The sequence below is a fragment of the Cinclus cinclus genome, chromosome 1 (assembly GCF_963662255.1).
Source record: "Cinclus cinclus chromosome 1, bCinCin1.1, whole genome shotgun sequence".
Lineage (NCBI taxonomy): Eukaryota > Metazoa > Chordata > Aves > Passeriformes > Cinclidae > Cinclus > Cinclus cinclus.
This window is the reverse complement of record NC_085046.1, coordinates 7,231-148,591: the sequence shown is the minus strand read 5'-3', so window position 1 is coordinate 148,591 and position 141,361 is coordinate 7,231. Positions and strand designations below refer to the sequence as shown.

General features: G+C 46.5%; 5 protein-coding genes and 1 pseudogene across 8 annotated transcripts; 2 read left to right on the top strand and 4 right to left on the bottom strand.

Moving 5' to 3' along the window:
- Positions 1 to 7,267: 7,267 nt before the first annotated feature.
- On the bottom strand, positions 7,268 to 15,032 carry ASB10 (ankyrin repeat and SOCS box containing 10). The gene is made up of 5 exons (XM_062492884.1): positions 14,741 to 15,032; positions 10,470 to 10,737; positions 9,534 to 10,038; positions 7,697 to 7,810; positions 7,268 to 7,453 (listed from the first exon to the last, which is right to left on the bottom strand). Exons 1-5 carry the CDS (start codon positions 15,030 to 15,032, stop codon positions 7,268 to 7,270), a joined length of 1,365 nt encoding a protein of 454 aa, XP_062348868.1.
- Positions 15,033 to 20,654: 5,622 nt separating this feature from the next.
- LOC134043993 (histone H2B) lies at positions 20,655 to 21,920 on the bottom strand. The gene is given in 3 exon segments (XM_062492871.1): positions 20,655 to 20,787; positions 20,789 to 20,901; positions 21,620 to 21,920. Coding segments are annotated over 3 exon segments (324 nt in total). The 5' UTR covers positions 21,728 to 21,920; the 3' UTR covers positions 20,655 to 20,684.
- A 3,412-nt stretch (positions 21,921 to 25,332) lies between these two features.
- Positions 25,333 to 35,708, bottom strand: ABCF2 (ATP binding cassette subfamily F member 2). 2 transcript variants are annotated; one of them, XM_062505360.1, is made up of 15 exons: positions 35,693 to 35,708; positions 35,277 to 35,444; positions 32,932 to 33,144; positions 31,845 to 32,027; positions 31,367 to 31,538; positions 31,131 to 31,226; positions 29,970 to 30,072; positions 29,792 to 29,887; positions 29,570 to 29,689; positions 28,906 to 28,995; positions 28,571 to 28,681; positions 28,249 to 28,311; positions 27,662 to 27,790; positions 26,717 to 26,920; positions 25,333 to 26,083 (listed from the first exon to the last, which is right to left on the bottom strand). In XM_062505360.1, the coding sequence occupies exons 2-15, from the start codon at positions 35,428 to 35,430 to the stop codon at positions 25,946 to 25,948; spliced, it is 1,872 nt and encodes a 623-aa protein (XP_062361344.1). In that variant the 5' UTR covers positions 35,431 to 35,444; positions 35,693 to 35,708; the 3' UTR covers positions 25,333 to 25,945. The 2 variants fall into 2 exon arrangements, with proteins under 2 accessions (XP_062361344.1, XP_062361335.1); XM_062505351.1 differs by lacking the exon at positions 35,693 to 35,708 and having other exon boundaries at positions 35,277 to 35,491.
- A 335-nt stretch (positions 35,709 to 36,043) lies between these two features.
- Positions 36,044 to 41,597, top strand: CHPF2 (chondroitin polymerizing factor 2). 3 transcript variants are annotated; one of them, XM_062492846.1, is made up of 4 exons: positions 36,044 to 36,460; positions 38,264 to 38,828; positions 39,272 to 39,454; positions 39,737 to 41,597. In XM_062492846.1, the coding sequence occupies exons 1-4, from the start codon at positions 36,189 to 36,191 to the stop codon at positions 40,997 to 40,999; spliced, it is 2,283 nt and encodes a 760-aa protein (XP_062348830.1). In that variant the 5' UTR covers positions 36,044 to 36,188; the 3' UTR covers positions 41,000 to 41,597. The 3 variants fall into 3 exon arrangements, with proteins under 3 accessions (XP_062348830.1, XP_062348839.1, XP_062348841.1); XM_062492857.1 differs by having other exon boundaries at positions 36,415 to 36,460; positions 38,230 to 38,828; XM_062492855.1 differs by lacking the exon at positions 39,272 to 39,454.
- Positions 41,598 to 72,602: 31,005 nt separating this feature from the next.
- SMARCD3 (SWI/SNF related, matrix associated, actin dependent regulator of chromatin, subfamily d, member 3) lies at positions 72,603 to 122,252 on the top strand. Its single transcript, XM_062492837.1, has 13 exons — positions 72,603 to 72,680; positions 84,064 to 84,281; positions 87,329 to 87,371; positions 97,499 to 97,621; positions 104,958 to 105,080; positions 106,838 to 106,933; positions 107,435 to 107,536; positions 109,039 to 109,200; positions 113,480 to 113,577; positions 118,393 to 118,528; positions 120,596 to 120,718; positions 121,964 to 122,065; positions 122,163 to 122,252. The coding sequence occupies exons 1-13, from the start codon at positions 72,603 to 72,605 to the stop codon at positions 122,214 to 122,216; spliced, it is 1,458 nt and encodes a 485-aa protein (XP_062348821.1). The 3' UTR covers positions 122,217 to 122,252.
- Positions 122,253 to 133,969: 11,717 nt separating this feature from the next.
- Positions 133,970 to 136,015, bottom strand: LOC134048497 (uncharacterized; annotated as a pseudogene).
- Positions 136,016 to 141,361: the final 5,346 nt, after the last annotated feature.

Sequence of the window (141,361 nt, the reverse complement as noted above, 5' to 3'; positions counted from 1 at the left end):
CCTTTCACATATTTCTTTGAGGATTGTTCTACTTAGGAGAGCCAAGCCCTCCCTCACCTCTATGCTTGGATCCTGCTCAGGGAGAAGGATGCTAGCCAATTCTTCAGATAACTTATGGGGCTTCTCTTCTAAGGACAGGGCTGGTTCCTCCTGCATGTTTAGCCCAGAAGCAGCTCTCTCCAAGTGCGCTGCTCTGGCCCAGCAGTTAAACAAGCATGGCACTCCGGAACCTTTCATTCAAAAGTCCATCATCTGCAGGTCACTGTACAGACATACATCTCATGGCTCTGTGAGAGCCTATAAGCAAAGCTGGTGTTCTCAGAGTGCAGGATGCAGGATTCAGAGCAAAATGAGTTATGCAACACTTTGCATGATACAGGCTGGCACATGAACACGGTTTCTCCAGCTGGGAGCACAATCCAGTCAAAGGCACCACTGAAACCATCCTGACTCCATTACCTTTGTGCCCTCCCTGTGGAAAAATCAGGTATTTATCCACACTGATGAGATCCCTGGCTCCTTCCCCTCTCCAGGCTGAACAGTTCCAGCTCCCTTAGCCTTTCCTCATAGGAGAGGTGCTCAGGTAATTTTTCCATGTAAAGATATTGTTATTTTGTCACTGCTCAGGTTTCTCCAGTTCCAGGTCCTTGTGGTGGCTTTTGTTGGTCATTTCCTTGTCTTCTGACCATTCCTGCAGTCTTCTGCTACCACTACAAGGTTATACAAAACCTGCTTTTGTTGATATCTTTGCTGGTGATTCTTTTAGTGACCTGAAGCACCCACCCCTGGTAAGCAGCTGCAGGTGACACTGCTGACATGTGGCAATGAGCCAGAGAGCAGAGTGGGGCTGGCAGCCCACAGAGCACCAGTGTGCAAAAAGGGTCTGCTCCCCCGGGGTTCACCTGTGGAGCCTGGCACCTCAGGAGCATCAGCATCTGCTGCAGCACCTCTGCATGGAAACAGAAGTGCGGGAAGCATCTGGACTTGTGCTCCTCACAAAGAAAGACCAGAAGCCCTGGGCAGTGGGAGAGCTGCTGTTGGGACAAGCAAGGCCCCAACACGAGCCCAGCTCAGAGGGGCTGTGTTGCTGTGTGGGGTCACAGCTTGGGGTGGACACTGAAGTTCCTACTGCCCTGAGTCAGGGCACCTTGCAGTGCCTCCACAGGGGGGAATCACAGACAGGGTTGTCGGGCAACCCCTGAGGCACTCATGTGCTGGGGAAAGGATGAGGTTTGCATTTGTGGGTCGCATCCAGCCCTGGGATCCTTCGGAACTCCTGGCCACTGCCCATCTCGCTCAAGTGAAACATGCTTGGTGCTGTCAAACAGCTGAGAGGTCAAAGCTAAAGCTTGTGAGAGAAGTGGTGTAAGAGCAAATATCTAAATAACTCAATAAAAGCAGCATCCCCATTTATTTCAGAATGTCTTTCTCAGAAACCAGGGCAGGCAACACATTTAGAGCAAGGAAGCTGATAGAACCAGTAGAGACCAGTGGGGTCCCAATGAAGGAAACTCAAGTTAAGTCAGAGCTGTCAATGAGGTGTGAATGGAGTTAGCAGCACTGGGAAGAGAAACTGGAACTTATTATCCTGGGGCCAAATACAGTCTCAGTGGTGACAGCAGCTTGTGGCAGCCCAGTGAAGGTTCACAGTTCTGCAATTAATCAGCCTGATCTCTTTGGGACTGGGCTGAGCACCATGCAGGTGAACCTTGGTCTGGGCTAGGGCAGATTCTCATGTGATTTAAAAATAACCCCTGAGATAAGAAATCTACATCCACCATGATAACCTGTTCTAAGATGCAATTAACTAGAAGATTAATTGTCCTTGCTATTAAAAATGCCTAATTTCTAATATATGTTTTCACAGCTTCAATTTGCAGCCACTGGATCTGTTTTTACCTCCAAGTGCCACTCGGAAGGCCTGACAGTGCGGAATGAACCCTGCAGGGAGGTTGAGCAAGAAGTCACAGCAGGGTCCAGCCGTGGGTGTCAGAGGACAGTGAAGGGGTCCCTGGCACTCTCTGGGAGGGGGCTCTCAGCCCCTCCTGCTGAACTGGAGTTCTCCTGAACTGGGGAACAGGCACCCACACCTGCACACAGGACTTGGAGGAGCAGCCTTGGTGTGTCCAGCCCCCTCATCTCCACTGCTCCCACTGCTCCCACTGCCAGGAGCCACTGCAGCCCATCAGCCTCTGATGGTGCTGCTCCGAACCCCTCTGCTCGCTCCACCTTTCTGAAACATCCGCCCCAGACCTGCAGCAGGGAACCCAGACCTGCAGGCACTGGGCACCTGCCCCAGGAGTCCATGTGCAGCACACATTCTGCATAACAAAAACCAATAACTCAGTAAATATTTCTGCTCTGCATTTGAAACAACTACGTGCAATATTCATATTTTACAGTGGTAATGAAATACTTTCTATTCCATCAGTAATTAAGGAAGATGCTAAACTGTGTAAGTAACAATTTTTATAATGTGCAGGAGAAGAGCTTACATCCAAGAGTATTTAATTGGCTGATGAGTTCATGGAACCATTTTTTTTTTCCTTTATAACAAATCATGGCACACTGGGGAACTTAAGATTACTAGGGGGGAAAATACCAATGGCTTGTCAGTATTTAAATGTGTTCACATGGATATCCAAGAAACTACACAGCAGTTAGTTCAACAGTTCAACATGCCTCCCAAGCAATCACAGACAAGCAGTCAAATGATGTCCTGGGTAAGTTAGTAAAAACTAGAACCCAATTTAATGTGATTTGAAAGAAGTATTTTCAAATGATTTTATGTAACTTTTTCATAAGCCTACAAGTTTGATAGAGCTAATGAGAGAAATGGGCCATGCTTAGAAACCTGTAAGTCATTTGACTAAGTTCTGCATGGCATTATAATAAGAAAAAATAGCTGTAGGCTGCAGTTAGTGTCCTCACTATTAACAGATCCAAAAGAACTCTGTGACTGAGGAGACTTATCTTACACAGCCATTTGACAGGTGTATTTCTAACTTTGTTCTCTTCACATATCAACACTATATGCTATTACCAATCAGGTAGAAATAAAAAACAATTGCTGATAAAATTATTGGAATGAATAAAAATGAATTGTTGGGACGGTAAAAGTAACAGGTGACACTTGCTCAAGACAGCCTGATCTGGGTGGCTGGAAACACCAGGTTCATGAACAGCCTGGTCAGTTACATTGAAGTATAAGGTGCAATGCATGAAAAGAATGGGGCTTCCCTTTAACTCAGGGACTGCATCGTGGATGTAACAAGTCTGAAAAACATTAGAGGTTGCAACATCTACCATGGGAGCACAGACCACACAGACTGGGGGGCATTGCTGCTCAGGCATCCTCCTGGGCTGTGCAAATGGTCGAATCACATCAGATATGAATCCACGGTGGCTGAGCATTTGTGTGGATCTCAAGTCCATAGCAGAACAGCCATCACGCCAATCACAGCACAGCTCCATTTCGAGTGCTGTGCTCAGCTGTCGTCCCTCCATCTCAAGGGATGCACTGCAGCCAGTAAAGACCCAGGGAAACCCTGTTTGTGGAATCAGGGCTGGGTGAGAGCTCCCCATGCAGGAACAGCACAGCTGAACACAATTCCAGCCCAAACAAGGAGAGAAATAGCAGAGATCTGTATAGTTTTAAATTATATGATAAAGACAAACAGTCATTGACTGTATATTCTTACATGGCATCAAATGAAACATGGCAGTGACAGCAGAAAGATAAAGAGAGGGAGGAGATCAACACAATGTGCAATTTTTCTCTCCTTGCCACAAGGGCCTCAGAATACCAAAATATACACAGGTCCAAAAAAGTGACTGGTCAAATTTACGGCAGAAAAAAAAAATCTCTTCACAACCAAAAAATACAATGATATCTTTTTGACTCAAAACTACCTAAGAAGCAGGTTACAACTCAGGGTGGGGACAGACATGCCGGAAAAGAGCTTTTCTCTACTTGCCTTGCCTGTAAGTATCTTACTGTTAACCCCCACTATGGCCTCTCATGCTCTGTACTGAGGAACAGGAAAAATCAAGTGAGAGTCAAGCAGGTGCTTGAGGCTGGGAAGCCTGCAGAGAGTGCTGGTTGTCTGTCAGAAGGGGATACCAGGGATGGGCAGGGCTTTGGCTGCACAGGGAGGATCAAAGCAGGATCCAGTGGCTGCAGCTGGGATGGAAACTTCTGTCTAGAACTGGGATGACACTTTCCCAGAGCACGTCACTCACATGGCTGCAGTGAGAATGGACTCACATCTCTCCATGCTAGGGGTGCATCTTGGCATGACTGCTCTGCTGACAAACCCAGGTGGATGCTGAAGCAGGAGTTCCAGCCTGTGCCCGAGACATTCTCAATAAACCCAGGACACAGAAGTGACCCAGCAGCTGCCCATGCCTGCAGCAGCTGATAAAACCACACCAGAATCATATGCCCCTGTGCTGACAACCCCCGATGTTCAGCGTTCTCAGGGGACACCACAGTCCTCCCACTCAGGATGTTTAAATTTCCCTGGCAAAAATTTCCTCACAAGTACATCCAATGTTGCACTAGGAATTTCCCCTTCAGAAACCTGAGAAAATAGCAAAGCTTGCTAAATTGCCAGAATGTACTCTGGAACATTAAATCTTTTAAAATCTGTTCTTGTAGATGTTTTTGAAAATCAATTGCTAATCAATTAGCATAACTGAGTTGAAGTCAGAACATTTGGACTCAGCCTGCATCTTAGCTTGAACCTTTCTGATTGTTTCTGTTTGCCAAAGGGCTGGAGCTCCCAGAAGCTTTTCTGGTGGATTGGTTTGATTTGGTTTAGTTTTTCTCCTATCAGTTGCCTTGGTTATGCTGTAAAAGGTTTTCCCTTTTTTTCTACCAGCCTCACATTCCTTGAAGACACTTACCCGGTGGTATCTGTGTGCTTAATGAACTCATGCCCTTTCAGTTTTGGTAGAAGCACAGACAAAATTCATATTCTGAAGATGTGTGGCCAGAGATGGCCTGTTCCTGTCAGCCACCCACCTGACCTCAGCTCTCCCAGGCACACAAGGATGCTCTGTCTGCAAATCTGGTGGCTTCAAGAGGAGCCCTGGCAATGCAGCCCCACCACGGGTCCTTTGTTGCAGCAGGCACCTGTCTGGGCTACAACACCTTTGTCCAGGAAGGACTAGTATGTGCCAGAGCTCCATCTGCTCCTACATTTGCATAAACCAGCCCTCTGGGTTCACCTCTTCCCACTGGAAGAACTGGAGCTGCCCCATCAGCCAATGCAGAGCAGCCCTAGAGCTGCCAAAAGCAACCAGCAAGACCCAGGAAAGAGCTATAAGCCTAACAGTGGCAAGTAACAACTACAAAATAAAGCAAACTATTAAATTCAACCCTTCCCTGTTTTAAGGATATATTGTTATGGCTGAGCATGCATTATGGAACACAAGTTACTGCAGGCATAGGGACAATGTTGGAGAGAAGGATGATCTGGGTGTGCTGCTTTGCAGGCTGCCTTCAGACCAGGACGCCAGGTCAGGCTAAGGTAATCCCAGATTGTGCTGCACCAAAAAGGGCAGACCTTCCTGTTCCCATTCCTCCTTCGCTCACAGACATCATATGGCTAAAATGAACTCTTTAAAGTGGTGCTTAGACTTTGGGCACGAGATCACTGACCCTGATCACACAAACAGATCACATGAGCAGACAAGCCAGTTCAGCCAGCAGGAAGGAGGTAACTTCAGACTCCATTTCTGCACTGGTGCAAGGGAAATGCTCTACTGGGCCATGGTGAGAGGGCAGGCCATTATCCATGTATTTTAAAAACCTTGGGTTCCCTGTATGCTTCATCCCAGATTTGCAGATTGTTATGGTCCCCTCAAGCTAACCTCTCACTTGCCTGCCCCTCTATGTCATAAAGCACATAGTTAAGACTCCTGAGATATACCATCTCTGTATGCAATAGTGCCTACATAAAGGCAGGCACAAGTGCTTTCCAGGCACCTTGTGTGCACCTGTACCACATAAAGACATCCCTCTTGTACCCTGTTGCATTCCTGTTGTGGCACATCAGCAGTGCAGGCACGTTAGGAACAGCACAATCAGTCTCTCAGGGTGATTTTGGACTTGCCTCCTCAGAGCAACAGGGCGTGACAATAACTGAGGGCACAGAGCTACAGCCCGTGTGCCCAGAGAGGCAGGAACAGACAGCACCATCGGGTCTGTCAAACAGCTTTGTCTTCAGCGCTGCATGTTGCAGAGTCCTACTGTTGACATTGGCTGTGAAGAGAGGCCAGGCAGAACGAGTGCAGCAAGAGGAGGGAACCCAGAGCCTGTTGCCCTGAGTACTCATGCCAGCCCCAGCTGTGGTGCTCAAGGTACTCATTCAGCCAGAAGCAGTAATGAAGTGTGCTTACAGCTGATCATTAAAGGATGGATAGTGCTTCCTTTTCTTTACAGCTGTGTCTTGAAGTTGCAGGATAAAGCATTTCCTTTTACCTTATCAAGAGCGTGGTGCAGCCCAGGCCACAGTGTGACCCTGCACAGTATTCTAGGTGCTGGCTGCTCCCTGCCCAGGGCAGCAGCATTCTCAGGGCACATTCTTCCTCAGCCAGCAGTGAGGTCCTCAGTGCTGCACAAGCATGGCCATCCTGCCCCAAGCTCAGGTAACCCAGTACCTAACACTGTACCTTCATGAAAGGGGTTTGATTGAACACATACCACACATTTCCCTCTGAGAAGCAGATGGGTGCACAGCTCCCACATGGTGACCCATGGCATGTCAGGTGAGCTCTGTCAGGACAGTCTTCAAAGAAATGTAGAAGTCATGCTCAGGTAGATATAAAGAACAGCATTTATTCCAAACACCTTTGGGTACAGACTAAGCAACTGACTAAAGACAGGATCACAGCAATCTTCCAGTGCACCAGAGTTGCCTAGTACAGGCTAGAGTATTTGGATTTGGGATAGGGAAACTGGAGTCCTACTACTAAGCAGTGGATGCATGTTCCTTGTACCACAAAATGCCCTAATTCCCATACCTCCTTTTGTTAGTCTGGAGTCTGTCTGGATTAGTATGGACCAACAGAATGCTCCAAAGCAGATGCATGATGCAGAGCACAAGGCTGGTTGGGACTGGGACACAGCAACAGGCTTGGCACAGGGAGCTGATGTGGCCAGGCAGGAGTGAGGTGAGGGGCAGGGGTTAGCTGGGAAAGCACAGACTGCAGGGATGGAACATCTACCCAGAAAGGCACAGCAGGACTGAAACTACCAACCCTAGTAGAGGACGTCCTCAAAGCCGAGCAGCAGGAACTGGTGCAGGGCGCTTGGCAGATGTAGCTGGGACAGGACCAGAAGCAGCCGGCCCTCCAGGAGGGTCCTGAGAGTGCAGCGAGCCAGGTGCTGCAAGGAGCGAGGTCTGTGCCCCAGGGAGAAAAGCGACTGGTAGAAACATGGGTATTTCTACAGAGAGAAGAAAGGACCAGAGGCATGCAAACCTGGAGACATCACCCTGGAACCAGAGGCAGAACCAGCCATCCACTTGGCTCACTCTGCAGCATCCTCCCTGTCCCCAACAGCACCATCCCTGTGTCCTGCTACCCGCACGGCCAGCCCCAGATCCACCCAACCCCCTCCAGGCCCTGATGCCCCTGACAATCCATCAGAACCTGCCATGTGTTCTTCGGGCAGCATTTACTCCCTTACCTGTACAACCTCTGCTGGAACTGCTGCCTCCCAGTCCTCAGAGACACGCACGTGGGTGTAGCTGTTCACCAGGGCCTCGATGACACGCGGGCAGGTGTGGCAGTACCGCAGCACCTGGCCAGGGAGAGAATGATGTCTTGAGAGGCTCCCTGGAACAGAGGCTAGACAGGGTTAAAGGAATAAAGTAGGGGTTTATTAAAAGGCCTTCACAGGATTCACAGTACAGGGCAGTACAAGAGCCCAGCTGTGGCTACACCTGAGATGGATGGTGTGTCATGAGTTTTCACACTTATAAGGTTTTGTCCATTCACATATTTAGGTTAATTGTCCAGCTCCAGGTTCTGCAGTCCCATCCTCTCACATTCTCTCCTCAGTTCTCTGTTTGCACTTTTTGGGGCTGAAGCTGCAGCAGTGTCCTTGGTTCTGGGGCTGGAAAAGGATTGTTTTGTGTGACTGAGCTGTGAGGAGAACTTACTGACACTTCATATGAAGTTCAGAGTCACGCACTAATGCACTAGAGAGTTTGAAAAATACAAAAGCTAAAACTTAAGACATTAAGAGCAGGTGATCACCATCACTGGGCAAGATCCTGCAAACCCCACTGTCACCTCCTAAAGTACTGCTCAGTCCAGATGTAAATCTGGTGAATTCCTGTCCTTTTCTCATTCTGACCCAGGAGAGAAAAACCACTGCAGGTATGAAGCGCCAGAGCATCCCTCTTTGCAAAGAGGACTGAGCCACCACTCAACATCCACAGCACGGCTGCCTTCAGCATAGCCACCGCTTCTCCTCAGACACAGGGACCATCGTACATGGCTGGGGTGATGATCTCCATCAGCTTCACTGCTACAAGTAGCTCACAAACACCAAACATGCTCTGCTTTACACCAAGCTCCTTACCATGCATTTTGGTAGTTAGAGCCATTCCAGGACCAGGACTGGCACTCATTTTGTGATCAGCCAGAGCACAACACATTCTGCCTCTGTTAAGGACCATGCCAGGGTCTCAGGGATGCAGGATTGTGCCTGTTTCTTGCAGGTCTGCAGAGACATCTGTAGCTGTGCCTAAAGCAGTGCTGTGCCCATGTGAAGGGCAGCACAGAGCCCCAGAAGACTTCACATGAACCTGTACAACATCATCTCTGGTGTGTCCCACATTCGCGTGGGTGCAGGTGACACACCAGTGCTGTGTACCTAGCAACAGGGCAGCCTTTGGAGCACACCCCATCCCGGCAAAGCCGTATGGAGGCAGATTTCCCCGGCTCCGGGCTGCCACTCCCCATGGCCCAGGCCAGCAGTAGCTGTCAGAGTCTATTCTGGCTGTACCAGTGATCCTCATTATCTGGCGTTAATAGGAGATTAATTAGTGTTAATTGTTGATTTTCCTGTATTTTCCCAAAGGGGAGAGCAATCTGCTGATCTCCGGGCTGGGTAATTATTGCACTGCTCAGGAATTAAGACAGGAAATTAACCCTTTGTCTGCTGGTGTCTTGCAGAGACAGTAGGAGCTGGAGGGTGTGCCCCTGAGTAAAAAACACCTCCAGAGGAAAAGAACCAACATTTTCCAGAGCAAGTAATTATGGAAATTGGGTGAGTACTGTCTACACACCTTAGCAGACAGAAGCAGGAGAGTCCTACAGAAAAACACACCCCAGTAGAAAACACTGGGGATTTCCATACCAGTAATGTCACTTCTCCCTTCCCAGTCCCTGGGCAGAGCAGGACAGTGAGCAGGCTGCCATGGAACAAGCCCTGCTGTGACAGCAGGGCCCCCCCTGGGGCCCTGATGATGGTCACAGCCTTCCCCCCCCAAGCACACTCTGCTGAAGCCCCGCACCTTGAGGAGGGAGCCTGGCCAGACGCGCACAGCCCCATAGTTGAGCAGCGCTCGCACCACGAGCTCCGGACGATGTTCCAACTTGTAGGCAGCTACTTGCAGGATGTTGTGCAGGGCCGTGCTGCCGCCATAGTTCATGACATTGACGTTGGCACCCCGGGCCAGCAGTAACTCTGCAATTCGAGCATTGGCATTCTTGCAGGCCAGATGAAGCGGGTGCTGCCGGTCCCGATCCGCGGCATTGATGCTGGCACCGCTCTCCACCAGCAGCTGACAGACACGGTAGTAGCGGTCCATGTCCTGGGGCTGATGGTGCTGAGCACAGGCAGCATTCAGGGGCGTTTGCCCCTCTTTATTCTTCACCTCCAATTCAGCCCCATGGTGCAGAAGCAGCTGGACATGCTCTGCCAGGCCATGTCGTGATGCTACGTGCAGTGCTGTGTCGTTCTCCTCCTCCGTCTGACTGTTCACACTGGCACCATGCTGCAGCAGCTGCTGGACGCACCTGTGTGGCCCAAGGTGACTTGGTGACCATTTCTCACCTCCACCTCCCATCCTACCTCTCAGCCCCCACATTTGTACCATCCCACAGCTTTTCCCCAGAGTCCAACAATCCCTGCTCCTCGTGCCCTGGAACAGTGTTTTTAATCCAGGATGACTGGTAAGCAGAGATACTGGCACCCTAATTTCAGCTGACTTCACAGAGACCTCTTAAAGTAGTGTGACCACCGGCTCCTCAGCTGCATCAGCTAAGGACACGAGCTTGCAGTCACCTGTTTGACCTCAGAGGTGGTCCTGGTTCGGGAACAGGCACCAAGGCCACCCCCATTCTGCACCCACCGACCCACCATCAGGGATGAGGAGGGACCCCAACTGCACTGGACTAGGCTTGAGGGGGAGGGAGACTGGCTGTGCCTCACCCCGAGCAGAACTCACTCGATGGAGTCCGAGCTCTTGCAGAGGTGCAGGGGCCTGTAGCCATCCTCAGAGACAGCCTCGGGATCAGCTCCGGCGCGGAGCAGCAGGCGCACGCAGGCAGCGCTGGCGGCCGCGCACGCCGCGTGCAGGGCAGTGCTGCCCGCCGGGGCGAAGTCCACGGCAGCGCCACGGAGCAGCAGCAGCCGCAGGCAGGCGGTGTGGCCGCGGCTGGCCGTGATGTGCAGCGGCGTGGTGAGCTCCTGCTCGTAGCTCAGCGACCACAGTCCTGTAGGGCGAGAGAGGTCAGGGAGACACAGCGTCCAGCCACGGTGCGCAAAGACCCTTTCCCTTGAAGCACCTGGTGTACGTTCCCCTGAGAGACTTGTGTTTCCCCTCAAGTCCCCTTGTGTTTCCCCTTTAAGTCCCTTCCCTGCAAGATCCCTGTGTTTGGACCGGCGTGCCAAAGGCAGAGGTCCCTGGAAGGCTCTCAGGCCACACAGCCATGCAGATGGCACAACGTGGAGTTTCTGTTGTTAGGACTGCAGAAGGGTCTGGGGCATGGGCAGGGCTGATGGCAACGAGGTGGCTGGGCCAAACACCATGTGTGCAGCACCACATGCACAAGAAACTGGACAGTAAAGAGGTGTCAGAGCCAACTGCCACATACAAAGGGGACTCAAACACGCCCTGAGCAGGGGAAGACAATGAGCTACAGCAGAGATGGACATCTAGGGCCTAAGAGAGAGCAAGGGGCCAAAATGTGCCAGCTTTCAAAGATGCTGCTGACCAAGCAAAAACCATTGCTGAGCTGGTGCAGTCTGATGGTTAACAGCCTACAGATGCTACAGGAAAAAAAGCTCCTTGATGTGTGCTTCTTGCTGCCTACCCAGACGGAGCTGGAGGACATCCCAGACTGCACGGCGTGTTCCACACTACATCCTCTCAGCTCCTTCTTGCAGAGGCAGTATGTGGTCATCTGTGTTTTCCAGGGCCAGGTTCAAACTGAACCATTTCAAAGATCTAACTCCTGTTGTGAAAGTGTGGCACAACCCGCAATGGCAGCTGGCAGTGCAGTGCAGGCTGCACACAGGGCAGATCCCAAGCACTCAAGACAATCCCTGTGAGAGGAACCAGCTTTCCTGGATGCACCCTGTGCTCTCAGAAACGGGACCCCACTTCCACAAGGAACACAGGAAAGCCTGACCACATCCCCATGCTCTTTTTCCCATTCCCACTCCTCTGCAGCCCAAGTAGCACCCGTAACACAAGCCCAGCAAGAGCCATGTCCCACAGCACACCCCAAGGACTGAGCCCCACTGCTCCCCCATACTCAGCCCACGGGGGTTGAAGCGGTAGTTCTTCCACTCTTCCAGGTCACTGGTGTCAAAGACAGCACTGGGGCTCAGGTTGTTCCCAGGATGTCTGAGGATCTCATCTACAGTGCCCTGGTCCCCAGCCAGCAGGGCCTGCCAGAACACCTGGGCTGGGCCATCTGCCCGTCGTGTGCGGATGGGCTCCTGGCTCTCATCTCTTGTGCCTGTGCTGCTGCCCATAACAACCAACTAGACCCTCCTCAGAGACCTGGACAGGACCTGCTGGTGCACCCCAGCCAGGCTCTGAGGCACAGCCCCACCAGCAGCCTGCCTGCCAGCCCAGGGTGTGCCACAGGGAGGAGGAACACATCATACCCCTCTCTTTGGCTCAGGCTGGGCACAGCTCAAGTCTCAGCTGTTCTATTCTGGGAAACCTTGTGACCAAACACTGGGGCCAAGAGGCTGATAAAGGCTCTCCACGCAAGCAGCAGTACCTCAGCAGTGCCCTGCTGTGAAGGGAAAGTCCTCAGGGAGGGTAGGGCAGCCTGAAGGGTAGAAATGGGAACGGGACATCACTAAGACAATGGAGAGGGAAATGCTTTCATGTCTACTCAGTGTGTTTGACAGTGCTGCCCAGACCACAACAGCATGACCCCAGCAGCTCCACACACATCTCCATGCTTTTGTTCACCCCTTGGCTCCACAAACATCTCCAGCACTGCACATCCATTTACCAGTTGCACCTGAGCCATTGGCATCAGGAAGGTTTTTAAACAATCTGCAGGACAGCTCCTTTTAATCAAAACCAAAGAAGTGGTAGAAACAGGTACAAGGATGGGAAAATTTGTAGGTAATTATCCTTTAGACCTTCTCCACTTCCTCCTTTTCCTTGATATCCAGCCTTACACAGAGCCCTTGCATAGCTTTAGTGCTCCCTTCCAGACACTCTCCTGACTCGGTTGCTCACTGCAGTCCTGTCACCTGAGATGGTGTTTTCCCCTGACCCCACTTGGCTGCAGACAGCCAGCCTGCCCACCTCAGTCACACAAGCATGCCTTGCTCATGTGGCATTAGCATTGTGTACATATTCTTCACACCATGTGATCTAGAGAACATGTCAAACTGCATGGAAGGCTGGTAGAGTTCAGTTTAATTTTATGTCACAGAACTACTCAGATCATGCAGCTAAACACCAGTTAAGTTACCCCAATAGACCACCAAGCAACAATTACCAGAAGACCAGAGCAGAGTGTAAGACAGGGAACTTTACCCTCCTCAGTAATGAGAATAAATGAACACGTTCTATACTGACAGGGTCCAGTTTGCTCTGTGTGGGCAGATTTCACCTTGTCTGACTAAAATGTAGCCTGCAAAAGAGTAAAGGAAGGGAAGCCCCTGGCAGATGTTCTCACCTGACAGGGCCCTCTATTTGCCCGAGGATACAAGCAGGTATCCTATGAGAACTTGAGGTTCCTAGTCATGCACCAGGGAGGTAGAAATCTGTGTAAGTGACACCAGACAGTTCACGCTTCCTCTGGGCACCTTAAAATACCAACGAGATGATGTAGGAAAGACAAGGTCACTGGAACCTACTGTTAAGGTCACTGAGTCAGTTCTAAGAACCTGTCCCTACACAGTCAGTGAGATAGAGAGACAAGCCTCTGGTAGCATGAAGGTTTGTTTTGGGTTTTGTTCTGTATTCTTATCTGATAAATTTGGCAGCACAATTTTGCTCTGTGCTTGATGAATGATCTTGTTTGGTTGGGTTTTTCATGTCTTGAAACTTTGTTTATTGGAGAAATTTCTGCATGAGGTTGTGTTACTCTGTTCCATTTTCTCTGAGGCACAAACCTTTACAAGGGAGAGACTGGCTGCTCCAGTGTTTGCCAATCTAGCATAAGACAGGAGTTACAAAACCCAATTCTTATTTTACTAACAAATGTTCTCAGTTACACAAAGGGCAATACCTTTAGTGATTTCATTCCTAAGTAGATTGCAACAATTCAAAACCCGTGTCGTACATATCTTGCAACTCAATAAATAATCTTCACCACTCACAAGAAGCAGCACGTGCATCTGCAAGCCCACGTACCCTGTCTGTCTCTTGCTGGAGTGGATCCCCACAAAACTGTCATCTGACTAAGCGCTAGGACACTTGGCCTGCTCCGCTGGGAAAGCAGCTCCATCAACAGCTCTTCCATACTGGTATGGGTGGCTTTTGCCACCAGCCTTCTGTAGAGGAGGATGGTACGGTTAAGGGCCTTCCTCATTTGGCACTCTTAAATTCTGGGAGTCTGGCTGCACCACATCTCTAATTGACAGCAGCAAGAACAAGGGCACATCCAGGCTGCCTTGAACACCCTGCGTTGCTTACTGAGGAACTCACAGCTGCTGTTGATAAGAAGGTAAGTAAAAGGAACCAGAGTGTGGAAGCATGTGTGGCAGCCCCAAGATGTGCCTGGACAAGGTACAGTGAGATATACAGATGGAAAGAAACACCAAGAATGATCAGCTCCTACCTCCTGTCATTGAGGTAAGTTTGCTTCCACCATCTTTCTCATAGCCTGGATTTCTGCTCCCCTTGTCAAATCTGTCTCATGGAACAGAACAGCATTCTGATGCCTTTTCACCCGTGCATGCTCCCCACCTCACATGTATTTTACATTCATCCCAACAATCTCTAACAGGACAATCCTGAGGACGTGCTTCTCCAGCAACTCTTTCAGAGGCCATATTCTCATTATTTCCCAGCAGATCTGCCTCATGCCACCTTCAACAGGCCTGCTACTATTTGTTGTACAGCCTTGGAAACTTCCTTCCTCACACTAAAGCCGTTCTTTCCAAGTCCTTCCTCCCTCACCCTTTTTCCACCACTGGGGATTCCTTTCAACATATTTCTCAGGTGCCTGAGCCCTATCTTTGGATCCCATCCTGGGCATTTTCTATCCTTCCAATGTCCCAGTCTTTCATACCCACCACGTTTACTGCTAGTCCAACGCAGCACATCACCCCTGGTCTCAATGATGAGATTGATGGCTGTGCCCTTGGTGAAGTACTTCTGCACCATGTCCAGGTCTCCAGTGAAGAGTGCATTCTGGACCAGCAGATCCCGGCACTCCAGTGGCTCCAGGTGGCTGTTCTGGTGTCCTGAGCCATCTGGGCTCAGGCTGTGCTCACTGTGGTGGGACCTCACACTGTGGGAATTCTTCCACTGAGCCAGCTGCAGCGAGCACTGCATGTCAGAGCAGAGAGGGAAGGTGCAGTCCATCACAGGTAACTAACCTGAGAAGTCTGAGCCACACAGTAAATGAGCTATTGCAGCAAAGAACCTCCTGTTCAAGGTTTTCTCCTTTGCAGGTTGCTCCCAGGTTCCAGTTTCCCTGCATCTGGCTGGACTCAGGCACAGGCCTGAATCACCCAGTATAAATAGTCTGGCAACTTTTCATCACCACCTCCCCTTCTTCCAAGAGCTTATTTTCAGCTGCTGGGTGCAATCACCAGCACAGACTAGGCACAGGACAGGGGTGGCAGGCAGCCTGGAAACACTCTCAGTGCTTGCTTGCTCTGCAAAGAGCCCCCACTCCACGCAGCACTGCCACCAAGAAAGAGGCAGAGCAAGGGGGGACAACCATGGCAGGGAGGTGGGTGGGTGAGGGGGAGCTTGGGTAAGGCCTGGATCAGTCTCGGTGTCAGAAGTCTTAAAGGACTAAGGACAGGGCTCTTCCCCATAGGCAACTCCACAGGGACCAAAAAACCCCCACAAGTACCATACACTGCTCTGGGATCAACCCCTTCCCTGGGGCAGCAAGGCTGGCTGCCCATAGGGCTGAGCAGGATACAGAAGGGCAGAGAGCTGAGCTTGAGCCCTGAGAAAATCAGCTTGTACAACACAGATTATCCCGTCACATTGGTCCCAAAGTGCCATCAAATTGTTTGTGGTGTGGCTGGAGGTGCTGGTCAAACAGGGAGCCAGACTTTGCTTGTGTTCCTTTTGGCAGCTACTTCCAGAGCAAATAAAACAGTTATGTAAGAACCTTGAAGCTGAAGAGGGTCCATGAACTAGTCCCAGGACTGGGATCATGCTAAACATTCTCATTGCCACGTTCCAGATGCTCTGTACCAGTGTGCACCTGCAGCATCCCATGGGTGTTGGACTGGGAGCATATTGCTCTCCTGAAGGATGCAGTGGCTGCATCTCTAGCTCCACTGTGGAATCCATATCCAAGCTTCACAGAGTCTCCTCCAGCCAGATGAGGGGCTCAGAGCAAGAGCCCTGACTCGGGGAACTTTGAGCACAGGAAGTCTGGGTTCCCTGAGAGATGACGAAAAGAAGAAACTAAGAACTCTTAGTTCCTCTCCAACCTGTCTTTACAACTTGTGCTGTTGCTACCACTGGAGCCAGTGCCATCATTCTCCCCCAGCTATGGGCTTAGGAACAGAATCCCAAACTAAACCCTCCCACTCAGCAGTATTCATGCACCTAACACCACCCAGAAAAGGCCCCTGGGAGGAACACCCTGCCTACAGGTGTCCCCCACCCCATTACCCCCTGCATGTCTTCACACTCAGCATTTCCCAGACCTGGGTCTGCGCATTCCTGACTGCACCAGCTACCCTGGACATTTTCTCCCATTCTTATTGCTAACAGCAAAAGAATCCCTCAAACTGCTTCAAGCAAACCAACCAACCCAAAACTAGAAAGAAAAAAAAAAAACACCCACAAAACACAAGCAGCCACCTCCAGCATCTCCAAGCCCAGCACCCACAGGTGTTAAGGAGGAAAGTCCACAGCAACATGGAGGGCACCGAAAGCCCTCTGGTGCAGGCAGAGAAAATCCATTGCATCCAGAGAAAATCAGAGTGATCCATTTCCTATCCAGAAGAGCAGCCAGCTGGGTCATGGAGCAAGAGACAGAAATGTCAGAGTCCAACGTGTCTTTAAGTACCCCTGGGGCTTTTGTCCTCACCCCACTAATGTTTGGCCACAAGGTAACACTGAGAAAAACCACAGCTAGGAGGGCCTGAACATGATCAGGAAGAAGAGGATAAGAACTGAATACTGCCTTGTCCTCCCATATAGGATTTCTATCTTGCATGGCTTGAGGGGACAGCAGAGGGTGCCCGCACAGCAGTCAGAGAAGAGCAGAAACTGAAAGAGCAGCAAGGCTACTCTCCCAGGCAGCCAATAACCAGCACCCAGGGAAGCACTGCTGACACTGCTGCTGCTCCATCAGCTTCCTCACACCTAGTGCCTCCAGCTCGTGCATCTCCCATGGACATTCAGGAGCACAGGCTTGTCCTCAGCTTCAGAGCCAACCTAGGATAGCTGACACAACTCCTCTAACAGTGCCCAGAGCACAGCAGCTGAAAGCCCTGGGGCTTCAGGGTGAGGAACCTGCAGTGACACAAGTCCAAGGGCCAGTGAGAAAGTGACCACAGGTGAAGGCCAGGACACCTGAACAACAGTTCCATCACCAGGCATGCCCCACACACCTCTATTCCCATGGACAGCACCCAATGGCCATGACCTGGTCGTGCCTTATCTCTCACCCCAGAGGACACCATCTTGTCAAATAAATGTCTCCATGGGGCCAAGCACTGCAGCCATGATGGGGGAGATGCATTCAGAGCCTCAGAAGGAGGTTGTGTGGGGAGGAAGCAGCATGCGTGGAAACGAGCCTGTAACGAGTTTGTAATATGCATGTGTGGCACGGCCTGCGCAGCGTCATCACAATGGCACAAGCACTTTCCCGCCTCATTGCCTCCCAAATGGATTTTAAATATCATTCCGAGGACACAATTATTTAAAACGCTGAACTAAACACTCACTAATGGGAAAACGGCGTGTGGCCTCCAGCAGCCATTCCTCATGGGGCCACTCTGTCCGTGTCATCCTCTCCTCCAGCCCCACACGCTGCATGGGGCCACATGGAAGCATCCTCCTCCTCTTCCTCGGAGGCCAAGCAGGGCACCACTGGTACCTGCCTTGAGCTTGGGCTGATGCACATTGTGTATGTGAGAACACACCTCTTGTCCTCATCCCAGTGACCTCCAGCCCCAGAGCAGCTTCCAGGCACAGGGCCACTGTGAGTCGGCCCCCAGGGCTCCGTGTCAGGGAGCACCTCACCAGACAGCAGGTCTTTCTGTCTCTCCCCAGTTTGGCATCAGGCAATACAGGGCTACACAGGGATAGGATAAGGATGAGAACAAGGATGCCTCCTGACCCCCTCGATATGGCCCTGGAAGTTATGGTTACAACATAAGATTTACTTTTCCACTTGGTCTGAATACCTCCCACACCCACAAGCACAATCCTGAGCAGGGGACATGAAGAAAGCAGCATTATTGCTGGTTACATCCAAGAATCCAGAGCAAACAGAGCATGAAAGGAGAGAAAAAAACACCAAGGAAATAAACAATTTGTAGCAACCCTTGCTGGGGAGAACAGAGTCAGCTCCAAGGATGCTGTGGGCGCTCGGTCCCACTACAGCATTTGCAGCAACAGGGATGACAGAGCTTGAGACCGCAGTGCATCTGCTGATGGGGGAGTACCTGCCCGACCTTTGATCATCAACCCTCTCCTTTCCTCCATGCAGGGATTCTAAGGCCACCACGAGCTGCCGGCGTTCAGGGACAACAGCCAGCCTCAGAGTAAACAGAGAAGGGAAGCAGCACAGAGCAGCACCATCCCCACACACAGGCAATGGAGCACAGAGAGGATGAGAACCCATTGCTGGAACCCCAGCTGTACATCAGAGGTTCATATTTTAACAGCTTTGGCATCACCAGGGCTATCCATCACCAGCTCATTTCTCTCCGTGTACTGAGCTGCTCCTGCCTCTGCTATTTGGAACAGTGTCTAATGAGGCACCGGAGCAGCCACCTGGCAACACGGCTGCCAAGGGACACAACATGGCAAGAGGAATACACGCAGGTCTGCACACCGCTGCCAGCCTCCATTGCCCAAAAAGCTCCCTCCCCTCGTAACAGACCTCAGGGATGCTCTGCCTCCTGATCCTCCTCCGTGTGAGAGAAAGAGCACATGCTCTTAAGTCATTGCTCTCTTACAGAATGGAAAACAAGACACTGGCATTGCGATGTTTTCATGAATGCTCATTCAGCACTACAGTGCTCTTTTTGAGCGGCTGAAGAAAGGACCAAAAATAATTAATTGTTTCTGGCTCACAGACATGCACAGCTTCGTCAGAATATAGACGTGGGGCCAGGGACATGCAACATGACAGTGATGCAGTGTTGCAGCACTAAAAACTTGCTGTGAGACTTGAGAAGACACAGGCAGACCCAAAGGTAGACTCACATGGAGCAAGGCAGCCTGAAGACACTTTGGAAGAGAGCCTGCACAGGCTCCAAATTTTGCTTTTAGTGTCACCTGAGTACTTCTGAGTTGTTGTCACAGTGACCAATGCCCTGTGAGTCCCCACTGGATGGGGGAGCCTAAAAGCAACTTCGTGCAGATCTCACTGGAGCCACAACCCCAATCTGAAAGCAGCTGAGCTGAGGCATAGTCCTCACAAAGGTCATCAGGTAAACACAGGGCTCACCACAGGAAAAGACAACCGTGTATGAGATCCTGTGCAGGCACCCCGAGCAGCTCCAGGGGGACTTTGGGGAAGCGAGCAGCAGGATCCCTGCACAGCAGGAGCTGAACTAACCTCCCACACGGGAAATGGGAAAGAACAATGTGGACTGGTTCAGTGTGGAGCTCCCTCATTCCAAGAGCAACCTCCTCCTCCTCCTGTCCCTCGTTCTTAGTGCCTCTGCACTACCTGTCACATCTCTGAGGAAATGCAGGGATGGAGTAAGAGGAACGTGAGGCCGAGCTCCAACTCCATTCCTCAAGTCTTTGGTGGGGAGGGAAGGGGAGGGTGACATGAAGCAGGATGCCAAAGTGGCGCATTGGAGAATCAAGCACCTTTAAACCCTTATGCCTCTGGGGCTCACCCGCCATCTCCTGTCGCTGTCAGCCTGTCGCTTCACCATAAATCAGCAGCTTCTCCACAAACCAGCCAGGTCCCTGCCAGGAGAGCTGGGGTCCCAGGCAGCCTGCTGGTAGCGCGGGGCTCTTGCTCATGCCGCAGAAATGGATCTGAGATCAGGTAGTCAGAGACACCCATCTCCAGGGCAGGAGGAGAACTGCAGCTCCAGGCTGCTCTTCAGCATCCCTATCCCTCCGAGAGCACGGCTGCACACCCTGCAGCCGGGAGAGCTGCTGGAAAGGGGGGCAAGCTGCAATGAACGAGCCAAAAGTAAGGAATGTGCCTCCATTGCCTCCTCAAAGATAAAAGGTTTGTAAGTTTTGAACTGCTTCCAGCAATTAATAGAAACCACTTTATTTTAGAAAATGCGTCACCCTCTTTGAAGGGCATTAAAAGAGTTTGTAGGCGATACATCAGGCAACCAAGTAGTAAACTTTTCATACATCAGGGAAACTTCACCAGATATTAACTAGAAGCCAGTGAAATTTAAGCAAGCAAAGATGAAGATCTCCACATGCCTGCTGTTGGTAGGACATGGCTGTGACTTCTCCACTTTCAACACCCTCTATAAGAAAGTACCTAACTTGCCACAGCAACTGCAAAATCCACCAAATGTCCAAGTCTTTGCTGTCTTTAACTGTCCTGGCTGCTCCTAGGAGGGTTTTTGTGCCCCGCTCTGCTTCCCATAATGACCCCCAGCTTTCTCCAGGCACACCCTGTGGGCCCTGCTCCTAGTTGCACGTGGTTATTTTCAAACGGCAGCTATTCTTCTGCCTCACAATTTGTGATGCAAAGATCGAAGACATGATCTGCGCTTCTATGTATTTTTTATTTGCAGGCAGGCAACATGAGGTTTTGCTTTTTCAGTTGAAGGAGACCAAAGAGCAGATCCTTCAGGAGAAGCAGCCGGGTGTGGGCTGGTTTCACTGGGGCCCAGCTGGTCTCTTGCTGCCGGTGTACTTGGTGCCAGCCTTGGTGCCCTCGGACAGGGCGTGCCCGGCCAGCTCTCCGGGCAGCAGGAGCCGCACGGCTGCTGATGGTGGCCCGTGGGCTGTGCTGGGCCAGGCGCTCAAACATGTCACCAACGACCGAGTTCGCGATGCTCATGGCCTTGGAGGAGATGGCCAGGTCGGGGTGCACCTGCCAGAGGGTAATAAACACCGTCTCCATCTCACACACCCATCACCCTGGAAGGAGCGGGAGCCCCATTCTCCATCCCTGACAGTGCACCCTAACTCCAAAAGTACCTGTAGCTGCCACCCCAAGGGTTTTGAATCACTTTAAATGCAGGATAGGCTCCCATAACGCTACAGGAGCAGTTGGGATTGCACTAGCAGAAGCCTCCTCACAATCCCCATGAAAACATGGTTGTGAGGGGTGGAAATACTCCAGTCTCCAAGGCCTATCTACAGGCTCACGCTGACAACTGCGGCCTAGAGGACTCATGGCCATTTCCAAAAATGCTCTTATCTCCCCATTCAAAAGTCACCAGACACCTACTCACAGGGCCAGAAGCAGCTGTTTCTACTGTACTGACTTCCATGAAATTACCTCTCCAGGCAGAGCCAAGCACCAGAGCTCATTCCCTTTAGGAAATACTTTCTGCTCTAGATCCATCTCTACTATCCCTAGAATCCACACCCTCAACTTCTAAGCTTTAGCTGGGGCTCTCCTGTACCTAAACTTACTTTTTTTTTTTCCTTCTTTCTTCATCACTCCAGAAACCCAGATTTTTCTTTTTTTATTCTTTATGGTGTTAACATACAGAATACATTAACATTCTTTACATGCTAACATAACAGGCAGAAATTCCTTTATGTGCAAAACCATTTCTAGCAGAAAATAAACATTTGCTCACCTGCTCCAGTACTTTGTAAATGTAGACTGAAAATACTTCCTTTCTCTTAGATCTTTTTTCCCCAGAAGTAGCAGCAAGACCATCCTTCTTCAGAGGTTCTGAGCTCATCTTAACCTCCAACAGAGCAACCAGCAAGCACTGTGGAGCTGGTTATATAGCACAGGGAGCAGAACCTAACCTGCCTCAGTTGCAGCCCCCAAGGAACAGGAGAAGGACATATCTGTGGCTCATAATTCCACTTTGCACTAAATTAAAAGCAGCTGGCCTGAGAGGAGCTTAGAAGTGATAGATTCAACTAAACTTTCAGACCTGAGAAGTTTGAGTGCAACCAGGGCAAAGAAGAGAAAGAGCAGAAGCATCTGATTTATAGGGGGCAGAATTACCAGAGAAGAGCCATTCCCACCTCCAGAAGGGGTTTGGTGAAAGGAGGGATCTTACTTTGGTGCAAGGCTGTGAATTGGAGTACTCAAGGTACTCCAGAACTAAATGGAATCACATCTATGATATGGAATGGGTTATGCCATCAAGGGAAACCCAGTAACTTCAGGAAGCATTGGTCCAGAGATGAAATGACAGCACTGTAAACTTCCTACCAGCCAAATTTCCTCGGCTACCTAACCTGCTCTTGGGATCCTACCTGCTGCACACAACAGGGCCTGGAATGTCAAGAGGGGGGCAGTGGAGGGCTGACACCCCAAGTGTTGATTTGATCTGTCTTGGAAACCAGTGATTACACTAATGAGGGTAAATGTGACACAAGATTTGGGCTTAGGCAGGAAAAACATGCAGCAAAACAGCAGAGAAATTAACAAAACAGTTTTCTGTGCTTTGGAGAGAAAAGAAAGCCTTTCAGCAGGCACCAATACAGCCATTTCATAAAAGGATAATGCCAGTACACTTGTTTGGTGGGGGAGCACACCGGTGTTTGTGATGCCATGTGGAGTCTCCTGCTCAGGTACATACACCATGCTGGTACATCCTGAGCAAATCACATCTTCTAAAGAGTGAGCTTGGGAGAGCTACTCATCAGTCAGTGATTCTGCTGCTGCTTGTGCAGCCCACAGTGTTTCACTGCATTGTTTTATTCTCAGCATGTGCTCATGGGGAGGCATCTCATCACCCTGCCCTCGTGCAGATAACTGTCACAGCAGCAAGGGGGGGGGTCAGTGCCACGGTGAAGTCCCCACTCCCAGAAACTGAAACATTAGGGATCAGGCAGTACAGGAATGGTCATGTCAGTGCATTTGTGAAGGAGAATAGGCTTGTGAAGATACGTGGTAGTGGGATCCTCTCGAAACAGGAGTGACTAATATAGGGAGTGAGAAGCAGGGGACATCATCACCTGTGCTTCCTAAGGGGCCATGTGTTGTCAAGGGACAGTACAGGGCTCCCCACTCTGAGGGACATTCCACCACTCCCCTTGTAACGGGAGCTGTCTTACCTTGGTCTCAGGTCACAGCACACAGGGAGGAACTCTTGTGCTGAAGGAGCTGGGGGCTGTTGTATTCCTCCCCAGCTGCCACCCTGTTTGTGAAACACAGCATTACACAGTGATAAACACACAGCAGTCTTTAATAAAAAAAAACCTGTTTAGTTGGAAGGGAACCTGCTGGTGGAAGAGCAGCAATTGGTCACTCAGCATTAGGCACAGGAAGCCTTTACACACCGAGGATGGAGGCTCATCCACTGAGCAGTGCAGTCAGCTTTGAACTCTCAGGTCTGGAGAATTGCCATCTGCTTCCCTAGACTGCGTGTGCTAGAGGCTGTACACGCTGCTGTGTTCTGGGCCCGACTCATCCTGCTGCTGCTGTTGTGGTGTATGGATCTACTTGCAGCGCACACACAAGGGAATCCTGCAAGTCTGCACCTGCCACTTCTGGCTGTGGCTATGTTAGAGCCAACCTTTCTTCTGAATAACAGGCAAGTGTGACTGGGGAGGCACCAGGTCACTACCTTTACAGGAATGACGGTCCTAGCAACTGAGAAGTAATTCTTGCAATTAATCAATAGTTTTGCTTTTCTGCAGAACTAGAATATTCTCGGCTGAAACAACTTGAAGTGGCACTGCCCCAGCTTGTGGCTGTCTCTGAGGTCAGTGCTCCAGCACATCTGTTGGACACCACTGCTTCAGCACAGCCCAATAAACTGTCACCACAGGACAAACTGAGGTTAAATCAAGGCTGATAAAGCATGTTTACAGATTCCATTTTACAAGTCTAGGCCTACCACGACCCCCAGCACAGCTATAGCTGCTTTTGCTTTAAACATATATCTGTGATCCTTGTCTATGTATCAGAGACCTGTCTGCATCTGAAGCTCCTCACTCTGCAGCAGCAGACAAGTAACAGTGCTCTTCCTGTACGACAATGCTCCAACTACTGCCCATCATGCTGGCTGTCATCCCAGTGTCCCCAGGCCATTTACCATTCCCAAAGAACTCAGTGAAAGATTGTATCCTGCATTTATTATCCCCAGATCTGAAATGTAGTGAAACGAATTGTTGCCAAATCTTTGGTAAGGAAAAGCACAGGACAAACAGCTCTGCTTCAGTCAGGACTCTTTGACTTCACCATTCTCAGAGCTACTTCACAACCAGTTCCAACTCACCAACACTTCCTACAACCTAGAGAGCAGAACAAATGGACATACATAAACAGACAAATCTAATTGTTTAATTTGTGACACATCAGTCTTTTGAGTAATCACTTCCCTGTGAGTTTTCACTCCCTCGCTCTACCTGATAACTTCCAAGTCCTCCACCATGAGATATTCATCCAAGTCACATTTACTGCCATCTAGACCTTTCTGCAGAACTTGGAAGCACTTATACTGATTGGCACTATTTTCCCAGAATACATATTTTTCTCCTCTCAGGTCATGGCTAGAACTGGTGAAAAACCTGAAGATCCTATTTGATCTACTGGAAGCAGCTCACATAGTGACATTTGTCCTTTGGCTGACACTCAGTGCTTCCACAGCAGCAGTCACAACTTGGATGGGCCCTTTGAGAAAGAAAAACAAGGTAATACCCTACTCAAAAAGTCAAAGCCAGTCATTTGGCACCAAAGAAAGCAGTGCATGGGAGCACAACTCCTTCGTTTGTCCTGTCCTTCCATTCACCCAGCCACTTGCGTGCTAGATGGGCTGCTGGGCAACATGAACCTTTCCTGTGACCAGTGCTGCCAATCTCATGCACCAGGTAAATTAAAACTCATGGTCAAAAAAAGCTATTAGGTTCAATTTGCTACCTTTCTCTTTAATACCCTTTGTTTTAATAAAAAAATTAAAAATGTGTTTTATTCAAGCTTCTGTGGCTCAGGGTGAGATTTAACACCAACTTTTCCAAAAATCTGTTATTGAGAACAAAAATAGAAGTTCAGTTGATTAGTCTTTAGTTAAACCTGCAAGGAACAGGGAACTAATTCATAGTCCAAAATTGCTACATTATTGAGTCTCATTAGAAAATTCTAAGGTGAACACCAAAACACCAAACCTGAGCCACCGTCTTGGTGAGAACACACGCTGGTCTTCCATAGATCCCTGTTCTGTCTCTAACAATTGGTCTTCAGAACACTTGCAAGTTGTGTCCGTCACTGTCCACAACAGAAGCATTCGTGGCTTATTCTGTGACTCACTAGAAGTGCAGTGTTCAGTCGGGCTGAGCAGAGGTGCCTCAGCTGTGAGGACCCTGCTCACTGCCCCCACAGCTCAGTACTCACCACTTCACATCTTCCAGGTTCTGGCCACAGCTTTGGTTGTAGTGAGGAACTGAACACTTAGCAGGAAGAGCTCATCTCAAAGCTCAGCACTTGCTGACTCATCCCAGCACACCCCAACTACCATGGCTCACAAATCAAGATTGTTTTTCTCTCTTTATTGACTCATGGATTCTTGGGCAGATCTGTTAATTACACTGTTAAATAATAGTTAAAAACAAACCAAGGCCAGAGGAGTTTGAAGTATCTAAACTGAAGCAGAAATTGGGAAGGAAAAGGCAGGAGAAGCTGGGCTGGGGTCTCCACTTGTGTATCATATCACTGCAGCTTGGATACCCCGACGGCCACTGACGTGACCCCAAGCGACAGATTCCAAGGCCTGGCTCAGATGGGACATTGTCTCAATAAGGAAACAGTTGCCCAAACGTAGCCAGATCAGGAGAGAACAACTCTGTCCAGACCTAGAGGTGGCAAGGCAAGTGGAGGGGAAGCAGTATTGCAGCAATCCTAGAACACAGCCGCAGGGAGCAGCAGCTCTGCTCCTGCCGGTGGGCAGGCGAGTCGTGGCCACCGCCAGCCCCACGAGAACACGGCCTGGGGGCTCCTCAGCTCACACGTTGTGGGTCCGTTTGGTGAGCTGCGGGTCCTCATCCACCAGCTTCGATTTGAGATGCTCCTTGTAGGCAAGGATGTCCCCCTGCCACTTGGTGATTGTCTGCTTCTCACAGACCCAGATCTCCTGTGCAACCTGAGAGAAAACACACAAGGAGGAAGAGGAGGCAGAGGGGGATAAGGAGAGAGGGTTGCAGCTCAAAATTTTATAATCTTATCAGAACTGTAAAGTTTTAAAGTTAACTAAAAACTACTCCGAGAAGTCTGGCAACGAAGGTTCGTTAACTTCCACATTTAGACTACGAAAAAAAATGTATCTACAGGGAAACAGCTTCCCTGGTGTTTTCTGCATAATTTAGACAAGATTTTAGAAATGAAAATCCTAGGCCCCTTTATATTTTGATGTTGTTAATGGACTAAGATGAAAAGTTTTTCTTGCTAAATTGGTAATTGAAACAAAAGTAGATTTTGACCTGAACTACTTGGATCTATCACAGTGAAAAATAAAATCACACCTGAACTTGCAGCCAAAGCTAGAGTTGATAGATCAGCACTTGACATTTGAGGTAGCTTTTATTTTAAGTACTTGATGTTATCCTGGGCTAGCTCAGTAATTGTTTAACATGAACACAGTAAGAGAATTAAGATTTTTTTTTTTTTCACTCACCCATCTTTCTGGGATGTGTAAGAGCCAGTCAGTTGAAAACACCTTGTTTTAATTACTAAAATATTAGAAAGGTACTCTGACAAAACTCACAACTGTCCTTACCTGTTGGATAAGTCTGAAGTCATGGCTGACAAGCATCATTCCTCCTTCAAACTCATTGATAGCATCTGCCAGTGCATCTATGGTTTCTATGTCCAGGTGGTTGGTGGGCTCGTCCAGGAAGAGCATGTGAGGGTTCTGCCAGGCCAGCCAGGCAAAGCACACACGGCACTTCTGCCCATCAGAGAGGTTCCTGATGGGGCTCACCTGCCCAACACACACACAGCTTGCAGCTCTGCAGTGACCTGATAGGCTACCACCCCAACCCAAACCACTTCAGTCTCACCTTGGGCTCCCAGCAGCTCCACGACACAAGACAAATGTTCAGCCAGCCTTATACCTACACTAACCTTCTCCCAGCCAGGGAAGAAGGGAATTCCAGGGGCTTCTGAAGGACTGCATACAACAAAGCCCAGCTTGTGGCAAAGGTGTGTAAGGACAGTTGACTGGTCTGACTGGTATTCAACAATCAAACTAAACTTCTGCAGTGACATGCTGAACTGCAGGCACGTGGACAACTGTCACACACAGGATGTCACACTGTCACACTCTCTTGTGTGAACCAAGTGGACCCTACAAACAGCTGAGAACCTTCTAGCACTTCTGCCTGGTATTCATCTCAGAAATAAGACAGAAGTAAGACAGTTCAAACTATTATTAAAACATGCTCAGGTCTACCGCTATACCAGAACTTGCTTTTTTTCCACCCAGAGTGAGGGGGTCACCCCTTCCCAATCCACACATTGCTGTAATCCAAAGAAAGTTCCCATGAGCCATGAGTTATTTTTTTCTCCAATTTCAAAGGCAGAGATAGAAAAAGCATTTTGATGCTGTGGTGTGCCATGCTGCATACTGTATCACACTGTCAGGTATCAGCAGAGTAACAGAAAACACAGAACCTCTACACCCCGAATGAACAAAAAGCAAACCTCAACAGCTCATACCCACCTGCTGCTTCCCCGTCAGACCATATCTGCCAATGATTTTCCTCATCTCCTCTTTCTCCTTGATCTCTGGGTAGCATTTCAGCATGTACTCCAGAGGTGAGAGGTCTAAGTCCAACTGCTCTTGCAAGTGCTGACAGACAAGAAAAGTCAGCTTCAGGCTGTGCAGGCCAACCACTTCACGGCCCTAAGCACTACCCCCCTTGCATCCCTCTGGTACCAGCGATGAGCAGTAGAACACAGGAGCCAATAACCCCAATCACAGGACAGCCTTTGTGCCAAACTATTAGGGAATAATTTCCATTTCACGAGTGCTGCTTCAGAATAGGAGGCTTGCCCACCACCCAACACAAGGCAACCAGCTTCTGCCATAGCAGGTGGGAGACCGAACAGGAAGGACCACAGCTAGCGTCTTATCAGGCTAACAACATGAGCTGAGACCATTCCATGGTACAGTTCCTTCCCCCATCTCCAGACAAAGAGACAGCAGTGGGACAGGCCTTAGAAGCAGAACTAGAGGCGCAAGGTTCCTCATTCCTGACAGCTTTTTCCTCAGCATTCCCTGTCCCTGGGGGCTGCTGTAGGGAGTACCTGGTGGTATCTACCGATCTTCACATGCGAGTGCTTGCGAATCATCCCATCTGTGGGCAGCAGCTAGAAGGGGAAAATAAAATAATTTCACCAGGAAATCTCTCCTCTTGCAGTATGCCAGAAATACAGAATCCAGCCATCTCCAGTTTGGCACAGAGGAGGCAGTCTGAACAGGCAATATGAAAGAAAAAGCCCTGTGTTTCAACAAGACCATAGGACTTCTAAGGCCTGGACCAGGGTGTTTTGGCAAACAAGTGCACTTTGCTGAAGACTATCCCAAAAGTAAAGGCCCAGAGCAGGGTAGACAATATGTGGAGCAAACCTCTCCTGTGAGCAGCTTCAGCAGTGTTGACTTTCCAGCTCCATTGGGTCCAACAAGAGCTACGCGAGTATCCAGGTCAATCCCAAACTCCAGGTTATTATAGATCCATGGCTGCAAACCACAAAAACCATGAAACATTACGCCTTTTCAGTACTCTCCAGAACCTCCCCTGCACCTGTAGTGCTCTGTCCCCAGCAGGCCCAGCATTAGCACTGCCAAGAACTTTGCTCCATTAGTCATAATGCAGCTCCCCTCAATAACCTCAGCCAAAAGTCTCCCACTCCCAAATGTGACAGGAACACAAGTGATCTATGCATACATACTCCCATACTCACCCCATCCTTGGTGTATCTGAAGCTGACATTCTGCACCATGATGACAGGAGGGGGAATTTTCCCACAAGGCGGAAAGTAGAACGATAATGTCTGTTAACACAGAATATCCACCTGTGAGACACCCCGAAACACAGGACAGCCCAGTCATTCCACTATAATCATGCCTCACTGCCAACATCAGCTGTAGACTGAGGCACCAGATTGTGACTTTTCATAAGTCACTCTTGCAATTCACTCAAGATTTATTCTGATGAGCTGCTTGCAAGCTCATCTGCTGGCTAACAAATCCCTATTTCTTTCCCTTTGAACCAAATGTTTGTACTTTTTGTACAAGTTTGTACTCTTTACAAAAGTAAAAGCTGCACTGGGCATCCTCTCCCATCTCCCATGAGCCCTAGGCATTATTTTCTGATTTCTGTATCTGCAAAATAGTCTTATTGATATGACAACTCCATTTCCCTCCCCTAAAAAATTCCTCCTCCTCCTCTTCTCATTCTTCAGCATTACTTCAAGATGAGTACAGGGGTCCTTGGCATGAGGAAGGGTATCTCGTTCTTGCTACCAGCTCTGTCAGCCATTCCTACTGTCTGCTGAAGACCCTTCTACTCCTGTAGTCCATGTTTCAAATACAGATCTCTAGATGCAATCCCATGTCTGATCCTACCTTATCATTCACAACTCTCTCTGTCAAGCCAGAAGCCATCATTTTTTGAAGGGTCTTCTCCTTGCTCTGAGCTTGCCTGGCCAGCTTTGCACTACCATGGCCAAAGCGTGCAATGTAATTCTGCAAAAAAAGAGTTCGACAAAAGGCACGGTGATAAGGTTGACAAGGGGCAGGGATGCCCACTAAAATGGTAGGAGGGTGCTCATGCAGCTAGGCAGGTACCTTCATATGAGCGATTTGGTCTTGCTCCCAGTGGAATCGCTTCATTTGATTTTCTTCAAGTTCTAAGCGAGTCTTTACATACTGATCATAATTTCCCTGGAAAGAGAGCACGGAGCATCAGATGTGAACAGAGCGCAGCCCCTGTTTCTGCTGGTTACATGGGGCTCTGTTTACTCACCGTGTAGTACTTCAGTTTGCGGTTGTGCATGTGGATGATGTTGGTGCAGACACCATTCAGGAAGTCCTGGGAGTGGGATATCAGCACAAGGATCCGCTTGAACCTGTGGCACCACTTAAGTTATTAGAAACGAAACTAGGAAAAGAAATCCTGTTCATTGGCCCTGATGATGACAAAGGCTTTATATGCATTCTCTGGGAAATTGGCAGTAAAGCAGCTTCAACCAGCTACAGTGAGTAAATCCTGCCAACAGTTTTCACTGTAGTAAAGCAACCTGCACCATTATACAGTTTTCGCCTGTTATCACAAAAAGCCCAGAGCTGGCTGCCTAAGTGGCAGGTAACTTGTGTCGCTGATGCAGCTGACTCCACTGGCATCACATTTCTAAGAAGTTTCAACCTTTGCTGCTTACTTTCCCCTCAGTACAGACTCCCATCCGTTACACACAGTGCATCTGGCTCTGCTCCAAATCCGGACAAAGAAGGGTTAAACCTCCCAAAAAGAGGTTCGAAGTTTTCTTCTAAAGCACCTCACTTCTAAAGCAAGGATGCAAAAGGTTCAATTGACAGAGCTGACAGAAAAACCTCTGCAAAGCCAAAGCCTTCTCATAATACAGTTCTTTTAATGCATACCCCATAACCTGAGCTTCCTAACAATTCCTAAACTTTTTGCCTTACACACTAACATGTTACTTTTGTTATGAAAACTAGTCACCTCACACACTAGCAAAAGATGAAACCAACACACTCAGATATTACAGTTCTGTAAAAACAGAGAAATGGTGGGCAGGAAGATGAGCTGAGAGCCAGGTCTGGAAAGCTCACACTACTGGTACAGAATACAGTGCTGGTACACAGGCTGCCAAGGTCTGCTCCCAACTTTCAAGGAAGCACCTTTACCCTGGGAGTACAAACCAGAATTTCTCATTTTTTCAGTGCCAGTGAGACAGGGAGATGAATTGAATTCTTTACCCTTGCATCACATAACGTCACACAGCAGCAAGCAGAAGGTGTCACTGGTACTTCAATGCAGTTACGCACCCACAAGAACTATACAGTTACTCCTGCAAAACTTGATTACATGCTGACAAGATGTTCATGCTCATATACTGACAAGTAGAAAAGCATAACCCACAGAAACAGCAAACTCCTCCATGCTTACGTTTTCAACTCTTCCTCCAACCACACACAAGCATCCAGGTCAAGGTGGTTTGTGGGTTCGTCGAGCAGCAGCATGAAAGGCCGAATGAAAAGCGCTCTGCAAGGACAAGGGAGATGACAGCATAGGATAAGTGTAGGTAACCCAAAGCCTCTCAACTCTGCCCTGAGTTCTTAGAACTGTCTGTGGCTCTGCAGTCACGCACTCTCATGGGAGGCAGGTGGCACTATTCCACTCACCTGGCAAGAGCCACCCTCATTCGCCAGCCGCCACTAAAGTCCTTCAGCTTCTTCCTCTGCATGGCTGGCGTGAACCCCAAGCCATGAAGGATACGTGAGGCCCGTGCTTCTGCCTTATCAGCATCCAGCTCCTCCAGGCGTTCATACAACTCCAAGAGTTTCTCACATTCCGCTGAAAGAGAGCCTGCTGGTCAGCACCTCTGCCTACAAAGGGCACTCAGCTGCACCGCTGCACAGCTGGGAAACCTCACAGTCCCTCTGCTTTACCCCTATCTAGCCCCTTCCATATCCAACCCTGAGACATTTCAGATGCCACATGAAATAATTCATCGAAAAAAGTGTCATCCATCCCCATTAGTATAGGGCAGCTGAGGGAAAAAGGTACCACAACACGTGAGAACTACCCCAAGGAACCCAAATTTTCTTTGGTAGAGAAAGAAACAGAGGAAATGTTCCCTGGGACTCTGAGAAGCTTTACCATCTTCGTGAGCTAAACGTTCTGCTTCTCGTTCCAGCATGGCCCTCTCTGTATCCACCTCCATCACACACTGCAGAGGGGTCTTGTCACTAGGAGGCATCTCTCGGGTCAGGTGATAGATGTCAATGTGCTCTGGGATTGGCACTTCTCGCTTCCCAATAGCTGACAAAAGCATGGATTTCCCTGTGTGCAGATAATCACAATTAATTGCTGGATTCAGTGAGATATAATGTCACAGTGAAACAGATGAGATACACTCAGATCCCAGTGTGACTCCTTCCCTTTCCAACCTCAGAAAATCCTGGGGATTTTTTTCCCAAGAAGCCAGAAGAACTGGAACCACAGCAGAGCCCACTGCCTCTCTAGGACAGGCCACCCTCCTAGCTAAGGCTCATCACCCCAAGGACAGGACTAAGGACTAAGACATAAAGAAGCTTTTTGGAAACCACTGCACTTCAGCCCTTGCCCAGATTTGAGGAACTTTATCTCTGTTGTACTCTCTGCTTTCTAACCAGGTCTGACAGCTGGTATCAGGATTCCAGATTCCGAAGACTTCTAACACAGAGGAAAGTAATGCACTTGTCCCTGAACAACCTCGGTTTTCCTGAAACTTAAACCAAATGGTCATCACACCCATATTTTGCATCTCTCAATGTAGTGACACTTTCTCCATGGATGGTACAGTTGTTTTTCTAGTCAGGCCAAACCACACATCTACTCCTCTATCCAGTACAAGTTCTTTGACCAACACCATCAGCGCTGGGTTTACTGGCTCTACTAACCTAATCAGGCATACAGGAATCAGGCAGATTAGCAGATCCCACACAACTCACCCAACTCTCCACAGAAAAAAGATCAAAAGCATACTTGAAATCCAGAATGCAATCTCAGACTTCTATCAGCAGTCCTAGTAATTCCCCTTCCTGGGTGGAGACATGGGAGCACAGTAACTGCTGGGTCCCTTCCATGTCTGTCTAACAGTCTTCCTTCCGGTTCCCAGCACTTCCCACCTGCACCTGCCCAGCTTCTCAGCAGCATGACACCTTTACTGAGCTCCAGGGAACCGTGCTGCTTTCCCTCATCTTACCAATCCCATTGAGTCCGATCAGGCCATAGCGTCTCCCAGAGTTCAGCTCCAGCTTGGTGTCACTCAGCAGCTCCTGGCCATGAAAGGTCAGTGAGAGGTTGATGATATGCACATCAGTGCTGTTGGGGTGGGAGGCCAGCACTCCTGTCACAGCTCGGGCAGCAGCTTTCTTTAACTCAAAGTCCTCCAGCTCCTTTGTAAGAGCATCCACCTCTATATGTAGAGAAGACCAGAAGTTTTACTGATTGACCAACACAAGGGAAGTCATAAGCCCGTGTACCAAAAGGCCCGGGACCACAAAAACAACTCTCATTTCTACAGAAGAGTTTAGGAGACCCAGATGCAATGACATTCAGCTTTTCAGTTTAGTAGGAAGATATATATGGTCTGGTAGGAACTTCCACCAGCTAAGGATCTAAATGTCATCTAAATAAAACAGGACCATCAGAGCTAAGTGAGCAGGTAGAACAGCAAGCTGTTCTCTGAGTGTGATGGGACTAACCCCCCTGCAGGAAGGACTAGACTAGGAATAGAGCAAAGTATTGCCTGCAAGCTTAAGAAAAGGCTTGACCAGAAAAAAAAATTGACTAGAAAATAAAAGAAGGGGAAGCTGAGAATAGAGAAGCAGCAGCAGCATTGAAACAGTCCCTACTAATTTTCTGAGAAGCTATGATGTCCATCTGGCACACTCCCCTCTTCCTTTCCTCCTACAGTACAAGCAAATCATAGAATCACAGAATCCTAAAAGAGTTTTGGTTACATCTTCTAGAGCGCTTAATTCCAAACCTGCTGCCATGGGCAGGGACACCTTCCATTACAGCAGATTTCTCCAAGCCCCATCCAGCCTTGGACACTCCTGGGAGTGGGGCAGCCATAGCTTCGGCCGCCTCTGCCAGAGACTCACCACCATTCTTCCTGTCACAGGCCAATTTTACTCTTCAGTGCGAGATGCTGCCCTTTGAAGCAGCCAGGGGCACTGAGGATCTTGGCAGGCAGACCAGATTGTGCCAGTGCAGAATGACACCGTGGCTGTCAGCATTCAGCACTCCTGGCAAAATCACTCACTCAGCAAAATCACTCTTAACACCATGGCAAACGTGCCTGAGCCAAGGAGCAAAAAAACGCCACTGGCACTGATACAGGACTCCTCTGGGCAATGACATAGAGCAGTAACGACAAAGAGTTAAACAGGTGAGCAAAAGTGGGGAAGGGAGCATTACCCCGATGCATAAATAGCTCGTTAAGAAATACGCCGGTATCCACCCATAGAGCCACATGATCTCTTGGGCCGGAAGGGACCCACAAAGACCATCGAGTCCGAATCTCGGCGGACAGACCCCGACCATCCTCCCCGTCCCCGAGCGCGCTGCCCGAAGGCTCCCGAGCCTTTTCCGGGCCCGGGCCCCGGCCCCGCCCGCCGCCCCGGGCTGCACCAATACGGAGGCGCTATGCAAATGAAGCCCGGCGGAGGCCGGCGATTGGCCGGCTCGGGCCGGGCTGCCCCCGCGCGCGCCGGCGGCTCGGAGCGCACCGCGGCCTCCCGGAGCCCCCGCCCGCCCCGGCGCCCAAAAGCGCGCTGGGCACCCAGGGTCAGAGCGACCCCTCCGCCCCCCGGGGCTCCGTGCCATACACGCACTGTCTCTCGGCACAGCGCACTGCGGGCTGAGCTTGGAAGAACCTTGCGGGCTGCCAGGTGAAGTAAAGGAAGACCCAAAAATAAACTCTCCTTCTGTAAGCGTTACCTGCCCTATTTCCTTTCGGACCAACAGCTCCTTGTGGTCAAGCCTCTGTCTTTAACTGCCACAAAACCTCTTTCAGAGGCAGACTGTTAGTTTCTGCAAACCAGGAACGTCTCAGAGAAACAGGTAAGCAGATAGTCGCAGCAAGTAGCAGTAAGAAGAGAATTAATTCAGACGCTACAGTGGTTTCTGAAGGAAGAAGGAAAACTCCAAACGAAACTAAAACCCAAAAACCCCCCAAGAGGTCTGGGCATCAAGTAGCAGAAGATGCGTCTGAGTAGGGGAAACACCATCAGCCCCCTCCTCTTCACACTGCCATGCCTCAAACGAGGGCCACGGGCATCCTTCAAACACCCATACGGCCCATGCGGAGCCCCCAGGGCCCGCGGGCGCCCTGCTGCCTCCGGGCAGAGCGATCCCAACAGCAGCTACTGCAGCCTCCCGGTTCCGCACAACGCATGCCCAGGGTGTTCCGTGAGAACATCACCGTCGCGGTTCGCCCACCCGGGGCACAGCCGAGCGCACACGGTCAAGCCGGGAACGGCTCCGGCCAGGCTCCCGTCCCTGGGACACGCGGGGCAAACACAGGACCGGCCACCCTCTCACCTGGCAGCACCGTCCCGTTGGCCTCCGGGGGCCGGACTTCCTGCGGCTCAGTCCCGGCATCACCGTTCTCGTCCGGGACCCGGCGCGGCCGCTGCCGGGCCTTGGCCGCCTCCTTCTTCTTGGCCGCCTTCTTCTTGGCCAGGTCGGATGGCATGGCGCGGGTGAGAGCTACGCCAGGAGGGGGCGACAGGCGCCGTTAGGCCGCGCCGATCCGTCCCGGCCCGGGTCGCCCCGCCTCTGTTCCCCGCCCCGGCGGTCCCGCGGGCCGTCCGCCCCGGCCCGGAGCACACGGCGCCACGCACCGGCTCCTGCCGAGGGTTCCCGCCCCCCTGCTGAGCTGCCCGCGCCGCGCCGCGCCGCCCACCCCGGGCCTGCCCTGCTGCTCCCCGCTCTCAGCTCCCGGGGCCCGCCCGCACCGGCCGCTCGCGCTTTCCTTCTGTCGCAACAGCCCCGCCGACGACCGCGTGCGCGCGCCCCGCCCCCTCGGAGCCCCGGCCAATGGCAGCGCGGACCGTCACCGGCGCCGGGCGGCGCGCGGCCCTAGGAACGCGGTCCGCACGGCCGCCGCGCCTCCCGGCATGCCACGCGCCGGCCCGGCCCCGCCCCCGCGGGTACCATAGAGGCGCCGGTGGCACCGGCCAGAGCGGCAGCCAGGCACCATCGACAGTGGAGCGGAAGCGGAAGCGTGCGGGGCGATGCTGCAGGTGAGGTGGCAGCGGCGGAGTGCGGCCGGGCTGCAGTCACTCGCCGCGCCCCTGTCTCGGAACTCCGGGCCACCCTCCGTCCTGTCACTGTCCTGCGGGTAATAGACCCCCGGGGCCGCCGTCCCGCGGGACCACTGCCGCACGAGCGCCCCGCGCCCACCATGTCCTGCGGCTTCCCTGTGAGCTTGGCCCGGTCGTAGTTGCCGCGATGCGCCTGGGCGCGGTCCTGAGCGCGCTGCGGCCTGCGCTGCCCCTCCTGCTCGGGCTGTCCCTGGGCTGCAGCCTGAGCCTCCTGCGCGCCTCCTGGAGCCACGGCGCGGCTGAGGAACGCTGTCTGGCAGCGGGCCCGCCCGCGCCGCCCGCCCGCGGGGCTCCGCCCGAGGCAGCGGAGGGGAGGCCGGGCCTGGGCCACGAGGACTTCAGGCCCCGGATTGTGCCGTATTACAGAGACCCCAACAAGCCTTACAAAAAAGTGCTCAGGTAAGTTGTGTTTTTTCTGGACTGGATTTCCTTCAAGTAAAATATTCTTGTGGGAAATTCTAAATCCTCGTGTGAGTGAACAGGTTCAAGGTAAAGTTTGCTGTTCGAAATAGCTTGTGTAGTAAGAGCGTGGTGCACCAAGGCAACGGCCAAGATTGTTACCTTATGGGGTGCAAGAGACATGTCCAGGAAATTAGCCTGAGGGGGAAAAAAGCAAGCAAAATTGCCCAAGAAGAGCAAGAATGTTTCTCAGTACAGGGAGGGTGATTATGCCCTGCTCAGGTGAGGCCCCACCTGCAACGCTGCATCCAGCCGTGGGATCCCCAACACAAAAATGACACCAAGTTGCTGGAGTGACTCCAGAGGAAGTCACCAAGATGATCAGAGGGGTGGAGGAAAGGTTGAGAGAATTTGAGTTGTTCAGTCTGGAGAAAAGAAGTTTTACGGTGATCTAGCTGTAACCTTACACTACTGGAAATGGAGCAGCTAAGAAGGATGGAGAGAGACGTGTAACAAGGACGTGGTGTGATGGGGAAAAAGGGGAATGACTTCAAACTGAAGGGGAGTGCATTTAGATTAGATATTAGGAAGAAAGTCTTTCCTGTGAGGATGGCAAAGCACTGGCGCGGGTAACCCAGAGGAGTTGCGGCTGCCTCATCCCTGGAAGTGTCTGATACTGGTTGGACAGGGCTTGGAGTACCCTGGTCTAGTGGAAGATGTCTCTGCCTGTGGTAGGATGTTGGAACTAGATAATGTTGAAGGTCTCTTCCATCCCAAACCATTCTGGGATTCTGTGGTTGTTTTGTTACTCATGTTTAATATAACATGTTAAATTATTTTTCATAACTTGTTTTAACTGGTCTGCTTGTTAGGAAAATTTTGATCAATTAATCATAGTGTGTACGTTAAGGAAGTTTTCCTGCCTGACCATGCAGGAGCCACTCTGGGCATCACACTGGCACTGCCCTAGGCTTGTCACTGCTGGGACCAAGGCTCCTTTGCAGCTACAGCTCAAGTGACCCAACAGGTGCCCTGCTCAGCTCCTCCCACACTCTATGCTTGTACTGCCAGACAAGTTTCCTTTGTCCCAGGTTTCCTGTCGTAGTGTCCCTTTGGTTTGTTTAAGTATTTCACTTGTGGTGCAGCAATATCGTAACAGCTCAGGGCAGTGCCTCTGCAGAGCAATCTTGAACAAAAGGGCCCCTGGACTTCTGTAGCCTCATGGTCTCTGTGTAGTCTCTTCATATGTTTCCTCATGTTCCTCTTGGTGCAGTGGTGGCTTTTGGTCTGGAGTCTTCCCGTTGTTCACTGGGTCCTGCAGGGCTTTGTGCCATTTGTGAGGCCAAAGGCCACCAGCCTTTGCTGGATCATGGCCTGGGGATTCAGTGATCTCCCAGCACCCAGGGCCCCATGTGCAGCTGCTGCACCCCAGCACACCTCAGCCACCAGCACTAGAGGCTCCTCAACAATCATTCCTGTGTTTTTATTGAGCATACATGCGAAGCTGCATCTAGTACTAAGCTTCAAGTGGTTAGCTCTGTGGTGTTTTAATTTTAATTGCGCCAGCACAGTTTTCTAGCTCAGATAGATAATGTGAGGTTGTAGCTGCCTTGAAGGAAGCAAGCGTTTTTACAAAATGGGATTTTTACTAGTGAGTCTTCTCTTAAAACTCTGTGACTAGGCTTTTTCAGCCTGGGTACATTCCAGCAGTTAAAGACTTATCCCAAGTTACCATAATCCTTTGATTTTTTTTTTTTTTTCTCCTCCAGCTGTTTGTCATGTAGGTATGTACTTCCTTTACAGAACTCGCTACATCCAGACAGAATTGGGATTCCATGAGAGACTGTTTGTGGCTGTGCTGACCTCCAAGGCCACACTGAACACGTTGGCAGTGGCAGTGAACAAGACAGTGGCCCACCACTTCCCACGCCTGCTGTACTTCACTGGGCTGCGCAGTGCCAAGGTGCCCCATGGCATGGTGCTGGTGGCCCATGGTGACGAGAGGCCCATTTGGCTCATGTATGAGACCATGAACTATATCCATCAGCATTTTGGTTCTGACTATGACTGGTTCTACATCATGCAGGATGACACCTATGCCCAAGCTGAACAGGTCAAGGCTCTGGTGACACACCTGAGCATTAACCAAGATGTGTACCTGGGGCGAGCAGAGGAATTCATCGGGGGAGATGAGCAGGCCCGTTACTGTCACGGGGGCTTTGGCTACCTGCTGTCCCGTAGCCTCTTGCTTAAGCTCCACCCACACCTGGACAGCTGTCGCAATGAGATCCTCAGTGTACGCCCAGATGAGTGGCTGGGTCGTTGCATCATTGATTTTCTTGGCATCACTTGTGTTTCCCAGCTCCAGGTACTACCTCTCTGCTCAGGTTTTGTGTTAGCTGAGCCTGACAAAGCCCACAGTCTTACTTGTTCTCTGCTGCATTGCCAAGTGGCTTTTTTGTGAGATGGTGCTGTGAGTTGCAGAGGGCTCTGTGCTATGGCAGCATTGGGGGAGGGGAGGCCCAGAATCACAGCTGGGATGTTGAGGGAGAGAGCACACATAAGACTTAATTTTATGCCCTACTAGCATGGCTAATTCACAGGTTTTTGTAGGCAGGATAAAAAGGGTATGTTGGTACTGAGAAGCAAGTGGGAGTGCACTGCAGGGTGGGAGGGACAACTTGCCCCCTTTTTTTTTTTTCTGGGTACTACAGTCAGTATGGAAAGAGGCAGATGTGTGTTTGGGGTAAGTAAAAGCTGCTCTGTGAACTCAAGTTCCATGCCCATCTTTCTGGCTTTTGTCTGCTTCAGGGCCAGCATTATCACACTTATGAACTAGCCAAGAATACTGAACCAGAGAAGGAGGAAGAAGAGGAGTTCCAAGCAGCTCTTGCAGTGCACCCTGTTTCTGACATGACCCTGATGTACCGGCTGCACAAGCAGTTCAGCAGGATCCAGCTGGACAGAGTCTATCAGGAGATACAGGACCTCCAGGTATGTGGTGAGGGTTACCCACAAAAAACTCCTTGACGAAACACATTTCTTTCATTTTCAGCACACTGTAGGAAGAGCATTGCTTATTTGTGGGCAGCTGTCAGTCAGACCCAGGCTGTAGTCCCTTGTCTCAGAAACAGCACTTCTGATACAGCATTAACCAAAACTCAGTGTGACAGTACTGGTGTACAGTTGTCAGTGGTGAGGTGGGCCTGGGGAGGAGCTGGCCTAGAACTCTTTGAGAACATAGTGGCAATAAGTTTGTGCTCTCTCTTTGCACAGTTGCAGATCAGGAACCTGACAGCACTGACGCCTGCAGGTGAGGCAGGTGTGACCTGGCCTGTGGGCATTAATGCCCCATTCCTTCCAAAGTCCCGTTTTGAGGTGATCAGCTGGGACTACTTCACAGAACAGCACCTCTTCTCCTGTCCTGATGGCTCCCCAAAGTGTGAACTCTCTGGAGCCAGCAAGGCAGATGTCAGTGAAATCATTGAGTCTGCAGTGGAGCAGCTGAACCATTTGTATCAGCCCCTGCTCCGCTTCAGCAAGCGGCAGCTGCTGAACGGCTACCGGCGCTTCGACCCCACGCGGGGCATGGAATACACCCTGGACCTGCTCCTGGAGGCTGCCACCCAGAAGGGTCACAGTCATGTTCTGGCCAAGCGAGTGAGCTTGGTACGACCCTTAAGTAAGGTGGAAATTATTCCCATGCCATATGTGACAGAGGCCACACGGGTGCAGTTGGTGCTTCCCTTGACAGTGCAGGACCTGGATTTTGTAGCAAACTTCCTGGATGTGTTTGCTATGAACACACTGGACACGCATGATAATGCTTTGCTGACTTTGCTTTTAATCTACCATCCCTATGATGCCCAGAGAGTTGGTCAGGTGGATGTTTTTGCTGGAGTCAAAGCCATGGTAGGAGAGCTAGAGAAACGCTATGCAGAAGTTAAAATCCCATGGATTAGTGTTAAAACGGAGGTGCCATCGCAAGTGAAGCTCATGGATATAGTCTCAAAGAAGCACCCTGTGGACACACTGTTTTTCTTGGCCAGCGTCTGGACAGAAATCAACACGGAGTTTCTGAACCGCTGCCGTATGAATACCATCAGCAATTGGCAGGTCTTTTTCCCTGTGCATTTCCAGGAGTTCAACCCTGCACTAGTGTACCGTGGTGAGCAGACGGCATCCTCCAACACTGACTTCCTGAGAGATGGGCATTTTGACAGACATTCCTTTGCTGAGGCCTGCTTTTATAATTCTGATTATATGACAGCACGTACCAAGCTCGCAGCCGATATCCTGGACCGAGATGAGGTGCTGGAGAGCATGGAGGTATTTGATGTGTTCCTCCACTACTCTGGCCTGCACCTGTTCAGGGCTGTGGAGCCAGGGCTAGTGCAGAAATATACACTGCGAAGCTGCAATCCGCGGCTCAGTGAGGAGCTGTACCACCGCTGTGTGCTAAGTAACTTGGAAGGACTTGCATCCCGCTCACATTTAGCCATGGCCCTCTTTGAGCAGGAACAGGCCAACAGCACTTGAGAAATGAGAAACACCAAGAGCGTCTCAGCACCTTAACACTTGGCACTTTCCATCCCCTTCCCAGCCTTGCCATGGGTGAAGGGTATGTCAGGGGAGGAGGAAGACTTTCCCAGACCCACTCTGAGGCACATGGGCTGCGGAATGAGGGTGTTTCAGTAGAGGGGGTTTGGTTTGTTTTTGGGTTTTTTTTTAAATAAATTTAATGTTTTTTTCCAGGCAGAATAATGTTGTCACTTGTAAACTTTGCAGCCTCTGGGATGAGGGAGGTAAACCAGCTGTAGAATGGACCTTACTTAAAGCTATGTAATTCTGCTGAGCAGTGCAGGGAGAGAGTGAGTATGAGCTGTGTACTTGGACTAAGTTACCTTGACGGTGCTACCCTCAGGGCTGTTGCTGCATCCTCCTGTGTGTTTATGCATTTCACTTTTTCGAGAGGCATAAACACAGCCTGTCTGGTTTATCTGGACAAAGCTGTTCAGCCGCTTTCACTTTTGCGGTTTTGGTTCTTCCAGAGCTGCAGTGTTTGAATATCTTGGGGATATTTATCCACATTGAAGGGTGTTTAAATATCTTGAAGATGGAGACTCCATAGTCCTTCCCAGCAGTATGTTCCAGTGGATGGTAACTTTTATAGTTCAAAACTTCTTTCTCCTGTTTAAATTAAATTTCTTGCATTTACATTTGTGCCCATTGGTTCTCTCAGCATCACTGGACACCACTGAGTACCAGCTGTTTCTGTCTTCCCTACCCTTTCCTGTTACTGACACACAAACGGATGAGACTGCGCTGAGCCTGTTCTCCAGACGAAACAGTTGCAGCTCTTGCGTCTCCCTGTTAGGACAAACACTCATTACTCAACATTTTCACATCCCTTTAGTGAACCAACTCCAGTATGTCCATGTCTGTCTTGTACTGGGAAGCCCAGACTGGACACAGCACTCGTGAGTCATGAGAGGACCATGTCTCACTTGTGCTAAGGAAACAGTCATTGTCCTTGACCTGCACAGTCTTCTGCTGCAGCCCGGGATGCTACTGGCCACCTTTGGTCTGAGGGAATGCTGCTGGCTTATGTTTAGCTTGGTATACACCAGGACCCCACTAATACTCCTACTTTTTCAGCTTTCCAGCATCATCTCTCCAGCCAACATCCCAGAAATCAAAGCCCAAAATCCTGATGTGAACTTGTGAATTTATGAGGTAAGCCAGCAAGTGTGACTGACCCTGTTCATTGCTGCAGGGCCACTGCTGAAGGAGAGAGGTTGTATTTGCTACGCTCATAAGGTGAAGGTCTGGTGTTGGCATCAAAAGAGATGCTGAAAAATTTGAGAAGAAGCATTCAAAGAATTAATTAAAAGAAGCATTCAAAGTCAGGAACCATGGTTCAAATTGGATGGAAATCTCAGATTTGTTTATTTAACAAGTGAAGCATGTTTCAGTTGCATTTACATGGGAAGAGCATAGGTCTCTGCAGTGCCTTATGGGGATAAGTGTTTGTTGCTAAGTGTACAAAGCAGAGCAATGCAGGGTCCCTAGGTAGGTGCAAAGGAGGGCCCTTTATTGCAAAAAACCAGACCTTTTTAAGCAGTTAGGCTGTTAGAAGTTACACTCCATTCTAGCAGAACAAATGTAATTCAACTAACCACCATTCACCATGATGTGAGCATGTAATGGTTATATAACTTGTTTTTCTACCTCCAGTTCAGATGAGTCACTTTCCCATAGTTCTCTTCTACTTAGCTGAAGTAGCAGGCCTAAGCCATGATTTTACAAGGTTAACAAGGCCTTATTTTATCAAGATTTACCTATATGCAACATCTAAGCACACATTCACACAATGAGGACAATGGCAATTACCTGGAAAACCTTTTATTATTATGAGTGTTGTTTTGCATGAGGAGGTCCTGACCCATTATGATCCAAGTAGGAAAGACTCAGGCTGTGCAGGGTGCTATTTAAAATACAGTGTTAGAGCTAACATGATAGAACAGTGTACATCATTTCACATCCTTTAGATGTGGGGAACTCCAAGTGGGCCTCTGATTCATACCCAGCAGGCCCTGAAGACCCCACTTTCAGTGCTGGTTCTCCCTTTTTGCCATTAAAGCCATTATAAGAGTGCAAGAAAACAACTCTGTTTGTCATTCCTCCTGTCAGACAGAAAGGATGTTTGCATGAGAATTTTTTGTCTCACTGTTAGACAAAAGCCAGGCTATATGAGTGACAGAATGGCTGGGCATGACCCAGACCTGCCCACAGGCATTTCTGAATGATGAGCTGTAAGACTCTATGGTGGGCAAGGGATCTATGCAGCAAACCCAGGTCTGAATGTTGCCCTGTGAGCAGCACAGGCCTGTGTGTGCTCAGATTAACATCTCCTTGGGATGCAGCGACTGCCAGGTGGGATCACACGCCACAACACAGATGGACAGAGTGAAAACTACAGTGTTGCTCACCTTGGGGATGGTGTGCTCATTTTGAATGCAAATGAGATTCTGGTGCATGAAAAAGAACATCCTGGTGTCAGTGAGGATGCAGAGCTTGTAATTGCAAGTTTCAGTACAGTGTAATATCCAAGGAGAATTCCTTGGATCATTGTTCTGCATAACACATCTGGAAGCACTGGCAGTGGTCACTGGGTGCTGTAAGAAACTAAGTAAGCAGTAGATCTTCTACACAGGGAAGATCTTGTCATGCCACTGAGCTGAGCATTAACCTGGGAGAAATGTGGGCATTGGCTGTCAGGAGTTGCTAACTAGGAGCTGTAGGGGGTGTGACAAGTGGGGGTGTCTGGGATGTAAAACAAGCTGCTAAAAGAAAGGGTTTGAATTGAGAAAGGGAAGTAAGAATCATTAGTAAGTTTTCATTAGACAAGAAAGGGAAGCAAGGGAGAAACGTGACAGTGAGATTTGATGGATGTAACCCAAAAGCCTGGAATGTTGCCAACTTGTTGGCAAGTCCCTGCATCAGGTGATGATGCAACCGTATACAGAACTTAAAACTCCTAAGAGCCTCTTATATCTTGGGAGAAAACTGAGGGAAGCTGGAAGCCAATTCTTCTATCTTTTACAATCCAGCTCTGTGGGAAGGGAAAGGCAGGAAATACTGCCAGCAAACTGCCCAATCCATAAGCTGGGGATTCTGATTTTTACCTGAGGGACTGTTCTCCAGCCAGTGTTGTTTGACGCTTAATTATTTGGAAGCAAATATAAGACTTCTACAAATAAAATCATCAGATTATGTAAAAATACACTAAAAAGTCATGAAGAGAAGATAATAATGAAGTAGAGTGTGTAGCAGAGTAGCACTCTTCACACAGACTTTTGTCTTGGAACAGTCAAATGCAAACTTATGTGCTTGGAGAAGATGGTGTATCACTCCTCTAGAGAGGACTGCATGTTAAAAAAAGTAAGTCTGTAAAGAAATTGACTGTATTGAAGTGCAAGCAGCTTCATTTTTCTTAGACCCACTGTTTAGTCACTAAAATCCAGGCTCTGTCCCAGCCCTGTAAAGTATGGATTTAAGATATAACAGATCTTTACAGTTACACAGTCTGGGGGAAACAGATGCTGTTGATGTGAGACAGCAAGAAGGGCCCTGGTGGCATAGTACACAGCCTACTTTTAAGGCTTCTAGGGAACAGAGAAAAGAAGAAGAATGTTTGAGGTTCACAAAACTTACCTGAAGATTGTAAGTATTATACAATGTGAGATGCAGAACTCCTGTAAGACAATGGGTAGTGGCTTTAAACTGGGTTTAATGGTTTTAAACTAAAAGAGGGTAGATGCAGACTAGATGCAAGAGAGACCATCCTTAAAATAAGGCTGGAATGCACTGGCACAGGTTGCCCAAAGATCCTCATCCATGGAAGTCTCCAAGCCAAGGTTGAATGGGACTTGGAGTGACCTTATTATGAGTTGGAGATGTCTCTCTCCATGGCAGGGTGGGACTAGATGGCCTTTAAATGTCCCTCCCAGCCAAGCCTTCCTATGATTCTATGAACTCTTAGAAGGTGATTAGATGACCTGATTAGGGTGTGTGAGTACATGTACTAAGTGAAAACACTGGATACTAAAGCAGTTTTTAGTTGTCCAGGGGTAAGGCATGACTGCAGTAGATTAATTGCAAAAGAAATCAGGCACATAGTTTCAGTGCTGAAAGTGAGTAGCTAGTGGAATTACAGTGGTAACTTTTCCAGTGTGCTAAAGTTTACTTGGTTTGTGTGACAGAGATCGTTGGAGGCAAGTGTGAAATTACTTGTCAAATATAAGTGGGTAGACTAAGTCCTTCATGGCCTTAAATTTCATGACTGTCACTGTATAGCGGCTGAAATTTGCAAAAGAGAAATCTATCAAAGGCTGTTAAAGCCAAAACCTCTTGCACAGTAGGTCTCTGAATTACAAATCCATAAAAGCTAGGAGAGCTGCCAGGGAGGGATCATTCTTTGTATACCCTATTTTTGTGATTTTTTTTTTTTTTTTTCCTAGGCAGACAGTGTTGGCCACTGTCAGGGAGAGGATAAAGGAGTCAGGTGTGCTTATGATTTGACTCTGTGCCAGAATTTTTGTCTCTTGTGCTAAAAGAATACTAGATCTTTTTCATGGATGCACCTCAGTTCAGCCAGAAATTATGAACTATGTGAGGATCATGATACAGAGTCTGTGTACTGTAGTGGGGTCATGTACTGGTGAGGAAGGCAAACTACCATGAACATCATGTTTGATCTTGTAGCCCTGAAGAAATGCACACCCTTATGTGGTGTGTCTGCTTTCCCCAACATGCATTGGATGTATTTACTTTTGTGTATACTTCACTTTCTTTGGGCTCCACAGCAATGGATATTTTTCTTCCTTTCTTCAGTTGGGAAGGTCATTTCATCCATTGCACGTTTTAGACTGGCTGACATATCCTGTTGGAATAATGCATCGATCCTAGAGAAGGATGCGTAGTATATGTTACAATCGCGAGAAGCTTCTGTCCCAGCTGCATTTTTAGCTTCAGGAAACAGGTAAAAATAGACTCTCCACCTTCTTATCTGTGACAGTGCTACTACTCTATCCCAAATTAATAAGTATACTTAAAACAAAATTTAAAAAATAAAAATAAAATAAAAATAAAAAATAAAATAAAAAATAATAAAAAACAAAAAATAAAATAAAAAACAAAATAAAAAATAAACAAAAAATAAAAACAAAAAAAATCAACAAAAAACAAAACAAAAACAACCACCCCCAGATGCTGTGAACTCAGATACTTTATCTATTCACAGTGTTCATCTGTTGTCTCCAGGACTGGAATATAAATGATGTGCCTCTGCCACGCGCATGGACAAGTAGTCCATCCCCCCTGGGGAATCTGCCCGGGGTTGCCTCCCCTCTGCTCCCTGGGGCACACCTGACCAGCAGTTCAGGTCTGTCTGGGCAAATCCTTCACTCAGTCACAGCTCACAAGCTGCTTCACCCCAACGTGCTGCAGAGCCAATTCCCAGCACACTGCAGAGTGCAGCCCAGGCCTTGCAGATGGTCTAAGGTGTTTCACAGTAGTCTGGAGTTGCTGTTGGCCAGATGAGATGAGCAGATGGAGGACACGATGCTCTCATTAACAGGTGCACATTTCCCCATCCACAGCAGGGTATTCTTGCTCAGCATACTCCCCCATTCTCAACTCCAGCACAAAGTTCTTTTCATAGGAGCTGGCTGTCTTCTATTTGGCTTTGAGCATTGCCTTGTCACACATCCATTGTGAAATATTCTGTACAGCACTGCAGAGCATGTGCAGGTGCTGGCTGCCAGCTTGGTCTCAAGCCAGGAGTTGTGGCCTGCACCCCACTATACCAGATGCTTTCATGCCCCACTGTCCCAGGGCTCACCACTCCCTAGAACTGTACTTCAGCCAAGGCAGTCACCCTCTCTCATTCCGATCTCTTTCCTGGATGTATTAGGCACTTACCTTATCTTCTCAGCATACATGCTGAACTGTTGCTCATGGATTCTCAAAGGGGGCAATTTGCTGGTGACAGGTACCACAGAAACTCATTTTCCATTTGCAGCAGGGTTGTGCTGGCACAAATAACTGTAGGAAAAAGCTTGAAAATGTGGCACAGAAAACGAAATGAAAAAGCCAAAAGCATGTATACAGTCCCTCAAAAACACCGACTGAGACTTAAATCCACCTTGTGATCTTCATCTTTTAGACTTGCACGGTTCTTGAGCATGTGAAACTGTCAGGTTTGCTTGGCTCTTTGCAGGTGGAGCTCAGTCCTTTCACTGCTTCCTCACAACTCTTGGAGAATCACCCCAAAGGCTTCACTGCCAGTGCTCATTCTGTCCAAACTTCCCTCCTCGTCCCCATGGACTGCAGGGCTTTGGCAAGTCACACTGAGGGTACCTTGTAATTGCTCTGTCAAAGTGCAAGTTAGAGAGATCTCCTCCTGGGTGTTTAAGAAATTTTCCTTTTCCTATTACAGTTGCGCTGCAACTGACACTGCACCACAGACCCGTAGCCCGCCAGGCCCTCAGCTGAGGGTTCATCTTCACCCTCCCGGGAGTCACCAGCTCCTTAACACGAGGGAAAGCGTGCGGATAGTGGATCGCAGCTCTGTGACGATTCTGAATTTGAAGGACCGGCCGTGCCTCAGAGCCCACCCCCCCCCCCCCCAGCCTGTTCGCTCTCTCATCCTGCTAGTGCCGTGCCCATCGCCACCGGAATTCTCATGTACTCCCGCTGAAGCCCGGCCCGGCCGCTTCGGTGCGAGCGCCGCTCGGTCCGCCCGGGCGTGCTGCGAGCGGGCGGCGCTCGGCCCCGGGCAGGTGCGGGCAGCGCAGCCGGGCCGGCACCGGGCGGGGCGGGGGCGATGCGGAGCGGGGACGGCAGGGGGCGCCGGGGAGCGCGCGGAGGCTGCGGCGGCGGCCCGGGAGCGCTGCGAGGGCAGCGGGGCTGCGGCGGCGGGGGCGGCAGGGGGCGGCGGTGAGTGCGGGGCTGGGCGCTGTGGTAGCAAGGGGGATCCGGCGGTGGTGTGGGGCGCCAGGGGAGAGAGAAGGGGGTGGCCGCGGCGGCGAAAGCAGGGGCGGCGGCGGCGGACCTAAAGCCAGTCCGATCCTCCCTCGAGCTCCGTCGAGGCGGCAGAGCCGGAGCGGCCCGCGAGGCCGGGAGCGCGTGGGCACCGCACCCACCTGTCCCCGGGAGGAGCTCCGCGCCGCGCCGCGCCGCCCCCGCGGGGCTGGGAGCGGGGCAGGGGCCGCGGCCGTACCGCCCTCCCGCCGCAGCAGCGCGGCCGGGGCCGGGCTCTCCCGGCGCGGGACCCCGTCCCCCGGCGCGGCGGGCGAGCCGCACTTTACCGACGGCCCCTGGCCACTCTCCGCAGCGCCGCGCAGGCGCCTCGCGCGGGGCCGGGAGCGGGGGATGGACGGGACGGCGAGCGCCGCGCGGCGCCCCCGGGCCGGCCCTGCCCCGCACCGGGCATCCGTGAGACGCGCGCGCCGGCGGGACCCCTGGGCCGGGCACCGACCCCGGACAACGCTGCTGCTGCTCCGGACCGGGCGCTGCCCGCAGGGTAGCACCGGCGGTGCCTCCTTCGTCCGCCGCCGCTACCCCACGGAGCCGCGGTTGGGACACGCGGACGGCTGCCGCGCTCTCTGATCCCACCGCGGACTCGGCTTGAGGCGGTGCAGAGCCCTCCTGGTCCCCGCCGGGTGTCCCAGCGCGGGCCCCGCGTCCTCCGCCGAACCTCGCGGGCTTTGCTGCCTTGCAGGAACTCGGCTCGCTCGGAGAGGCAGGCGGAAAGGGGGAGCCCAGTGTTCATTTACCGCTCCCGAATGTGGGCTGCAGGCCCCCTCGGAAGGGTCTCCTTTAGCAGGGACTGACTTTACCGAGAGAGACACCGTCACTCTTCTGGATTTGCCCATCCTGCCCTGAGGTGGTGCATGCATCCCCTGGAGAGGAGGGTCCTCTTCTTAACACCTTGACCCTGGAGACTCCCCAGCGCTGTCCTGCATCTAACTGACTGCTGTCTGGTGCTCCAGGAACAACCAGCCTTCACACAGGAGATGGCAGTTTTTGAGAGAGTATTTGACTTGCTGCCTCTGAGATGCCCCTCAGTTCTGTCTTCAGAGGAAGATACATGGTCCAAGATACTCTCCCAGGACTAACAGATCTGTGTCTGTGGGAGATCCATGCTCTGCGTGGCCTTCTGGAATATCTCCTGACTTCCCACACATGCAAACCATCTCACTTTGGCACCAGGAGTTTGCTGCTGGAGACTGATGCTCCTTCCCTCCCTCCTGTTCCCTGAAGCCTGAATTCTTCTCCATTTCCTCCATCACCATGGTTTGTGGAGGATCCCTGTGTGCAAGCTGCTGCTGGGAGAAACTGAGGTAGAATTGAAATGGGGGACTGAGGAGCAAGCATTCACCAGTTAGCATGGTGGGAGAGTGTGCCTGGTGCCGTCAGCACTGCCCTTCTTGGAGAGACTGACTTCATCCTACCGCCCATTCAAGCGTCTTCCCTCGCTGCATCCCCTCAGCTCTCTGTGAGGAGGAACTTGCTGCTCGGCCTTGCCCCTCAGGCAGGGTGACGACACTCAGCTTTGCTTTCCTCCTTTTCCTCAGTGCTGCAGTGATGTTCCTTTCTGTGCCTCATGCACTCTCCCTTCTCACTTGCACTGCCTCCACTGCGGTGTTTGCCTCAGCCCCTACGTGCCTGGGCTCTGTTCTTCCTTGACTACAGCTCTGTTTCAGCAGGATTCATCATTATCTTATTTTTGCTCTTTGTTCTTCCCTTTTCCTGACCCCATTAGATCCAGAGCCTTGGTCCTGTCCCTGGTGGAGTTACCCACTCTGCTCATGCTGCCTGGTACTGCCCAGGCTGGTACTGCGATGCTCATACTTCCCTTTCTTGCCTATCCGTTCTTTGAACAGTTGTTTCTATCTGTATGTCTAGGTGTGAGCTTTTGCTTGAGAATGCTGTGTGTATGCTGGTGCTCACACCTGTTCTGCTGTAATGCTGCTTTTCTTCATCAGCTACAGTACAGAGCTGTCAGGAACAGCAGGGCTTTGTATGTGCAGGTGCAGCTGGCTCAGCTCTTTCCGTAGAACAAGTCCCTTTTCCTTCTTAGCCTTGTTCTTCTTTGGTACCTATCATAGGATGCAGACACTGGAGATGCCTGAGCATGCTCTAAATCTGTAGGATCGTTAATTATTCCAGTCTGCCACACTCTCCCTGTTGTACAGGGGCAGCTAATGGTGCCTGATAAAATGCTGGAGTGTTCTGGTCAGAGCTGATTTTTTTAAGGATGAAAGCAAGCTGACTTGGTTAGCTAAACTGGCCTGCTTTCTCAACCACTCTGTGGTTCTTATCTGAGCCTGCTCAATGTTTTGACAGGTTCTAGGCAAGCAGTGACCTTCATGTTCTTTCCAGACTCCACAAATACAAGCTGGGTTCTGTGGGGAAAGTGAAGAGCCCACATGGAGGGGCTAGTGCCTGGGCAAGACTGCTGTGCTGGCAGCCTGGACATGCACCTATGTGCACAGTCTCCAGAAAAGTCCCAAACTGCTATGCCAGTCTCATCTTCCCTTTCTTGATCTTCTCCTCTGTCTCTTTTTTTATTTTTTTTTCCCAAGTTGTGCCGCTTATGAAGCATCACATGGGTTTATGCTGTTCTCTGGAAATGTTATTTTTATTGTATGTTACTTCCCTCTCACCCAGTATGTACTTTCTCTTTTCAGAGCTGGATCCAAATGCATCCTCAGCCTGCTGCCTTAAGAGGTGTTCCTGCTTAAGGTCAACGAGAACATCTCCTGCTAATTCATCATGACATAATATCTGGTGTCCTGCTCCATCCACAGGATAAGTTTCTTGCTTCCTCTTGGTCTACACAGATGTGACTCTGAGTGTTCAGCTGCCTTGTCTGGTACAGGTAGGTTTTAGCTCTTTGAAAAGCGACCTGTTTCAGTCAGGAAGGATGTGTCTGTGCTTTGTACTGGAGATGGAAAATGTTTACCTTTGGGCATATAGGAAATACTATGTTGTGAAATAAGTCCTAAGATGCCAGCTTGCTGCTGCTGACATAAACTGGTCATTTGAAAAGGCAGTTACTTCTGTGATAGTTTGTGCTGGTTGTGGCAGGAAGATGCTGATCTGGCAGAGCAGACTGGATCAGAGGAAGTGACATTGAAGGATGCAGTTGCGAGGAGGAGGAGTCACCACAGGTATTCCTTGTAATTCATTACTTCATTTGCCACAAGTAAACATGATTAGTTCTTGTCAGATGATTATTGATCTGTGGGGTTCCCATGCTTCTCAGTGCAGGTTTAAATTAGCTCTTCCCAGCTAGGAAAGGCTTCTTCAGTACCTGTGGTTGCTGTATGGGCATTGGTTATCTCCATGATGAAGTGCTCAAATCTGCCCCTCACATCTTCATTTTCTACCATTAGTTACATTTTTCTTGCTGCTTCCACTGCGAATATCCACATGTAGATACCGGTCTTGTTTTCCCAGCCAGTACACAGCATGCCTGTAGGGGACTTCTGTTTTTGCCACACCTGGATTGGTGACTTCTCGCCTTTCACAGCCTGCACAGGTCACCTCACTGGTGGTGTAAATTGTGTGGTAGAAGAAATGCATATATTGGCTTTGGAAATAAACAGCCTAGGCTATAGCAATTCTCACTGGGATTCAAAGGGCTTATATATGAAAACTCCTTCAGTTTTTCATGAAGATAAGGTGTTAATGTTAACATTCTGTTCTCTATCACTCGGTGCTATCTCCTTGTCCAGTGCAATGTTGTCACAGTGGTTTCCAAGCAGAGTGCTTAGGCTAACACCTGGAATTTGGTGGTCTCTCCTTCAATTGAACAGCATTCGAGGAGCTTATCTTTTCTGGAAAGATGCAGCTGGAGGAATTGAATGGTTCTTGATTTAAACTGTAAAGGATTAATAAGAGTTCGGGTGTTATACCAGGGGAGTTAGCCAGTTTGCATTTTTATAGAAATGTCCTGGGTACATGGATACAAGCAGGTATCTACAACTTACGTGCCTTTTCATCTAGCTCACAAGGGTGCACTGTGTTCTCCATAGTGTTTTCTTAATGCAAACACTGGCTAATAGGCCTTGTTCAGGAAATGTTCCACAGAGGTCATCAGTGTGTTTGATTTCCTCAGTGGTCATCAAGTGAGGTCTGAGTTGACATCCTGAGGTGCCCTTGTCAAATGTTTCCAATATTCACTGAGTAAATGTGGAAGTGACAATGATGCTGTCGTTTCTGTACCTGGATGTATTCGAGAGCACTGGTAGCTCCGTGCTGGACAAGAACCTCATGAATTTTATGAAAAGCTGCTTTAGTCTTCAATTCTTTAAAAAAACTCTGCATTCATAAGTTCCAGAGTCTGAGAAACAAACTTCCTATCCTTTCCTTTCTGGCCTCTTACAGTCCTGTAGCCTTCTCTGTTTTCTGTAGTGGCCCAGAAGTGGTGTCAGTGCCAGCCTGTCATCAGTGCCCAAAACAAGGGATTAGAAGCATTTCTCTCTGAACAGAACTAGCCTTAAGTAGTTTGAAGGCCTTAGCTAGACTGAAGAATTTGCCTCATATTCCAAGAATAGCAGTGGAAGATTCTATTCAACATTGTATCTTTTTTACCCTGGAGTTTGGCACACTTACTCTCTGCCTGTGAATAAATTTTTAAAAATTACTCTTTTAAAGGTACTTCAGCGCCTTTCGAGATGGTAAACTGCAGAGAGGAAAACACAATGTACCAGTTACATATTTTTATATTTTTATATTTACAGGTACGGCTGTTGCACTGAAGTGGGAAATCATGTAAACTTAACTTTTCAGCATGTGGCCTTTGATTTGCAAATATGCTTTTGATGAGCACCTCCTCTACGGAGACAGGCTGAGAAAGTTGGGACTGTTCAGTCTGGAGAACAGAAGGTTTTGTGGAAGTGTCTGAAGGGGCTACAGGGAAGCTGGAGAGGGATTCTCTGTTAGTAACTGCAGTAATAGGAAAAGGAGTAACGGGTACAAATTGAGAGAGGGGAAATTTAGTTGGATATTAGGATGACATTTTTTACTATGACGGTGGTTAGACACTGGAACAAGTTGCCCAGGAAGGTTGTGGATTCCTCCACCCTGGCAGTGCTCAGAGTCAGGTTGGATAAGGCCTTGAGTGATCTGGTCCAGTGGGAGGTGTCCCTGCCCAGGGCAGAGGGGCTTGGGACTAGATGATCTCTACGTCCATTCCAACCCCTTAACATTTTATGAGTGTATGATGTGAAAGAAATTTTACTCCACTTAGTGAAATTGCAAGGCCCAGCAAAGTGTGATATAGAAAATGTATAGATTTATTAATTTTAAAGGTTTAAACCAGTTATTTTCCCCTGGAAAAACACTATGATTCATGGCAGCGGCAGAATTTACAGCTAATAGGTGGCATCTACATGGAATGGAAGAGCCGTGTTTGCTGCTGTGAGACCAGTGAGGAATGATTTTAAAATGTTACTTGCAGATTTTTAAGCTTTCCATTTTCATGGTAGAGAGAGAACATAGTGGAAGGTTACTTAAGGGGTTTTATTCTTGTTTGTTCCTTGAGATCATAGGGATAACCACATAGTAATTGAATGAGCTGGCAGGCTGATCACACTGTATGGACAGGGGCCGCTCTGAACAGTTGCAGGAGAAAGTACAAAGCTCATTCACTGTGGATCACAGAGGGACAGAATGGTATGGGTTGGAAGGGACCTCCACAGATCACCTAGTCACGTTCCATGTTTCACCTCATTCATTGTAACAAATGTTTTCGGTAGGTCTAATCTAAAATTGCCATCTTTGAATCATCAGTTTAAAAGTGTTGTCCCTTGTCCTGTCTTACAGGCCTTGATAAAAGGTTTCTCTCTTTGTTACACGCCCCCTTTAAATACTGGAAGGCTGCAAGAAAATCTCCCTGGAGCCCTCTTTTTTCTCTTTTCTCTCTTTTTTTCTTTCTTTTTTTCTTTCTTTTTTTCTTTCTTTTTTTCTCTCTTTTTTTCTTTTCCCCTCCCCTCCCCTCCCCTCCCCTCCCCTCCCCTCCCCTCCCCTCCCCTCCCCTCCCCTCCCCTCCCCTCCCCTCCCCTCCCCTCCCCTCCCCTCCCCTCCCCTCCCCTCCCCTCCCCTCCCCTCCCCTCCCCTCCCCTCCCCTCCCCTCCCCTCCCCTCCCCTCCCCTCCCCTCCCCTCCCCTCCCCTCCCCTCCCCTCCCCTCCCCTCCCCTCCCCTCCCCTCCCCTCCCCTCCCCTCCCCTCCCCTCCCCTCCCCTCCCCTCCCCTCCCCTCCCCTCCCCTCCCCTCCCCTCCCCTCCCCTCCCCTCTCCTCTCCTCTCCTCTCCTCTCCTCTCCTCTCCTCTCCTCTCCTCTCCTCTCCTCTCCTCTCCAGAACAGAGAGGAGAGGAAAGCCCTCTGATGTTAAATTGCTCCAACAGATCCATGTTTGTTTGTACTGTGGGCCACACGTGAGGTCTGACAAGAGCACACAGGAATAATCCCCCCCTCACATGCTGTCCATGCTGTGGGACCAGCCCAGGACACAAGTTGTTTCTGGGAGGGCAGCCCAGGTGGGCAGGGCTCAGGTGTTCCCCCAATAAATGAGATGGAGAATTAGTGACAACCAAAATGGAGAAGACTGAGGTACTCAACAACTTTTTTTTCTTGCTCAGTTATCACTTGTAATTGCTTTTCCCAAGTATCTGGAGTCCCTGAATCTCAAGGTAGAGACAGGGGGAACAAAGTCCTGCCCACAGGAGGAGAGGAGTAGATCAGGATCTAGACCATCTGAGGAGCATGTACACACAGAAGTTCATGGGACCTGATGAAACACATGCCAGGGTCCTCAGGGAACTGGCTGATGGTGAATCCTGTCTCTCCTTAGTAATCTGTATTCATCAAAGAACATCCCGTGACTGGAGAAGCCAAAGCCTTGGCATCAACACCAGCCATGAAGCCAGGTGTTTCTCTGCATTGATCATAGTTGTTTACACATTAATGGATCTTATGGCTAAAAGAAACTTTTGTATCATGTGACACCCATATTTTACTGAGCACTGATTGATTTCCATTGGCCCTTACTGTGAGCCTTATACCTTCCATGAAGACAAGCTGTTTAACCACTGGAAAGTTAAATGCAATATACTGCTTGTAGACCTTCTTGCAGTGGAGGCTTTAATGACTTGGACAAATATCTGTTAAGAAGGGTTTTGGCATATCAAGGCTGACTTGGGGCAAGGAAGGATTTGAAGCTCTAAAGGCCATGTCCTCTGCTTGTTCTCTTAATACTTGGCATTCTTGTATGAATGTCTCTAGTCTAATGGTATCTGTATGTGTTTTGTAAGTAATTCTTGTGCCAGTTTTGTGCTTGACTTATCTTACGTAGGAAGTGAACCAGTGTGGACTGCTAAGAACAGCATGCCTAGGTCTTCCTGGGGTGTACACAGACCAGCTGGGGACCAAGGCAGTGTACCCTGAGACAGGGCACCTGAGAAACATCTGTTGTCATAACTTTGCTGTGAACTGTCTGGTACTTTTAGTCTCCACCATCCTCTGAAGCAAATAGTGGTATGTGTCTTGTGGACGTTTGACACATCCAGGTTTTGCCAAGTGGTTTACAAGTTCGAGAAAACTGGATGCTCCTTATCTACTTACTGCTTTTTGCATCTTCAGTGTGTCTTGGCAAGTCCTACATCAGTTAGTGCCCCAGGCTGGCTATTTTGCATGGAAAAGATGTAATTAATTTTGAACTTAGTCCTCCATTTTTGTTGGTGATCATCAAGTTCTTCTGTTACAGGAAAATGTGCTCCTTTCATCACAGTGACTATTTTCAATTTGTATATTTCTCCCCTCCTCTGCAATATAAACAGGCACTCTGCTTAAGTTCCTCTCCATAAAATTATTATTGTGTACCCAGTCCTTCTATATTTGTATGGTGTAATTCTGCTGTATACTTTTAGAGATGTGACCAGCACTGGCTGCGGTGTGATAAAAAAACAGTACTGACTGATACTGTGTTCTCTACTGTTTTCTGTCAGGCTCTTCATAACTCCTTCAAATTTTATTTTCTGAGCAAATGCTTCTGTCAGGTGCTGCAGCCATCCTCATCTGTTAGTATCTTTAACAATGTAAATTGCACAGAAAGTTGTAATTAGTGGAGTCCTGATTTTTGTTTGAAGATTTGGTGTGTAAGTCTGCCACTGCAGGTAAGGAGTCAGCATGTCTTCTGTAGAGACAAACATATGTGTCCCATGGGTCTGCTATGTTCTTATTCTATTCTCCATTTTATCCCTGTTTTATTAGGATTAGAATTTTTTGATAGGTCATGTAAATAAAAGTAGGCTTGTCAGCATATTGCATTTCAGTGTTTTGAATGGCTCTCAGCCAGGTTTCTAAAGAATATAAAAGCTAATAAGGGAAATAGTCAATAAAGAAAACTCATAAGCAGTAAGAAAAAGCAGTGATTCATACAATGGTTAAGGTTGGAAGGGCCCTCTGGAGGTCATCAAGCAGATCTGGTTGCCCAGGACCACATCCAGCCAGCCTTTCAAGATCTCCAAGCTGGAAGACTCCACCACCTGACTGGGCAACCTGTCACCTTCACTGTAAAATACTATTTGCTGATGTGCCAAGGAACCTCTTGTGTTTCAGTTTGTGCCCATAGCATCAGGTCCTGTCACTGGGCACCACTGAAAAGAGCCCAGATCCCTCCTCTTTGCGTGCTCCCAGCAGGTATTTATATACATTAATGAGCTCCCCTGTGAGCCTCCTCCAGACTGAGTAGTACCAGCACTCCTGGCTTTTCTTCACAGGAGAGGTGCTTCAGTCCCTTTGTCATCCTCACGGCTCTTCTCTGCACTCCCCAGTACGTCCATGTCTCTCTTGCACTGGGCACAGCACTCCAGCTGTGGCCTCTCATGCTGCATTGAGGGGAAGGATCCCCTCCTGTCACCATGGCCAGTGCAGCCCAGGTGCCCTGCCCTCGCTGCTGCCTTGTGTTCCGCTCAGGGTCTTTGTCTGGCAAACTGCTCTTGGGCTGAGTGGCCCCCCAGCACTTCTTGATGCCTGGGGGTGTTCTTCCCCAGGGGCAGCAATTTGCATTTCCTGGTGAATTTTGCCAGGAAATGCAAGGGTACATGCAAGGTACATTAAGGTCAGGCAGTTGGGGAGGTTCTCCATGCAAAGGGCTTAATAAGTAAGTGGGGAAAGTGCTACAGAAAAAGAGAGACGCTGTTAGTCAAGGGATCGTGTCAACAAAGCCCAAGAGCAGACTTCCACTCACTGATGAGCCTTTAACAAACTACCGGCATACCTTTCAAGAGGTCTGAGCTGGGTTAGTGCCATCCCTGGGACACCGGGAGTTGCTTAAGATGGTGGCTGTAGCAGGACGAATAGATGTTGAGTTTCTGTGCCTTTTCGGTTCCCTGCTGGTGCTCAGTGTATGATGAATGAATTCCAAAGGTCTAAATAATGAAGTAACAAAATTAGATGATAATGTGATATTATTTGGCACAGTAGAACCTAAATCTGTCTCTTAGGATTGGGAAAGAGTGTTTCAAAACTGGATAATATGGTAGAATAAATTCCAGGTTTATGAATTTATATGTAAAGTGCATAAAGAAAATAAGCCTACTTATGTAGTCACATTGTTGCTAAAGTCATCTCTTTCAGCTCAGAAAAGAAATCTTGGAATCTTTATAGAGTGTTCTCTGTAAGCATGAGCTTAGCACTAGTGATTAAAATGGAAAATTTGATGTTAGGTACTACAGGAAATGAATTAACAAAGCTGAAGTAACTGAAGTTAATGTTGTATAAATCCATGGCTCTCTTATGTTCTGAAAAGAGAATGGAGTTCCGTATGCCTTAAGATGCAGTGACTAGTAGAACTAGAAGAATTCTAGAAAAAGTGATTAGGGTAGTGAGAGGTAGAGAGATTTCCATCAGAGGAGGCACGTGAGAATTCTTCAGAGAATGATACAGGAAGGTAAAAGTGCTAGAGATCATCAGCCACCACTGAGGAAAGGCAAAGCACAAACAGACTTGGGTTTTATAAAAGATACAGGCATGTGATGAAATTATGAGGTAACAGGCTTAAAATAAGCACAAAATGTTGTGGGTGTTGGGGGTTTTTTTCAGTTGAACATAAGGCCAGATGTGCCCAGGTGGACAGGAGGCCAGTGGCACCTGACTTGCCCCAGCACTGGTGTGGGCACAGCCCCAGGGCAGTGCCTGTGGCTGGGCTGGCACTGCTGAGCCACCTCCAGTGCTGGGGGCAGTTCTGGGCCCCTCATGACAAGAAGGACATGGAGGGGCTGAGTGTATCCAGAGCAGGGAATGGAGCTGGGAAAGGGGCTCAGCCTGGAGGGAAGGAGGCTCAGGGGGAACTTGTGGCTCTGCACAAGTCCCTGACAGGAGGGGACAGCCAGGGGTGTTCAGGCTCTGCTCCCACCGAACAGGGACAGGAGGAGAGGGAATGGCCTCAAGTTGTTGGGAAATATTTCTTTACTGAAAGGGTTCTGAAGCTCCAGCACAGGCTGCTCAAGGAAGTATCAGGGTCACCATTCCTGGAGGGAGGAGAAAAGACATGTAGATGTGACACTTGGGGACACAATTTAGTGGTGAACTTGGCAATACTGGACTTAAGTTTGATTTTATGATCTTGAAGGTCTTTTCCAACCTAAATTATTCTGTCATTCTGTTGTGTGATTAGTAAGTGGACCGTGTTCTCCTTCACTCTTGGGGCACTGCAGTGCCTTCACTAGTGAATGGAGGTGGAAGGGTGGAGAAGGGGTCCCTCTGCTGCCAGGGTGCTCCATTATGAGGCGTGCTATCCCCTGCTCCTTTGAGCCCAGTCTCTGGCAGTGTCTCCTTCCCCACATCAGGTATATGGAGCAGCAGGCCCCTGTTTCAGTTGACAGTCCTCCCCAAATTGCAAATCTTAAGTATCGGTGCAGTTTTTTCAGAAGGGTGGGGAAAAGGCTTGGGTGAGGAAGGAGGGAGAATGTGAAACGGGACTGGGTGCCAGCAGCAGCGCCATGGGCGCTGCATACGGCAGGGAACTGCCTTGCTCCTCCTGCATGGTGCGGTGCACGTCCCACCTGCACGCAGGTGCCATGCTGCAGGAGCTCTCCCTGCTCCACTGGCCAAGGCGGCCACAGAGGGGCAGTAGGGACCTGCCAGGACAGTGTCCGTGCTGACCCGGCTGTGCGGAGCTTGGGAACACGAATCTGCCTGCGCTGTGCTGCCCCGGGGCCTCCAGTGTATGGAGCCTGCTGACTTTACAGACGTGTTCTGGTTAAAGCTAGTGGTGAAGGCAGAGGAGAGATGGACGCCGCCTTTTGCCGACCAGCTTTTCTGGAAGTGCAGTTCTAGACCACAGGAAGCTCGCAGAGAGGAATGAATCAGTTTTATTGCACATTAGATCAATGAGAGTGAATTGAAAGAGCAAGAGGACAACAGGAGAAAAGAAAGGCATACAGAGGTGTGTAGGTTGGCGATGTCATTTTAAATGTTGATATCAAAACCAGATATTAGGGATAATCTGGTATATTATAGCAAAACGCTTAAAACATATTCTGAAAATAGGAATGGGAGAATGATTGATCTGCTTAACTGGGGGAGGTGATTATGACTGTGTAAAACCCCTTATGATCTTAAAGATGCTGAAATGCTTTGGGCACAGTCTCCAAAAGCAATGGCTGTCTCCTTGGCAACAGAAAGGCATCTATCTGTTCCCATGGCAATGGACTGGAGGGGTGCTCAAGGAGGGCTTGTGCAGAGCTCCTCAGCGCAGGCTCCCAGCTCTTTGCTGCTCCTCCCTGGAGCAGAGGCTGTGGGCACATTCAGGTGCTCTGATCCTGCAGCTGACAAGGAGGAGTGAACTGTAATAGTGTGGTACTGTTCCTGCTCACTGTATAAAGCAGATTAATTGTGCAGTGTTTTTCATCTGGGGAGTTCCTTCTTCAGTCCTGAATTGCCAGCATTAAAACTTATTTGCAGCTCCCCATAAGGAAAGAAGGATCCAGGGATGGCATCAGAGAGTGTTTTATGTTGATTCTTTCAAAGGCATGGACAGACAAATCTGAAAAACAGGAAACAGTGTATATGCAAGGAGTCTGCATCTCAGCAGCCCTTTCTGGTATCTAAAGGGATAATTGTGCAGACAATTTGTGCAGACACTGACAGGCCTATCTGCACTAGATCCACCGCAAAACATTATCATGCTAATGAAGTGAGCAAACTATATATATATATATATATATATATATATATATATATACACATATATATAATAGGCATCACTTCTTCTAAACTCACTGTTATACTCTTCTAAGGGGGCCAACTCATATTTAGCACCAGAAGTAGGATTGAAGCATGGTTTGATGTTTTTATATTTTTAAAATGTGAGGCATGGGTTGCAGAACCACTAATGTAACACTGACAATTTCAAAGTGATAAACTGGGAAAATTATTTTAGAGACAGCATTTTGAATGCGTTTCTATGTATTGTGTGTAGGTATTACTAAGCAGAGTTTGTTAATTTTTTTTTCATCAACAGCCTGCTTTTCATTCCAGTAGCTTCTTCCTAGTCCTGCATTAAAAAATAGCAAAAAAGAAATGCATTACTTACCTTCATTATCATACTGTTTTTTCCCCTAATACATAGCTTTTAAGGCAAAAAACACTTTTTATCCCTGCTGCTGGACTGGCATGTATGCTTGCAGGTAAAGGCACTCCAGGTGTTTTGTCCTTGCCTTGTTTCTGCTTCAGTCTCCAGGCTGTGGTTCCTCATATGAATTCACTGCATGTTGATTGGGCAAGTTGATTGAGTTACTTGTCATGCTTAAGTCTTTCCTGAGTAGAATCATAAAATCATAGAATGGTTGAAGTTAAAAAGGACCTCTTGCGATCATGTGTTCCCACCTCCCATCTCAGAGCTGGGTCAGTTTGAGCAATTTGCTCAAGCAAGTACTAAGTTCAGTGAACTTCTGAATATCTGCAGTGATGGAGTGAACTTGCTCTTTGGGCTACCTTTTCTAAATAAAAACCTGTTCACCTGTTGTGTATGTCCGTCTGGTTCAAACATTCCCTAATCTTGTATTCCTTCACTGATGGCAAGTCTTCCTCACTCCAGACTTCCTTACTGGTCTTAGGAGCCTGGAATTCCCAACAGCCAATCTTGCCAATAAGGATGCAAATTCAGTACTTCACCATTTTCTGTGTTCATTCTCAGCAAATTCCCTCCGCAGTAACCCCACATTCTCACATGTCTATCTTTTACTGCTGAGACATTTGCAAAAACCTTTCTGTCTGCCCTTCATATTCCACATTAGATTCAACTTCAGGTGGACTTTTATTATCCTAATTGCATCCCTGCATGCTTGGACACTGTTTCTGTATTCCTTCTGGGTCACCTGCCTCTGCTTCTGCCTCTTGTAATGCGTCAGCTAAGTCAGGAGCTCCTTGTTCATGCTTGCAGGCTTCCCGCTGCTTTTGATTCATTTCCTGCCTGTGGGATGAAGCAGTCTTGAATTTGGAGGAGGTGATCTTTGAAAATCAACCGTATCTGCTGGAACTTTCTTCTTTCCAAGGCTGTAACTCAGAATACTTTCAAGATCGCTGAAGAGGCCAAAGACTGCTTTTTGAACTCTAGGGATGTGATCCTGTTTTCTACCCTGACCCATCCTCTCATGTTCCTGAAATATCATCTCATGGTCTAGCCAAGACTGCTCTGACTTTCACATAACTGACCAGTTCTTCCATGTCCAGCAGAGCACCTCTCTTTGTCTGCTGCTCAGCTGCCCATGTTAGGAGTTTATCTTCAGTGTGACCCAGAAGTGTCATGAACTGCTTGTGCCCTGCTCTGTTATCCCCTCAGCAGACACTGGGGTGGTTGAAGTCTTCCATGAAGACCACGTACTGTGGACATGGGGTTTTTTCCTGCTGTCTGTGGTCTCATCACTCCTTCCTCAGCAGGTGATCTGCAGCAGACACCTGCCAGGACACTACATGTTGGTCTGCCTGATGACTCCCATCCTAACTCTGGTCTGCGAGCTCTCAGCTCATTCTCTGTCCATCCCAAGATGGAGCTCTGTGTGCTCCAGCCACACGCGTGGCTGAAGGGAAGCTCCTCCTCCTCCTCACCCTGCAGCCTGCCCTTCCTGAAGAGTCTCCAGCCATCACAGCACTCCTGTCCTGTGAGCTGTCAGTTCCCTTGGAATTCAGTGCATGTTCAGGGTGCAGAGGGACCAGAGAGAGCGGCACTAACAGTGGGGATGTTCAGAACTTTCTGGAGGATGGAGAGCTGGGCTGTTGGTCTGGGAGCAGATATGGCACCATTGCTATAGGAATCAGGAGAATATGTCACAGCTTCCTCAGTCTGAAGACAGTGACTGAGGGCCTTCTGTCCTCCAGCCATAGGCAAATGGCAGAAAAAGCATTTCACATGTTCCTGCTCTTTCAGATGCTTTGCTGCAGGGAGACTGCAACAAGATCTGAACTGAAATACTGAATCAGGAACTGAAATACTAACTATTGGAGTTATATGTAGTGCATTCTTCACCAGCTGCCAGACGGAAGAGTAATTTTCTGAGGGTGTTCTTCAGGGTTTTGTCTGGTTTGAAATATCAGAGACCTGCTGTTTCTGCAGGCAGGCAAGAGGGTTCACAGCACTGGACTTTTGATAGACAAATGGAGTTGAAGTATAAGGGAAGATCATAAGCCTTAAAATAAGGCCATAACAGGAGATGGATGAAGGTCTGCAACTGATTTTTTGATTAAATGATTTCTTATGAGGAACTGTGATTATTGACTCCTTGCGTCACTGTGGAAGAGACAAGGCATCCTGGGGTTGCATTGGCAAAGTGGATGCAGGGCAGGGTAAAACCAGCAAATGCATAAGGCTGATGGGATGCAGAGGGATGCAGAATTGGGCCTCTATCTATACTGCATATAGACAGTTTCAGAGCAAATTTTTGCCTGTGTGGCATTCCAAGAGGACTTTAATCAGAGTGAAAAAAAAAAGTATTTGCCAAGTTCAGAAGAGACAGAATTTCGGTTTTGTGATGTGCAACAGCAGGAGCGTGAACTAGGGAGAGGAAGGGTTGACTTGAATAGCAGGAGGTGGAGAAACAGAAAAAAAAATTAGTAACTGTCAAAACCAAATCAGCCAAGTGGAAGAGTTGCTAAAGATCAAATGTAGAAGAAAAAGAGTAAGTTATGTGATAGACAAAAGAAACTGTTCTGAAGAACAGAAATACGATAAGCTTTTTTGGGGTTGGAGTATTTCTTAGCTTCCATTATTTCTTATTATTGGAATATTAGTTATTAACTTTCCGTAACAAACTTTTCACTAATTTTTAGGTTTGTTTTGTGCTTGTTTAGATTAGGTGAATACCCTACTGGACATTAATTTCCAAGATCTTAACTAAAAGGATTTAAAGAAATACTGTTTTAATTTTCATGGTATTTCAGACTTACAATTACAGTTTAGAAAGCCTTTCTCTCTATAACCTTAGCAGAAATGTACGTATTGTTATTTGGCATCATACTTGTAATTAGCATTTGGTGTTGCTGTATCATATGTATATATATGAGCTTGGCTGTATATTCTGATATATATATCAGAACACTAGGGAATCTTTTTGAAGAAGGAAGCATAGTTATTTCCCAAGAGACAGTAAGTGCCCCCACAAGTGCATTATTGCTGTCGTTTCAAGTTGCAGGCTGGGTATAAATTGATCAGACAACAGGTGCCAAGGATGGAGTGCACAGGGTAGGAATTTGGTGGCAGTTCCAAACAAGTGTAGCCAGACAGCTGGCATGCTTGTCGGGATGACTGGTGCTCTCTATTCCACTGTGCTCCTTCTATTTCCATCTGTTAACTTCATCTGTGAACTGTCAAGGTCAGAGACTACATTGTTCTTAGCTGTACCTCCTCATACTCTCAGGCACCAGGAACGACTGAGTCCCAAGAACGGGAAGGACTGTGGCATGTGACAGAGAATGTGACACAAATGCAACACTCAGCTAGCTCTTCTCCCTCAGACAGATCATGGCCACGCACAAACATGCCCCTCTCCCGGTTCTCCAAAGTAAACTGTTTACTTTGCACTGAATGCCATAGTGATTCAACTTACATTTCTTCTGCCTGTGTTTCTTCTGCATGTTTTGAAGAGGATTTAACAAGTAACTTGTGGCACCACTTGTGTGCCTTGTTGTTCAGCCGTGCTTTTTCCTGGAGTTGCTGCAGTGCGCGCCATGTGCCCGCTGGCCCCAGTGCCAAAGGCAGGCTGTGGCTCTGAGCTGGGAGCTGCCAGCCTGCTGTATTGTGCTCTGCTCTGCTGAGGGAGAGGAGCACACGAACCCCTGTGTTGTTCTGCAGACAGACACTTTCCACTTGTGCAATACCCAGTTGCTCAGATGAGCCTTAGTCAAAAGCCCATCGTCCAGTTGAAGCCCAAGTGGTGTAATCGTGTCCCTGTGCCACGAGCTGCTGTGCTCACCCTCCTGTGATTTCATATATGTATTTATGCACTGGGTGAATTGGCACTGAAAGGATTAGCAAACCATCCTACCTGCTGCACAGAAATAGCACAGGTCTTCTACCTCAGGATTTATCTTCCACCAGCTTGGTTTTTCCTGTCTTAAATCTCCTGCCTAACATTTTAGGCCGAGATGAGTTTTTTATCCTCTGTCCTGGTTGGCTGTGAAACTTTTCCAAAATCTTCTTGTGAGAGGATTTAATCTACATATATTTTGCTTTTCTTTTTTAGATCTTTGAAGGAAGTAAAAAAACCTGTATGTAACAACCCACCTTGGAGTCATTAGTAGTCACTTTCCTTCCACTTGTTTTTGTTACTTGTTTATAACTTTTCAGTAATGTTGCATACAAATTATATACAAATTATATTGCTATTAAAAATTTCAGTCATATGATAATGTTTTACTACATTGCCTCTAAGTCACATTTGCCATTTCTTGCTGGCTGCCACTGTTCTTTCCAAAGCCATTGTTTGCTGTAATGATGTACTGTTTGAGATTAACTTTGACTTTATGGGGTTATCTGTAATTGTTGTAATTATTCTGCCAAATAAAATAATTTTAAAAGACATTTGGCCTTGTCTGGCAGTGCAGTTTTTTTATGATCACCACTGTTACTTGCTCTCAGTTCCATTGTATTTTAAGGCAGATGTGATTGTATTTCCCCGTTAATTGTCCTTCCAGTTGAGCTGAAGTGGGAGCTGGATTTATGAGACACCCATGCCAAGATTACTCTGTTTTCCTTCTTTGGTTCTGTGCTTTCTCCAGCCACCTAGTGCTCAATTCTTAGGCAGCTTTGCATATGAATACATCCTTCAGTCCATATTTACTTACTATTGATTTGCTTAAACTATAGATACTTTTCAAATTATTTTCAGTGAGAATAAGACATAATTCTTAGCATTGCTAGTATTAAGCAAAGTGGACTTTAAATTTGTTTCTTTCTGACAAAAAAAACCAGGAAATTCTGTAGGTTTTCTGGCAGTAGAGAAGAGCAAGTATAGTCCAGGCAGATGCACTGGCTTCATCCTAAGTCCATGCAAAGCTTAAGAATGATTTTTGAAAGAGAAAATAACTGAGCACGAGAAGGATATGTGTGGTATGATAAAGCAGCCAAAGTTTACTAATCTGCTATTTCTCAGATAAGTAATTCTCTGCACAAAGGAATCAATGTCTTTCTTGTCTAGACTCAAGTGAAGCCTTTGATACAGTAAGATCTGAAAATTTGGCTGGGACGCAGAAGACAGGTAATAGCAGAACTGCAGAGTAGGTAAGGAGCTCAGTAAAGAAGATGCAAAAGACATTGCAGTTTCTTCAGAATTTGTCTTGGCATTGGTGTAATTTACTATTTTCACTAATGCCTATGGCACAAAAATAGGCAATGTAATAACTAAATTTTCTGGTGATGCAGAGTAGGTATTGTTGAAGCAGAAAAGAGAAGGTTATATGGGAAGGGCTGCTTGACTGTGAACTACACAAACAGAAACCAGCTGGTATCTGGTGACAGTACAGTGCACAGCCATACACTTGTGCCCTGCTCAGGAGTAGGCACTGTATGCCAGCAGTCATAATGACACTAATGACAGTGCTTAAGAAGGAGAAACAGCCTGGTACATCAGCTCATATTCAAGAGAATGTGGAGCTATCACTGTCAGGATGTTGTGGAAGGCAGCTGTGAGCCTAGCAAGGTTTGATAGATTTCTGCTCGTGAGAAAAGCCTTAATGGCACACAAACATGTGGCCTGGACACTGGAGGTATAGTTCTGTCTGCCTTTATTCTAGCCAGGTTAACTGGGACTGGCAGGAAAAGATGGAATGATGAGAAACGAGCACAGAGATTTAAGAATGCAAGTAACAGTTTCACTTGTTTAGCCTGACAAAAGGAGGAGTGAGTGTGGATGTGACAAGTATGTAAAAATGCTTCAAAGCACAGACATTGTTGATAAGAGTAAATGAAAATAGCCTCATATACAAAACCCCAGAACTCAGATTTTTAGCAGCTGTCCTATAGGAATACCAAGATTTAATTTAAAGTGCTGTGCAATAAACTTATATCTGAAAGAGTTTTATGTGACATGATTGCTGATTGATTATACATAGAATCAGAGAATTGTAGAATGGTTTAAGTAGGAAGGAACTTCCCAGTCCAACCAAGTAGACCAGGTTGCTCCAAGCCTGTCCAACCCGGCCTGGAATGCTTAGGGATGGGGCAGCCACAGCTTCTCTGGGCAACCCATGCCAGGGCCTCACACCCTCACTGGGAAGAACCAGTGGTTCCCAGTTGCTGACCCAGTGGTTCCCTCAGCTCTGTTCTGTCAGTGAGTGACAGCAGGTGAATCTTTTAAGATGCTCTTACCAAATGCACCGTGAAGCCATTATTCTAACCACCAAATACAATGAAAATACACTTTTTGAACTACAGGGCAGTTGGTTTGAGGGTAGATGTTGATAGGTCTTTTTCTCTTCTTCCTCAGGATTACCCACCAAGAATTCCTCCATTTCCTTCACTTTTGAAAAATTCAAATCTGTATTCCCAACTGCTCTCCTTCCAGGACCAAAGTCTTACTAACTTAAACCTCTCACACTTTGCACCTGTGCTCTGGCCCTTGGCTAGAGGATGAGGACTGTGACTGCTGCTTGCAGTGCTCTGCTTCTTTGCTCAGATGTTTGAAGCCATGCACAGCTGTTGCTGCACACTTGGTGTGTAAAGAGGAGTGGTGAGGATGGTGATCATGGAAAAATAGAGGTAAAGGCATGGTAGAACTAGACAGCTTACCATAAGATGAAACAGAATTGTGCAGAATTGGCTAAAATAGTAGTATGGTTCATGATGTGGTAATTCTGATGACTCATTATTCTGTATCCTATAATATTACATATATATCTTATCTGTTTCTCTGTCTTTTAGCATCCCTATTGTTGCCTTGATTACTTTTAAAAAAAGCAGGAAATAAGTTTCTCTATCTGCCTCTGCGCAATAAATGTCTGGAACCTTCAGAGACAGAGACAAACACTTTTCTTTGCCTTAATCTTCCTTCCTTCCTCCTTTCCCTCCCCTCCTTCCTTCCTTCCTTTCTTCCTTCCTTCCTGCTTTCCTGCCTTCCCTCCCTCCCTTGCAGATAGATTTTAGAAATGAGTACTGGAAAGGCCTAACAGAGAAAGAAACCTTTGTGCTACAAAATTTCATACAGTTTCTGTAGGGAAATAAGGCAACAGGAACCTCTGGAAATCAGCTAGTCCTGATTTGATCAGCTTTGTCCTGCCCCAAGCCAGAATCACTCTGGATAGATGCTTGTTTAACCTGTTCTTGAAAGACCTTTGGCAATTGGGATTCCCATCCTTGCTGAACAAACTGTCCCAGAACATCTCCACTGTAACTGCTGTGCTTCTCCTTAATACCTAACATAAATCTTCCTGGGAGAAATTCAATCCATTATTTCCTATACTCTGTGTATGGAGAGCTGCTCTTCCCTGTATTTGCAGCAGCCTTTTGGATACCTGATGACTATTGTTTTCTCTTTATCTTGTTTGGGCCTTACAGTTCTTGTCACACTTACTGTCCTTTCCTTCACCATCCTGGTTTCTCCCACATTTCCTCTGATGCATAGAGCCCCTGACTGCAAAGGTTGGTCTGGATGAGACACTGACAATTCATACCACGACAGAATTGCTTTGGAAGAGTTCATCGCAATTCTGGCAAAATTTAATTTTGCAGCCTTAAGGAAATGTTGAGCTGGAACAGCTTGTTCCCTGGAGAGCTCAGTGGATGGGGAGAAGGAGGAGAGATAAAATGAGGAGAAAAGAAGAACCTAGAGTATTGTTGTCAGTGCCGATGCTGCCACCAAGGGGATGAGAGCAGTGGGGCTGCATTCCTGCAGCTCCTGATCTTCTGGGGGTTTATCTGTTTATTTTGTGACAGTGCAGTACTGTGAACTCACATCAGCTTATGATCTGTCATATTCCCAGTTATTTCTTCTGAAAAACTCTCTTCAAGCAGATGTTCCCCATCTTCTCTTTAGATAGTTGTTGATTTATATCCTTATGTGGAACCCTGCAATATTTCTGATTGAATTCTGGTTTGAAAAAACAACCAGGACAGATCTCCAGGTCCTCAGGATTTTAATTTTAATCATCTCTTGTAGCAGACTTGTAACCTCTCCAAACTGTATATTGCTGGGAAATTGAATAAGCATGTTGTCTAAGTACCTTATCCATATTGTTAATGAGACTATTGAATAATTCTGAACTCAGGAACAAGTGGACATTTCTTTAGATTAAGCAGAGCCTCAGTCTTGGGATATTTTCTGGTTCCAGCATGTCTTTTATGCCACATTGCATCAGTTCCAAAACTGCTGTGAACATTTTAAGTTTCAGTGAAAGGATGACACTGGCTTTAGTGAAACTTGGATGAGGGAAACCACGCCTCCTAAAGGCAATCAGCACCTTAATGTACTTCTGTAATTACCTACAGATCAAAAAATCACAAGGAGCAGCAAGCATGTCTCCTTAAAACAACAACTTGGTTCATCTCTTTTCTAATCGGACCATCTTAGTTTAACAGCCTGAAAAGTCTGAATAACAGCACAGAAGTTGAACTAAACTACACACAGGGAGACCAGGTGGGCTCCCAGTGTCCCAGGAAGTACCAGGGAAGGAGGTCAGCCTTTCTCTGAAATGAAATGGTCTGGGAAAGTGACATGAAGTGAGCTGAAAGTGAGTATGAATGAGGCCCCAGTGCATGCTCAGCCTTCAAGAACCACTGGAGGAACACAAGCCTTGCAGAGAGCCCCATGGCACAGAGATTTTCCAGACTAGAGATGGCTGAGATACTTGCAGCAATTGGAGATGACTTGGGTTGAATCAGATACTTTTTAAAAGAATATTGGCAACTATTTTCTACACTTCTATGAAAGCAAAAAAAAAAAAAAAATCAAAAGTTGGGAAAATAGAAAACCAAACGATTTAAAATAAAATTATTTGCTGTTTCTCTTAGTATGGGAAGTTACATTCTTGCATGGTAACCTTCACCCTTTTGTGCAAATGCCTCGCAGAGTAGTTTTCCTGGACACTATTGTGAAGGGTTGAAGAATCACAGGAAATGGGTTTCATTCTCAGCTAGGTGATGTTGGGCAAGTCACTTCCATCCATTTGTACCGTATTTTCCATTTGCAAAATATACGAGCTGCATGTATTGATTTATTTTTTAAAGTGCTTGAAGAGCTACCATCATACTAAATAAAAGCCGAGATTTTATTGTTCCAGCGTTTTTAAACTTTTTTTTTTTTTTTTTTTTTTACATATACTCAGTCGACGGCTGAAGTGAGACTGCCATTCCTTAATTTTCAAGTGGCTGGCCTTGGAATTTGATGTTCAAGGAAATCTGGTTTTGGATGTCTGCTAAGAACATTCAGCTAGATTAAAATATATATTGTACGGTTTATCGGCTTAAATTAGTAGCAAACTTCATAGCAAATGTCCTCCTGCTCCGGAAGGTAATCAGTGGCTGTCGATGGAGATGGGGGCAGCTGCGGCTCTACGCCGTATCCGCAGCTAAGGGGAAAAACAAGAAGAGGCCAAAACGCGCAGCCGAGCGCATGCTCCGGCGGGGGGACAAAGGGCCGGAGCGCAGCGCTGCCGCCCGGCCGGTGCCGCCCGTTCGGGCGGGGTGAGCGCGCTCCGCCCGCGCGTCCCCGCCGGCCGCGCTGACCTTCACGGGGCTGCGCCGAGCATGCGCGCGCCGCGCCCGGGGCCGCGCTGCGCCCGCCGCCGCGCTGCGCCCGCCGCGGTTCTGCTCGCCCGGCCCGGCCCGGCCCGGCCCCGGGCAGGCGGATCGGCCCGGGCCGGTCCCTGCCCGCCCGCGGCGGGGCCGGGACCGTGGCAGGCGCACGCCCTGCCCGTGCCGGGCGCGCCGTTGCCGTTCGGTGCCGATGGTGCTGGCGACGGAGCGCGGGGGGACGCGAGGGGGGACTGCGCGCCGCGCCGCCTCCCGGAGCCGCCGCCGCCGCCCCTTCCCGCGCCCGGAGGGCGGGCCGCGCCCGGCACCACGGCTGCTGGGGGAGCCGCTGCGGCCCCGGCCTCGGTGCCGTTTCGCGCGGGGAGGGCCCGCGTGGCTCCCCGTGAGGGGGGGAAAACAGCCGCACGGGCCGGGGCCCGTGACCCCCACGGCCGGGACCGCTGGGACCGCCGGCCAGTGCGGCACAACAGCTAGCGCAAACCGTGAGGAAAATGCACGGTGTCTGCCGGGAGCAGGAAAGGGGCTTACATGATGGTAGCCAACATTTCAGTGTGAGTCTGGGGTCTAAGAAACATGGCAGATACCAGCTGATGCTATCTTGCCAGTCATTATGGCATACAGTATTTAGAGTCGTTCAGTTGGAAAAAGCCCTCCGGATCAAGTTAATCTGACTTTACCACGTCCGACAGACGCACGGCAGTTCGTTCCAGATTATATGTGCCTTTAGTTCAGCTGGAACTTGAGGAATTCTAGCACAGAACAAGGAAAGGCTGTGTTGATTTACTTGGCGTATTCCTTTTGAGGGGCTGAGAGGGGGAACGGATAACCACACTCGCCCTCCCTAAGTTTCTGTGACTCCTTAGGCTGTTGCCACACACTAGCACTTAGATTGAAGTGACCCTAAAAATCAGTGGAGGTCACTGTCTTCATCCCCATGTACGGAAGGCCATGGGACCTTCATGGCTTGCCTTTCACTGCTAGTCAATGCACTGTCTTCTGTGCTTGCTTTTAGTATTGGATGAGGGCAGAATATTTTTTGTTTCTGATCCGATTCTGTTCTGTTTGCAGTCTTGCCAGAAAATTCACAGCCTGTAGACAAGAATTTCAAGCAGAGGAATAGAATAATCCTCTCTTGTAACCTGGCAACGTCTCGCCTATTGCTGTGCTAAGGGAGACCAGGGAACATCGGCCCGTGTGGGGCGCGAGGAGCTGCCGGGAAGCAGAGCGGTGCCCCGGGCCATCGCTGCGGGCTCGGCCATCATGGAGGAGCCGCGCTCCGCTTGTGGAATGGCTGCCGTGCTGCCAGCACCACGCTCGCCCCAGGGCTGCCGAGGGGGTGTGCTGCTGCCCTGTGCTCCTTTTCCCCGTGGGCTTCATGTTCCCAGCAGTGTCCTGGGATATCTATGCCCACTGTCGTGCAGGGCATTGTATGACGAGCAGTGAGCTGCTGATGTCTTAGAGCAGCTGTGGTGTTAATAATTTGTCTGCGTCTGTCAGTCACCTGGGTCTCTAGAGGATCCACCGCAGTGGTACCAGAGCATCCCGAGAGCGGTCACTGGGGAGAGGCGGTGGGAGTGGAGGGCTGGAAACGAGCCGTGGGAGCTGTGCCGCCATGCTGCCCCCCACCCCCTTCCTCCGCTGATCTCACACTCTTTCCCCTCGCTTCCACATGTTGTCCCTCCCTGTTCCCAGCTCCGGCCTCCCGCTGCTTCTCTTGTCCAGAGGGGTTAGCTCTCATCTCTCCTGCTGGAAATGCTGCCAGGGAATGTTTCTGTGTGCTGCCTGCCAGGTCCCTGGGGAAAGGGCTTGGAAATGCAGTGCGGGAGGAGCAATGGGAGCAGGGGAAAACCACTGCTCGCCTGCTGCATTTTCTAATGGGAAAACATCGCTGCGAGGTGCTGAGCTGTGTGTCACTGCTGAAGTTGCCCCCTCCCCCTTCCCCTTGCCCCAGAATTTCCCATCCCTGATGTAGAGGAGGAGAGGCTGCAGCACTACCACGGAAAACTGAGATGTGTTTTTCAATTTGCCTCCTGCTTATCTCTGCTGTTTGGACAGAGAGGTTTAAAAAGCTGGATTTTCTGTCCCTGCAGAGTAAACAGACAGAGCCCGGCAGCACAAACTATTTCTGGCTTATCAGTGGAGGAATGCAGCAGCTGAGGCTGAGCGCAAGTGGGCCGTCAGGAAGGCCCTGAAGGGGCCCCCTCCCCACTCCGCGCTATTAGAAGTGTGAGAGCCCAGCAGGACTCAGAGGGGAGAGTTGGAGAAAAAGGCAGAAAAGGGAAAGAAAGAGGAAGAGAGAGAGTGAGAGAGGCTGAGCAGACCCTGATGGCTACAGATGAAGTTACAGGAGGGGCTCGCAAAGCTACGAAAAGCAAACTTTTTGAGTTTCTGGTCCATGGGGTGGTGAGTCGGGAAAGTTAGTGAGCTGGCTGGCTCTGAATAGAGGGATGAGTGGAAACTGGAGGTTCTGTGCTGGGCTGGATCGGCTCCTGCAGCGCGCTCCTGGGGCGCTGGTAGCTGCCTCCCCAGGAGAACACCGGGGTCTGTGGAGCCCCTGTGCATTGATTCATTGATAATACAGGCTTGTGTCTGGGGGGATTTGTGCTGTGCTTTTTGCTGTGGTTCTCCATGAATGGTGAATAGCATGCTTTTCAGCCTGATCATGGTGCAGAATCTGCACTGGATCTAACCCAAATGGGCTTGTAGGACACTTTGTTCTATAATCAAACTTGTGTTTTGAAAAACAATTCCGACGAGAGCCCGATGAAGCCTTGGGGTGCTGCCTCTGGTTCTTGTCTCCAGTCTTCGCTCGTTATGTATCCTCTGGATACTTAACAGGTGACTTTCAGGGGCTTGAAGAGATTAGCTCTGCAGATCTGCAACAGTCTATGGAAACTCACCCACGAGAGAATTTCAGGGTGCCATGCTTAATTAAAGCAATCATTCAGGTCTTTAAAAATGTTCCAGCTTTTGTTTAAGAATCAGGTCTTCAATCTCCATTTAAGGGGAAATGCTCACCCTGTTTTGCTGTCATTGGAAACGTTCTTTAAATGACTCTAGCGTCTGAGAGCAGTCACCATTTATAATATTTGGATTTCTAGCATTGATACACATTTAGCAGAAATAAGGCTGTTAAAGAGCCCCAAGGAATGTGATATTATTTGGATACTGATAGTCCTGAGTACTTCTTTCTTGAGGATTCTGGCACCTCCTGCGACACCTTTTTGAAGACATCAGGTGGGGGCTCTTGTAGAGATCATGGAAACCTGTGGGGCTCATGGCAGACTGCGGTGTGCATGATTCAGGCTTACTCCAGATGTGTAGGATCTTGCGTGTGTCCTTTAGATCCTGGATATGGTGGGACTGGCAGGTCCAAGGACTTTGAGGTGGCATTCTGCATTGGTGAGAGCTGTGAAGAGGTGGTGTGGTTCCAGTGTACAGGAGTAGGCTGGGCGAGATTGGCAGCTGTTTGGGGCTGATGGACAGTGGGTATACAGGTGGTGGCAGTGGTTTTGTTGTGGACATGTGCGTTTGTCAAGGTGGTCTGGCTTGTGATGGCTGTGTCTGAGCAGAACCAGGCCCAGGCTGGAAGGGTGGCATATGGGATGATTTTGCGTTTTCTAAAGCTTCCCTTGGCATTTGCACACCAGTGCTCTTCCATTAATATCAAGAAGAGCAGCAAAAATAGTTATGTGAATTTGGTTATTCCACATCTAGCTGGCCTTCGTGTGAAAGCAGCATGCAGGACTCTTAAGCCTGGGAAACTTTTAATTTATACTGGAATGCATATAGCAGACCTCGTTTCCATTACTTATTTGGATGCCAGGAAAGTCTGCCTTTTCTGCCCTGGGAGTTTTGTTGCTAATGGCGTCTTACTTGAATATATGCATTAGCCTGGAATATCTGTATATATCTTCCTGGCTCTTGTTGCTGAGGCTGGGGCTTCTTGGCTGTTGTTCTGATGCTTGAACACCTCTTGTATCACCCTCTCCTTTCCTTCATTATCTTCTCCTTTACTTCTGCTTTGGTGCCTGGTTTGTTCTTTCCTTTAGTTTTTTGCTCATCTCAAGTTCATTTTGATCAAAACATGAGTTGGGGTAATCATTCTTCCATTACTTAAATAAGATGAAAAGAAGTTATAACTTCATTTTATCTCTCCAGGCCCTGTATCCTGCCAAATAAGAGAATGTGCCATGCCAGCCATTACCTTGAGTTTACCTAGTGCTGGCTCCTCTCTTTTATTACTGCGCAAAGTGTGTCAGGACCTGAACTAATTCTTGGAAAAATCAAGTTGCATAGCAAACTTTAGTGGAATTTATTGGAGTCAGATTCTGCTCTAATTTCAGGGACTGATCTCTTCTTCAAATGAGTATTTTTTTTATTCTGTCTATAATAACATTATTTAGTTTGCTAATTGAAAATTATTCCCCCCCCTCCCCCCCCCCCCCCCGGCAGAAAAAAAGAGGTGGGGGGGGGGGCAAAGCAAACAGAGAGAGATTTCTCACAACATTCTTTTTTTGCTTTGTTGACACTTAAATGAGCAGGATAATTCTGCAGTATTTCCTAAAGGCAGTTAGCTCTTGGATTCACTTGATCTTTCTGAAAACATGTGTTCTTTTGCTAAGGTCACTTTGCCCTTTGCTCTTGTGCACCTGATCCTGCTTTTGTGCTTTTCCACATTGCCAGCTTAGATGAAGTCTTCTTCCTCGTTTTTCCCAGGCAGAAAGTATACTCCTGAAAGGTGAAATCTCTTAAAGGTTAAAAGTCTCAAGTGGGATGCTTCCTTCTCTCCTGCTTGAGACCTTGTTAGTTTGTTACACCTCTGGTTAGCAGTTGGGCTTTTAGAAAGGTTAAATTTCTTTCAGTTATTTATTTTTACTATGCTTTTACTCCTGTTCAGTTTCATCAGTGTCTTGCACATCATTTCTGTGGGAAGAAATTTTTTCCCCCCAAAGGTTTCATTCTGTACTTGGTCTTTTTCGTTGCTCTTGTTGTTGCTCTCTTTTTGTGGCATTTGCATGGACAAATATGGCTTTAGTCACCACATTTATGTTTATTATCTTTTTATCAATGCATTTTCTGCTGTTGAGTAGTATATTTCAGGCAGTCTTTATGACATTTCTCTAGGTGTCTTATCTGTTGCCTATATTTTGTTGAACAAGTTAGCAGTCTTGCTGCAGGTCATTCCTTTCCTCAGTTTCCTCTATCCTCTGGTCCCTACCATAGGCCTTATTGCTGGTTGAATCCCTTAAATGGATCCTGCCTGTGTCTCCCTCCCCTGCTCTTTTGTTTGTTTCTTTCTCTTTTTGCTTTTTCTTACTCAAACAGGAATCTGCCTGTTTAGTCTTGAGAAGGTCTGTGGTGCTGATTTTGTCAAAACTCTTGTCCAGACATCTGTCCTCTTGTGACTCGATTGCAGGAACCTTCTCTTGGTGCCTTGTGCTGGTGACCTTGGCTGTGTCATCTGCACATAAGAACCTGCTGAGAGGTTCATTTTCTTCTCCTGTTGTTCTGACCTTTTTAATCTGCTCCTGTGTCCTTTTCCTATTCCCACTTTATCTTCGTTCCAAAGCCAATCTTCTTGCCTTTTATCCACCAGATACCCCTGTAAAGGTCTATGTGCCTTTCTTAACTGTGGACTCATAGCTGTATTTACAATGTACTTGCTGTCAGTTCAAATCGCCTTCTTTTCCCCATAGTGATCTTGGTCTTTGTCCTCTTTGCTATGCTAAGGAAGCTCTCTGTGGCAATATAAGTCCTTATCCATATTTATTTTCTGCTAATACATGTTATTTCATAGTTCCTGCTAATCTCTACAATTTAATATTAGTTACACTCCAAGATTGCTGTTCATATAAACCTGTGTATCACTGATGTGACTCCTTTGCTTATCCTCTGTCCTCTTTTTGTTTGACTATCTACCTCTCAAATTTGGTTGTAGGATTTTATGGTAAATACATAAACTGTCTTATATGAAATGGCATTTACAACAGTGAAAGAAGAGTATCAGAGTATGACAGTATGGTAACAAATATTTAATATATATGATAAATAACTTGTCAGTGTTAGAACAGACTAAACAACAGGTCTGATGGGTGTGGAGTATCTATAACAGATTTATCAGTGATTTGGAAAAAGGGGTAAACAGTGAATTTCATGAATGAGTTTTGCATCTCCTGATATATTGTGGGTTTAAATGAAATGTCACCATTCAGGAGAAAGACTTGGATGTCCTGTGAGCTGCCTAGTGTCTAACTAATAAGAAATCACATAAACTGTTAGCCTAATGGGGAAGTGGGGCAGGGAATAATGCATAAGCAATTGCAAATCCATAGCATGTACTTCAAGAATGTTTTTCTGGTTTTGGTAATCTGTATGACTAACAAGCCAAAGGACTGGGAATTTGGAGGGCAGTATTAGTGGGAGACCTCTGAAGGCTTAATCAGTAATGGAATGGGGGTATTTTTGGTTTTACTTATAATATCTAAGCATAGAGAATGATTATGTAACTTGTAAAATCTCTGTCATTGGAGGCTCTTGGGTACTGGTTAAAGAAGTGCCATCTCTCAGAGATGATGGAGATACTGGTGATGCTTCTTTGAGATGAGGAAGAACTGCATGACCTCAAGGATTCATATTTCAGTATATTATAAAAATTATGGAGGTTTTATTAGAATGGGAAGAACTAAAGATATTTTTCCAAAATTGAATGGTGGTCTGTTTTAGTTTTAATTGAGTAAAAGTGACTGTTTCTCCCAGCCAGTCACGGGGTTGTAGAGATTACTACTGCAATAGTGAGGTAAAGAGAGCATGACCAAGTTTGAAAACATTAGAGCTTTGCTAATGAAAAATATCCTGCTAATTTTTCTTTTGTCATGGGTATAGATACTGTCTTGTCAGAGCATAAGCCAGCTGACACTGGAATGGCTAGAAAAGAGCCTCATGAACTGTTTGTTTTGGACAGTCTGTTCTACTTTGTACCACAGAGCTCCCTGCGTGGTTCTCTCTGCAAAGGCATCCTCAGGGAATGGGGCCTGGAATGGAGGCACTGGTTTGCTGTGTGCATGTTTCCTGTGGTAAACAAGGAGGTATCTGGGACAACTACGGCAGCCTGAAGGAAATCAAGGGACCTTACATCAAGGGATTTGGTTGGGAAGGTAGTTGCAATGGAGAGCTACAGTGAAAACCTTGTACAACGCTCAACTGTGTGAGCAAGTTGCTGGTAGAGACTGAAGGTTTTTCCTTTTGTAGCCATGGACTGGTTTCAGGCTGTCAAATAGAGAAAGTTTCATAAATAGTGAAGAATATAAAATCATATTAGTGCTAGTCAAGGCTTTAATTGTGATCAGTGTGATTTTGTGCAATATGGGCATGTTAAACAGATTTGAGTTGCTGGTTGAGGAAACTTGGATTTGCTGATCCATGTAGGTGTGTGGATAGAATGGATCTGTGAGATGTTTGCATTGCTCTTCTCTTTCTGAAAAAAACAACCAACCAAAAAAAAAAAAACCAACTGTGGAAATATGAAAATAGTCAGGATTGTTTAGTTCAGTATCCAGTGTAGAATGGGGGCAGTGGAAGGCAGCATGGAAGTACAGGAACAAGGCAAAGCCTTAGTGGTTGTTCATAAGAATACTCTGATTTGGAGCTTTGGAGCTTTCTGACCCAAAGCTGCCCTCTGTGTGGTGCCTCTGTGTGGATTTTATTTATGGAGGTTAGTCTACTGATGTCTTCCTGAACTCTTCTAAATTTCTAGCAGTCGGTGTTTTGTGTCAGGAATATTTTCAGCTTATCTTGCATAAGGAATTATCTGATCCTGCCAACTGTCGTTTGATTATTGTGAGGGAAGAGACAACGAGCTCTTGACCAGCTTCTTCTCTCTCCAGCTAGTCATGGTGCTGCTGAGCTCCCCCCCAAAACCATCTTTTTCAAGAGGTGCATTTTGGTAGTTCTTCACACAAAATCCCTTCCATACATTTGATGACATCAGTGGTACGATCAGATCTGTTAAAGCTGGTGGAACTCAAAGCTGGTCTGTAAGGTTTATTTGTAAATGGGATGTTTTCTAAGTTAAAGACTTCTGGATTGCTGTGAACATTATATTAAAATGTGTGGTACCTGGAACACTTGGACTTACAGACTGAGAGCTTTTGGGAAATGGTAGAAGGTGAATATGGCAGGAAGCAGAAGTTGTGTAACTGATGTTTCAACTTACTAAGCCTCTAAAGGATTCATAGACATTAAAGAGAGCTCATGAAATAACATCTATAACTGCAAGGAGGAGAGAAGCCTCGTACCAGTTTTATTTGTTGTACTTCTAAGAGTCCATTTTGAAACAACAGATCCAGTTGAGAAGCGTTTTGTGCAGTCGGAAACTTGTTGCCTTCACACAGTGTCAATGTAGTCTAAATATCTTAAGGGTTCCAGGTACTTCTAGTAAATCATTCTTACTTCCAGACAGCATCAGGTATCTCCTCTTGCTTATGTTTATGCCCTATAGGAATCATAGAATTTGAAGGGTTTAGAATAGAATAGGTTTGGATTGGAGGGGACCTCAAAGATCATCCTGTCCCACCCCTCTGCCATGGGCAAGGACACCTTCCACTATGCCAGATTGCTCCAAATTCCATCCAGCCTGACTTTGAACACTTCCAGGGGTGAGGCAACCACAACCTGGGCCTCATGACCCTCATAAGTAAAGAATTTTCTTCTAATCTATATCTGCAGTCTGTTAGCGTGAAGCCCTTCTCTCTTGTTTTGTCACTCCAGGCCCTTGTAAACAGTCTCTCTCCATCTTTCTTGGAGGCTTCTTTTTAGTTAAGAAATATGCTGTTTGTATACTTGGTGGTGGTTATTCTCAGAATCTGTCAGTGTCTGCGTTAACAGGAAGCTGGTGTCTGTTCCTCACGAGCCAGCCGTAAGAGTCTCCTGTGTGGTGCTGAGGTGAATGGAGTGTGTCAAGACAGGAGATTGCTGTAAGTGCAGCTCAGCACTCAACTGCAATGCAGCAACCCCTGGCTCTCTGTTCAGTCTCTTTCTGAGTCCTCTTGTGGGTGTTTTTGCTCTGCTTTTCTTGATGGTTTCTTTTACTTTCACCTGTCAGTTCTCCAGGTGATCTTCATCTTACTGGTATGTCCAGACAGGACTCCTTTTTTTCTACTTCTGTGTTTTTACTGCTGTGATGCACATCCCTGTGGAGAGAGCAAGGCCCCTCACAAGGCCTCCTTGGAGAACTATCCCCTAGGTAAGAATTGCTTACTCACAGTGACTGGGCTAGGAGACCCTTCTCCTCACTTTGGACCTCGCTTTATTCCCTTGTAGAATTAATGGTCATATTTCCTTAGCCCCAAACCATTGGTCATTCTGTCAAGCCATACTTTCCCTATAAAAACCCCTACTTGGTGAAATGCTGCTATCCCTGGACTGCCCTTGGCAGAAGACAATAAAGAACCCTGCAGAACCTCTACGCAGCGCTCCCGGTCTCATCTCTCTGCGCCAGGCAAAGGTACCTCGCAAGCCAAACTGAAATCACTGAGCTGAAATCACTCTAAGAGCTGATGGCCTGAACTCCAGGCACTGCTTGCATCTTGGTACCTTGTGGCTGAAGCCTGCCTGAGACGCCAGGAGAGGCCGTTCCTTGCGGAACTCCCTCTCCGGGTACGTGGGTGGCAGCCAGGGCTTGGACCCCAAGGCCGCTACACATCCCCTGACAAAAGAAGAATGTGGAAAAGGACTGCTCTAATGTTGTCTTCTTACTGCTGTCAGACAGAAGTTCATTTAAGGATGACAAAGAGAACAGAGGTAGAGCTCTGATGTGACAGGAAGTTCAGGCAAGTAAGGCAGCAGACAAGCCAAACATGGCTTTGGAAACTGGTCAGTGAAAGGCAATGAGGGGCTATGGCAGCAGGTGTCAGGGGGTGGTGTTCTGCTGCACTGGCAGTATGCTCAGGCTTGAACAGCTGTAGCCAGAACAGTGATGGGGCCATGCACGTGTATGCAGGCAGAACTCCTGGGGACCAGGACATGTGCATGAAATAGTACTTGTGTGTCTTTGTGCACTGTACTGTCTCTGCCTTGCTGCTGTGCCTCACCTCTGCTCTGCTTCCTGCTTCACCTTCTCAGAGCTGTGAGAGTGGTCCCCTCAGTTGGGCACAGGCTGGGTCTTCCTCATTTCCTATGGCCCACAGTGGTTTTACCCTCTGTCCAGTGAGGTGTTTGTGCAGATTAATACATGTAAATGGAATCAGTGCAGGAAAAAAGGAGATAGGACTGTGGGTGCAAACAGAGGTGGGTCGGGGGGCGGGGGTCTCAGGTAAATGATTTCCCAGGAAGGAGGATATGTCAGTGCTGTTTTGCAATGTGGTGTTTCCCATGGATGCTTCTTGCTTAAGACAGATTCCATCCTGCTGAGGAAGAGGAGGGAGACAGATACTAACCCGTAGATAGACGCACCTTCAAGGTGCCTTTCAAAAGTCATAATGATGTTGGAATACTTTTTAGTATGAAGGCTTTTTTTTTAATGTGAAAAAATTGATGTATTGTCCATCACTGTCTTGTTTCACACGTGTTTGAGAGCAAAATAAGCTTTTAGATAAGGTGAGATACTGCTTGTATGTTCTTCTTTTATAAAAGTTTAAATAGATAAAGCATTTCTGTATCTTGGGAGTCTGGTGGGCTTGCAGCAGGAAGACAGGTGCGCAGTGAGTAATATTTTATCTATGAGTGGTATGAGAGGTAGGAACACAAGACTAGAAGCAAAGGAATGGGGCGGTCAAGAGATGAGGTGGAAAGTGCTTTTGCTAGAGCTGCCTCTCTTTTCTCATGTTGGTCCTTTCTCTGTGTTTCTCTATTTTAGTGATTAACAAAGGAAACTGAAGGAAGTTCAAAGACGTAAGACCAAGACTGAGAGTACATTTAACTTGCTGACCTTGTTCTTCAAGCCCTAAGTTGTCCTTTAGAGCAGCACCAAAGAGGGCCTTCAGTTTTATCCATGTGGCCAGTCAGTCTCCCTGAGATGGCTGCGCTCAGGATCCCGTCTCCTATGAATGGCTGTCAGATGTCCCCAGCTGACTGACAGGCAGCAGCTGGCCGGTGGTCTGCCCTTTGCTGGAAGGAGGCCACAATGTGTGGCTTGACAGATGACAGATCTTAAATGCAGGCTCAAGAGAGAAGCATTTTCTGGGCGATTTCTTTCTGCTGACTCTGCCTGAGTCAGAGGGTGCAGGCACGTACACTGGGAGCAGAGAGCACTGTTCCCTTCCAGTTGTTCTCAGGGCTCCGGGCTCATGGCAGAAAACTTTTGGAGCTTTGCACAAAGCTGCAGTTTGGTGTCTCTGCTGCCTGCTGCTCTCTCCATGGCCACATCTGCCATTGCTTTCTTATGCTGACACTTGCTGAATTCACCTGCTGGGATTCCTGCACTGGTGACTCTCCTACCTCCTGCCTTGCTTCTCTCTCTGTTCCAGTTTATAGCCCATATTGGTTCTTTGCTGATCATCCATTCCCCTCCTTTCTCCACTTTCCTTTATAGATACAAGTGACTAAGACTTGTGATGATCAGGGAGGCACTGAACTGGGGCTTTGGGAGCTATAGTGGATGAGTGGTTAATTTGGAGATGTGGGTCCAAATTATATTTAGAATTATGTTTCATTATAATGCATAGTTATATATTTAGAAAACATAGAAGTTATGAGATAAAGATGAAATAAAACTTTAAAAAATAATTATATGTCTTGACTGTGTACTAAATATTTTGTTCCCACCCGCAGTGGACTGGCTTGCATACCCTCAGGGGTGCACGCATCTCACTTGGGGGTCTGGTAGTGTACTTCTCCCAAGTACTTTCTCAGTCTGCAACTACAGAGCCAAGTACGTCTCCCATATTGTTAGTACCCCTTTGGAAGAGGGTTCCACAGGCTGATACCCACGGTCTGACAAACTCACCCCTCCAGTGGTCTGTGAGCCTGACCCCTCTGCTGATGGCCAGGGTTCACTATTCTAGCAGGGGCAGTGAACATTCAATACCCGTCTGTCCTCCTCAGGCCGCACATGATTCTGTAGAGCTCTGGCAAATGCCCCTTTAGATTGCCTTGGCTCACCTCTTTCCAGGTGAAAAGTCACAATATACTTGCCTTTACTTCCATGGATGCAGTTCCATATGTTAAGAATTTCTGTGCCATTCATTGTCCTTGTTTCAGCTCTGCTCTGCCATCACTGAGCTGCAGGAGCCAGAGCTGCGCACAGACCTTCACTTTTGGCCACATTGTGGCCATGACACACTGATAACCTCTGTTGCCCCCACTCTTGTTTCTTATTTCTTTATGACTTTTTTTTACCTCTAGTAACCAGCAAACCGATATTTTTCTGGAAGTGTCTATTTAAAACAAGATTTTGGTTCTGCTGGAGAGCAATCAGCTTAGGGCCCATAGCTGTGTCTGTGATTCTTGGACTGTTTTTTCCCCTTTTGCATTTCAGTTCAATATGTATTGAACTACATTTGCATCTTCCTTATAAGTGTTCATTCTGTCTCATAAAATCCTTCTGCAGTTCTTGAAGCTGGCCTTCATCCTTGCCAGCATGAATAACTTAGTATTACCAACAAACTTTTTCACTTCCTTACTTTTTTCCTGTCTTTTTTTTGTTTGTTTGTTTTTTTCCCCCAGGTTGTTTTAAATGTACTGAAAATGAGAAGTCCCAGCAGAATTTTATATGTGCCTTTCTTGTATTTTTAGAATCAATTACTTTTGCCTCATTTCTATCCTTTAACCAATTGCTTATCCATAGTGGATGTCATTGCCTCTTGGTTTCCTTAAAAGACTTTGTAGAGGGACTTGGCTTTCAAAGGCCTTTTGTTGTATGGTTTTTCTTGTTCTCATCCTGGTTCAAATGCCTAGAGAGTGTGTGGCTGTATTTTTGCATATGTGTGGACATATACATATTGATAATTTTCAGTACGAGACTAAGCTCATCTCTGTTTTGAATTGCATTTTACAGGCAGTAATTATTTTACTGGTGGTTTTCCTTGATGACTATAAACTTTTAGAATTCAGAATTGGGTTTATTGTGTGTCTTGTGTGGCATTAAGCTTGTGATTTGAACCAATGTCTCTCAAGAGCATGCAGAAGTCAACATAAATACCAGGGTTTTAGAATGCCTACAGGGGCTGCTGACAAACTACCTCATTCATATTTATTTATTTATTTATTTTAAAGGCTTTATTTATTTTAAAGGCTCTCATTGGAGACATGACCTTTTTCTTAAAGGATTTGTGTTGCATTATGAACTTATACTACTCTCTGGTGTAAGCAAAGTAGAAGGCTCTTAATGGAAAATGTTTCTCCCGGTGTTTTGCCTGTGCTGGTTTGTGTCTCCCAGCTGATCAGAGCTGCCTGTTCGGAAGTGCAGTGCAGTGGGAGCGTGCTCGCAGCTCTGAGCAGCACAAGAGCTGCACCAGTTTGGGCTTCGTGTTGCTGCCATGGGCTGTTCTTGGGCTGAAGGTAGAGATTCCAGCTGTGACCTGGTCTGAATATGCTGCTGACCACTGAGTGTTTTCCCAAGCCTAGTATTTCACCTCTGTGTTTCCTGCATACTTTATCACTGAATGCCTCTTTGTGATATCCAAGATACACCAGTCCCAGAGCTCGCTTTGTGTTCCTGCTTAGTGCTTCTCAGGATAGTCAAAATGGGGAACCTGTTGGTGCCAGTGTCACATGATGTACAAATGTCTTGGCAGCTGCAGAAACAGGAACCAAACTGGCTTTTCTTTCTGTTTTGCTTTTCCTCCAGCGCCCTGGGATGCCATCAGGAGCTCGAATGCCCCATCAGGGGGCTCCCATGGGTCCTCCAGGCCCCCAGTACGTCGGAAGCCCCTCTGTGCGACCTGGGATGTCCCAGACTGTGATGGAAACAACAAGAAAACGCACTGCACCACAGCAGGTCCAACAGCAGCAGGTGCAGCAGCAAGTGCAACAGCAGCAGCAAGCCACTCAGAACCGAGCTAGGAGGTGAGTGTTCTGGAAAGAAAATGCAGGAGGGCAATTTGAGGAAGCAAAGATGGTACCTGTTTAGCAGTAGGTAAGACCTTTAAGATCAAATGAGACAGAATAGGAGATCTATGTATTATCAGTTTTTTAAGCAGGAAAAACATTGGTAAATTTTACTCTTTTTTTTTTTTTTTGTTTGTGAATGATCTTGAACGAACTGACCTTTAATAATGTCTGGTTTTGAAGTTACTCTGCTTTTACTTCATGGGTTTGTTAGGCCATAAATCTGTCTAGTATGTTTAGCCTTTAGAATTAATGAACAGTTCTCTTCTAATATAGTACAATTATTTTACTATTTGTTGCCTGTTCTGTATAGTTGCTCTGATTTCGAGCTGGCTAACATAGTAGTTTGTAAATGACACAAATGGAAAGAACTTTAGTTTGTCATGTGAATACTTGTACTATGGTCACTAAGAAGAGTGGTCATAAAACTTGCAGTTGTCCCAAGTTTTTTTACATATAAAGTAAATAAATAAGCACTGGAAATTAGAGGGATTTCTAGAAGGAGCTTTCTTTTTGAAATATGCCCACCTTGTACATTGCTGAATACATTCTCTCTTAAGCAAGTTAACTAATTTCTTTTTGCAGTGTATTAGACCTCATCAGTCTTGGGTGTTGAGTGTGATCTACACATTCATAGGGTGCAGTCATCTGTGTGGGCTACCTTCTGCAAAATCATTATAGATGTATATACAGCTTCAGGCAGTGTTCTGGTGGTGTCAGGGAAACCAGCTGTAGGTAAAACATCACTCTCTAAGCTCAGTTCTTCAGGAGCCCTGCTCTGTCCAGGTTATATACTTTGGATCAGCAAGCCAGATTTGGGAATGCTTGTGTCTGGGATGCATCTGGAAAGGACACTGATCTTGAGAGTATTAATACATGACAATTGAAAAAGGTTGAATGCAGAAGGAATGTGTGTGAGTGGAGCGTGTGAGCACAAGCAGTGCATGTGCATCTTGGAGGCCTTGCCCATCACCAGCCAAAGTGCACATGCTGTAGCACCTCCCAGGAGGTTCTGCAGGGAACTGCACAAAATAATGACCAGCCTTCAGGTACTAGGGTGGATATAATCTGAAAAATTGCCCCTGCTGGATAATTAAGGTAAACTTTAGTCACTAACTAGTTTCCAGGGAACATTAAAGTACCATATTTGCGGAAAGTTGGTGGCTTGACTCACAGAAAAAATTCCCCTCCCCTCTTCTTAACTTCAGTGTTTCTCGTTTGGTTCCCAGTAATCTCTACTGCCTTGAGTGCACACCAGTGCTCCCTGGGTTCTCAGAGTTACTTTGTTTCTTCTGCTGTGCCTTCCCTTCAGATAATGTGTTGAATGTTTTCCCTTTTTTCATTTCCACCTCCCTGTCATTTCTCATTCTGTTTTTTCAGGCACACTTTTCTGGCACCTTGGGTCCAATTCTGGGGGTAAATGAGTTCCATGTTTTCTAGCATGGGCCAAGAAAGTTGCACTTGTCCTTTCTTGGCAGGTTTGGTGGAGACAAAAATCTCATTTCTGTAACAAACTATTTAAAGAATAATTTGGTTGAGTTCCAAATTGTTTGGGGATGTTGCTTTGGCTTTTTCTTGCTTTTGATTTGCAAGCCTGTGGGGTTGTTACAGGTACATACATATCCCAATCCCTTTGGGAGGCTGGGGGTTGCTCAGCCTTTACTTCCAGATTCTGTGAAGTGTTCCAGTGCAGATTTGATTTTGTGAGCTGTGGAAGGTATTGGAGTGTCACACTGCGTAGCATTCAATTCCCATTATTCCTACACTTTTTAAAAGGGACATTGTTCACCTATTTACACAAGTGTAACTGAATTTTCTGCCCCCTGCACCTCCAGGCACAAAGAGTTCCCCAGCCTTGGTTTACGTGGGGATGAGGAAGAGTCTTAAGAATCTGGTATTTCAGCCCTGGCTTATTATCAAGAAACGTAGGAAGAGAATATGCCACACCAATGTGTGTGGAAACAGCTTTCATGTGGACACAGCTGATGACAGACATGCAGTGTGAGGAGAGTAAGGAGGAGTGTCCTTGTGACATGGCAGAGTGGCAGCAGGTGGTTTGCTTTCTCCCATTTGTCTGTCACAGATGGAGTGATTCATCTCCTGCTGAAGATAAAGGCCTCACAAATTAAAGAGATGAAGAATAGGACCTGAATTCCCTCTTGGCCCTGTTAGAGAAAGATGGGTGACAGGTTTGGTGGGCATGAATCTGAAAACAGTCTTCCTGACAGGACCATTTCTCAGGCACGTACGCATTTGTGCTTATGTACGTGAGTACAAGTGTGTTTTTAAAAGCATAGCTGTAGAAACGTGCCTGTGTGTGGGTATGGACACGGTATGAATACACACTGCAGGCACACATACATCTTTCCACGTGTGTTCATAAAGATGAAGAAATGTGAAAATGTAAGGTCTTTTACCTTTGTTCATCACTCATGCAAATATGTTATAGTAAAGCAAATGTGTATGTACGTAAGGAAGGAAGGGTGTGCATATGTGTGTGCTTTCATACATCCTATGAAATACACTCATATATATGTGTGTTCTTCAGCACTTAATTTTGGGCCTGATTGAATAAATGCGTGTTGTACGTTTGAACAAGTTGCCGTGCCGTTTGCAGGCACTGGGCCACGATGTGCCCATGCACAGGTGTGTCTGTGCTCGCCACACGTGACACTGTCCCCTGCACGCTCCTCTGGACCTAGGAGCAGTGTGTGCACATGCACTTGCATACACTGCCACCCCACACCACAGACGCTGTGATCAAAGAACTTACAGACTTCTTTCCAGGATGCATAACAGACAGCCCTGATTTGTTCTTACCTAACTGCCTCCCCAGGCTGCTGAGAGAAGGGGTGCGAGGTCCTGGGCATGGGTGAGACCCTTTTGCTGATGCATGCACAGCTGTGCACCAGCATGTGGAGATGTCAGGATAATTTAGCAGGTGGCCTCGTTACTCCTAGATCTGTCACCATGGTAACGTGTTTTTTTCTTTAAAAAATGTACAGTGCCAAGAGGAGGAAGATGGCTGACAAAATTCTCCCTCAGAGGGTGAGTCGCTTTCATTTCCTATTCCCTTCACAATCAGTTCAGCATCTTAGTGCAGTTAGAGGAATTTTAGAAAATTCTTTCACTTTTTGTTTAAAAATCTAATTTAAAAGTAAGTAGGCAGTGGGTGAAAGTCTGGAGAGGCAGGCTGGGGCTGGGCTGGGGGCTGGGAGCGTGGAGCAGCCCGGCCTGCGTGGCCTCGTGCCTGGGTTAGCCGAGCCAGCACTGCCGCTTGCTGGAGGGACCGTGGTGCCGGGCTGCCACTCGGCACCATGGCCTCGGGTCTCCACAATGCTTCCGATCCATTCTTGAGCCTGGCCAAAACCTTCTCCAGAGTGTGGCTGTACCTGAGGGGGTGGGCTCAGACTCAGGTCTCTGGCCCAGTAGAGCTGCGAGGCTGTGATTTTTGTGGTTGTGCCACCTTAGGGCTGAAGTGAATGTGTGTAAACAAGGGAGTCCAAGGGGTCTGTACTGTCTGGAGAGTTACTAATTCTCTTATTGCTGGGGGTATGTCTAGCTTTTGGTGTCTGCCTATGTTTGATCGTCAATGCTTACATCTTCTACTTCCTTTCTAAACATTGGAATTTCTCTCTGCTCTCCTCTCTCATTATTCCCATACTTTTCCTTTCCTTTACCCTCTGCAGTACAGTTCCCAAGAGCCTGCTTGGTCCCTAAAGGCTCCAAAACACACACCCTTGTCACATCCTAGTCTCAGTTGCTTTGACTGCTGTAACTTTTTCCGGGCTTAGAATCCCTTGGACAGGTGTGTCCTTTTCTTCCATATCCTTTTCAAGTTTTCAAGTTCCACTGCTAGGGTGAGCCCAAACTTGCTGGCAGGCTCCAAAGTCACTTCTGGGACATTTCACAGGTGCCTACTACGAGCCATCCAAAGAGGTGAGCCCACTATGGTACCCCTGATGTTATACGATGACTTCTCTTGTTATTCCTGCCACTTTCTGAAAGCAGAGCCTCTCCTATGCAAGCCATTAGGTCTCTCATGTTGCTGCATTGAAACGACTAAGTTACTGTTAAACCCAGACCTCTGAGCTACTTGCAGTTACCCTGGTAATTGTGTTGAAGCCTTATTCCTGCTCTGCTGGTGGTCTGTACTTTTTTATAATGAAAGCTAAGTTTCTTGTACTGTCAGTTTAATCTGCCTGACACAAACTGTTTTCACAGACAGTGATGCATCCTCTATAGTGAGGCTGTTGCTGGAAATACATATCTGTTTCAAGATGCTTTTAATTTTGTTTTGTTGTTTTGGGTTGGGTGATTGTGGGAGTGGTTTTATTTTTTGTTTTTATTCTGCCTGTTGGCTTTATAAGATTGAAAGGTGTGAGAGGTAATTACACTTTTTTGTCAGCAGAGGATCACTGACTCTGTTTACCAAGTCCATGATAATTCTTTAATAGGTAGAGCCTTATATAGGTACGTCAAAAATCTCTACAGATGCTTTCAGAACCATGCTATCACCAAATATTCTTGCTTTTCGGCATCTTTGTTTCTGCCAGCCAATATCTTTAACTGATGGAGTAATTAGGCATTTGCTAGAGGTCTCTTCTGCAGTGGAGTTTTTATCAGTACAGCTGCAGTGCGGGTATAAATGATGTGACCTCTGTCTGGGTTAAGGTACTCTGTTAGGCTGCTCTGTTAGTGTGTAAGAAATCCCTTACACCATCTGTGGGATAAAGGTGTGCTATGCATATCATCGTCCTGTCAGGTGGAGGATTTGCACTGGTGGCTGTGGAGTGCATATGAAACATGGGGTAAAACTTTGAGCTTTCTGGAACAACCTCTTGAGTGCTTTCCAGCCAGTCAGCATCTGTTACCCACAGAATTTTTGCAGACTAGTGCTTATGTTTTCTAGGAACTTTAAAGGGAAGATGGGATGATATTAAATACATTTGACTCTTGAAAATGATCTTATGTAGTAGTGGGAAAGGATGGGTGTTCTCAGTATTCCTCACTACGATAATGACTCAGGCAGTTGACACAGGTAACCTCTTGCTCGATTTCTAGCAAAAGATTCTCTGGTCAAGCCTGTGCCATAGATCTGGAGCATAGTGCTGGTTGGGTAGGATCACTGAGACATTCTAGGGCTATTTGAGAAGGATTTAATTTTGCAGGAATATAATTGCATGAAAAATTCAGCCCTGCAAACTATTGTACATAGTAAGATTGGATTAGGGAACTGCATGGGATATCCTGGCACTTCCAGTCTTGTTCCCTCTGTCATGGAAGCCGTGACACAAATGCCACTTCAAACCTAGTTAGGTTCCTCACTTGATACATAGTTTTGATCTGGCAGCTTGGTTTTTTTTTTGTTTTTTTTTTTTTGTTTTGCTAGGCTTGGCAAGGAAAGTACTTTTAGTTTGCCAAGTTAGAGAGGCTCCCCTCTTGAAATCCTCTTAGTCATTTGTTCTATTTGTTCCAGGTTAAATTGATGTCTTTCTAGTATTACAGATTGCCAGTATCACCAGTGCTTGAATGCCACTCCTGCATTTTTAGCTGTATTGGAAATAACACTGCAAGTTTGGATTGCTGTGCCTTTTTTTTTTTTTTTTTTTTAAATGGCCTTTCTGCATTGATACAGTCTCTGGTCATTCTGTGATTGTCTCATACAAGTGCTTCTGCTTTCTGTCATATGTACCTGATGAATTCCCATATTAGAGCAGGATTTAGACTCTGAGGCATGATCCTGTGCATTGTAATGCTATATTTCATCCCATCTCCATTATACAGTTCTGAGCTTCCTTACATTCTCTGTACTATCCTCTGCCTTGCAATGACAATGGCAGTGACACCCAAATTTATCATTACTAAGTTTTTTCTTAAGGAGTGATTCCCTTTATGACTGTATATCAAATGATTTTCAATGCAAGTTGATTGTATCGACTGCCTATCTTTTGTTTAAAATGCAGTTTTAATGAACACAAGGACTTGGTTATGCTCACATTGACATACTGTAACATAACAAGGCTTAGTATTTTTTATAGTGTATTTAACATTAACTCCAGTTCTGTCCAGCAAGCTCTTTCTTGCCCTGTTTTCCTCACTTCTGGATCTTTCCCTTGTTCACACTTGGCTGTCTCTGAAACACTCATTCAGTTTTGTAGAAGTTCACGGACATCGTCATTCATAGCTGGGGACCTAAATCTCTGGAGCTGATGTTGTCCTTGTGACCCAAGTTTAGCAGTTGTGCCTCAATTTTGACCTCAGACCACAAACAGTCTGTAGGGACACATGACTGCACCTCAAATTTTACCTCTTTCTCCAGGCCTTGCCTCCTCATTACTTTGGTCTGTCTTATTTTCTCTTAGTACTGAGTAATTACATTTTTTCTCAGGGAGCTGTGAATGTGGTCCACAATTCTGTTTTTCTGGCTTTCTTGCCTACGCATTCTGATGCAAGAATCTCAGCTGAAAACCATTCTGGCTCCATAGCTGTGCCTGTCTCTGCTTTTTGTTTAACTTGCTGAGTGAAGTGCAACTTTGAAACAGCGAACTTCCCCTCCTTCAGTGGCATGCTTGTCTCTTAGTATTGGCTGCTGTTCTTCTCACTCAGCCCCAGATTCCTGAGGACTTTTTGTGTGGCTGTGCTGGCAGGTTTTTGTACACCTGTCCTCTCCTTTTCATCTTCTCTATTTAATTTTCCTTTATACAAGTATTTAGTCAATTTTTGCTGCTGCTGTTCACTGACCACCATGTGGAATTCTCTGCACAGATCCCATGCCATAATAGCTGTCCTGCTGTGGTTTGGTCACTGCATGGCTGTTGTCCACTTCTCTCTCCATCTGAGCCAACCAGAGGTGAGGAACACCTGGATCTGCCATTCACTTGTAAGAAAGAAGAGGTTAGGGTGTGGTAATCAGTGGTAGCCTTGGAAATAGCAGCTGTGAAATCAAGAAATTCAAGATCTTGCAGGGAATGAGGAAGGAGAGTAGTCAAGTACAAACCCTGGACTATAGTCAAGCAGACTTTAGCTTATTAGGAACTGGTAGATGTTGATTCCTTGAGAAGCAGCTCTGAAGGGCAAAGTGTGGCTCAGGGAAGCTGGGAGGTCTTTAAGGACCTTTAAGAGCAGCCTGTTTTAAATGCAGGAAAATGAACAGATTTAAGAGGAGCCCAGAATAGGGTACTCACAGTGGTGGTCCCAAAATCAAAAGGCAATGTACAAGAAGTGAAGCAGGGACAGGCCACAAAGGGGGAGTTTAGAAACCTTGCCTGGGCATGCAGGGAATGGTATCAGCAGAGTCAAAGCTCATCTGTACTTGAGATCTTTAAAGGATATCAAGGACAAGAAAAGCTTCTACTATTGCACTAGTAATAAAGGCTGACCAAGGAAGATGTGTGCCCCATGCTCAGTGGGCTGGGTGATCCAGTGGTGACAGAGACAATAAGTCTGAAGCACTCCAAGTCCTCTTTGTTCAGTCTGTACTAATGATGCTTCCCATGCCCTATGATCACTGAACACATCCAAGAGGAACAGCTGACAGTGGACAGAGATAGGACCAGGGATTAGTTGAGGAAATTTGACCTGTTCAATTCCATGATACCCAACAGGCTGCATCTCAGGGAACTGGCCAATGTCTCCTTTCAAGGCTGCTCTCTCATACGTAATAGTCTTGTATGCAGGTTGGGACGTTTTGGTCTAAATGGGCTGACAGCCATGTGGTTGGATGATGAGGCTGAGAAGGTGGCTAATGGTTGCACTTGGCCATGAAGATACTGACTGAATCAGAGTACTGCAGGGATGTGTCCCAGCAGCTGTTCAGTCCAGTGTCTCTGCTGCTGCAGGTGGCAGTTCAGTGCTTGCTTATAAAATCTAGAGATGACACCAATCACTGGGTGGAGAAACCAGTTGATATGCTTGTGGGCGCGCTGGGGGAATGAACCAACAAGAACTTTATGAAAACCAGCTAAGTCAAATGTTCTTCCTTGGGAAAGAGGAGGGCTTCCTGGCTGTGAAGCAGCACTGCTGGAAAGGCCCTGGAGGCACTGGTGGACAGTGAGCTGACTATGAGCAGGAGGTATGCCTTGTCAGCAAGATGACGAACAGGGTCCAGAACTCTGTGGCTGGGAGCACAGCCGAAAGATTGAGGGACTTGATTACCCTCCTTCGTCAGTACTTGATAGCTCAATGGTAGAGCATTGTGTACGGTTTTGGGATCCTGAATTCAAGAAAAACATAGGCAAAGTGTACTGAGATCAGTGGATGATTGTCAGGTTGATCAAATGGCTGGATCAGCATGTGAGGAAAGACTGAGACAACTGGCCTTGTTCAGCCTGAAGGAAGGCTCTGAGGGGACCTAGCAACAGCAGTGTCTAGCCAGCTCCTAAGAGAGGAGGACAAAGAACATGGATTGCTTTTGCCAATTTACTGGACTGTGTTACTGACCCTGTGGTAGTCAGTAAGAAATCCTCCTCAAACCACTCTCTCTCATGGGACACAGGGTGGCACAGTTATGATTTATGAGGAGTGCCAGCCCTTAGCTGTCTTCCTTTGACCGCCATAGAAGCCTCACTGGTAGAGACACTTTTGTCAAAAAACTATAGGCTAAAGTTTCCTAGTAGGGAAGCTGTCCAAGTCAGACTTTAGCCACTGACGCTTAACACATGAAAATTCTGGTTCTCAACAATACTTGTGAAATGTGTGGGTTATGTCCATCTGCCATAGACATTAAAATAAAATGGATAAGGATCAAATCGAGATTATTAGACTTGGGGGAGTAAGAGATCTTGTTACCCCTCTCAAAGATGGGTATTCTAGGGTCGCCTACTTTGAAAGGAGCTGTCAAATGTCTATTTATTAGTGTTTTTTGGTTTTTTTTGTTTTTCTTTTTTTTTTTTTTTAATCTAGATTACTGAAGCTGTTTTGTCCTCCATAGGCATTGAAGAATGCAGTTTCAATTGTTCCCGCCTGAAATAGATCCAATTTTATTTGTTTTTTTCCTGGGACCTTGGAGGTGCACAACAATAGAACCTGTGAAGGTTGTGCAGGCCAGCTGTTGTACAGAACAGGTTCAAATTGCATCAGCTTGCTCAGAACCTTGTCCAGACGAGTTCTGAATACCTCCAGCCAAGGATGGACACTACAGTGCATTTTTTGGCAGCCTATTCCAAGGTTGTTATACCATAATGTGTTTTGTTTGTTTTGTCAGAGGATTTTTTTTACAAATGAGTTCCTTGTGGGGAGTGAATGCCCATGCTGCAGTGAGTTTCTGTTGCCTCTCACCTTAATCTCATGCACCTCCAAGGGGAGGCTGGCCCTGTCTGTGCTTCACCAGTCCATGTGGCCATCGCACTCCCCCCGCGATCTCCTTTTCCCTTTTCTTCTCCAGGCTGGAGAAGCTCTTGCAGCTTCTCTCGGCAGGTCTGTGCTCCAGCCTCCATCCTACTGAGCCTCTCTGCGGCCCTCGCTCCAGAGTGTCGCATCTTTGTGGTGCAGTGCCCGCCAGTCCAGATCCAGTTTCACCAGCATGGCCTAGCAAGGAAGAGCCTCTTTCCTGGCCTTGATGGCAACACCTGTGCTAATACAGTCCTTTTGCAGCTGGCCTTTGCTATGGCTGCCTTACCACACGGACTCCTTCTGCACTTGTTGTCTGTCCATCAGGGCCCCCAAGTCCTCTCCTGCCAACCTGTTTTTTACCCCGCCGATGCCCATCTATCCCCCTGCACGGTGTCGTTCTATGCCAGGAGCAGAGCTGTTCCCTGTGCTGAACTTTACCGTGCTGCAGTGCTGTCCTGTTTCTGCAGCCTGTCGGGGTCCCTCTGCACGGCCCTGCTGCCCTGACTGGCTTGGGCTCAGGACCCTGGGAGGCCTGAGGACAGGACTCAGCCAGGAGCAATGGAGCCAAAGACAACGTGGAGCCTTCTCTGTGGCTTTGGACACGAGCGGCAGAACCAGACTCGGACCTGGGTTTTTCTTTAACTTTCCTTCTGCTCATCTTCTTGCAGAGGGCTTCCTCATTGCTTTCCCCAGCCTGCTTACTGCTCTCATTTCCTTCTAAGTTGTCATACTGTGACAGCCATAGAAGCTATCCAAAGATGTTGTTTGTATCCCAGGATTTGTAGTGTTGCAGCTGTTCCTTGGTTTCTGATTCTGTTTCACAAGCCTTGCACATCTGTTTACAGGCAAGTGTGTTGGGGTCCCCACATTGGGCTGCTTCTACAAGGAAATTGAGAGACTCTCCCATCATGCCATTCCTTCCACACTGTCTTCACTGGCCTCACTTGCAAGTTGGCCATTTATTTGTCTCACTGGTAAAAAAAAAAATCTAGTGGAAATCAAGGATAAAAATTTACAAGTTAGTAATAATTGCTTTTTACTAATCTTTAAAAGTTTGAAACATTTGAATTTTCATAATAGAAAGATAGACAACTCCAGCCTCAGGAGAGACATTGTCTTACTGATGTTAATAGTAATCTCTTCCAGTTATCCATGGAATTGTAAGATAACGTGTAACTATAATATTTCAAAACTTTGGCTGATGAGATGCTGCTTCTGCTAGCATCTAACTCCTCTCTGGAGTTTCTTTAATTCGATAAGGGCCACAATGGAGAATTTAAGTACTGACATACTCTTTTCACATTTATGGTTAGAACTTTTGTGGAAGAGTGCAGACCTGCATGGAGCTATAAACATTTCAGTTAGGGTGAACCATGGAAGAGAAGGAATTAGGCAAGCTGCGCAGATCCCTATCACATAAGCCCTATCATGGTTCCCAAAGATTTTCATTAATAGAGTGAGAAAGCAAAAGACTGTGAGAGCTGCCAAAACTGGCCTGAGTGAGTCTTGGATCTAGTAGAGAATCCCATCTTTGCTGTGACCATAGCACATCCTTAGAGAAGAATACAAACCCAGCAAGTACAGTTCTTCTCTCAAATGCTCTCCCAACCTGCAGCCATTTGCAGTTCAAGGAATTAGATGCAGTTTTGTCTTTGGCTGATTTTATACTATTGGTGCTTTTTAACATCTTACAATATTTAACATCCAGTTTGGTTATAGGAATGGAATAGGAAATAGCCCTTTCGCTTTCATGAGATAAAAGATGTAAAAGTGCAGAATAAAAATATTTATTGAAGGTTTCTGCTGTGTCTACAAACTTCCTAGACATTTTGTTAGGTCTTGGGTGTAGTATCCTCTGAACCAGCTGGAAAGGTTGTATCACCTGTGTTGTATAGGCTGTATCTTAAAGACTCTGTAGGCCTGTCCCTGCTTCACCATGTTCCCCGGGGGGTTCACAAGCTGACTCTGATGGAACTTGGCATTAAAGGTCTGAAAATGCTTTCTCAGTCAAGAATTTTTAATTGACTGCAGCACACCATGATTAGTTTCCTCAGGCAAGGAACTGAGGAATCTTTTCATCTGTGTAGAACAGGAATTGGGGTATTCTGTTGTGTCCCAAGATTTGCACTCACTGCCTCGCTGCCCTTACTCTGCAAGCTGTCTGTCAATTCCTTGATGTTTCCAGGGTAATGCTTACTCTTTGTGCTCGTGTTTCTTTTATTATTCTGTTGATACTAACATTTTGAGAAAGCACATAAGCGGTTAAAAATATAATGGTTTGGTTAAAGCTGAAGAGAGTTTTTGCTTTGTGGTTTCTGCTTTTCCAAAGTATCAGTCTTGCTGTAAGTAGAGCAGGTATTCTGCCATCTCAAAACAAACAGAGTAGGTTGAAAGAGACACGTATTTGATAATCTTAATCAATCTAAAAATACAGCAGGAAGAAATTGTTCTTCTTCAGGCTAGAAAACAAAATTAATAAAAAAGGGATGACAAAAACCTGTAAAACATATGGCAAAGGTGCCTAGGGAACGCCTGCTCTCTGCTGCTCCAGCAGTGCAGGGAAATGGCATCAAATGAAACTCATGCATGGCAGGTTCCAAATGAACAAAAGGAGGTTCTTCCTCCCACATTGCCTGGTGAGATTCTGGAGCACTCTGCCTTGAGCTGTTGGGGATACTAAAAGGCAGCAACTTTGAAACCTTGTCAGAGAGGCAGCACTAGGGGAACCAGCTGTTGGCATGACCTCCTGCGATAGTTTTTATGTCCTTGCAGGACACAGGGGACAGGCATGCATGGTGTCTCTCGCATAGGTGTTTGTGTCTCACACCAGATATAAACTGCAATTTTAACTGTAGCTAATTCTGATTCTAAAGCAAAACGGGAATTCCAAGTAACTTTTAATTCCTATGGAAATGTTATAACAATTAAATATTTTAGTTAAATAAGTGAAAGCTAGAGTGAACATTGTAGGAATAGAAAAGGTTGTCTAATAGATGTATTTTAATTAGTACCTTATGGTACCTTTTTAAAATGGTTTTCCTGCATGAGTTATTCCAAATTAAAAACCAACATTTTAATTTATGGGTAAACTTACCCATTTCTAACCTCGGGTCTTTAGGTCTTCCTTCCAACCTACTTCATAGCTGATCCTCTTCTAACTTCCTTGTAAAAGAGAAAATAAAAAGGAGGGGTTGTTAATAGAACTAATGTAATTAACTAGTGTATTAAACATTAAACAATGAAAGTTGGCAGGATCATAAGTTGGCACCTGATAGCTGGTGATGTTAAAAATTTGATGCGAAGGTCAGTTCCACCTCAGCCAGGAAGATGTGCTGACAAAGGCTGGCATCCTCCGTGCAGTTTTTACTTACGGTGGGTAACACTTGTTTTTGAAACATCAACATGAACACACCTCCCCCCCCCCTCCCCCTTTTAGTCTAGGGGTATTCTAAGACTAAAATCTGTCTTATGCACAGATTTTGCATAAAGATGCAGCAGTCTTCTAGTTTTGAACAGGACAAATTCACTGTACTTTGGATTGCCAAGAGTAGTGGTTCCCTGGCTTCAGGTAGCTAAGCCTCACTCAAAGAAAACGGCCATGACAGGCCTTGTGGATTCAGGTGGGCTCTTCCACAATGCATTGGCCTCAGTTCTGTGCTCCTGCTTTTCAGTCTGTGCTTGTTACGTGCTACTGAGACCTGCCCCACTCTCAGGGAGCTGCTGTCGGAGGGAGGACTCCTCTGGGCATGTGTGTCCAAGGGCTGGGAATGTGTCAGTATTGTGTTCTGGAACACGGCAGATTTGTGCTTCCAGTGCTTGGATATTCCTTGCTTCCTTCTCAGATCCGGGAGCTGGTTCCTGAGTCCCAGGCCTACATGGATCTCTTGGCATTTGAGCGCAAACTAGACCAAACCATTATGCGGAAGCGTGTGGATATTCAGGAAGCACTGAAGAGGCCAATGAAGGTATGTTGTGAAAAATTTGTTGATTGTGTCAGGGGAAGAAAATAATTCTTGTAGTAAATGGTGGGAATACCTTTCTAGTAAAAGTCCCATTAGCAGAAGTGCTTTGGAATGAGTCAGCTCCTAAGCTCAAACAGCTGGGAATCAGCATGCATAGAAAAGTGGTAGGGAAAATTCTGTGGCTGTTACCAGCTCTATCTTCTGAAAGTCCTTAATAAAGGGAATAATAGCCTAGGGATAAATAAATGATAGATAAACACTGGTCTGGGAACTTTGTACTAAAATAATAAGAAAAGAGAAAATAAGGGATTAGAGGGGTGTGCTGAAGGTGGTATGTATTATGTTTCCAATTCAAATTTGGTCCAAAATGGAGCTTGTGGAATAACAGAACATACAGAAATAACATACTTACAGAAATTATTATGCGTGTAAGAAAAGAAAGGGTGACATTTACTGCAGTTTTTAATAGATCAAATCCAGCACTTTTCCTAATATCTCACTGAAATGGTCTCTAAGTTTTCTGAGTCTATTCATTGGAATCATGGAAGAGTTTAGATAGGAGGAAACTGGAAGTTATCTAGTTCAACCTTCTGCTAAAAACAGGGTTGTCAAGGCCTTGTTGAGTTTTGAAAATCTGTAAGAATGGAGGTTGCACAGCCTCATCAGGTAGTCTGTTAAAATTTTTGGTCACTCTTGTTAAGAATTTCTTTTCATTTCGCATTTAAATTCTTGTGCCTGTATTGGGTAGCTCATATTCTATTCTTCTAATAATCCCCATAGAACGAAGGGTTTTGTAACTGTATATCTGCTGTGACATAAGTAATGTGACCCAAGTACTGTGACACAGTAATGGCAGTCAGCTCAACAAAGATGAATATTCTATTGTCTTTGTCACTGTACACGTATCTGATAAAACATGAAAGGCTTTTACCTCTTGGTGTTTTTCCAGTTGATATATGTGAAACAAGCAAGCAAACAAAAAAAAAAAAAGAGAAACTATTAACTTCCATTAACACCTAGATAGATTGGAAACTGAATTGTGGATGGTCTAAATCATAAGTTCATTCCTAAAAAGTGTTGCACATAGTAGATTGTACTCTCAAGGAGGAATAATTTGCCTTCTTGATGTGGGTAGAACATCATTCTTTTAAACTAGCTTGGAAATTGGCCATATTTAAAGGTGATGGAAGACTTAGACTTGATATTGTAAATCATAAGGAGGTTATTTATTCTGTGGCAAACTCTTCAAGGAGGGAGTTAACCAGAAATAACAAGGTCCTAGCTGTAAGCTGTGCAATGGAGATATTCAGTGTCTGGGATAGGGAAGAGTGTAGGAGGCACAACACTCTACAGAAACTGTAGTCAGAAAATTCTGTTTCCATCTAGGACTCAGCAAACACATTTTCAATATCAGTTACTCAGTTAAGATCTAGAGAATGATCAAACAGATGCTTTTCAAATTCCTGTGTAGGTAGTCCTAGCATATAGGTATCAGACCTGTCAAAATAGAGCTAAACCTAGATAAACTTGGGTTTTTCTTCATGTTAAGTATTTCCATTTTATTATAGTTGCAGAATTGGTAGCAGCAAATAGAAGTTATTTCTGCATTTCCATCTCTTGCTAAAGCTCTTGTCATTTTGAAATATTTGCCTTAAAACAGTGATTCTCAAGCTGGGATTGTAATCCTAGAAGAAATATGAATTTGTCTGAGGTGTGTGAAATTATGTAGGGAATGTGCAGGATTTCTCAGAGTTATCAGCTCTAATTGCAGTTACTGTGTTCATCACAGTGATTGAGCTGTAGCTAGAAACAGTCGTAGGGAACCACAGTTTTATGGTCTAGATGGTCTAGTGTTGCTCAGGCTGGTCTGTTTTTTTTTAGGGAGAAAAATTTTAGGGAGAAGTGGTTTAAGCTTTTTTTATTATTATTCTTTTTTAATTTATTTATTTTTTTTTGTGAGGACAGTGAATAAAATATGTTTGCAACTATTCTCAGGAGATCCGCTCTTGAACCAGGTGACAGCTGTGGGATGGCTCAAGAAGTGAAGGGACCGGGGGTTTTGTGTGGCTGTTGAAGGGGGAAATGGCCTTCTCCACCTGTCAGCTCCTTTGACTACTGTCAGCAGCCTCCTTCAGCTACCAGGTTTTCCAGTTTAGCTCCTGCCTTGGCAGTTTGCTGCTGGCTGGGCACTGCTGTGTGCTCTCATCTTCTTCAGCCAGTCCTGCATTCTTGGATTGCATCTGTCATGAGAGTCTCAGAATTCCTTGCCTGCAGAGTAGCATTAGCAAGAGTCCTTGTACTGACTTCATGGAAGACCCGCATGGTTAGAATTCAGGAAGAACTTTTAGGTGGTAGTCAGGCAGACAGGGCTGTTTGATAGCAAGCTCCATGGCCTGAAGGAAACAGAAACTGTACCCTCAACTCTAGACCAGTAGATGTCATTGAAGAATGAATTACTGAAAATATGTGCAGCTCTAAGGCCATGGTGGACTTTGGAAGTGGAATTTATTTGGCTAAGTGTAGGCATAAACATTTTATTCATTTATATGTGAGTTAGTTGCTCTTGGCTCTCTTCATAGTTGAGAGATTAAGTTAGTGTGGGCAGTGGTGTTCAAGGCACAATTCTTCTCATACAGAAGTGGATGTTTAAAAAAACATGCATAAATAACGCCCTAAAAAATTTCTCTACATTGTAAGCCTGACATAGACGGTTGTGGCCATAAACATAACTTTGAGACTGAGATGGTTTTCATCCCAAAGCTTGACCCAGGGTCTCCCAATTGAAAGAGGGATGTGACCCATGTCACCAGCAAGTCTCCTACTCCAAGTGCTGGCACCACAGACAGTACTTCCGTCTCACTCAAACCAGAGACTGTCATCCAGGGACCGTCGCTGTTTTGCAGTGAATTACTGTGAGACATTCAATTTACCAGCTATGTGTATAGTTGCAGTTTCAAAACTAAATTATTTGCTTCCAGGTTCTCAGTTTTTAGGTGAAAAACAAGTAGTAGCATCAGCATACCATTATAGTGTCTCTCTCCCTAGTTTTGTGAATGAGATTTTTTCCCCCACTTTCAGGTTTTAAGATGGCTGAGGAATTGATATCAGATTGTTGCCAGAAAGCAATTTAGTTTTTTTTTTCTGAAATACTTGTCTTGTGGCATAATTTTATGTGTTCTGCTTTCTGCATTATGAGGTAAGGAAAATGTGAACACCTCATCTCCTTCTTTAACCAGTCAATGTTTTAAATATGTCTTTCAGGTTCTTTAATGCTCTCTTTTCTCAGGTGAAAAATTAATTCCTCCCAATCACTGTTGAAAAAGAATTTTTCAGTGCACCTGGCTTCTTATTACCTGTCAGCTATACAACTCCTCATTCTCTCCTGAAAAATATACAAAAAAAAAAATAAGCTGCTACAGCTGATTTTGTAGACTATTGTGCATACTAATTTCCATTTAATTCCTCGGTTGCATTTGCTTCATCTTTTTTGGCTTTTGTTGTTGTTGTTTAAGCTTTTATAGAACTGTCTACAGGTGTTTTTCATGTGTCAGTGCAATTCTGAGCTCAGTAAATGTTGTCTTGCTCCTTTTATTATTCATGATGCTTGTGTAATTTGCCAAGTCACTGGTTTTTCTGCTTTGGGTTGGCCATTTTTAAGTTTTTGTCCTTTTTTTTTTTTTTTTTTTTTTTTGGGAGTTACCTAACTAATTTTGTTTCCTCTACAAATTTTGACATATATTGCTGCTGCTCTGAGTGAGATGCCTCTATATTCTAGGTCTCATATGGACACTCTTTTTTTAATTTGGGTCTTTTATAATGATTAAATAGTGGTCATTGTTTTTTCTGTCTCCTGATTTTTAGTTTCTGTGCTACCACTGTTCATTTTGCTTCCTAAAAAGTTTCTGGTTTTGTTGTTTTTTTCTATGAGACCAGGAAAGAGTTACTCTAGGTGCAAAGGCAGAAACACAGATTTTAATCTTTTCTGTGCTTTCTGCTTGAGGTTTTTATGCTATGTTGAGGTACACAGAAATTCACCCTTAAGATATACTTAGAGAGTTCTTAACACAATACTGCTTATGAGATTGTCAGTCAGATTTTCTTGAGTCAGTCAGCAATAGACTATCTGTTAATAACTCTGTTAGTTTGTTTGAAATCCCAAGCACAACTTCCCTGGGAGTGTCCTGGAGGTTTTGTGACCAGCCTGAGAGTTCATTAAAGGAAACTAATTTCAGCAGTTCATGGAGATTTGTCTGGAGGATAGGTCATAGGATCATCAGATACTTCCTGATTCAACTTGTTAGGGATTCAATACTAATGGGGAAAAAAAAAAGTAACACTGTAAACTAGGGGAAGATTTCTGAAAGATTTGACAGATCTCTAACATTTCACCCATTTACCTGAACTTAAAGCTGTATTGATTTGTGTGAAGATGACAACAGAGAACTTGGAGAGAGAGCATGCTGTAGATGTGCTGCTCCACCATTCCTGTCAGCCTCCCATTCAGATCTGTTTGATTTCACATGAACTCTCCCAGCAGTTGTGCTGAGACCTTTGCAGGAGTTCATTGCTGACATGACCACTCATCTGTTACGTATGATTACTGTTTTTCCTTTTAATTTTCTTAAAGAGAAATTGTAAGTGAAATACAATGGGTTTAAGGGAAAACTTTTCACTTTAATATGACTGCTGTTTAAAGTTCCTTTTGCTGAAGCTGAGTCAAAGATCTGTATCTTACTCCTAGAGAACAAGGATTTACTGATTTTTGGACAAGAGATTATTTGGTTCACTATGTTGATCAAGTCTCTGTGAAGTTCCCCCTGCTTAGCTTTGCCTTTTTGGGTAGTAAAGTTCTGGCATGTCTGAAGAGGTGAAGTGTGATGTTTTCTTTTTGCCTTAGAGCTGTAAGTCTTCTCTTTAGTTTTTGCTCCCAACTACTGAGAATCCTTTGGTTGCTTGCTGTTCTGTTCTCTGAGAATCCACCATACAGAGAGGAGAACAGATTTTAGGTCCGTGTGATAAAGCACATGGCTAAGAAATTTGCTGAATTTATTGAAGAGCAGTGGCTTCTTGCCACTGCTTTATTTAAGCTGCAAAGTAATCAAATTACTCATAAATTTTATAATTTCCTGCCTGGATGAGATGGAGTTGTTCAGCTAGAGACAGAAGAATATATCATTCCGAGAGCCTTCTGGATTTGAACTTGACATTATTGTGGAACACAGGGGAACTGAGAGTGAATCAAATGCAGTGTTTTTTGGTGTGTGTCAGCAGCTGAAGAGACTTAATGGCCTGTACTCTAAAACCCCACCCAACACCATGTTGGTTGGTGTCTTTCTGTCTTGAGCTCAGCTCTTTGACTAAATCTCATCTCTGAATTGGTGTCTTCCAAGACTGGACATCCTTATGGTAAGAGTATAGCTGTGCGTGCTGGAGTTGTTACTCACTGGATGGATCCCTTCAGGTAGGATTCAGACTTTATTCTTTGGTCTCTGTCAAGAGTCTTGCTTCACAGGCTCGATGGTAGTTTGAATCAGCTGCCAGGAGAATAGTCATGGTAGGAGAGAAGGATCTTGAGGGTCCAAAGTAACTGTTCCTGGCTGTAGAGCCATGGTTCTGAAATTTTGCTAGGGATTTTGAAATCTATTTTCTTTAAATTCCACTGCATGAAGTATGCATTACTTCATGCATATCACTGTTGGTGATAAGGGTGTGTAGGGCAACTTCAAGTGCCACTGTCTAGTTCCTGGACCTGGAAGAGGGGATAGCCTCCCAAAATGTCTGGGAGCAGAACTGTTAACAGGTAGCTCTTACAAGGAGACGGTGGTGCTGGTGACACTAGATATCTGTCTATTAGGTAAAAGCCTGCTTGTGTATGTAGGTACAGTTCTGCAAGTCATCGAGGTGGGGGGTGAAATTTAGGAATGGAGCAGAAAATGTGTGGAGTAATATGAAGAGTTTTGGGTTTAGAAATGTGAAGTCCTTCACAAGTCCACCACACCAAATAGAGATTTGGGCTCATTAAAATAATTATGTTATGAAAGAGCACTTTGACAGTAGAAACCCTGTGGGAAAGGATGGAGAAAACATGGATTCACAAGACTATTTTTCTGCTTATCTGCCTGTTCTTACCTGTGTAAGCCTGTCATTTTCTGCACTGATGGCACTTTGGAAAATCCTGTTCCCTTGTCAGAGCATACTGTTGACGCTCCGTTTCTATCAAACCTCTCTTGTCACTGTCTTCTCCAGATTTGGCAAAATGTAGTAATTTTCCTGTTCAGCCATACAGCTCTGCCTTCCCCATTCCTCTGTGCCAGATTATGCTGTATAATCTGCTGTATGTAACTTTCTCCTCTCCTGTGTGTATGTGAAAGCTTTACGAAATTGCTCATTTCTTATGCTGTTTTATCAGCATTAACTTGGCAACTGTAGCCTTTTTGACATTGTGTTATACATAGATATTGAAGTTAGAGTCCCAGAGTAATTTGGTAATAATCTTTTCTGGAATCCATGCATCAGACTTAATGGCTGGGTTTCCATATGGTGCATGGAAGGAAGGGCACTGAGAAATGACACAGCCATAAGCCACTACAGTGACTGGGAAACTTCAGGTGGTCTGTAAAAATGACAGTGTATAGGCATGATTGTGCCTCTGACAGAACTGAGCACCTGGGTTAGGGATGAAGCAGAGTGCCTTTAGTCAGGTCTCCCAGCAAGCTGGAGCTGCCCCATGTTTGCTGAGGGCGAAGGCAGGTGGGGTGAAGAGGAGGGTAAGTCAGTCACTATGTGTGTGTCAGTGTGTTCAGGTGTGTCTGCAGGAGGATTTTTACCAGATGCTGCATGATGGTAGAATGCAGATGGGCAGAGATGTGCCCAGCAGTAGTTTGCAGCATTAGCTGTATTTGTGACTGCCATTTGCAAATCTGAACTAACGCAGCTATGAAGGACATTTATGTTGCAATACAGTTTCAGCTGAATTTTAGCAATCTACCTAGGCTGAAGCCAGAAAGGATGTCATACCATGCTTTTCTCACAATGATTTCTCAAATATCTAATCCAGAAGTACAGGATGTATCACTTCTCAGGCTTGGCAACCTCCTGTCTTCCTCCATTTACAGTGAATTTTAGCATGTTTGTATAGCCAAGAGTTTTTGAAAGGAATTTTCCAATTCAGCTCTTCAGTGTATTTTTGTACATGTAACAGAATCTTAAATTCTAATACAACCGGTGCAACTGTACAAAACATGGACATTCCCTATTAAATGTGTAATTATCACCTTTCCTGTGGCTTCCTCAGATCTTGAACTTAAACTGGTGTGTACTTTTCCTTTGTGCATAACAGCAAAAGCGGAAACTGAGGCTTTACATCTCCAACACATTTAATCCTGCAAAATCAGATGCTGATGACTCAGATGGCAGCATTGCCTCGTGGGAGCTGCGCGTGGAGGGGAAGCTCCTGGATGATGTATGACTTACCTCTGCTTCACTGGGGCTGTCAGGAATCTAAAGATTGTCCTTTGGGGTGCTGGGTTTTACTGGGGGCATCAACTGCGACAAAGCACGTCTGAATGGCAGTTCTGGCTTGTTGCTGCTGGGAAGGCACTGTGTCCAACCCAAGTGAGGGAAAATGCACTAATGGGGATGTTGGAGAGTATAGCAGAAAATGAGGCAAGCATAAAGACAGGACAGGGAGGAAATGAAGAGAAGAGGGCTGAGATTAATCCCTTTAAAGAGATGGCAGTGTTCAGGTTACAACAGGTATGATAATTCAGGCCTACAGTACACATTGCATGTTGTGAAGAGCAGGATAACAAGGAGAAGGCAGTACTTCATATTCTTAGGGGATTCAACATGATGTATGAACGATTAGAGCAAGGATGGAAGAAACATTTTGCCCTTACGAAATCCTCAGAAACCTCAGTGGTAACCTTGGGGAAGGCTGGAGTTTCCTAATAAAGGCGTCACCTATTTGAATAGACTTCACAAGCAAGTATTTATAGGCTAAACAGATGGAACATGCATGCATGGAGAGGGCAAGGCCTTCAATCTGTCTGGAGGTAACTGTACATGAATCAGGGTCTTGCTGAAGGAAGAAGTGGTGACAAAGTGCTACATCTGGGAATTGAAGTTAGACAAATTCAGTTTAGAAATTAGAGCATATATTTCAATAAAGAAAGAGATTCTTTATTGGAACAATATAGCTTTTCAATTACCAGCATTTAAAAATAAAATATTATCTGCATTAAATATACGAAGAAATAAATTGGAATCCTGTGGCCTGTATTCTGTGTAAAGTTAGATTAGGTAATCATAGACCTTCTATTTTTAAATACAGATAGTATGAACTGTGCAGTAAACAACAAATACTGACAATTAAATGAAAATTAAATGAAAAAAATAAAAGGAAATAGTTTTTCTTAGTGTATGACCAGTCTGTAAATTTACTGTAGTCTGATAAACCAGACCAAGAAATTGGCATTCATCAAAAAGCCCTGGCTGTTAAAAAGAAAGGTATACAGAGGACTTAGGATCATAGAATGGTTTGGGTTGGAAGGGATCTTCAAGTCCATCTCATTCCATCCCACTGCCCTGGACAGGGACACCTTGCATTAGCCCATGTTGCTCAAAGCCTCATGCAACCTGGCCCGGAACACTTTCAGGGATAGGTCTGCCACAGCTTCTGTGGGCAACCTGTGCCAGGGCCTTACCACCCTCTGAGTAAAAAATGTCTTTCTTAGGGCCAGTCCAAAGCTACACTCTTTAATTAAAACCACTGCCCCTCACCCTGTCACTACAGATCTTTGGTAAAAAGCCTCCATCAATCTTTCTTACAAGCCCCCTTTAAATACTCCCTGGAACTTGCGCTTCTCTGGGCTAAACAGCCCCAGTTCTCTCAGCCTGTCCTCACAGGAGAGGTGCTCCAGTCCTGAGATAATTTTCATGGCCATTCTCTGGATCTTTCTCATGCCATATTCCCCTTACAAGCCAGTCCTTTTCAATAACATTAAGAGTCAAGGAAATCTTCTCTAAAGTGTGCACTGTTCCACTACTTGAGATTTTTGCATCTTACACTGTGTTTGTTAGAGGGAGAACTCAATTAGATTGATCACACTTGTGGTTTACATGGGATTTAATGTTCAAGACAGAGGGACTGAGAAGAAAGTCTAGGACACAAGCTAACAAATGCAGCCTTATACATGTCTGGTTCTTCTGCTTGTACAGCTCAGCAAACAGAAACGGAAGTTTTCATCTTTTTTTAAGAGTTTGGTTATTGAACTGGACAAAGATCTTTATGGACCTGACAATCATCTTGTGGAGGTGAGAAGGCTGTGCACCCTTTACACACAAACCAGTTACTGGTACACATAAACACCTGGTGCCTGTTGCCTCCCTTGTTTAAGGGACCTTGCATTCATTATCTCATTTAAGGTATTTTCAAAATTTTCAGAATTCCATTCATCTTAAGAATGTTTGCTAAGGGGATCTTCTCTAAAAACACAGATGTTTTAGTGATGCAGTGCACATCTTACAACAGAATGTATTAAAAGATGAAAATATTGTGCACATTTCTCCTAACAAGTGAAATAGGTTAATAGCAGAGCAGATTCTGCACTAAAGCTGAATTGAAATGATTGGGGGGTGGAGGTGGGGGGATGTTGTGTTGTGGTTTGGTTTTGTTGTTGTCAGGTTTCTTTTTTAGATTGCCTGATCTTCAGAAAGCTTGTACTTGTCTGATTCTGGCATGGTGTACTGCGCAAGATGCGCCTCCGTGGACAGCAATGAAAAAGAGACCAACAACTTTGCTTTTCCCTTTGTTAGTGGCATAGAACTCCTACGACCCAGGAAACAGATGGCTTCCAGGTGAAGAGACCTGGGGATGTCAGCGTGCGATGCACATTACTCCTCATGTTGGACTATCAGGTCAGTGCACTGCTTTTAGCCTGGAACTTACAGCCACTGGAACCTAGTGCAACAGAACAAGTTCATCTTGCCACACACCTCAAAACCCAACATACTTGTACTTGCAATGCTACATGGTCCATTGAAGTTAGAATGATTGTTTAAAATTTAAAGGGGACAAATCAAGAGAGTTTCTGATATAGTCTAGCAAAATATTGGTCTTGGCATTATGATAATTAGTATTTTTATTGCCCACCTGCAGAAAAAATATGCATTTCCTCCTCTAGCTTCTTAGAGAATAGTCAGATAAGTTGCACACAAGTTACATGTGTGGTTCTTTAAAAAAAAATACAGAGATGTAGCTTTTGCTAGTAGTGCCTGAACTAGCTGTCTTGCTGTGGCAGTCTTATCTTGGCACAAACAATGGATACTGAAGTTTTGGAGCTCACTAATCTGACTGAAACCATACCTGGAAGAAATGTTACTGTCTTAAGGAAACTGTTAAGAGTGCACTGCTGCCAGTAGATGGGATCCCCCTTTTCAGTGACAGTTCAGGCTCAGATGCATTTTGGTGGTATAACTTTTAAGAACTTGTTCTCTGCCACCTTCTTTTGCCGCCAGGCAAATAGCATCTCTTCAGGATGTAGACACTCAATTTTATGTTAACAGAGAGAAAATTTTATTAATTGTAGGGAGCATATGGGCTAACTGAAATACTGATACAGGCAGTGAGAATTTTTACTATTAAAACAATATAATGTGTTTTTTGTGCTTAACATTATTATAAATTTATGCTTTAAATTAGATGTTCTTTTATCCTTAGGTATTGATCTGTTATAAAGCTAGCTTTGGGTGACCTGCCACCCATCAGAGTAATCATTGCTTAATAATGTGGTGAATACTAAACCTGAGTATGAGTACACACTTGAAGAAGCATCAAATTCCAAATTATCCAAGGAGTTAATGTTACAAGAGATGGAGAACAGGAAAGTTGAATTGTATCACTGAGATCAGGAAGAGAAATAAAATCCATTAACTGGTTGTGGTTGGGTAAATGTTTTGGTGTGCACCAGAATGGTGGGAACATGCCTGAACAGAGTTCCAAGACAGTGTGCTTATGTGAGACAGCAGTTATTAGTAACTGTGGAAGTGTCGTCCTGCCTTCCTCTCTCTCTCTGTGGTTAACTTTCGGTAGTTCAGAGGAAGGGCTGCTCTTTTTCTTCTCCCATTCCCAAGTCAAATTTTGCATCAGCGTTGAAAGGGAAGATTCTTCCTGAGTCTTCATGCAAGTTTTTATTTTTTAAAGCATGTGCTACATGTAGTCCATGTGCAGGTACAACGTTCCTCTCCCAGAGCACCAGTGGTGGGCTACAAAAATACAAACTTGTATTTTTGCAGTCTCTGCCACTGAATGGGATGCTTCTCCTGAGGAACAGAGTCCCCGAGAATTAAAACTGAAACTTCATACTTGTGTATCTGTCTGCTTTCTTCTGTGTTGCCACCTCCTTGGCTTTGTGTTGCAGCCTCCCCAGTTTAAGCTGGACCCGCGGCTGGCCCGTCTGCTGGGGATCCACACGCAGACACGCTCGGCCATCATCCAGGCTCTCTGGCAGTACATCAAAACAAACAAGCTGCAAGACTCCCACGATAAGGAATACATTAACTGCGACAAGTACTTCCAGCAGGTAACTTGTTTTTTTGGACACAGCAGCCCTTTAGAAGCGAATTGTAACATCCAGCCACAAATTTGGGATAAATGAAAATGACTGATTTTTATTTTCCCTTAATGATTTGCAGTGTTCTCAGTACCAAATGGCTTTCAGCAGCCACTACAACTAATATCATTAACATCCTCTCCACGTGCCAGTGTTGTCAAAACCCCCTGCATCTGGTGGTTCAGAACTTCTACAAAAGTTGTGGCCTTTCCAGGAAGGAGGACTTCTGTATTGATTGAATGCCATTTTTTTTCCTCCATTGTATCATTTTATACTAAGAAACATGAAATAATCTGCTGATTCTGATTGTCAAATCATATGCAGACCTGTCTTCTTCCCTTCTCTTTTCCTGTTTATGAAGGAAGAAGACATGGAAGATATAATTAGAAAAGCTGTGTTTTCTTAAATCATCTTCAGATAATGAAGTACCCTTAATAATCTACATGATATTTTGAAAATAGCATGTTAAGACTTTTTGTCTTTCACAACAACTTCTAGAATTAAACAAGGCCACTTAAAAGCATCTCTGCCCTTTCTGTAAATATGATTATGGTGGTTTTTTTTTTGAAAGGTAATGTTAACTGAGCTATCACTGTCTTACCTGGCTTTGTTTTTCAGGCTTACATGACTTACTGTGAAAGTAATTGAATGTAGGGTTTGTGGCATACTTCTGTGTAAGGAAGGTACTGGCAGTTACAATGAATGGTGTTTTAGCAAGCAATGAAAGTAAATGTTGTGATGAAACTTGTGACCTGGTTTTCTTTGTAAGTTTTTATTTTCTGTTATTAATTTGTCCTACAACGGTTCAAAGTAGCCAATGCTTGAAGTAAACCTCTAAAGACAGCTTTGCACATTTGAAAATACAAAACACAACAAAATAATTGTGAGACTCATGGGTATTTTTAGGAATATAGAACCAAAGTAATCAGATTTATATAGTCATTCGTTTGTTTGGGTTTTGTTTTTTTGAGAATTTCAGCATACAGTCTTTTTCACAAATAGTGAAAACTCCATATTAAAACCACGTAAGAATTTTTGGCAAAATGACAATTCTGTTTGTTCTCTTGATTAGATGATTTGATTTCCATTATTTATTTATTTATAGCCAATTTAGACTGAGTTTTTTTTCTGCCAGCCCAAAGAGGAAATGGGGAAGGGGAGGTAAAAAAACATTGGAAAAATCATGAACAGAAAGAAAGAGGTGGAAAAGGAGTAATTTTTTATATTTTGGTCAATAATTACAGTCCATCAACTAAAACTGGCAGGTAGCAAATTGAAAACAAGCAAAAGGACTCAAGCATATTTAAACTTCAATACTCCTTGCAATAGAACCTTGCAAATGCAGGAAGTGTATATAGGTTTCAAAAGTGACAAACCAAAGGATGAAAAATCTTGGGCTGTTCTAAATGCAAAGCTGTAGAAGTTTGGGGGAGTTTTTCTTGGGGGGGGAAGAATCAGTATATGTTTCTCCTGTTCTTACATTTTTCCTTTAGTATCCACTATTGGCTGGTATCAAGGTCAGGATAGTAGGGTAGGTCTGCAGCAGATCCTTTGTATGACCCTGTACAGATGTACATATCTTATTTTTAATAAGCACGGGAGGGCCTTATCAATTTTATTTATTGTAACTTTCAGTTTAAGAAGTTCGCTAAAATAAGAACTTGTTGAAGCTATCTTCTCCTCATGCATCTCATTAGGAACTTATTTGTTCTTAGATCTCCTTTGTCTTAGAACTCTGCAGGAATGCTATGACACCTGATAATTGTCTTCTCATCCTCAGAAGATGAGTCAAGTGAGAGAGTTGGGAAGTAGCTGATTGCTTTTCTAGAAGACTGAATCTTACACCCTGCAAGAGCTGGCTTATGTGGAATATTTTCATAAGAATGCAGTGCTTGCACAGATTTAAATCATAGATGGGATTGTTTTGAGTATTTCTGTTTTCCTTAGGTCTCTGGCAAAGTTGTCCTAATTAGCTGATTTCAAAACTGATGCTACTGCTTAGGAATCTGAATCCCCTTACAATAAATGGAATATTTAATGATGAGTATTTTTTCTGTTTTTCACTCTAGTGCTTTCAGGTTGAGAGATGGAGGCCAAAAGAATTGGGTTAGTAATGCCTTCCAGTCTGATAATATTTCTGTAGGTTCTATAGTTTTAGCCACATAACTGCTGGAAGGAAAAGTGTGTGTATCACTCAGGGGAGCAGTATCTAATGCACCAGTGCCTCCGCCATTCCCTCGTGATACTGGTCTTCTCATTTGGTATGCCAGCTTTTCTGAATCCTCTGCTACTGCACTGTGGTTATGTTTAAAGGCACAAGGCAGTTCAGACTAAAAGATTATCACTGAATGAGTTACCTGACCCACCAGGATCTCTGTAGCCAGAGAGGCTTTCAGAGCCTAACTTAGTTTAGACCACTAACTCCAGTCAGGCAGGAATGTGAGAAGCTTTAGGAAAATCCCACCCGCCTTTGGTTTCAAGCTTCCCACCCTCCTCTCACTAATGTGTGTCCTTGATCCCTTTTCCCTTCTTAAAGCTCTTGTCACTCAGGCCAGGAGTTTGACATTGAGTGTGGAGCCAGTGGTGACAGCAGATGAGAGGAAGCTTGGTGTGGAGATTTTGGGTGGGAATTCCACAGGCATCTCTCTCAAGTGTCAGAATTCATAACTCAAATAAGGAGTGAGCTTCAAACTCAGTAGGTTTTGTTACTTCCTTCTTCTTCAGAAACTAGCTGGCTGAATTCCTGGATGCAGACAAGTCCAACACAGGTTTTAGAGTTGATGAAGACTGATCCTCTCCTGTTTTAAAAACACTGGTTACATCAGCAGGGAGATTGTAACACACAGACTGTGTTACAAGCAAAAGCAAGGAAAAAGGTTCAAAGGTATTTCAAAAGCAATAGAACCTTGCAAATGATTCCTAGAGCTGGCTCCTAGGTATTTCTGCTGCCAAATTCACTCACTGAGAAAACTGTGAATTTCAAAAGATACCCTGTCTGAGGACCCAGAGCTTCTGATTCTGTATGTCTGTTCTACAACCTGAGAGTCCTTTACTTTCAGCCCTGCCTGCATCTTTTGTCTCTGGAGCTTCAAAGGTTGTTTCTGTTTATAGGTACAATACTGCGAGTATTGTATCTCTCTGTCAGGTGAAAATAGTTTCCCTAAGAGGTATTTGCATAGGCCTGAACATTTTTACCAATTGCCTCCACATAAGGGAATGTTTTAAGGCAAATGTTAATATACAGGAAGTTCAGGTTTGGGATTTTTTAAGGTCAGCTTAAGCTGAATATCTTCAGAGAAAAGTCTGTTTGCCTGTTCAGAGCATTAAAAATCTCAGTAGGAAACAAAGGCTGTAATAATTATATTTCTGAAAACTCCAGGTGCAAAGAGTGTTTCTGTATTTGTAGCAATGCACTGCAATTGCTCACAGAAAATTTCCAAACTCTACAGCTTTTAACCCTTTCCAGAAGATTTTTTTTCCCCCCTGAATTCAGTAGAAATTTATAGTGTGGTTTTTGGGTTTGTCTGGTGCAGAGCCAGGAGTTGAACTCAATGACCGGTGTGAGTCCCTTCCCACCCAGCATATTCTGTTAGTCTATGATTTTGTTTAGCTTCTGGACCGTAGTAAAGAGAAGGTAGCCATGAACCTTTGTTTTTGAAAGGGGTGAATCCCTCCCAAGAGGCTGTTCAGGCTTTGGTTAAAAACAAATAATATCACATTGACTTTATTTTTCCGTGATCCAAAAAAATCCAACAATTACAAATGGTTTTAAAATCCAGGAATGTTTCCTTGTATTTTTCTTTAGCACAAAATATTGCAGGAAACATTCCTTGGGGGGAAAAGAGGCAAACAGTTTTTATGTTTTCTCTGGTAAAAAAAAAAATACAGTCATTTTCTTTACAATATGTTGCTGTAAACCCTCAGTAAGAGAGGGAGTATTTGCTTCTCTCCAGTCATTGATACTGTTGATCCTGATGTCCCAGTAAAGTGTCCTGTTCCCTCCAGCAGCTAAACCAAAAGTGAGATACCTGAATTTGTCACAGCCTGATGGATACATCTGCAAGCCCAGATGAAAATACAGGGACCGAAGTGACCAAAAATTTAATCTGTGCATAGGACCTGAATTACAGCTTTCAAAATCACCTTCCGTAATTGCTTCAGTTCCTTGTGATCTGCAGATTTCTTACTTTTTCATTTAATTGCAAGATGGGCTTTGGACAAACAACACTTGTTGTTTATTGTGTTCCAGATCTTTGACTGTCCACGACTAAAGTTTTCTGAAATTCCTCAGAGACTCACTAACCTACTGCTGCCACCAGACCCAATAGTGATAAACCACATCATCAGGTAAGCTGGTTTGTCAGCTCAGCTCTGTCATGTGCAAAACACTCACTAGATAAAGTACAGAAACAGCTGTAGTAGCTGTAGGGACCAGAATCCAGGTTTTATAACTTCCAGGTGAACACCTTGGACTTTGTTGTGTGTTTGTTCTATGTGTCATTGTAGTTTGTGTAATTCTGAATTACTTTCACTAGTACAGCACCAATTTTCTAGGAGTATGAAAAGCAGCTTTTATGTTTACTAGAATACCACTGTGAGAGTTGGTTGGGCTTTTTTCCTGAGGAGAGAGGAATGAAGGGTTGAACCCACAAAAAGAGATAAAAAAGAAATTGAAGTGAGGTATTGTACATCATGGGCAATCATTCTAATCACTGATATATTATGTAAAATGTACAACAGTGTTACAATGTCAAATGCAGGGCCATTCCATGCATGCTTTGTTGGGACTGGGTCAGCTCTTTCACTGTTAGTCTTATCTTGACAATGCCAAGGAGTCAAGAGATCCCCAGAGATTTACAACAAGGAATGCCTGGATTCAGAGGAGATCATTGTGACCAAGATACTGAACTGTCGTATCCTTGTCAAAACAGATGTCTTTGTGGCATAGCAGATGAAACACAACTTTCAGCTCTCTAGGGCTCTTCCAGCATGTGCCTTATTTAAGTGACAACTATGTACATGGAGGAGGGGGATGAAGAGACTTCTGGGGATTGCAAATTTACTGTCCATATATTTCAATCCTTTCCAAGTTTCTTTGTGATCAGGGTCAAAACTCTGATTCTGGGTGTTTAAACATTATTATTGCTTAAGTTTCTGATTTGATTTCCTACAGAATATTGACACCCAGTGTTTCTGAATTTGCTTAGAATTGGGCTCTTTATTTTAAATTTGTAACATATGTAATAAGTTTAAATATTACATAGGCTATGAAAATAAAATTTGCTTTTTGATCCATTTAATCAAAATGGATATCAGAGTAATGAAAAAGCAGCTTGGCAGCTGTGCAGATTGAGAGTTGTGTACATACTGTCATTGGGCACAACTCAGTAACCTGTCTGATGGACCACAAAAAAGATGAGGTCCTCAGAGATAGATTGTCATTGCTTGGAGAAAAATGACAAGGAGCTGATGATTATGTTTCCAGGGACAGTGCAATGACAAAAAGGTACTGGAGAAAGTGGTTTTTGTCAGGTACCAGCTAAAGAACAGATGTGTGTCACAAAGCTACAGCTTTGTGTCTATAGCAGCATTCTCTAATACACCATGTGCACCACACAGCACCTGACAACCTTGAACAGTACTGATATAACGGTGCAGAAAAAGGAAGAATTCAATTCCTGGGAACAGCCAGTACTTTTGCAGTGAAGTCTTTACAGTGTCAGGCTAAGCTAAAATACATCTGAAAGTCTGTCACTGAATTTAAAGAAAGTAAGTAATTTTTAGACTCATCACAGAATAATTTACAGTAGAAGGGATTACTGGTGGTCATTGAGATCTCCCCCATTCAAACTCAAATCAGGTTCAAAGTCCATCAAGGCTACTTAAGGGCCTGGTTCAACCAAGCTTAAAACAGGGTCACACAAATGCTCTGCTCTGTCACCCCCCCATTCAGTTTTCCAGAGTGAATGTAGTCAGCCACTGAAACAATATGCCAGCTACCTGTCCTGGTTGAATCCTGTCTTCAGCTCAGACTCCCCATCGGCTTGTTCTCTCTCAAGCAGGGCCAGGGGGAAGTGTTGAAAAGGTAAAAGGGAGAGAATTCATGAGTTGAGATAAAGACGGTAGTTTAACAAATGGTGATGATGATGATGGTGATGAACAAAATCCAACACTACAAGTGATACAGATGAAAATTATTGCTCACCACCAACTGAGTTATGCCCAGTGGGACCCTGAACAGTGAACACCTGGCCCAGTTTACTGCTCAGTATGGCGCCACATGGTTTGGAGTATCCCTGTGGTCAGTTGGGGTCAGTTGTTCCAGCTGTGACACTTCTCAGCTCCTTGTGCACCCCCAGCCTCCTCAGTGATGGGCAGTGTGCGGGCCTGAAAAGGTTTCAACATGCTGTAAGCAACTATCAGCAATAAGAAAAGCATCTCTGTGGGACCAACCATTTCCAGCACAAATTCACAACACAGCCCCATACCAGCTGCTGTGGAGAAAATGAACTCTATCCCAGCCAAAACCAGCATGCTACTACAGGGAATTTTTCATCACTAGTGATTGTAAATATATGCACTCCTAATTCAGATAAATCCTCAGTCCTGCCTTTTACTGGAAGATCAAGTAGATCAAAAATATTCATTTGAATTCTAGATGATACACAGAGAGACAAACATTTGAAGTACTCTAAACTTGTTCTAGAAATTATAATAGTATTGTAGAATCGCTCTCTGGGCACCAACAACCTTCCTTTTGAAAAGAAAAGGAGGAAACAATGCAATGGGGTTGAAGTGGACGTAAAGTAGAGATGAACAAAAAGTCTCCAATCCTGACAAATATTTTAAGTACTAGGTAGATTCAAACAAGCAGAATGTAATAAAAAAATCTGTAATGGTTTCTGATCCCCACAATACTGAATGCATCAAATTTAAAACTGTTGGAAGTCACATCTTACCTGAACTCAAGATAGAAGTGGAGATTTTCCTGAGTTGCACTCCTAATTGCAGCTGACACACCTGAAATCAGAGGTGAAAAGAATACCCTCTGTGGGGTTTCCATTTCTGCAAGGAAGTGAGACATCTTCCACACTAGTAAAGAACACAAGCAGACTGCAAAGCATAGCTTTCCAATATTCTTTTTGTACAAACAGGTTACCTCTGGCTTCCCACTTTTTTGACTATCATCATGATTTTTTACAAACGAGTTCCTTGTAGGGAGTGAATGCCCATGCTGCAGTGAGTTTCTGTTGCCTCTCACCTTAATCTCATGCACCTCCAAGGGGAGGCTGGCCCTGTCTGTGCTTCACCAGTCCATGTGGCCATCGCACTCCCCCCGCGATCTCCTTTTCCCTTTTCTTCTCCAGGCTGGAGAAGCTCTTGCAGCTTCTCTCGGCAGGTCTGTGCTCCAGCCTCCATCCTACTGAGCCTCTCTGCGGCCCTCGCTCCAGAGTGTCGCATCTTTGTGGTGCAGTGCCCGCCAGTCCAGATCCAGTTTCACCAGCATGGCCTAGCAAGGAAGAGCCTCTTTCCTGGCCTTGATGGCAACACCTGTGCTAATACAGTCCTTTTGCAGCTGGCCTTTGCTATGGCTGCCTTACCACATGGACTCCTTCTGCACTTGTTGTCTGTCCATCAGGGCCCCCAAGTCCTCTCCTGCCAACCTGTTTTTTACCCCGCCGATGCCCATCTATCCCCCTGCACGGTGTCGTTCTATGCCAGGAGCAGAGCTGTTCCCTGTGCTGAACTTTACCGTGCTGCAGTGCTGTCCTGTTTCTGCAGCCTGTCGGGGTCCCTCTGCACGGCCCTGCTGCCCTGACTGGCTTGGGCTCAGGACCCTGGGAGGCCTGAGGACAGGACTCAGCCAGGAGCAATGGAGCCAAAGACAACGTGGAGCCTTCTCTGTGGCTTTGGACACGAGCGGCAGAACCAGACTCGGACCTGGGTTTTTCTTTAACTTTCCTTCTGGTGCTGAACTTCTTGCAGACCTCAGCATCACAGATTCTCAGAATGTTTGAGGTTGGAAGGGACCTCTGGAAATCATCTGGTTAAATGAACTCCCTCTGCTCAACAGAGCCACCTGTAGCAGGTTGGCCACAGCTGTGTCCAGATGGCTTTGGAGTGTCTCCAACATGGGAGACTCTGAGCTGGGGGAACAGCAGATGGGCTTTAGGGTCTTAATGCAACTTGTGCTATTGCTTGGTCACCCTTACAGTAAAAATGTGTTTCCTGGTGTTCAGATGGAACCTCCTGTGTTTCAGTTTGCACCAACTGCCTCTTGTCCTGTCACTGGGTACCACTGAAAAGATCCTGGCTTTATCTTCTTTAAACCCTCCCTTCAAGTTTTGGTAAGTTCCCTCCCCACCAGCTTTCTGGTTTCTAGGCTTAATAGTCCCAGATGTCTCAGCCTTCCCTCAACTGTGAGGTGCTCTAATGCCTTAATCATCTTCATGGACCTTTGCAAAATTCTCTCCAGTAGCTCCATCTATCTCTTGCACTGGGAAGCCCAGCACTGAATACAGTACTCCAGGTGTGTCCTCATCGGTTTTGAGAATAGAGAAGGATCACCTTCCTCCACCTGCTTTCAACACTCCTAATGCAAATGCATCCCTGGAAGTTCTTCTGCTCCCCCAAACCTGTCAAGCTCAATTAGATCCTGAGCAAATTTTTTTACTACCTACTGCAGATGTACACAACCCACACATTTCACAGGTAGGGTTGAGAAGCCAGCATTTTTATATTGCAAGTGATAGTGACAAGTCTCATTTACCAACTACTGCACTAAAGACTGTTTTCTTGCTAAGAAACTTTAGTCTAACAATGAAGTACATGTTAAGTCAAAACGTTGGCAAATTAAATATAAATTTAGGACAGGACAAGCCAAAGAATGATACTGATATTTAGCATAACAGGTCTTGGGAGGATGTTAGAAATTAAATTTGATGGTCTGGGCAAAAGCTCCAGCTCAGAAGTCTGTGAAATCTGACTGACAAAAGATGAGAGAATATACGAGAATATGAAAATATATAAAGATACCCTGTTGTTAATCTTCCTTCGCAGCATCTGCAACGGGCTTTATTGAAGAGTGAGTTCTGGGCTGGATGAAAATTCATACTGATTCATTATGGCACTTTTCATGATCTTGTGTTATATTGTCCGTAGTGTTGACCCCAATGATCAGAAGAAGACGGCCTGTTATGACATAGATGTAGAAGTTGAAGACCCATTAAAGGGCCAGATGAGTAGTTTTCTTCTCTCAACAGCTAACCAACAGGAAATAACAGCATTGGATAACAAGGTATGAGCCCAAGAGTCAAGTATCCCATGGTACATGTACTCATTGTGTAGCTTCATGTGGGTTTGTTGTCATGTGTCAAAGACAGTAATGTTGTAAGATGGGACTTGTTAAGGGTATGTGCTTTCACGGGATGAATCAGCCAAATGCAGTGGGAATACGTCAGGGTGAAGGGCACTCCCACTTAGGATTTGATCCAAGGCCTGACATGGTTGTTGAGGTGATAGTTTCACAGGTAGTGTACTGAGTACCCTGACACTTGAGATCCACCTGAACTGTATGACTAACTTTTTTATGGAGAGGTCATGATATCTTGCTAAATTGCTAAGCCAAAGCTATGAGAATCTCATACTTAGGCATGGGTTTTGTGTTCATAACTGCAGAATGGCTCTCTATGTTAGGCGGAAATATGAAACGTGGCATGGCAGCAAAATCACTTGGAGTATTTTGGCAGTTTTAAGTGTTAGTGAAAGAGGATAATGTGCACTTCAAATAATAGTAGCTGTCTTAAGGCAGTGGTGGGTTTTGCAGGCTGTTTTAGGGGTTCGTGTCCTAGGGGCTGATAGCCAGTTCTGGCATGTGTCAATGGCTTATTTGGATTGATAAGGGATAAATGAAAATGCTTTCTCAGAGCAAGGCCCAGGTTCTCTTTGTTTACTGCTAATACAAACAAAGATTTTAAACTCTGGTCTTCATGCAGTTTTAAAGGGGTTCTGGGCACCAGTAATGCAATGGATTCTGGTAACTGTTGCAGCATCTTTGCTGTCATGGTTCTTGAGGACAGTCCTTTTCAGCAGGGCAGCTGCTCAGTCAGTTGGTTCCCAGCCTGTATAAGCTCACAAGCTGCATGCATAGGGTTATTCTGCTTCCAGTCCCACTCACCTTTTCCCGTGTTTGTGTCACCTCTTTTTTGAATATTTGCTACAGCACAGGGCAAGCTGTGATCAGTGAAGTTACTGAAGTCACTTCTGGGTGAATGGACATGGGCTACTCCTGTTACCCTCTGTGCATTGCATTGCTGTGCTGCTCCTGGGAATTCAGCATACACCAATGGAGTTCACTCTGCACAGACACACCATTTTCCCAAAGATGGAATTATTTTAAGTTGACAGCAGCTCTCTTCTCTTAATGTACCATGTAGTACCTACACTGGTGGCCTTGATGGCTTAACCAGATCAGGGGACGATTATTTTCTCCCATGTGCTTGGTCACCTTAGTTGTTTGGGCAAAAGAGATGAATACATGTAACTAAACAAGATAGGTTTTCTATTTCAAACTGGAATGTTAGAGGAACAAGGTAGCAAAAGTTCACTTTTGTGTGTGTCTGTGTGCAAATGATTCATGAACTGTCCTTCTTGATACTGATATTACCCATTATAGGACCCTCTTCAGTCTTCATTCTTCCCTGCTAGTTAATGTTTCTGCCATAATATTTCTGAAGATATGATTCACTTTCTAGAAGCCTTCCATACTCATGATTTGTCACTGTTAACGTTCTTCTTTTTGCAGCCATTGTGACTTTTACAGACGTTCTCTTAAGAAAAAGTCTAGAAGTCATGGCTATTCATTTGACATGGACATGATCAGGAAACTGCTAGAGTTTTTAAGGGTTACAGTAGGATATTGAAGATGTGATGGTGATGATGGTAACCACGGGAATAACTGCTTTCTTGTACTGGGCACGGCTTAACTGCATATTTATGTAGCACCTTTCCTGAAAGATCCCAGTCTTGGCAGGCAGAGTGATTCTGTACAGGAAATTATTACAATTTACAGTGTCATGGCTTAGTTCTGTATGCCAAGCAGGAGTTCAGTGCATGAAGTGAAGGAGAATCCTGTATATACTTGTACTGCAGAAGTACAAGTGAGACCAAAAGGTAGTGGCAGGATTGCAGTTAAGTTGCTGCTCTTTGAATTGAAAAAGCCCTAGGAAGAGCTGCACAAGTTTGTAGTATACAATTGTCACATTTGTACATTACTAGGGGTACAAAGATAGTAATGGAGCTGACCTGATTGTCACTGGAGCATGGGAGAAATTAAAGAATATCCACTTTGTTTCTTTTCTGTCAGATTCATGAGACAATTGAGTCCATAAATCAGCTGAAAATACAACGTGATTTTATGCTGAGTTTCTCCAAGGATCCCAAAGGATACATCCAAGACCTTCTCCGGTCCCAAAGTAGGGATCTTAAGGTGAGCTAAGGTTTGAGAAAGAATGAATAGTGGAACCAGAATGGAAGAATTTTATCTAAACATACATAGAGTGTATAGCCAAATGTCTAGGATGGATAATTGGTGGCCAACAGACAATGAGTGGACTACTGCAATCCCAGAGTAGCCTGTATGCAGGAAAGATAGCTTAGGTTGTATTCTGGTTCCAGTGGAACCAGAATACAGTGGTATTTCATGGGAGCAGTAGGTCAATTTGTGGCTGGACAGTAAGTTCAAAATGCAGGGCTTTGTTGATGTATTCTGTAAATTCAAAGCTGTGTAAAACTCAACAGGAGCATCCTATAGTTTGAGAACACAGTTTAGGTGTTGGTTCATAATTTAATCTTATCAGCTGTCCTTGAGCTTTTCTTTGAGATATGCAAGAAATGAAATGTACAGAAGTTCAATTGTTTGGCAGCAAAAATTAATAATTTGTTCCTCATAAAGTTTCACATTTTCTTCCTTTAACTGACATGCCTCAAAATCAGTTGTATTACTGAATCCATGAAATTATTTTAATAAAATTATTGTGTCTTTTTAATATAAATGTGTATTGTTAAGTGAATAGTCTTCCAAGAATCTACTGTTAAGATTATGGTTGTTACTATTATTTATATTCTATTCAAAGAGGATGGGCATCTGAAAGTTTGTTTAAATAAAGCATACTTTGATTTGAGGAACTTAGAAACAAAGGCATTGTGGAACTTCTCTAGCTATATACATGGAATAGTTTTTCAGAGTTTTCCCTAACTAGTCCCATAAGAGCATTTTCTATTAATGTTCTGCCCTGCTGGCATCAGAGTTGTGATTCCATAACACTGCTTTTCAAAATATACCAATAACTATATTTACCTGTGATTCTGGAGACATAGTAATCAGAATTCTATTTTTTTGTAGAATGGTTCCAACCCCCTGCTGCCTTGTCCTTGGAGGCAGATTGGACAGGGCTTGGAGCACCTGATCTTGGACACCTGACCTGAAGGTGCCCCTGCCCATGGCAGGGGGTGGAAAGTGATGAGCTTAAAGGTCCCTTCCAACACAAATCATTTGATCATTCTATTATCCTGTTTTGGCAGTAAGCAAACATTGTCCATTTGCTTTGGGCTTTGAGAACAGTTCTGACTATTTTTATGTGTAATGTAGATAAATTTTCCGTCTGGGTAAATCTGAAAGTTTCTCTATGTGGTGGAAGAGCTATGGTAGAAAATGGTTTTATTTTTGTCACAGGTGATGACTGATGTGGTTGGAAACCCGGAGGAAGAACGCAGAGCAGAATTTTATCACGAGCCGTGGTCTCAAGAAGCTGTGAGCAGATACTTCTACTGCAAGGTATGAAAGAAATATCCACACTGCTGACTTACAAATGCATTTCCTGCCACTGAGCAATTTAATCTGCTGAACTGTACAGTGTGTCTTTTTCTTTCAGATCCAGCAGCGCCGACAGGAATTGGAACAATCGTTGGGAGTGCGTAACACATAAGTACTGCTCACAAGATTCCATTGGCATCATGACCACCAAACCAGTGGACTTCTCAGTGTTACTTAGCTCACTGTTACACATGGACTTACTTCCTGACTGGATGAGAACATGCCGTCAACACACCAGTCAGAACACCAGCTTTAGAGTGACCCTTGAAAATCTTGCCCAGGACGGATGTCTCAAACCATTCCATGCCAGAGACAGCACCATACAAGTGTCAGTGTGAAAGAAGACTAAAGGTTCACTCATCAATGCACATTGTTAAGTTTTAGTGGGAAGTTAGACACTACACGGCAAATCCTAGTGGGCTATGCTTAGAATTATGGGTGGCACCGAGGGGGTGGTTGAGATAGATGTTCTAGGAGGCTACAGATGTAGAGAAATAAATGCAGTTCTTACCCTATGGTACCCAAGAGTCTCAAACAGTAGCTTATCTGGAATTAGACAAGATGGTCTTTTTTATAGCTGTGGAATGCTATATATTCCTGGATAGAGTTTTTATTTCAGCCAGACCAATGCAAGAAGCTATCTCACCATTTGAAAGAACAAACCAGGAGCATTCACATTCTGGAATGCAGAGCCCATCTAAGAGGAAAGACATATAGTCAGGCCATCTCTTCTGCAGATGCAAATAACTTCTCTTCCCCTTGTCCCAGCAGTGGAAGGTAGATTGAAACACATATCACTAGATGGGTATGATCTCTGTTCTGAGAGAATCGTCCCTGGGATAAGAGCTTCTTATGCATCCTTAATATCCATGTTATTAGCAACAAATGAGGCATTCTGAGAAAATTAAAGTAATGTAACGGTGCTTTGCTGATGCCTGCCTTTAACACATCAGATATTAACAATAGGTATATATGTAAAATACCAGATTATTTAAATGTTTCTCTGTGTGCCTGTAGGGTTCATCACTGAAAACAACTTTCTAATTCTTGGTGTAGAACCCAAGAAGCTTAACTTCATGTCACATGGTAGTTTTTTCTTTACTTCAGGATGTTAACAGAGTCCCTGGATTGGTCTCACATTTTGATCATAGGTGAACTGCCTCTTACTATGAATTATTTAGCTCTCCCATACATGATACATGCTGGTTATTTAAGATGCTGTTGAGTTATAAAGCACTATCAGCCTTAAATTGCACATATCCCTTGGAAATCATCTTCTTTGTAAATGTACGACAAGTTCAGACAATGGGAATTTATAGAACAGTTACTTGGAAGCAGGGACATCTTCTTTAAATTCTTCCCCTCCTCATTTTTTGTAGTGCACAGATGAGTTGTAATTAAAGGCCCAACATAATTTCTAGTCCAAAAAGCAGCTGCCAAAGTATAACTCTGCCCATTTGATGTGGCACTCAAAATCCTCTTCTAGGTTACTCCTTTTCACCTCCTTTCTTTCACTTCCTTGGAAAGATAATCAAATTCACATGTGGTGTGGAAGGAAGGCAGCTCTTCTGAATAAATGCATTTTTTCTCTAGTGTTGTGTTTTCTGCTGTCTTTGCCAATTTCTCTCTTTAAGTTAAATTTTTTTCCTGTTCAGTCGCATAAGAGATGGTCTTCTCTTTACTGCTTTATTTAATATCTTTGTTTTCACATTAATAGTGTCATAGCCTTTAGTCCATCTGTTGTGTTCAGAGATGTCTTGGAAAATTTACTTTTGATTGAATTTACGTGATGGCAGTACTCTCATACAAAACCTGTTGGTGTGAGGCAAACTATGGCAGTACCTCATTGTCTGAGGCCTTTTACTGGGAATGGCTTTTTGAAATTTTTCTCTTTTGTGTTAAAACCTTCTTTCACAGTAAAATGTGAAATCCTGCAGTCTTAAAGTGGTTGTACTGAGGGGCTGCGAAGCTGCCACAGGGATTGACTTGAAATGTTCCTTAATTTAGGACTCTGCTAATTTGACTAGAAGCAAGCATTACAAAGGAAAAACAGTGGGGATCATCTACTACTGTGCTTCCATATTTGTTATGCTGTTGTGTCCATTGTGTGCATGCTGCTCAGTGTATAAAATTCTTGTATGTGGCAAACAGAGCAGCTACATTCAGGGGCTGTGCTCGGTCTTCAAGAATAAGAAATGCAGAGAAGGATACGCAGGAGTATGAGAAGGGCACGGGACTGAGATAGATGCCTGCAGAATGTCTGCCAGGGAATTCTGGGGTTTGAGAGCCTTCTCACTGAAGTGGCAGATATTTGAGAGCTATACCAGTCATTTGCCACAGCCGACAACATCCAGTATGTTGTCCAGCCTGGTTTTAGAGCCTCTGTAGAATTAATTGGATGGATCTGGTTCTGAGTCTCTTTCAGAGCAAATTAACGAAACAAATGTGGTGTTGGTGCCAGTGTTTGTGCCACAAATGCGTCACTGAAAGCCGAAGCTCTGGCAAGCAGCAGGATTATACTGGGAGTGTGCATGAATCAGCCACTGGAGTTGGTACAGGAGATAGCAGTCCAGAATCGAAATTCTTATATCCCACTGTCTATAAAAAAAGATTGGTCACTACCAGTGAGTCTTAGGAATAGCTGTCAGGGGTCTTTCCTTTGGTTAAACGGGGGTGTGAGATTTTGATGCCTTTTTCCTGTGTTCAGGAGCTGTTTGGGTCTTTTACTCAAAACAGACTGATAAAATTTTTGTCCTTTGTTCCATAGGTGCTGCTAAGAGCTTGCTTGTTTACAAAACAAAGAGAAATTTTATTTGAAGAGAAATAATGGAGCAATACTGGAAGCAACTAGACCAAGTGTTGCTTGAGCATTGGAAATGAAAGGTAGTGGCCCTGAACAGGCAGTTAATTATGGCAGACTGAATGAGAAATTTATTTTAAGTTCAGGATGGTTGTCTTTTTGTGTGTATAAAAGATGGCAAGAAGATGTTTCAGGGTCTTCTGTTGCCACAGTACAATACAAATCTATGCATACTGCTAAAAAACATTCTGTGCATAGAAGTAGTTCACGTATAGATGATAATATAGATTGTTGGAAAAAAATAGGAAAGGGTTCCACAGAATTCTGGAGTACCAGTAGGAGGGAAATGTATCTTGGAGCAGAAGTGTTGACCTGGCAGATTAGAAACAGGTTGTTTTTTTGTTTTTTTTTGTCTTCTGGGTTGTTGGCCATGAGGCAGGAATCAGATCAAATGTCTCTTAGAGATTGAAGGGGAAGCAAATGTTCAATTATGGAATAAAGAGAATACAATAGTGGGAAAGGAAATTTAAAACTGGAGCAGAGTGCCATTGAAGCGCCAGTAAGACACAGCACAAGATAACGTGCAAAGTACTCTTGGAAACAGCAGAGCCCACGTGAGTGTGTTCATTCTGTGTGCGTGTGCGCGGGGGGACTTGGAGAGCGTGTGGGAGAGGCAGTCTCGGTCGGTGTGTAGCCTGCGAAGTGGGGGCCAAGGACAGAACCAAAAGCTTTGCAAATAACTTTGAGACAGTTCTGAGCATTTTCACTGTTGATTCAGCTATTCGACACAGAAGGGTTGGTAGCTGACATCGTCTCAGCTGGCAGGTTTTTTACACCACATTGTTTAGAACTTATCCTGTGGAAGCCAACTGAAAATATTAGTGTATAAATCGATATTGGTGCATATCCTAGGGCTCCTAATTTTGCCAAAATGCTAATCAGGTATTAGCTAATCAGGGTTGTTGGTCTGGTTTTGTTTGGAGAGCTCTTTTACGTCAATGCTAAAAGATAAGGAGGGAAAGAAGGCTCTTTTTTTTTTCCCAGGGAAAGCAGTCTCCTTTCTGTAACTGCTCTGTTGTTTAATAGGATGTATCTGTTCTGCCAGATCCTGTATTATAAACATCTTTTCCAAACTCACCGAAGAGAAGAACTCCACTTAAAAAATATAATTGTGGGTTTGTGAGAGTGAGAAAATATGTGTATAAAGAATAGGGGTAAGGGAGAGAAAGTCCCTCTACTCTGTAGCCGCAATATCCAATGTACGATGCTGAGTGATTCTTAGAAGAGCCTTTAAAAATAAATACTTTGTTTCTTTGTATCTGGTGCACCAACCTCATGTGTCTTAATGAAGCCAAGTACTTGGTTTCTTTCTGCTCCTGTGAATGATCTCTAGTGTTTGTATTTCTCTTCACTTGGGAATGCACACACAAGACAGGCAAACATTTACAGGTTGTAATGGGACTTGACAGAGGTGAGAACTGTTTTGCCTTAGATCTTGCTTGTGATTTCCTTTTTTCAGTAGATTTCACCTTCAGCCATTTCAAACTCAGTAAGTGACAAATCCTTTCAGTTGGAGAGATCTGACTCCTCTCATGGACAGCCTAGAGCTAAAGCTTGGATGCTGAGAGGTGGTGTAGGAATTACACAGTCAGCATCTCCACTGTGGTAGCAAATAGGTGGATACCACTTCTATTAAAAAAAGTCAAATGGAGTTTCTTCTACAATGTGTAATATGTCATTGTAGCTCCAGATCAGGCCAGGAGCTTCTGAAGAGGAGACTCCTGCCAGATATCCATTGTCGATTTGGCTGGGAATACTGTTTAGATCCAGAGTAGCTGGATGGAGCGCTGGGAACAGCTGTGGTTTGTCAGCTTCAGGATTTGATTGTGAAAGTCACTGAAATAAGAATGACAATGAGGTTTGTCAGAGTGATGCTCTCAGACTCCACTTGGCATCTTTGCTTTGTTTTGGAGGTTCTGTATTTGCACTGCAGGGAATCAGTGTCCCCTTCCCAGTTCAGCCCAGAAGGTCCCAAACAATCTTACTGGGAATATTTCTTATTTACTTTCTTTCATTTGTGATAACATAATCTCCAAACTGCCATGACAAATTCCTTAATTTCTCCTGGAGAAAACCACATGGCCAAGGCAGTTTGCAAAGGATCCCAGAGTTGTGTTTAGAGAAGAGAGTTCAGTGTGTCCTGACAAGCAGCTGCATCTGCCTGTGTTCTTATTCCAGGAAAAAAAATGCTCTGTGCCAAGTCTTTTTCAGTTCTTTCACCTAGAAAAGCTCTTCCTGGAACACAGGGAGATGGTTTTTTTTCCTCAGGTGCTCCGGCTGGACTGGGACGACTCCACAGCTGAGGAATAATTTCATTTTTCCAGAAGGAAGCGAGAAAATAATGGAATTCCATGTATGAATGGTTGGAGAGAAACTTTGAAGAAGTCTTGCAACTTGTTTATATATATATATATATATGCATATATATATATATATATATATATATATATATGTATATATATATATATATAAAACTTGTTTATAATAAATGAATGTATTTGTATATAACCCATCTTTGCCCTCCCTGGCACATGCCATGGTCGATTGCTCTCCCGGTCCTGGTTTCCCTTTTTGTCTCTGTGTCCCTGCGTCCTTGCTGTGTGTTTGGGACTCCGTCTTTTTGTCTGTCCTTCTCCGTGCCTCACTCGTGTTCCCGTTCTGTTCCCTGTGGCTCTGTGGTGCTCCCCGTGCCATTGTTTCCCCCGGGATCCTTGTGTCCCGTTCGCTGCCCCTGTTCTTTTTTAATCCCTCTCTCGTGCTGCCCATCTAGCATCCCTTTTTTTGGGGTTTTGTTTTTAATTTTTTTTCCCCTCCATTTCATCCTGCACCCTGATCTTCATTTTCTTTCCTGTGTCCTCTCTGCTGCCACTCTCTGCCTCGTGTCCTCTGTGTCTGCGGGGCCGGGGAGGAACTTGAGCCCTCCTGGGGGCTGCCGCCGCCCCCCCCCCCCCCCCCCCCCCCTTTCCTTGTGCCAGCAGGGTCCCTTTTTGGGGGCATGGACCCGTGGGAAGGGTTCCCATCAAGGGCCGTGCTGCCGTCCAGGGCAGCTGGAGCGGTTCTGTGCCTTCATTTTGGGGGTGAGGAAAGAAGGCTGAGGGGGGGACGGGGTGGAGACTCGGGGGGCTCCGATGTGTTTCGGGGCAGCCCGAGGTCCCCGGCAGAGGGAGCCACGCTGCGGCGCAGGAGCAGGGGAGTGGGGAATGGGGGGGGGGGGGGGGGGGGCCGTGCTGGGTGCCCTCCCCCAGAGGGACCCACGGGTGCCAGGACATTCCCACGGAGGGGTGGCCGTAGAACACGTGGGAAAGGGGAGCAGGGGAAGGACCCGAGTGTGGTTCAGAGGGAGTGTTGGGTTGGTTTGTATTTGGCTGCAGTTGGGGTTTTACATAGCTAATAGAAATACAAAACATAAAAGAATAGAAAAATAAATAGAAAATAATAAAATATAAAAAAATATTGTAATAATACACCAAAAAAGGTTACATTTGTAGTATATAATATAGATAATGAAAATATCATCTAATGTTTAAATGTAAGTTGTAAATATGAGAACAGAAATGTAAAAGTATTTAAATGGAGTTAAAATCAATGTTTCATTGGTATTATTTGGTTAGAGATGGGGGGTTTTTAGAAATAAGAGGAACAAAACTGTAAGTATGGAAATAGACAATAATCTATTTATAAATAAAATTATGTATTTATTACAGCTATAAATAGATTAATAATAGTAATAAAGGCTAACTTTAATATTGGTATAACACACCAATATATTATGTTGATAGATTACATTACCATTTTAATCTAATAGAAGGAATATTATAATATTAATACATGTATTGAAAAATATATTTCTATATCTAATCATATAGTGACATATAAATTTATAACTATGGAAATATAAATGTGTATAAGTGTACATATAAATATGAAATAGAAATATAAGTATAGAAAAATTTAAAAATATAAATATATTTGTGTGACTATAAATTGCAGAGATGGGTAACACATTTCTATCAAATATACAGTATATAGTATAAAGAATGAAAATATATAATGTGTAAATGCAAGTTGTAAATAGGAGAACAGAAATATAAAAGTGTTAAAACATAGTTTAAAATCCATGTTTCAATGGTTTCATTTGCTTAGAGGTGGGTTTCTTTATAAAGAATATCAACCAAAATAGAAATATGCAAACAGACAATCTATATGTTTTTATTTCTTAAATTGATTTCTAAAAAGATTTGTACTGCTAATAGATTCTATTTCTAATATGAAGATACAGTATCAATCTATTGATACATTATAATTTTCATCTAGTTAATCTTATATTCATAACTACATTTATTTGTAAATCTATATAAATGTATCCAGACATAAATTGATAAATAGACATATGCCAATTTGAATATGTGTAAGTATACATCTAAATATGAAATGGAAAAAAATAGAAGTACAGATGCAGTATTTAATATAAATAAAATTGTATACTGAGTGGTTTATAATGTGTAGATAATATGGATATATGAATTCCACATAAGTATGCCAAATATAAATAGAAAAATGAATGGAAATATAGTTTTAAAATAAAGGGGTTTTAATTTTCTGTTTTGTTAGAGGCTGGGTTTTTCCATAAATGATATAAAAATGTGAAGATATAGAATATATAAATGTGTGTGCGTGTGTGTGTGTGTATACATATATACACACACATAAAATATAAACGTTAGTAATATAAAGATTTCTTAATAAAAATAATATTGTACCCATGTTGTAATTGATGACAATAGACATTAAATTCAAGATCCAAAAATAGGTATTGATTATGAATATAAATTAATTATTAACGAACACATATATATATTTATATTTATATCTAATGGGTTTGGGGTTTTTTTTAATTTGTTCATGGCAGGGATTTTTTTAGTTTGGGTCGGGGTTTTTTGGGGGGCATTCGTTTAGTAGGATTTTTTTAAAGGGAGGGAACTCGATGTTGTTTGGCCCCTTGTCTCTCTCTCTGTGTGTGTGTGTGTGTGTGTGTGTGTGTGTGTCTGTGTGTGTGTGTGTGTGTGTCTGTCTCTCTGTCTGTGTGTCTCTGTCTCTCTGTGTGTCTGTCTCTCTGTCTGTGTGTGTCTGTCTCTCTGTCTGTGTGCCTCTCTGTCTCTCTGTCTGTCTGTCTCTCTGTCTGTGTCTGTCTCTCAGTGTGTGTGTCTGTCTCCCTGTCTGTGTGTGTCTGTCTCTCTGTCTGTGTGTGTCTGTCTCTCTCTCTGCGTGTCTCTCTGTCTCTCTGTCTGTCTGTCTGTCTCTCTGTCTGTGTGCCCCGTGTCCCCAAAGAGCCGCAGCCCCGGGCTGAGCTCGGCCGCAGTGCTGCCGCCTTGTGGGAAGAGATTGGTACTGCAGCCGTGCCCGGAGCCGGAGCCCGGGCAGTGCTGCCGCCTTGTGGGCACAGCGCGGTACTGCAGCCGTCGCCTGTCTGGGATGCAGCCCCACAGCGAGCAGTCCGGAGCAGAAGTGTGAAAGCTGGGATCCTTTGACTTCTGCAGGGGACTTCATTTTCTTTTCCTCTTCTTCTCTTCCAGGACCGGAGAAATGGTTCCACTCCTCCCGTCTTTGCCAAAAGCTGTGGTGTTTGAGGAGCCAGAGCCAAGGTGCCTTCAGCCCCAGGGCTCTGCACTGGGGGGCTCCCGGTCCTGACGGCGCAGGGTTCCCCTTTTCCTCCCCGCTGGGATGAAGTGTCTATGGAATCTGGGGTCTGGGTGAAACTGCGGCTCTGCTGGTATCCAGGGACGTGAGGTTCCGGGGGACTGCGTTTCCCTGTGGCTTTCCAGGTCGGCAGGAGCCGGAGGAAATGGGGTGCCAGAGCCGTGCCCCATCAGGCTGTGTTTGCCTCTGAGGAACAGAGAGTCCGGGCTGAGGTGAGATTGCCAGGAGTGCTTGGATGGATGAGCTGTGCGGGGAACGGGGAGCTCGGAATCGCAGCTGCTGCTGGATCCATTGCCTTAGGTCTGCTCCGTCTGTGTCTGTGCCAAGTGGCATTTGTGCTGGGGAGAGAGGTGCTGTGGGGAGCCAAAGGTGGAGTAAATCCTCTCTGGGGATGGGCAGCGAAGGACTGAGTAGCAGGGAAAGGAGAGGATTTCTAAAGGATACGACTGTTTCTGCCAAGAGCGGGGTGGAGCAGCGATGGGGGTGGTTGGGTTTGGCCTGGGCTCTGTTATTCTTGGTGCCATTTTAAAATTCTGTCGTGTGATTTACTGTCCGGGAGCTTTCGAACGAGAGCTGACGGAAATGTAGGTTAGGCCTTGGAAGTTGGGTCCATTGACTGCAGCAACTCGCCAAGGCTGGAGGACTGGGGTGATGGCTGCTCCCAGGAAAGGTTACTTATTTATTGATACTGTGTCACATTTCCCTCAGCCCGGAATGGCTGTGAGTTTGTGCTCTTCTCAGTGGGGAACTGGAGAAGGTTTCGGTGTAATTAGAAGTCGGAGAAAAATCCTGCTAAATAAAAGTCTCCCCTCTGTCCCCCCTAAGTTATCCCAGTTTGTCCCAGCTTGGAGCTGCGCAGAAGTCAGGCAGGGGAAATGACATCAGGGATACAGCTGTCAGTTCCAAGGCAGAGAGAGAAGATGTAGCAGCCAAGGGCAGGGGAGGGGAAAGGTTTCAGAAAGCATTTCTGTGGTGTAATGAATGCCAATTTCTGCTTGCCCAGGGAGAAGAGGACGAACTCCCAGCCATTCAGGCCTGACAGTCCCCTGCAGCGAGAGCTCAGCACGCATCCCCAGAGGCAAGTCCAGCAGGAGAAAGAAGGAAAAAAGATGATTTCTTTTGCTTGCAAGTCATTTCCAGTTCTGAAAGCCCAGCCAACATTTGCTCTTGATTGTGGTCGGGTGAAGCACGAGCAGCGGGCACGGGTCGTGCCGTGGATGTAGCCGCAGAGCCCGGGGTCACTGAGACGGGGCACGAGAGGTGTTTGTGTAGGAAAATGCCGAGGGGTTGTCCACGGGAGCGAGGAGGCATTTCTGAGGGGATTGCTGAGGGAGTTGAAGGGAGCCCGGCAGAGAATTTCTCTGGGAAATTTCTGCGAGGGCCCTGGGGAGCGCAGCCAGGGCTCTCCAGGGCTAGCAGGCAGGGCTCAGCCCTCGGGACTCTGTGTCCTCCTTCCCTGGCAGCAGCTGGCGAGGAAGGGAGGAGAGGCTCCGTGCGGGCTGAGGCCTACGGGAGAGAGCGAGCAGAGGAGCGGCCTGGGGCTGGAGAGGGGCAGGAGAAAGGCAAAGGGACCTCGCTGGGGTAACCGGGGGAACAGAATGGACACTTGGATGAGCAGTGCAGGTGAGGAGTGGATCGGAGTTCACCTGCAGGGAAAGACGGAGGGGATCTTTTGGAGGGAGGAGCTGAGGCGATGAGTTCAGTGACCTCGGCACAAGTTGTGTTTGCACAAAGCGGGAGCAGAGGTGAGGGGCGATCCAGAGGCAGCCCTGCTTGACCCCTGAAATTTTTACACGTTTTACAAGCTGACAAATGAGACATTAAGAGACATAAAAATGAAAACAAGAGCATTATTAAGGTTCCTGGGGATCTATTACATTGTCGTAATTGAATTCATAACAGAGTTTTGAGCTTTTGATGACAACAATGCAGTTCTTTATTTTGATTAATCACTGTGTGGTATTTGGGATTTATCTGGGTTTTAAAGCCGTCATGGTGGCCCTGACACTGCTTAGGAGCTGGCAGGAAAAGCAGAGTCAGAGCTCCTGGCAGGCACAGGGTGTTTTCCCCCAGAATGGATTGTGGAGGAATTGTTTGGGACTTGGATTGTCCAAAAACAATGAGGTCCATCCCTTAAAAAATCCTCCTAAATGAATGCCCCCAAAAAACTCCAAGCAAAACCACAAAAAAACCCCTGCCTCTAACTAAATAAGAGCAAAAAACCCCTTTTCAATTTAAAAAAATATCAATTTTTAGTATTTAATTTATATTCATAATCTATACATATTTATGTATTAAATTTAATTTATATTGTATAACAAAATATATACAATATTATTTTTATTATTTATTATAAACATTATATTACTGATATTATTTTCTATTTTATCTATATTTATATCTTTAGATATATTTGTATGTTTATAATTTTAATATTTGTTGAAAAGCCCTGTCTCTAACCAAATAGAAATTAAAAATCCCTTTACTTTAAACTACATTTGAATATATTTTTCTATTTATATTTTTCATATTTATAGCTGTAATTTATATATCTATATTATGTATATGATATGAAATAATATATACTATATTATTTATATTATCTCCTACATATATACTTATATTTATTTATATTCTATATTTTTATATATATACTTACATATATTTATATATGCATATATATTTATAACTTTATATGTCTATATATTTATTGTATATTTGTATATTTATATTTTTGTTTATATTATTTATATAAAAGCCCTGCCTCTAACCAAATAAAAACAATGAAACATTTATTTTAAGCTGTATTAAAATATTTTTTATTTATATCCTCGTATTTATAAATATTTATACATCATATTATATTATGTGCTATATATTTTAAATGTATTTGTTTATATATTATATTTACATAAATATATTTTTATTGATATATTTTTATTTTTCTATTAGCTATATTTTATATTTCTATTATCTATAAAAAATCCCTGCCTCTAACCAAATAAAAAGCAAACACTTCTTTTAAACTAGATTTAGGTCTTTTCTATATTCCTGTTTTTCATGTGTTCTACAGCCACCCCTCCCTGCACAAGGAATGTGCAGTTCTGGCTTTTCCTTGCCCACTATTTGTACAGAGGCCTTGAGCACAGCACCCAGTCGTGTCAGTGGAATAAATCCTGATTTACATATCAGAGGTTCTCCTTCTCCCTGGCGCCAGGACCCGAAGCGCCGGCAGTCCCCGATGGAGAAGGCACGCGGGGGCTCTCACGGGTGAGGAAGCACAGGTGGGCATGGCGGGGCGGGGCAGCTCAGCGGCGGGGCACCGCCGGAACGACCCCGACGTCCTGCGCTGGGGGAGCGCGCTCAGCGTCAGCCGCAGCTCCTTGCTCCGGGCACCGGCCGAGATTCTGCAGGCATCGGAGCAGAAGGGCACCGCCGGGCCGCGGCCCGCCGCCGCGCGTTCCACGCCGCCCGCGAACTCCGGAGCTCCGCACCCCCCGGATGAAGCGCCCGGCCAGGGGCAGCTCCGGGCGCTCGGGCACGGCCGCGACCGCACAGCGCAGCCCGAGCCCGCAGCCACCGCCGCTAGGCACGGCCCGCCCCCATTGGCTGCGCGGTGATACCGGGGGCTGGTGTCTCGCCGAGGCAGTCCGGCCGCCGCGGGACGTCGCACAACACGGGGACACAGCGGAACGCGGCTCAGCTTTGTCACCGCGACTTAACTGGAACTGCCCCGAGGGCACCCGGAAAACTAGCTGGCAACATCCTCCTCCCCAGCCGAGAGCATCAGTCTCAGCCCCCAGCGCAGTGTCGCAGCCTCCTGCCGTGGCCCTTTTCTGTCTCCTCTGAGAAGCAGTCAAGGTCTGGGCCTGCTTCAACTCTGCAGAGAGAGGACGGAGATGTGGGGGAGCTGCTGATATTGCAGCAATATCCCTTCCAGCATCTCCTTCCCAGCGTGCCTCCCACAGCATCTCACCCAACAGAATCTCCCACGGAGGTGCCTGCTGCCACCCCTCCTGGCACCTCACCTGCCAGCAGCACCTGGAACTTTCTTGGCCGAAGAGCATCGCAGGGACAGCTATCATCTTCTCCCACTCTCTGTCCCGCATGTTGAAGGTCAGGTGCACCACAGGTTCATTGACCTCCTGCAGCTCAGCTGGAGCTGAGGATGTAATCCCACTGAGCCCAGCTGGCTCACTAGGCTGTGCAGTGGGATGGTGTCAACATCCCAGCTCGCTCCACCATGGTGACTAACACTGACCCCCACACCCCTATTAAGACTCAACCCCCCCTCACATCGCAGGCTGAAGGCCCATAGCCTGTCCTCGAGAGGGCTCTGCTTCTCATAGGAAGGCACAACCCGCTGGCATGCTCTGCTCTTGAGGGGAGACAACAGAACACATCTGCTCACACCAGACCTGCGGAGGCCAAACCCCACCAAAGCACCAGAGGAGCCCCCCGGGACTGATGGCACAGAAGGGAGGTGATGGAGAACAGCGCGGCAGCCAGCCTGCCCCCCCCCAGCTGCGTGTGAAGGAGGCAGGGCTGGGAACTGTCAGCAACATCCCACCAGCTCTGGTACACAGTGCCACCCCGAAGGTTTCCCTTACCGTTGGGCAGTCCCAGCTGCTGCAGCTCACTTGGCAGAGACAGGCTGTCTATATCATGCTTGGCTGCACCGGAGAGGATAAATCCAAGGATAAAAACAAGAAAAACAAATCCATGGATAAAACCAAGAGCGATGATCAGCGTCACATCCTTGACTCTGCAGATGGGAGGGAGGGTGAGTTCTGTCACTCTGGCAAGGTATTCCCAGCTGCATTGCTGCCCACTCCTGGAGCATGTCTCCATCGGGGGATGGTTGGAAGGCCAGCAGTGCTCAATTACCTTTGCATCTGAGGTCAGCTTCAGGATCTTGTCATACTGTGGGGAAGCAGAGCATCATGGTAAACACCAGCTAACACACTACCTGTGTTAATTCTAACAATTCTTACCTGAATATTAACACCAATAACACTTACTATGTATGTTATTTCACTAGTAGAGGCTGGTAGCGTTCTTAACATCGAGGAACATGAAGAACACGAGACTAATTAATGCTGTTGATTATGCCATTGTAGTGTTGAAACACTTGGCCTCCAGTGCAGTAGCCCCACACTTACCTCGATAGCCTCCCCCAGCAGGTCCCGCAGCACCGGGGCGCAGATCAGCTCCGGCTTCACCGAGGACTGCGGAGGAGAAGGAGGGGGAGCAGCGGGCCCGCAGCAGGCGGGGGGCTGGCATGTCAGTATTTTGGCCAGAGCGCCGATCTCGGCCAGCACGCAGTCGGTGCAGTCCAAGTCCCCGCAGAAGGGGAACCGCTGCCGGGGAAGAGGTGCCCGGAACCCGCAGCGGACTCCGCACGCCCTCCCCGCTCCGCGGCCCCCTCGCTGCCGCCGACCCTCTCCTCACGAAGTCACCGCCCCTCCCTGGTCCGGGATGACGAACGCAGAGCCCGACTTTGCCACCCGCAACCACTCCCGGGCAGCCCTTTTAGCCGGGACCTGGGCACGAGAGGTCGGAGAAGGGGAGGGGAGTATCGGGAGCGGGACCCAGCGCGACCGCGGACCCTTGGAGCAACACTGGCTCCTTCCGGCTGAGCGCCCCGCGCTCCCATGAGCTGCAGCCGCGCAGCTTCCGGGCCCCGCCAATGCCGGCCCGCCTTTCTCCGCCCTGTCCAATCACAGCCGCCCTATCAATCCGGGCGTGGCCCTGGGCGATCGTTCGCCTGGTGCTCTGCTCCCGCCGCCGCTGCTTTGGGAGCCGGCGGAGCCTCGTCAGGTGATGCTGGGGCTTGGAAAGGGCGGGGAGAGTTCTGCCAAGTAAACGGGGAGACGGCGGGCAGCGGGCGGAATCGCGGGAGCGGGCCGTGAGGGGACTGCGGGGGGTCGCGGAACAGAGTGCGGCGGGAAGGGGCGGGCTGGGATTGGCGGAGCCGGCGCTGCCTCGGGATGTGATTGGCTGGGCTGGCCGGCTATTGCCTATAAATAGCGTGCGCTGGGGAGGCGGGCGTTAGTTGGGCGGCGCCGAGGAGGCGGAGGCGGCGGCGGCGGAGGCGGCGAGGGGCGGCGCGGCGGCGGCGAGGGGCGGCGGCGAGGGGCGGCGCCGAGGCGGCGGGAGCTGCAGGTGCCCGACCTGAGGAGCGCCGCAGCGCCAGGACGGGACCCGCGCGGATGTCGCTGCGCGGAGCGCTGGTGAGCACGGACGCGGCTCCTGCGTCTGTGGGGGGGCGGCGGTGCCCAGTTCTTTACGCCGCGCCCTGCGCGGCTCTGGCGGCCGCTGGGGGGACCTGGAGCGTCTAAGGGCGAACAGCTGCTGCTAGTGGCGGCCGGGGAGCACCCGTTTTGTCGTTTTCTGCATTTAGACAACTGGGAAATGCTGGGAATAAAGCTGGGTTTTTTTCCATTTTTAAGTTTTATTTTGCTTTTCTTTGCAGTAATCACAGCTTCCTTTATTAAACTACTTCATTATTTTGCTCTTTTATTACAAACTTTTAGTAAGTTGTTATTACTACATATCTGATGTTAACTCAATAAGGGTTGTAGGGCTCGGGCTGAAACATGGGCTGCCTGGGGGAAGTGAGGGAGGGGGCCTTTGCGAGAGGGTTGGGAGGTCAAGGGCGGGGGGGAAGGTACATGTTGGGCATCAGGCCTCAAGTCTCCCCAGAGATGGGATCCCTTCAGGATGGGTGGGACAACTCCAAGAGATGCTGTAGTGATCACAGTAATTGATTTCTGGCCTTATCAACAGCCCCGGGCTGCAGTGAGAAGCAGCAGCGGCTTTTAGCTGCTGGCAGCGAGAAGCTGAGGAGCTGGAGCTGAGCAAGCAGAACTGCAGGAGACAGAAATATGGTAGGATTTGAGGACAAGCGTCTTTGGGGCTGGGATAGGGAATATGGAGCCAAGATGTCAAGTGTGTGAGTGGCGATGAAATCATTAAGGGATGGGAGAGGGAGTCTAGAACTGTTAGTGGAGTTAGGATTATCAGATTGGGGCTGGAATATGGGTTCAGGAGGTGAGCTGAAACTATACAGACATGTAGCTGAAGCAAATACCCTGTCCTGCAAAACAGTAAGAGCATGATGCAGCATAGCTGGGACTACGTGGATCCAGAACTGAAACAGAAGATGTGGCAGTACAATAAAGCTTGTGGGTTGACAAAGAGCTGAAATCACTGGGGCTGGGGAAAAGGGGACTCCGAGATGGCTGAGGCTGAAATCACTGGGGCTGGCATAGGAGCTGCAAGTGGCGCAGACTATGCCGATGGGACACTGAGACTGTAGGGTTGGGGTGCCGAATTCACTGGAGGCCTGGGCTATTGAGGGTGGGGCTGGCTACTGCGTCTGAGCATGGGACGGGCCGTGTAGGGCTGAAAGGGGCCCTTTAGGACTGCTTGCGCCTGAAGTCCCCCCCCCCCCCCCCCCCCCGTGCCGGCATGTTGCCACTGGGTGTGAGGGCCACCGTAGGGCTGCAGCCGGAAGCCAGTGTGTGTGTGTGTGTGTGTGTGTGTGTCTGGGAAATGCTAAGTGGGCCTGGCATTGCCAGTGGGAACGGCATACAAAGCGTGCAGCTCAGTAAGGGACTGTGCGACGGAGGCAGAGACCACCGTGGGGCTGGCATAGTAGTACTGGACCTGGGATGGGGACTGTAGGGCTGGAGGTGAAATCATTCTGGGGTTGGGATACGCATGGTGGGGTGGACTTGGAGGCTCTAGGGCAGGGGCTGAAGCGTTGCAGAGCTGGAGCCAAGACGGGGAGGGTGCCCTTGGAAGCTGCAGAAGATTCTGCTGGCAGAGATGTGGCAAGCCGTGGCTGGAGCTGGAACAGAAGAGCTGGCAGTGAAATAAAGCTTGTGGGTTGACAAAGAGCTGAAATCACTGGGGCTGGGGAAAAGGGGACTCCGAAATGGCTGAGGCTGAAATCACTGGGGCTGGCATAGGAGCTGCAAGTGGCGCAGACTATGCCGATGGGACACTGAGACTGTAGGGTTGGGGTGCCGAATTCACTGGAGGCCTGGGCTATTGAGGGTGGGGCTGGCTACTGCGTCTGAGCATGGGACGGGCCGTGTAGGGCTGAAAGGGGCCCTTTAGGACTGCTTGCGCCTGAAGTCCCCCCCCCCCCCCCCCCCCCCGTGCCGGCATGTTGCCACTGGGTGTGAGGGCCACCGTAGGGCTGCAGCCGGAAGCCAGTGTGTGTGTGTGTGTGTGTGTGTCTGGGAAATGCTAAGTGGGCCTGGCATTGCCAGTGGGAACGGCATACAAAGCGTGCAGCTCAGTAAGGGACTGTGCGACGGAGGCAGAGACCACCGTGGGGCTGGCATAGTAGTACTGGACCTGGGATGGGGACTGTAGGGCTGGAGGTGAAATCATTCTGGGGTTGGGATACGCATGGTGGGGTGGACTTGGAGGCTCTAGGGCAGGGGCTGAAGCGTTGCAGAGCTGGAGCCAAGACGGGGAGGGTGCCCTTGGAAGCTGCAGAAGATTCTGCTGGCAGAGATGTGGCAAGCCGTGGCTGGAGCTGGAACAGAAGAGCTGGCAGTGAAATAAAGCTTGTGGGTTGACAAAGAGCTGAAATCACTGGGGCTGGGGAAAAGGGGACTCCGAAATGGCTGAGGCTGAAATCACTGGGGCTGGCATAGGAGCTGCAAGTGGCGCAGACTATGCCGATGGGACACTGAGACTGTAGGGTTGGGGTGCCGAATTCACTGGAGGCCTGGGCTATTGAGGGTGGGGCTGGCTACTGCGTCTGAGCATGGGACGGGCCGTGTAGGGCTGAAAGGGGCCCTTTAGGACTGCTTGTGCCACTCTGGCAAGGTATTCCCAGCTGCATTGCTGCCCACCCCTGGAGCATGTCTCCATCGGGGGATGGTTGGAAGGCCAGCAGTGCTCAATTACCTTTGCATCTGAGGTCAGCTTCAGGATCTTGTCATACTGTGGGGAAGCAGAGCATCATGGTAAACACCAGCTAACACACTACCTGTGTTAATTCTAACAATTCTTACCTGAATATTAACACCAATAACACTTACTATGTATGTTATTTCACTAGTAGAGGCTGGTAGCGTTCTTAACATCGAGGAACATGAAGAACACGAGACTAATTAATGCTGTTGATTATGCCATTGTAGTGTTGAAACACTTGGCCTCCAGTGCAGTAGCCCCACACTTACCTCGATAGCCTCCCCCAGCAGGTCCCGCAGCACCGGGGCGCAGATCAGCTCCGGCTTCACCGAGGACTGCGGAGGAGAAGGAGGGGGAGCAGCGGGCCCGCAGCAGGCGGGGGGCTGGCATGTCAGTATTTTGGCCAGAGCGCCGATCTCGGCCAGCACGCAGTCGGTGCAGTCCAAGTCCCCGCAGAAGGGGAACCGCTGCCGGGGAAGAGGTGCCCGGAACCCGCAGCGGACTCCGCACGCCCTCCCCGCTCCGCGGCCCCCTCGCTGCCGCCGACCCTCTCCTCACGAAGTCACCGCCCCTCCCTGGTCCGGGATACGAACGCAGAGCCCGACTTTGCCACCCGCAACCACTCCCGGGCAGCCCTTTTAGCCGGGACCTGGGCACGAGAGGTCGGAGAAGGGGAGGGGAGTATCGGGAGCGGGACCCAGCGCGACCGCGGACCCTTGGAGCAACACTGGCTCCTTCCGGCTGAGCGCCCCGCGCTCCCATGAGCTGCAGCCGCGCAGCTTCCGGGCCCCGCCAATGCCGGCCCGCCTTTCTCCGCCCTGTCCAATCACAGCCGCCCTATCAATCCGGGCGTGGCCCTGGGCGATCGTTCGCCTGGTGCTCTGCTCCCGCCGCCGCTGCTTTGGGAGCCGGCGGAGCCTCGTCAGGTGATGCTGGGGCTTGGAAAGGGCGGGGAGAGTTCTGCCAAGTAAACGGGGAGACGGCGGGCAGCGGGCGGAATCGCGGGAGCGGGCCGTGAGGGGACTGCGGGGGGTCGCGGAACAGAGTGCGGCGGGAAGGGGCGGGCTGGGATTGGCGGAGCCGGCGCTGCCTCGGGATGTGATTGGCTGGGCTGGCCGGCTATTGCCTATAAATAGCGTGCGCTGGGGAGGCGGGCGTTAGTTGGGCGGCGCCGAGGAGGCGGAGGCGGCGGCGGCGAGGGGCGGCGCGGCGGCGGCGAGGGGCGGCGCCGAGGCGGCGAGGGGCGGTGGCGAGGGGCGGCGCCGAGGCGGCGGGAGCTGCAGGTGCCCGACCTGAGGAGCGCCGCAGCGCCAGGACGGGACCCGCGCGGATGTCGCTGCGCGGAGCGCTGGTGAGCACGGACGCGGCTCCTGCGTCTGTGGGGGGGCGGCGGTGCCCAGTTCTTTACGCCGCGCCCTGCGCGGCTCTGGCGGCCGCTGGGGGGACCTGGAGCATCTAAGGGCGAACAGCTGCTGCTAGTGGCGGCCGGGGAGCACCCGTTTTGTCGTTTTCTGCATTTAGACAACTGGGAAATGCTGGGAATAAAGCTGGGTTTTTTTCCATTTTTAAGTTTTATTTTGCTTTTCTTTGCAGTAATCACAGCTTCCTTTATTAAACTACTTCATTATTTTGCTCTTTTATTACAAACTTTTAGTAAGTTGTTATTACTACATATCTGATGTTAACTCAATAAGGGTTGTAGGGCTCGGGCTGAAACATGGGCTGCCTGGGGGAAGTGAGGGAGGGGGCCTTTGCGAGAGGGT

What these genes read in the sequence shown, in the direction of transcription:
- SMARCD3 (XM_062492837.1), top strand. Translation starts at nt 72,603, where the DNA reads ATGGCTACAGATGAAGTTACAGGAGGGGCTCGCAAAGCTACGAAAAGC. An exon ending in AGGGGAAGCTCCTGGATGAT is followed by an intron (nt 105,081 to 106,837) that starts GTATGACTTACC and finishes CTGCTTGTACAG; the next exon opens with CTCAGCAAACAGAAACGGAA. An exon ending in CTGACAATCATCTTGTGGAG is followed by an intron (nt 106,934 to 107,434) that starts GTGAGAAGGCTG and finishes TCCCTTTGTTAG; the next exon opens with TGGCATAGAACTCCTACGAC.
- CHPF2 (XM_062492846.1), top strand. Translation starts at nt 36,189, where the DNA reads ATGCGCCTGGGCGCGGTCCTGAGCGCGCTGCGGCCTGCGCTGCCCCTC. An exon ending in CCTTACAAAAAAGTGCTCAG is followed by an intron (nt 36,461 to 38,263) that starts GTAAGTTGTGTT and finishes CTTCCTTTACAG; the next exon opens with AACTCGCTACATCCAGACAG. An exon ending in CTTGTGTTTCCCAGCTCCAG is followed by an intron (nt 38,829 to 39,271) that starts GTACTACCTCTC and finishes TGTCTGCTTCAG; the next exon opens with GGCCAGCATTATCACACTTA.
- ASB10 (XM_062492884.1), bottom strand. Translation starts at nt 15,032, where the DNA reads ATGGACTGCACCTTCCCTCTCTGCTCTGACATGCAGTGCTCGCTGCAG. An exon ending in AAGAGCTCGGACTCCATCGA is followed by an intron (nt 10,039 to 10,469) that starts GTGAGTTCTGCT and finishes TGGGCCACACAG; the next exon opens with GTGCGTCCAGCAGCTGCTGC. An exon ending in GGCCAGGCTCCCTCCTCAAG is followed by an intron (nt 7,811 to 9,533) that starts GTGCGGGGCTTC and finishes CTCCCTGGCCAG; the next exon opens with GTGCTGCGGTACTGCCACAC.
- ABCF2 (XM_062505360.1), bottom strand. Translation starts at nt 35,430, where the DNA reads ATGCCATCCGACCTGGCCAAGAAGAAGGCGGCCAAGAAGAAGGAGGCG. An exon ending in AGATCGGTAGATACCACCAG is followed by an intron (nt 27,791 to 28,248) that starts GTACTCCCTACA and finishes CTTGTCTGTCAG; the next exon opens with CACTTGCAAGAGCAGTTGGA. An exon ending in ACTTCAGACTTATCCAACAG is followed by an intron (nt 26,084 to 26,716) that starts GTAAGGACAGTT and finishes GTTTTCTCTCAG; the next exon opens with GTTGCACAGGAGATCTGGGT.